Raw genomic sequence first — 125904 nt, 5'->3', positions numbered from 1 at the left:
ATCAAACGCCTTCTTAAAGTCCACGAAGCAGGCGAATATCTTGCCTCTTCTGGTGTTGTGGACGTGCGTCTTGATGAGGCTGTGCAGGGTGTAGATATGGTCTGTGGTGCGGTGGTTTGGCATGAACCCTGCTTGGCTCTTGCTGAGGACCCCGTGTTGTGTGAGGATTCTGTTATTGATGATGCTGTTGAACAGTTTCCCCAGCTATGTGCTGCTGACGCAGATCCCTCTGTAGTTGTTGGGGTCATATTGGTCCCCATTCTTGTAGATGGGGGTTATGAGCCCTTTGTTCCAGTCTTCGGGGAAGTGTCCAGCATTGAGCACGAGGGTGAATAGCTTTGCCAGTGCCGCGTGTATTGCTGGAGGGCTGTATTTGATCATCTCTGGTAGGATGCCGTCAGGGCCACTGGCCTTTTTGCCTTTCAGCAGGGCAATTCTTTCCTGTATATCTTTTATGGTGATTGGTGAGTCCAGAGGGTTCTGGAAGTCTTTGATGGCTTTCTCCATGTCCCTCAGTTTGGTGATTATCTGTTGCTGTTCTGGAGTTAGTTCTTCTTCTGGGATGTTTTTGTAGAGACCTCTGAAGTAGTTGAGCCAGATATTGCCATTTTGGATGTGGAGAGAGTTTTTCTTGGGCTTTGTGCCCATGTGGTGCCAGGTCTCCCAGAATGAGCTGTCCTGGAGGGAGTCCTCTAGTTGCTGTATTTTGTGGGAGAGGTATCTCTGTTTCTTCTCTCTGAGGGTGCCCTTGTATTGCTTGCATAGATTGCTGTAGGCTTCCCTCACCTCCTTGTTGTTGGGGTCCCTGTGTTTTTGGTTGGAGGCTGTTCTTAGGGTATGGCGTAGTGCTTTGCAGTCGCTGTCGAACCATTTGTGGGACTGTTTGTTGGTTTGTCTTATGGGTTTGGTTGGTTTCAGGCCTGCTAGTTCTGCTGTGGTCTGTAGGATGTACTTGAGATCCTTCACAGCTCTGGTGACTCCCTGTTGGTCTGGCTGATAGTTGTTTGTATGGAAGTTTGTGAGCAGTGTCTTGATTTCGGGTCGGTTGGTTGCGTTGCTATATTCTATGGCCTGGTGGTTGGCCCATGTGAAATGTCTTGGTAGGTTGTAGAGGCCGGACTGTTGGGGCTCATGTGCGGGTGTTTTGTTCCTGGTTCTCATGTATAGTAGGATCTGGTTGTGGTCTGATAGATGGGAGTCAGGTGCGATTGTGAAGTCTTCAATGTCTGACAGGTCTGCGTCTGTAATGGCATAGTCCACCACGCTGTTGCCCACTTGAGAGTTTAGTGTGAAGCGTCCTCTGGGATCGCCTGTGGTACGTCCGTTTATTATGTACAGTCCTAGGCTTCGGCACATGTTCAGCAGTTGTCTCCCACTCTTGTTGACAATTCTGTCTTGGCTGTTTCTTCTTGTCTGTGTGGGTTCTGGGTGGTGGATCTCACTACCGTGCGTATGTGGGTTGTCGTCAGGAGGCAGGTAGTCTAACTCTGTGCCTGTCCTTGCATTCAGGTCTCCGCATATTAGTACTCTGCCTTTGGGTTGGAAGTGGACGGCTTCCCTTTGTAGGACCTCGTAAATGTCGGGGTGGTGGTAGGGGGACCCTGGTGGGGGCATATATACTGCACAGAGATAGATGTCCTGCTGGCCGCTGAGGATGGAGCTGCTTATTTTTATCCATATGTGATTAGTTCCACGTTTGGTAGCTTTTACGTGTTCTTTGAGCTCCTCCTTGTACCATATTAGTATGCCTCCTGAGTGGCGGCCATGTTTGGTGGTCTTATTTTTCTGGGTGGGCACTGAGAATTCCTTGTAGCCCATGGGTGTTAGGGACTCGTCATCTGCCCGGGTCCATGTCTCTAGGAGGATTTGGATGTCTATGTTTTTTAGTCTGTCTATGAAGTCTGGATCTTTTGATTTAGATCCAAAGGCTGAGGCGTTCAGCCCTTGTATGTTCCAACTACTGATAGTTAGTGATTTCATCTTCAGTGTGTAAACCTTGTAATGAGCTGTCCTGCAGAGGACGGGCTGGGTTCTTGGTTGGTTGCAGTGTGGCCAGGTATTGGTTTATGTGCATTGCTGTTGTGGCCATTGTAGTGACCGCATGCTCTATTCTCTTTATTGTCTCTATGTTGGTGCTCTGGGTTGCTCTGGTTGGCTTTTTCTTGATAGGTGGCATCTTTGGGGGGTTCTGTCTTGGATATTGGCGGTTGTCGGGTATTATTTCCATGGTTCTTTGTCTTGTTTGGAGTCTAGGCCCGGGGGCTCTGTTGAGCACTAAGTCTTTGAATTCCTTCGCTAGGAGGCTGACGCCATGTTTATTGAGGTGTTTGTCATCATATAGGTGACGCTTATCTATGGAGGGGTGTTGTGCCAGGGTGATGCCTGATGTTTGTCTGATTCTGGTCGCCAGCTCTTTGTTGATCCCCATGATGGTAGCTTCAGAGATGTCTTCTGGTGGGAGCAGAGATGACAGGATGATACTACTGTCTGGGAACTGTTGCTTTGCTTTCTCTGCTAGTTGGACCAGTTGGCCCGCTGTCTGTTGGGGCTGGTCAGAGAGATCTTCTGTGCCTGTGTGTATGACAATGTGTTTCGGGGTAGTGAAGAAAGGCTTGCAAATGACGGTATTGGCTTTTTCAATGGTTGGGCTGTGGATTTTCTTGACTCTTTGCCGTGGGAAGAGCTTTCTTGTATTAATGTACTTGCCATTGGAGTCTATGATCAGGACTATATCTGGGTTTGAGGTTCTCGTTGTTTGGGTTCTCTCTGGCTCTATGTCTGGGGTGATGGGCAGTTCTGGACTTTCTTGTAATGTTTGAGGCATTTCTGGCTTATTGATACCTTGATCAGAGACTGTTGTGTTTTCCTCCCCCTCTTCCTTAGATCTTATCTCTTGTGCCTGTAGTTTCAGGCCTGATAACTCTTCCTTTAGATCTGTGATTTCCTGTAGGCACTGCGTCATTTTATCCCACAGCTTGACATTCTCTTGCTGGCAGGCTGCTATCTCTTTTCTCAGATTTGTGTTTTCCTGGATAAGTTTGTGGATGGCTTTTGTGTCGCCATTTGTGCTGGACAGTTCGTTGACATTACAGTTTCTGTTATAATTGTGTTTATAGATAGTAGAATCTCTCTCCAGCCAGGATACAATCTCTGTGAGGGACTCTACTGAGAGGTGTGAGGAGTCGGGGGAGGGCTTGCTGGCTTGTGTCTGTGTACTGGCAGTGTTGGGGGATGTCACGGGTAATTCACCTGAGTCAGTGGGTGATCCTGTGTCTGTGCCCCTTTTTAGTTGTGCCTGATTCTTGATCTCTGGGAATTTTTCTATATATTGGTGAAGCCTATCTTCTCTTCCTTGAATCATTAAAGTCCCATTATTAAAAATGGTTGTTGTGAGAATCACTTCGCCGGCCCCTTGTGGGTTTTTTATTCTGATTGTTATTTTGCCTGTATCCGCCTCTTCTGTTGTTGTACTCTTGTAGCAGTCACATATTGCATGCTGCCAGGCTCTTATATAATCGGTGTGCATAATGAGGTTAGTCATTCTTTGGTTTGATGTGTAGTCAGCAAACAGGGTCTCAGCATGGGCTTTGAGGAGATCTTTCTTTGCATTTTTCTTTTCATTGGCACTCATGTTATCAGGGTATGTAATCTGTAGAGTGGCCTGCCCCCCGCTGTGTACAGAGACAGTGCTCTTAGCATAACAGTCAATGTCCTCATTCTCTGTGGCCATTTTCACACCTTCTGGGATGCCTGACCCCCTGCTGTGCTGGGACCTTGTCCTAGGTTCTATGGAGCTCATACTAGGTTCATCTAAGAATTCCATATTATAATCTCCCAGGTTCCCAATATCTGAGGGTGTCCCCGATTTCCTTATTTCTGAGGGATAATCTACTTGCTTATGGGATTAGCCAAGTGATGGCCCTACCTTCCGTGATGTGGGATCCTGGGGTCAGATGTGATGTTCCTGTTGCATTCAGCCAGTCTGAGGTCTGTAGGAATCTTCTCTTGTATTTTAAAATCCTTTTTCTGTTCTTATTTCATTTTTCTCTTGGGATGTTTTTAGTCTCGCTTAGTTATGTCTTCCATGGAGCCGATATTTCCTGGTTTTCGTCTTGCAGGTAGCTCAATTACAAGGTTTTACTTTGATGAAAGTCAGCAGCTCATGGTGGGAGATGCTTACAGTTCAGTAACTGCATCTATCTATCTATCTATCTATCTATCTATCTATCTATCTCCTATCTATCTATCTATCTATCTATCTATCTATCTATCTCCTATCTATCTATCTATCTATCTATCTATCTATCTCCTATCTATCTATCTATCTATCTATCTATCTCCTATCTATCTATCTATCTATCTATCTATCTATCTATCTATCTATCTATCTCCTATCTATCTATCTATCTCCTATCTATCTATCTATCTATCTATCTATCTATCTCCTATCTATCTATCTATCTATCTATCTCCTATCTATCTATCTTCTATCTATCTATCTATCTCCTATCTATCTATCTATCTATCTATCTATCTATCTATCTATCTAATATCTATCTCATGCAGTTAACGGACAAAACAAAGTGCAGATAAGTTGTGCCGTGTTCACACCATAGTCATTCCACACGTGATATAAGTAATTGTGCCCAATATTAACGTCTTACACATGGGGGGCCAGGGTACCCACTTACATCCACATCCTCGGTGACCTCTGCCCCTCCGTCGGGCCTTACAAGAGTCTCTGCAAAAACCTGACATTGGAAAATAAAGCTGAGGCTGGAGGAAGAGCAGACATGGGGGTGGGGAAGTGTATGATGGGGGGAGGGTGTATGATGGAGATGGGGTATGATTGGGGAGAGTGTATGATTGGGGACTGACATATGCTGCACAATACACATCTGTAGGGGGGAACGGACATGAAAACCAAAATACACAGTACAAGGACCAGATCACACATTGTATATGGATGTCAGGACGCTGCGCTCACACAGGATTATCTAAGCACCCCCAGTCATATAATATAACATAACATACAGTATAACATATAACATACAGTATAACATATAACAACATAACATATAACATACAGTATAACATATAACAACATAACATACAGTATGACATATAACATACAGTATAACATATAACATACAGTATAACATACAGTACAACATATAACATACAGTATAACATATACCATAACATATAACATACAGTATAACATATAACAACATAACATACAGTATAACATATAACATACAGTATAACATATAACATACAGTATAACATATACCATAACATATAACATACAGTATAACATAACATATACATACAGTATAACATATAACAACATAACATAACATACAACATACAGTATAACATACAGTATAACATATAACATACAGTATAACATACAGTATAACATATAACATACAGTATAACATACAGTATAACACAGTATAACATATAACATAACATACAGTATAACATAACAAGATATAACATACAGTATAACATATAACATTACATATAACATACATTATAACATAACACATTATAACATATAACATACAGTATAACATATAACATACAGTATAACATATAACATATAACATACAGTATAACATATAACATACAGTATAACATACAGTATAACATATAACATACAGTATAACATACAGTATAACACAGTATAACATATAACATAACATACAGTATAACATAACAAGATATAACATACAGTATAACATATAACATTACATATAACATACATTATAACATAACACATTATAACATATAACATACAGTATAACACACAGTATAGTATATAACATACATTATAATATACAGTATAACATATAACTTAACATATAACATGCAGTATAACATAACATATCACATACAGTATAACATATAACATATATCACATAAAGTATAACATATAACATACATTATAACATACAACATACAGTATAACATACAGTACAACATATAACATACAACATACAGTATAACATAAGATAACATATAACATACAGTATAACACACAGTATAGTATATAACATACATTATAATATACAGTATAACATATAACTTAACATATAACATGCAGTATAACATAACATATCACATACAGTATAACATATAACATATATCACATAAAGTATAACATATAACATACATTATAACATACAACATACAGTATAACATACAGTACAACATATAACATACAACATACAGTATAACATAAGATAACATATAACATACAGTATAACATAACATACAGTATAGCATATAACATACATTATAACATATAACATACAGTATAACATATAGCATTACATATCACATACAGTATAACATATAACATACAGTATAACATATAACATAGTATACAGTATAACATAACATTCAGTATAACATACAGTATAACATATAACATAACATATAACATACAGTATAACATAACATATAACATACAGTACAACATATAACATAAAGTATAACATACAGTACAACATATAACATACAGTATAACATACAGTACAACATATAACAACATACAGTATAACATATCACATACAGTATAAAATAACATACAACATACAGAATTACATACAGTATAACATATAACATACAGTATAACATATAACATTACATATAACATACAGTATAACATATAACATACAACATACAGTATACAGTATAACATATAACATTCAGTATAACATATAGTACAACATATAACATACAGTATAACATAACATATAACATAACATATAACATACAGTACAACATATAACATACAGTATAACATAACATATAACATACAGTACAACATATAACATAACATATAACATACAGTATAACGTATAACATATCACATACAGTATAAAATAACATACAACATACAGAATTACATACAGTATAACATTACATATAACATACAGTATAACATATAACATACAGTATTACATACAGTATAACATATAACATACAGTATAACATATAACATTACATATAACATACAGTATAACATATAACATACAGTATGGACCCTTACATGGTGACCACTGACGGGGGCTCAGACTCTCCTTATGGGGCTATAGGGGGAGGGTCCTGAGTATGTTGCCCCCCTCCCCCTTCAGATGATATAGAGGGGACCTGAACCCGTGGACAGGAGGTGGAGGCTGCGTATACTTGACCTATTGGCCGCTGTTCTCACCTTGTCTCCTCTGCTCCACACCACAGAGGGCGCCGGATCTCCAGAGATGGGAACGTCAAGACGCAGCTTATTCCCGGCCACGACTATAATGGTGTCGGCGTTACCAGAGAGCGTGTCCAGCTTGATCTTCGGAGGTTCTGATGATGTGGAATAGTCCGTGTGAGGAGTATACAGATACATGCAGGTATATACAGGACTATACAGATGCATGCAGGTATATACAGGAGTATACAGATACATGCAGGTATATACAGGAGTATACAGATACATGCAGGTGTATACAGAAGTACACAGATGCATGCAGGTATTTACAGGAGTATACAGAAACATGCATGCAGGTATATACAGGAGTATACAGATACATGCAGGTATATACAGGAGTACACAGATACATGCAGGTATATACAGGAGTACACAGATACATGCAGGTATATACAGGAGTATACAGATACATGCAGGTATATACAGGAGTATACAGATACATGCAGGTATATACAGGAGTACACAGATACATGCAGGTATATACAGAAGTACACAGATGCATGCAGGTATATACAGGAGTATACAGATACATGCAGGTATATACAGGAGTATACAGATACATGCAGGTGTATACAGAAGTACACAGATGCATGCAGGTATTTACAGGAGTATACAGAAACATGCATGCAGGTATATACAGGAGTATACAGATACATGCAGGTATATACAGGAGTACACAGATACATGCAGGTATATACAGGAGTACACAGATACATGCAGGTATATACAGGAGTATACAGATACATGCAGGTATATACAGGAGTATACAGATACATGCAGGTATATACAGGAGTACACAGATACATGCAGGTATATACAGAAGTACACAGATGCATGCAGGTATTTACAGGAGTATACAGAAACATGCAGGTATATACAGGAGTATACAGATACATGCAGGTATATACAGGACTATACAGATACATGCAGGTATATACAGGAGTATACAGATACATGCAGGTATATACAGGAGTACACAGATACATGCAGGTATATACAGGAGTATACAGATACATGCAGGTATATACAGGAGTATACAGAAACATGCAGGTATATACAGGAGTACACAGATACATGCAGGTATATACAGGAGTATACAGAAACATGCAGGTATATACAGGAGTATACAGAAACATGCAGGTATATACAGGAGTATACAGATACATGCAGGTATATACAGGAGTATACAGATACATGCAGGTATATACAGGAGTACACAGATACATGCAGGTATATACAGGAGTACACAGATACATGCAGGTATATACAGGAGTATACAGATACATGCAGGTATATACAGGAGTATACAGATACATGCAGGTATATACAGGAGTACACAGATACATGCAGGTATATACAGGAGTATACAGATACATGCAGGTATATACAGGAGTATACAGATACATGCAGGTATATACAGGAGTATACAGATACATGCAGGTATATACAGGACTACACAGATACATGCAGGTATATACAGGAGTACACAGATGCATGCAGGTATATACAGGAGTATACAGATACATGCAGGTATATATAGGAGTACACAGATACATGCAGGTATATACAGGAGTATACAGATACATGCAGGTATATACAGGAGTATACAGATACATGCAGGTATATACAGGAGTATACAGATACATGCAGGTATATACAGGACTACACAGATACATGCAGGTATATACAGGAGTACACAGATGCATGCAGGTATTTACAGGAGTTCACAGATACATGCAGGTATATACAGGAGTATACAGATACATGCAGGTGTATACAGATACATGCAGGTATATACAGGAGTATACAGATACATGCAGGTGTATACAGATACATGCAGGTATATACAGGAGTATACAGATACATGCAGGTGTATACAGATACATGCAGGTATATACAGGAGTATACAGATACATGCAGGTGTATACAGATACATGCAGGTATATACAGGAGTATACAGATACAGTGTTGGCCAAAAGTCTTGTTCTCCCTGCATTATTATCATTAATTAATGATTACACAGCACAGACTCTTCTATAGTATATAAGTGACACAGGGTATATACAGTATAAGTATCGCCCCCTGCAGTCCTGTCAGATAATCCTCGCTGTCCCCCAGATAATGATTACACAGCACAGACTCTTCTATAGTATATAAGTGACACAGGGTATATACAGTATAAGTATCGCCCCCTGCAGTCCTGTCAGATAATCCTCGCTGTCCCCCAGATAATGATTACACAGCACAGACTCTTATATAGTATATAAGTGACACAGGGTATATACAGTATAAGTATCGCCCCCTGCAGTCCTGTCAGATAATCCTCGCTGTCCCCCAGATAATGATTACACAGCACAGACTCTTATATAGTATATAAGTGACAGGGTATATACAGTATAAGTATCGCTCCCTGCAGTCCTGTCAGATAATCTCCGGTGTCCCCCAGATAATGATTACACAGCACAAACTCTTATATAGTATATAAGTGACACAGGGTATATACAGTATAAGTATCGCCCCCTGCAGTCCTGTCAGATAATCCTCGGTGTCCCCACATAATGATTACACAGCACAGACTCTTATATAGTATATAAGTGACACAGGGTATATACAGTATAAGTATCGCCCCCTGCAGTCCTGTCAGATAATCCTCGCTGTCCCCCAGATAATGATTACACAGCACAGACTCTTATATAGTATATAAGTGACACAGGGTATATACAGTATAAGTATCGCCCCCTGCAGTCCTGTCAGATAATCCTCGCTGTCCCCCAGATAATGATTACACAGCACAGACTCTTCTATAGTATATAAGTGACACAGGGTATATACAGTATAAGTATCGCCCCCTGCAGTCCTGTCAGATAATCCTCGCTGTCCCCCAGATAATGATTACACAGCACAGACTCTTATATAGTATATAAGTGACACAGGGTATATACAGTATAAGTATCGCCCCCTGCAGTCCTGTCAGATAATCCTCGGTGTCCCCACATAATGATTACACAGCACAGACTCTTATATAGTATATAAGTGACACAGGGTATATACAGTATAAGTATCGCCCCCTGCAGTCCTGTCAGATAATCCTCGCTGTCCCCAGATAATGATTACAAGCACAAACTCTTTGGTAATAGCTTCAGTTATTTCGCTTGCAATGAAAAAACACAAAAGAGAATGAAAATAAAGTCACATCATTGATCATTTTACACAAAACTCCAGAACTGGTGCGGACAGAAGTATTGGCGCCCTCAGCCTAATACTTGGTAGCACAACCTTTAGACACAATAACTGCGCACAACCGCTTCCGCTAACCAGCAATGAGTTTCTTACAAGGCTCTGCTGGAATCTTAGACCCTTCTTCTTTGGCAAACTGCTCGCGGTCCCCCCTGAGATGTGAAGGGGGCCTTCTCCAAACTGCCACCAAGAGATCTCTCCTCCCCCTCCCCCACAGGTGTTCTATGGGATTCAGGGCTGGACTCATTGCTGCCACTTTACAAGTCTCCAGGGCTTTCTCTCACCACCATTGTCTAGTGCTGACCTGAAGTGTGTTTTGGGTCCTTGTCCTGCTGGAAGAGCCCTGACCTCTGAGGGGGGAGACCCGGCTTTCTCACACTGGGCCCTACATGATGCTGCACAATGTGTTGGTCATCTTCAGACTTCATAATGCCAAGCACACGGTCAAGCAGTCCAGTGCCAGAGGCAGCAAAGCAACCCCAAACCATCAGGGACCTCCGCCATGTCTGACTGTAGGGGGCGTCTTCTTCTCTTTTTCCCTGTAATCTCTATGTTGAGGCCTTTTCCTACTTTTGTCTCCTCTGACCAGAGAACATTCTTCCAGAACGGTTTTGGCTTTCTCAGGTAAGTTTTGGCAAACTCCAGCCTGGCTTCTGTCTGTGGGTAAGAAGTGGGGTCTTCCTGGGTCTCCTACCATACAGTCCCTTCTCATTCAGACGCTGACGCTGGATAGTACGGGGTGACACTGTTGTACCCTCGGACTGCAGGGCAGCTTGGACTTGTTTGGATGTTAGTCGCGGTTCTTTATCCGCCATCCGCACAATCTTGCGGTGAAATCTCTGGTCAATGTTTCTTTTGCGTCCACATCTAGGGAGGTTAGCCACAGGGCCATGGGCTTTACACTTCTTACTGACACTGCGCACGGTAGACACAGGAACATTCAGGGCTTTGGAGATGGACTTGTAGCCTTGAGATTGCTCAGGCTTCCTCACAATTTTGCTTCTCAAGTCCTCAGACAGTTCTTTGGTCTTCTTTCTTTTCTCCATGCTCAATGTGGTCACACAAGGACACAGGACAGAGGTGGAGTCAACTTTAATCCATTTCAACTGGCTGCAAGTGTGATTTAGTTATTGCCACCACCTGTTAGGTGCCTCAGGTAAGTAACAGGTGCTGTTAATTACACAAATTACAGAAGTATCACATGATTTCTCAAACAGTGCCAATACTTTTGTCCACCCCCTTTCTATGTTTGGTGTGGAATTATATCCAGTTTGGCTTTTTGACAATTCTTTTTGTGGTTTTCCATTGAAGACAAATTAAGTGAAGAAAATACCAAAGAATTTGTGATTGCAATCATTATCTGGAGGAACACGAGGATTATCTGACAGAATTGCAGGGGGGCCAATACTTTTGGCCAACACTGTATATTCAGGTATATATAGGAGTATACAGATACATGCAGGTATATACAGGAGTATACAGATATACAATACACATATATACAGGTAAAAGGCACTGACACCCCATAGAAATAGAGAGGCCCCAACAACTTCTCTGCTTTACAAATCAGAGGCTTTCTCTTGGATTTCTGATGCAGCAGAGCTGAGTTTGTCATATCACAACAGGCGCCCCCTGCAGGACCCCTCAGACATGACACACACAGGGGCCGCCATGCTGGTCAATGATGAGGACATGAGCCGGACACACAAGGTACAGACAAATAACTTACCTTGGCGGGGAACAAAGTCAATCTTCACCTCTGAGGAAAGACAAAGAAAGATCATTAGACGCCGGCAGAGAAGGTTCCAGACTAATCCCGCCATATCTGCGCTATTCAAGATTCATATCCTGAGCCCCAACTAGAATGGAACGTCTGTAGCACTGGACTCTTCACGTTGGCCCCTGAAAGTTCTGGGGCTGGGTGTGACGGCCTCTCCTGCTCCCCTCCAGTTACCCCCCTGCTCAGACTCAGGGGTATATTATGGCTGAGATACCTCTGGATGTCCCCCATTTATACCCCTAGATGGCAGAATCTCCCGCACCATATGGCGGCACACAGACTAAGGATACGGAGCCGCCAGGACTCGCACATTATATACGGTATATTTAAGATGGCGGCACACATTAGAGGTATCCTGCCGATGTGTATGGGGCCCCCTAACTCCCCCCCACAGGAAGACCCTTGTGAAGGATTTCTTCAGTCTTCTTGCCAGGTCTTGAGACTTCTTGGTCGCCCCGGAATAAATGATTTTTAAGAAATCTGATCGAATGCTGCACTCTAGTTCTCACAAATCTCCTCAATTTGTAGTCCCTGTTACCCCTTCCCTGTTATCCCCTGTGTTACCCCCACATTACCCCGTTACCCCTTCCCTGTTATCCCCATATTACCCTGTTTACCTCCTGTGTTACTCCCCCATTACCCCATTACCCCTCCTCTGTTACCCCCACATTACCGTGTTACCCCCACATTACCTCCTGTGTTACCCCACATTACCCCGTGTTATCCCTCTCCTGTTACCCCCACATTACCGTGTTACCCCCCATTACCCCCTGTGTTGCCCGCCATTACCCCCTCTGTTACCCCACATTACCCCTCCCCTGTTACCCTGTGTTACCCCCACATTACCGTGTTACCCCCACATTACCTCCTGTGTTACCCCACATTACCCCTCCCCTGTTACCCCCTGTGTTACCCCCACATTACCGTGTTACCCCCCATTACCCCCTGTGTTGCCCGCATTACCCCCTCTGTTACCCCACATTACCCCTCCCATTACCCTGTGTTACCCCCATATTACCGTGTTACCCCCACATTACCTCCTGTGTTACCCCACATTACCCCTCCCCTGTTACCCCCTGTGTTACCCCCACATTACCGTGTTACCCCCCATTACCCCGTGTTACCCCACATTCTTCCCTGTTACCCCCCATTACCCCCTGTGTTATCCCTCTCCTGTTACCCCCACATTACCGTGTTACCCCCATTACCCCCTGTGTTACCCCACATTCCCCCCTGTTACCCCCTGGGTTATCCCTCTCCTGTTAGCCCCTCCCATTGTTACTTTTTAGCTGCTTTCTCCATGTCTTGGTCCTCGGACTCACCCATGAAGTGTAGTTTTGCAGAGAGGTTGAAGGCGAATCCGTTGGGGATGAAGGAGTAGTCGCCCTCGTCGGTCGGTTTGACGTCATCAATGGTCAGCTCGTGAACTCTGCAGAAAGAAAAGCCTATGAAATCTCAGGTCGTATCAGTGGTCAGGGCTGCAGTTTGTCCTCCAGAGCTGCAGGTAATAGCATAGACTGTAGGTTTTAGCCCACGTGCACTTCTGTGGTCCCACATGTGGCCTGGGCGGGGGCCACGACACTGGCCATGTTCTACTACGATTGGCTGTTCTTTTTTTACAGCTCTGTACACACACGTGGCCATTGCAGGGGCATCTTAGAGGGGTTTCCATCTGATCTTCTATCCTGAGTGCTGAGGGCCCCCAGTGCTCCTGAGGGCCCCAGAGGCCTCTATGTGGATGGGACGGTCACCAGCACAAATGGCCTCTCATTGTCCCATTGCGGGGATCTGCAGTCTTAATGGCCCCCCATTGCACATGAGTTTTATGGGTGACACCGACCTTCCAATGTGGGTGATCTTGATCCTGTCGTTGGGGACAACCTCTTTTCCGTTCTTCACCCATATTCCGGTGACGGTCTCATCCGACACTTCGCACTTGAAGACCGCCTGCTCCTTGGCCTTCACAGTCAGATCAGCGACGCCCTGAAGAACTTCCAACTTCTTTTCTGGAGAGACAAAGTCACAGGTTGTGAAAGTAATGGAGAAGGGGTTAGAGGGTGCCCCACAAATATCCGTATGGCCTCAGCTGTGCCCTCTAGTGGTGGGGTGTGATGGTGGGTGTCTGAATGGTGGGAGTCTGATGGGAGGGGGTCTGGTCCGATGGTGGAGGTCTGATGGGGGGGGGGGGATCTGATCGGTTGTGGTCTGATTGGTGGGGGTCGGATCGGTTGGGGTCTGATTGGTGGGGGGTCTGATGGGGGTTCTGATCAGTGGAGTCTTCCCGCTACCACCTGCACTGATCACAGTAATGGGTTCCCCCTCCCCAGGACAGGTCAGTCTTATGATGTGACTTGCATTCTATTCGTGGACGCCCTCGCTAGGTCTCCCTACAGAGGTGGCCTCACCTTGCACCATGAGCTCAGCCACGGACTCCCCCCCATTGGTCTTCACAGTGTAATGGCCACTGTCTTCCAGGGTCGTCTCATTGATAATAAGGAAATGCTTCTTCCCATCTTTCTTGAAGCGATACTTAAAGGTTTCCTCTCGGGTCAGTTCTGCTCCATCCTTCTCCCTGGAGGAAATACGAGGCCGCCATAAAACACGAAGAACAAGAGACGCAAAACATGAAGCTGCGGGGCCCTAAAGAAAAGCCTGTGCCGGGGCCCCCCTATATATAGTATGTGGCGGGGGGCCTGCAGGACCTCATTGGACACATTGTCCTGGGTGTAACCTCTGACCCTGCACCCCATAGCTATAGAAGCGCAGAAATGTAGGGAAAGACATATAGAGATAGAGAAGGACATATAGAGAAGGACCTATAGAGATAGAGAAGGACATACAGGGATATATTAGGATATATAGAGATAGAGAAGGACATATAGAGATAGAGAAGGACATATAGAGATAGAGAAGGACATATAGAGATAGAGAAGGACATATAGAGATAGAGAAGGACATATAGAGATAGAGAAGGACATATAGAGATAGAGGACATATAGAGATAGAGAAGGACATATAGAGATAGAGGACATATAGAGATAGAGAAGGACATATAGAGATAGAGAAGGACATATAGAGATATAGAAGGACATATAGAGATATAAAAGGACATATAGAGAAGGACCTATAGAGATAGAGAAGGACCTATAGAGATAGAGGACATATAGAGATAGAGAAGGACATACAGGGATATATTAGGATATATAGAGATAGAGAAGGACATATAGAGATAGAGAAGGACATATAGAGATAGAGAAGGACATATAGGGATATATTAGGACATATAGAGATAGAGAAGGACCTATAGAGATAGAGGACATATAGAGATAGAGAAGGACATACAGGGATATATTAGGATATATAGAGATAGAGAAGGACATATAGAGATATGGAAGGACATAAAGAGATATAGAAGGACATAAAGAGATAGAGAAGGATATATAGAGATAGAGAAGGACATATAGAGATAGAGAAGGACATATAGAGATAGAGAAGGACATATAGAGATAGAGAAGGACATATAGAGATAGAGAAGGACATATAGAGAAGGACCTATAGAGATAGAGAAGGATCTATAGAGATAGAGGACATATAGAGATAGAGAAGGACATACAGGGATATATTAGGATATATAGAGATAGAGAAGGACATATAGAGATAGAGAAGGACATATAGAGATAGAGAAGGACATATAGAGATAGAGAAGGACATATAGGGATATATTAGGACATATAGAGATAGAGAAGGACATATAGAGATAGAGAAGGACCTATAGAGATAGAGGACATATAGAGATAGAGAAGGACATATAGAGATAGAGAAGGACATACAGGGATATATTAGGATATATAGAGATAGAGAAGGACATATAGAGATAGAGAAGGACATATAGAGATAGAGAAGGACATATAAAGATAGAGAAGGACATACAGGGATATATTAGGATAGAGATAGAGAAGGACATATAGAGATAGAGAAGGACATATAAAGATAGAGAAGGACATACAGGGATATATTAGGATAGAGATAGAGAAGGACATATAGAGATAGAGAAGGACATATAGGGATAGGGAAGGACATATAGAGATAGAGAAGGACATATAGAGATAGAGAAGGACATATAGGGATAGAGAAGGACATATAGAGATATAGAAGGACATATAGAGATAGAGAAGGACATATAGGGATATATTAGGATATATAGAGATAGAGAAGGACATATAGAGATAGAGAAGGACATATAGAGATAGAGAAGGACATATAGAGATAGAGAAGGACATATAGGGATAGAGAAGGACATATAGAGATATAGAAGGACATATAGAGATAGAGAAGGACATATAGGGATAGGGAAGGACATATAGAGATAGAGAAGGACATATAGAGATAGAGAAGGACATATAGGGATATATTAGGATATATAGAGATAGAGAAGGACATATAGAGATAGAGAAGGACATATAGAGATAGAGAAGGACATATAGAGATAGAGAAGGACATATAGAGATAGAGAAGGACATATAGAGATAGAGAAGGACATATAGAGATAGAGAAGGACATATAGAGATAGAGAAGGACATATAGAGATAGAGAAGGACATATAGAGATAGGAAATATATAAATATTCCTAAAAAGTCTAAAGACATGAAAAAAATCTAAAAATCTAGATAGATATAGATCTGTGCATTACATTGATATTAATGGGCACCATGTAATACCTTGGTTCCCCTGCGGAGGCGCCTTATAACTAAAAGTGATTTTTCCAAGCAGAAGACCCCCTTAAAGGCATCACTTTGTCACTTTAAGGGTGCATTCACACTGAGTAAACGCTAGCTTATTTTGTAAAGTAAAATTACACTTGTAAATTTTGCTATCCCATTGACTTCAATGACATTTTACAGGCGTATTTTTACAGGCGTATTTTTACAGGCGTATTTTTACACTTGTAAAAAAATATCATTGAAGTCAATGGGATAGCAAAATTTACAAGTGTAATTTTACTCTACAAAATAAGCTAGCGTTTACTCAGTGTGAATGCACCCTAAATGTAGAATTCACTTCCCCTATTGTGCGAGTTTTATTATTTTGGATCGCTGACACAGAAAAGGTCCTGAGCTAGTTGTCTGGGGAGGTGGATGCGACGTCGTGGTCAGTGACAGTGACCAGCGGCAGCTGCAGCTCACACAGGGCTCACAAGGTGCCTTTCACATGTCCTGCTCCATGTTGGCAGCTGTGAGTAGATGTAGCAGAGCTGACCTAGAAGAGCTGACCTAGCAGGACTGGCCTGACATAGCAGAGCTCACATAGCAGGACTGGGCTCACATAGCAGGGCTCACATAGCAGGACTGGGCTCACATAGCAGGGCTCACATAGCAGGGCTGACATAGCAGAGCTGTATGTGTCCCCTGCATTAGCGGCCAGATGCTATTTCACAGGCTGTTATAATTATAAGGCTGCAAGAAGGTTTGTTAAAGTGCCAACACTTGCTGAGAGACTCAGTCCTGGAACGTGAGTAAAAGCCAACAAGCCAAGTCCTCCGAGCTCATAAATAAAAGACAGCGTGTAAACACGTACCAAGGCCAGGCTCCGATTGCAAAGTGGCAGCGGCTCAAGGGGATTGGATTAAAGGGAGTCACATAGGTCCTAAAATACAGAAGCCATACTACACCAGTATATACGGCCATTCAGTGCTGAGAGGTCATAGATAGGGGTCAGAAGAGGTCTCCTTAGGGACAACCTTACAGGCCCTACGCACTCAACGATGGAAACTATACAAATAAGTTCTCCCTGATGGAAAATGGAAAACTTGCTCTAGCGCCCCCTGCCTACAGGAGAAGGAATAACTGCTGAAAGCTGCTCGTTCCTAGTCATGTCAATGGAGCTGCAATACCAGGCACCGCCACTATGAGAGGAGGGAGCAGCGCATGGGAGACTAGAAAGAATCATCTGACTGGTGGAGGTGGCAATGTAGGACGTCAGCCTTGTGATAATGGGGCTGGAGCTAGGAATGGGGGATGGACTTTATAGGACCGGAGTAACCCTGTAACAATGACTTTCTGCTGCAGGATCAGCGCACTCCTCGGCGGCTGTGGCCATTATCTCAGCTCTGGCTCCTCTTTTGATGGAGACGTAATTACTCAGTTCTATTTCCCTTTTTACAGATATAACCTTCAGGGGCCTGGGAAAGCTGAGTGACCGTCCCCTTCAGAATACGTGAGCTAATATATCCGGTGTACTCGGTGGTCTCTTACCATTTCACCTGCGCACCTTCCTCTGACACTTCACACTCAAACTCCACCCGTTCTCCCACCATCACCATTTGGTCTTCCAGGGCTCGGAGAATCTGCACCGGGGGCTCTGTAAGAGAAATCCATGGAGGTGAGTAGTGGGCCGAGTGTGTGGGGGGCGCTGACCTGTGCACTCATGTCATGACCCTACAGATTGCACCACTGAGGATAGTGCGAAGGGGCGAGAACCTGAAGGGGAAAAGGATGTGCGAACCGAAACATGATGAAGAATCTGTGTCAGTGGCTCCGGCCATACATGAGGCGCCAATGTCATGGAGGTCCTGCGGGTCTAATCCTGGACTTACATGTGGAAAATATAATACTAAAGGGGAGGGGATGCAAGTACCCCGGGCAGTCACATGACAAGCAGGGAACCCAAAAATAAATGAACAACCTCCCCTTAAATATAACCGGACAATTTGTGGGGTAAATCTATGTGATATAAGGGATCTGGGGGCACGTTATAGGTTAATACCAAAAACTAATAAGTGGCAATATGAGAAGTCACCAACAGGATTGGGAGACGTCTGACAAATGGGGGGAATATTAACCTATAGCCAAGAAGATGTATTTCCAGCTCACCCTTACATCCATAGAGATAGAGAAGGACATATAGAGATATAGAAGGACATATAGAGATAGAGAAGGACATATAGAGATAGAGAAGGACATATAGAGAAGATCTGGGGGCACTTTATAGGTTAATAAATACCAAAAACTAATAAGTGGCAATATGAGAAGTCACCAACAAGATTGGGAGACGTCTGACAAATGGGGGGAATATTAACCTATAGCCAAGAAGATGTATTTCCAGCTCACCCTTACATCCAGCCACATGCACGGAAACGCAGGGGGACTTCGACCAGTAGAAACACAATGTTCCAAGGAGATGAATCAGCATCAAATAGGTTGGATGGATACAATGTAACTTCTATTTAGTCTTCATAAGAAACAGCAATAAGCTTTCCAAGAGATCTAGATTGCATGGCTACGCGTTTCCGAGCTCCATTTTTTGCTTCTTCTTCAAGGCCAACACTTTGCACATCACTTTTAACCCCTGATTAATTACTTCATCCATAAGATTAATGAACACAAATCACTTGGTTAAAAACAAAACACGCTGCTCCAAATCTGACCAAATGCAAACCATCTACAATACAGATCACATGATCACAAGGAACTACACGTAAGATTCGCAACCCTATACATCTGATATATTACATAACGAAAATATAAATACAAACTATAAACTACTAACACCACAACAATTCCGTACTGACGGCGCCGCCTTATCTTTATCTAAACGAGTGCGTCCGTATTCACAGAAAATAATTGACTCCTATAACTAAGAGGGGGCTCTAGCTGATTATAGATGTTATAGGAGGATTATATAAGACTCACCTTGTGTGACCTCAGTAGAACGCTATAACCGTCCAGTCATTCAATCGAAATACTCGTGAGGAATACATCCGGAATATCACGTGACAGTCACGTGACCAATCCCGCTATCACGTGATCATGTGATCTGTATTGTAGATGGTTTGCATTTGGTCAGATTTGGAGCAGCGTGTTTTGTTTTTAACCAAGTGATTTGTGTTCATTAATCTTATGGGTGGAGTAATTAATCAGGGGTTAAAAGTGATGTGCAAAGTGTTGGCCTTGAAGAAGAAGCAAAAAATGGAGCTCGGAAACGCGTAGCCATGCAATCTAGATCTCTTGGAAAGCTTATTGCTGTTTCTTATGAAGACTAAATAAAAGTTACATTGTATCCATCCAACCTATTTTGATGCTGCTACATCGCCTCTCGTGACACCTCAGTGCTGGAAAAAGGCCACAACCAGTAATATCGTGCCGCAATAACATGTCCGAATAGTAATAGCCCCAATAACATGTCACAGTGCAAAAGTACTGGAACTGCTGACTGGGAAAAAGCAGATATCAATAGACCCCCATTTGTCTTATACTCCCCTCTGTATACTCCTCTCTATATACTCCCCTCTGTATACTCCTCTCTATATACTCCCCTCTATATACTCCCCTCTGTATACTCCTCTCTATATACTCCCCTCTATATACTCCTCTCTATATACTCCCCTCTGTATACTCCTCTCTATATACTCCCCTCTGTATACTCCTCTCTATATACTCCCCTCTATATACTCCCCTCTATATACTCCCCTCTATATACTCCCCTCTATATACTCCCCTCTATATACTCCCCTCTATATACTCCCCTCTTATACTCCCCTCTATACACTCCTCTCTTATACTCCCCTCTGTATACTCCTCTCTATATACTCCTCTCTATATACTCCCCTCTGTATACTCCCCTCTGTATACTCCTCTCTATATACTCCCCTCTATATACTCCCCTCTGTATACTCCTCTCTATATACTCCCCTCTATATACTCCTCTCTATATACTCCCCTCTGTATACTCCTCTCTATATACTCCCCTCTGTATACTCCTCTCTATATACTCCCCTCTATATACTCCTCTCTATATACTCCCCTCTATATACTCCCCTCTATATACTCCCCTCTATATACTCCCCTCTATATACTCCCCTCTATATACTCCCCTCTTATACTCCCCTCTATACACTCACCTCTATATACTCCTCTCTTATACTCCCCTCTGTATACTCCTCTCTATATACTCCCCTCTATATACTCCTCTCTATATACTCCCCTCTGTATACTCCTCTCTATATACTCCCCTCTATATACTCACCTCTATATACTCACCTCTATATACTCCTCTCTATATACTCCCCTCTATATACTCCCCTCTTATACTCCCCTCTATACACTCACCTCTATATACTCCTCTCTTATACTCCCCTCTATATACTCCCCTCTATATACTCCCCTCTGTATACTCCTCTCTATATACTCCCCTCTATATACTCCCCTCTATATACTCCCCTCTATATACTCCTCTCTATATACTCCCCTCTGTATACTCCTCTCTGTATACTCCCCTCTATATACTCACCTCTATATACTCCCCTCTATATACTCCCCTCTGTATACTCCTCTCTGTATACTCCCCTCTATAAACTCCCCTCTATATACTCCCCTCTATATACTCCTCTCTATATACTCCCCTCTATATACTCCCCTCTATATACTCCCCTCTGTATACTCCCCTCTGTATACTCCTCTCTATATACTCCCCTCTATATACTCCCCTCTATACACTCCCCTCTATATACTCACCTCTATATACTCCCCTCTATATACTCCCCTCTGTATACTCCTCTCTGTATACTCCCCTCTATAAACTCCCCTCTATATACTCCCCTCTATATACTCCTCTCTATATACTCCCCTCTATATACTCCCCTCTATATACTCCCCTCTGTATACTCCTCTCTGTATACTCCCCTCTATATACTCCCCTCTATATACTCCCCTCTTATACTCCCCTCTATACACTCCCCTCTATATACTCACCTCTATATACTCCTCTCTTATACTCCCCTCTATATACTCCCCTCTATATACTCCCCTCTATATACTCCCCTCTATATACTCCCCTCTATATACTCCCCTCTATATACTCCCCTCTATAAACTCCCCTCTATATACTCCCCTCTTATACTCCCCTCTATACACTCCCCTCTATATACTCACCTCTATATACTCCTCTCTTATACTCCCCTCTATATACTCCCCTCTATATACTCCCCTCTATATACTCCCCTCTATACACTCCCCTCTATATACTCCCCTCTATATACTCCCCTCTATATACTCCCCTCTATATACTCCTCTCTTATACTCCCCTCTATATACTCCCCTCTATATACTCCCCTCTATATACTCCCCTCTATACACTCCCCTCTATACACTCCCCTCTATATACTCCCCTCTATATACTCCTCTCTTATACTCCCCTCTATATACTCCCCTCTATATACTCCCCTCTATACACTCCCCTCTATATACTCCCCCTTATATACTCCCCTCTATATACTCCCCTCTATATACTCCTCTCTTATACTCCCCTCTATATACTCCCCTCTATATACTCCTCTCTATATACTCCTCTCTATATACTCCCCTCTATATACTCCTCTCTTATACTCCTCTCTATATACTCCTCTCTTATACTCCCCTCTATATACTCCCCTCTATACACTCCCCTCTATACACTCCCCTCTATATACTCCCCTCTATATACTCCCTTCTATACACTCCCCTCTATATACTCCCTTCTATATACTCCCCTCTATATACTCCTCTCTTATACTCCCCTCTATATACTCCCCTCTGTATACTCCTCTCTATATACTCCCCTCTATATACTCCCCTCTTATACTCCCCTCTATACACTCCCCTCTATACACTCCCCTCTATACACTCACCTCTTATACTCCCCTCTATATACTCCCCTCTATATACTCCCCTCTGTATACTCCTCTCTATATACTCCCCTCTGTATACTCCTCTCTATATACTCCCCTCTATATACTCCCCTCTATATACTCCCCTCTATATACTCCCCTCTATATACTCACCTCTATATACTCCCCTCTATATACTCCCCTCTGTATACTCCTCTCTATATACTCCCCTCTTATACCCCCCCTTATACTCCCCTCTATATACTCCCCTCTATATACTCCCCTCTATATACTCCTCTCTATATACTCCTCTCTATATACTCCCCTCTGTATACTCCCCTCTGTATACTCCTCTCTTATACTCCCCTCTATATACTCCCCTCTGTATACTCCTCTCTATATACTCCTCTCTATATACTCCTCTCTATATACTCCTCTCTATATACTCCCCTCTGTATACTCCTCTCTATATACTCCCCTCTATATACTCCCCTCTGTATACTCCTCTCTATATACTCCCCTCTATATACTCCCCTCTATATACTCCCCTCTATATACTCCCCTCTTATACTCCCCTCTATACACTCCCCTCTATATACTCCTCTCTTATACTCCCCTCTGTATACTCCCCTCTATATACTCCCCTCTGTATACTCCCCTCTGTATACTCCTCTCTATATACTCCCCTCTATATACTCCCCTCTATATACTCCCCTCTATATACTCCTCTCTTATACTCCCCTCTATATACTCCCCTCTATATACTCCCCTCTATATACTCCCCTCTATATACTCCCCTCTATACACTCCCCTCTATATACTCCCTTCTATATACTCCCCTCTATATACTCCCTTCTATATACTCCCCTCTATATACTCCCCTCTATATACTCCCTTCTATATACTCCCCTCTATATACTCCCCTCTATATACTCCCCTCTATATACTCCCCTCTATATACTCCCCTCTATATACTCCCTTCTATATACTCCCCTCTATATACTCCCCTCTATATACTCCCTTCTATATACTCCCCTCTATATACTCCCCTCTATATACTCCTCTCTATATACTCCCCTCTATATACTCCCCTCTGTATACTCCCCTCTATATACTCCCCTCTATATACTCCCCTCTATATACTCCCCTCTATATACTCCCCTCTATATACTCCCCTCTATATACTCCTCTCTATATACTCCCCTCTGTATACTCCCCTCTGTATACTCCCCTCTATATACTCCCCTCTATATACTCCCCTCTATATACTCCCCTCTATAAACTCCCCTCTATATACTCCCCTCTTATACTCCCCTCTATACACTCCCCTCTATACACTCACCTCTATATACTCCTCTCTTATACTCCCCTCTATATACTCCCCTCTATATACTCCCCTCTATATACTCCCCTCTATACACTCCCCTCTATACACTCCCCTCTATATACTCCCCTCTATATACTCCTCTCTTATACTCCCCTCTATATACTCCCCTCTATATACTCCCCTCTATACACTCCCCTCTATATACTCCCCCTTATATACTCCCCTCTATATACTCCCCTCTATATACTCCTCTCTTATACTCCCCTCTATATACTCCCCTCTATATACTCCTCTCTATATACTCCTCTCTATATACTCCCCTCTATATACTCCTCTCTTATACTCCTCTCTATATACTCCTCTCTTATACTCCCCTCTATATACTCCCCTCTATATACTCCCCTCTATACACTCCCCTCTATACACTCCCCTCTATATACTCCCTTCTATACACTCCCCTCTATATACTCCCTTCTATATACTCCCCTCTATATACTCCTCTCTTATACTCCCCTCTATATACTCCCCTCTGTATACTCCTCTCTATATACTCCCCTCTATATACTCCCCTCTTATACTCCCCTCTATACACTCCCCTCTATACACTCACCTCTATATACTCCTCTCTTATACTCCCCTCTATATACTCCCCTCTGTATACTCCTCTCTATATACTCCCCTCTGTATACTCCTCTCTATATACTCCCCTCTATATACTCCCCTCTATATACTCCCCTCTATATACTCCCCTCTATATACTCCCCTCTATATACTCCTCTCTATATACTCCCCTCTTATACCCCCCCTTATACTCCCCTCTATATACTCCCCTCTATATACTCCTCTCTATATACTCCTCTCTATATACTCCCCTCTGTATACTCCCCTCTGTATACTCCTCTCTTATACTCCCCTCTATATATTCCCCTCTGTATACTCCTCTCTATATACTCCTCTCTATATACTCCTCTCTATATACTCCTCTCTATATACTCCCTTCTGTATACTCCTCTCTATATACTCCCCTCTATATACTCCCCTCTATATACTCCCCTCTATACACTCCCCTCTATATACTCCCCTCTATGCACTCCCCTCTATATACTCCCTTCTATACACTCCCCTCTATATACTCCCTTCTATACACTCCCCTCTATATACTCCCTTCTATATACTCCCCTCTATATACTCCCCTCTATATACTCCCCTCTATATACTCCCCTCTATATACTCCCCTCTGTGTGAGTAACAGCTGACTATATTGCATAGGATTAGATAGACTCGGCCGCTCTCTTACAATCACAGTGCCCCCCTTACCCTCAGGCTGTTCCTGGTATTGCGGCTCACCTTTATACTCTGTACAACCTATGGACGGATGTGATGATAATTTTGGGGTATTTTCTAATCCTTTCCTGATAACAGTTACATAGAAATATACGGGAGACGTTTCTGCAGATACAAACCTTTTACGAAGAGTTCTGTGAAGCTTTTCTCCTCGCCGATCAGGCAGGTGTAGGCGGCGTCATCTGCCAGCGAGCAGTTATTAATCGTCAGAATCCGCTTATTCCCAATACTCTCAAAGATGTACCTGAGAAGCGTCAGGCAGAAGGTCGTCAGAAGGTCGTCAGGAGGTCGTCAGGAGGTCGTCAGGAGGTCGTCAGAAGGTCGTCAGGAGGTTGTCAGAAGGTCGTCAGAAGGTCGTCAGGAGGTCGTCAGAAGGTCGTCAGAAGGTCGTCAGGAGGTCGTCAGGAGGTCGTCAGGAGGTCGTCAGAAGGTCGTCAGGAGGTTGTCAGAAGGTCGTCAGAAGGTCGTCAGGAGGTCGTCAGAAGGTCGTCAGGAGGTCGTCAGCAGGTTGTCAGCCATTGTCCGCGCCCGGCCACCATTATGACCTCCTTGTGGGGAGGCCGAGCGCCATCCAGCAGACTCATTGTGTCCTGCATTACAGATACCGGGGGCCAATCTGATCTATACCAGGGCCCCCCCCCCACCTCCAGGTCTCTGGGGCTTCCTCAGGCTTCGGGGGAGGGGCATGGCCGCGGCTACACCCCCCAGGGCCTCTCCAGACCGCCAAGTCTGTCTCACTCATTATTATTATTATTTTATGATGTATTTTGTAACTCTAGTGAAAGGAAAGATGGAGGAGTTGCCAATAGCAACCAGTCAGCGGTTGGATGGCAGCCTGTGGTGGGCGGGGCCTTATAGAGGACGGCGAGTGCCCCCCTGTACCCCTTCATCTGGCGCATGTGATGGAACAGAACCCGGGGCAAAATCATCTATAGACATGCCCATAGCAACCAGCCACAGCCCATAGCAACCAGCCACAGCCCATAGCAACCAGCCACAGCCCATAGCAACCAGCCACAGCCCATAGCAACCAGCCACAGCCCATAGCAACCAGCCACAGCCCATAGCAACCAGCCACAGCCCATAGCAACCAGCCACAGCCCATAGCAACCAGCCACAGCCCATAGCAACCAGCCACAGCCCATAGCAACCAGCCACAGCCCATAGCAACCAGCCACAGCCCACAGCAACCAGCCACAGCCCATAGCAACCAGCCACAGTGCATAGCAACCAGCCACAGCCCATAGCAACCAGCCACAGCCCATAGCAACCAATCACAGTGCATAGCAACCAGCCACAGCCCATAGCAACCAGCCACAGCCCATAGCAACCAGCCACAGCCCATAGCAACCAGCCACAGCCCATAGCAACCAGCCACAGTGCATAGCAACCAGCCACAGCCCATAGCAACCAGCCACAGCCCATAGCAACCAATCACAGTGCATAGCAACCAGCCACAGCCCATAGCAACCAGCCACAGCCCATAGCAACCAATCACAGTGCATAGCAACCAGCCACAGCCCATAGCAACCAGCCACAGCCCATAGCAACCAATCACAGTGCATAGCAACCAGTCACAGCCCATAGCAACCAGCCACAGCCCATAGCAACCAGTCACAGTGCATAGCAACCAGCCACAGCCCATAGCAACCAGCCACAGTGCATAGCAACCAGCCACAGCCCATAGCAACCAGCCACAGCCCATAGCAACCAATCACAGTGCATAGCAACCAGTCACAGCCCATAGCAACCAGCCACAGCCCATAGCAACCAATCACAGTGCATAGCAACCAGCCACAGCCCATAGCAACCAGCCACAGCCCATAGCAACCAATCACAGTGCATAGCAACCAGCCACAGCCCATAGCAACCAGCCACAGCCCATAGCAACCAATCACAGTGCATAGCAACCAGCCACAGCCCATAGCAACCAGCCACAGCCCATAGCAACCAATCACAGTGCATAGCAACCAGTCACAGCCCATAGCAACCAGCCACAGCCCATAGCAACCAGTCACAGTGCATAGCAACCAGCCACAGCCCATAGCAACCAGCCACAGCCCATAGCAACCAGTCACAGCGCATAGCAACCAGCCACAGCCCATAGCAACCAGTCACACAGCATAGCAACCAGTCACAGCGCATAGCAACCAGCCACAGCCCATAGCAACCAATCACAGCCCATAGCAACCAGCCACTGCCCATAGCAACCAGTCACAGCCCATAGCAACCAGTCACAGCCCATAGCAACCAGTCACAGCCCATAGCAACCAGCCACTGCCCATAGCAACCAGTCACAGCCCATAGCAACCAGTCACAGCCCATAGCAACCAATCACAGCCCATAGCAACCAGCCACAGCGCATAGCAACCAGCCACAGCCCGTAGCAACCAGCCACAGCCCATAGCAACCAGTCACAGCCCATAGCAACCAGCCACAGCCCATAGCAACCAGTCACAGCGCATAGCAACCAGCCACAGCCCATAGCAACCAGTCACAGCCCATAGCAACCAGCCACAGTGCATAGCAACCAATCACAGTGCATAGCAACCAGTCACAGCCCATAGCAACCAGTCACAGCCCATAGCAACCAGTCACAGCCCATAGCAACCAATCACAGAGCATAGCAACCAATCACAGCCCATAGCAACCAGTCACAGCCCATAGCAACCAATCACAGCCCATAGCAACCAGCCACAGCGCATAGCAACCAGCCACAGTGCATAGCAACCAGTCACAGCCCATAGCAACCAGTCACAGCCCATAGCAACCAGTCACAGCCCATAGCAACCAGTCACAGCCCATGAGATAGCTTGTTTCATTTACAAAAGACCTCTGGAATATAAGCTGGAATCTGATTGGTTGCTATGCGCTGTTATTGGTTGCTATGCACTGTGATTGGTTGCTATGCGCTGCGATTGGTCGCTATGGGCTGTGATTTGTTGCTATGGGCTGTGACTGGTTGCTATGGGCTGTGATTAGTTGCTATGCGCTGTGATTGGTTGCTATGGGCTGTGATTGGTTGCTATGCGCTGCGATTGGTCGCTATGGGCTGTGGCTGGTTGCTATGCGCTGTGATTGGTTGCTATGGGCTGTGACTGGTTGCTATGGGCTGTGAGTGGTTGCTATGCGCTGTGATTGGTTGCTATGGGCTGTGACTGGTTGCTATGGGCTGTGACTGGTTGCTATGGGCTGTGATTGGTTGCTATGCTCTGTGATTGGTTGCTATGCGCTGTGATTGGTTGCTATGGGCTGTGATTGGTTGCTATGGGCTGTGATTGGTTGCTATGCTCTGTGACTGGTTGCTATGCTCTGTGACTGGTTGCTATGCTCTGTGATTGGTTGCTATGCTCTGTGACTGGTTGCTATGCTCTGTGATTGGTTGCTATGCTCTGTGATTGGTTGCTATGCTCTGTGACTGGTTGCTATGCTCTGTGATTGGTTGCTATGCTCTGTGATTGGTTGCTATGGGCTGTGATTGGTTGCTATGGGCTGTGATTGGTTGCTATGGGCTGTGACTGGTTGCTATGGGCTGTGACTGGTTGCTATGCTCTGTGATTGGTTGCTATGCTCTGTGACTGGTTGCTATGCTCTGTGACTGGTTGCTATGCTCTGTGATTGGTTGCTATGCTCTGTGATTGGTTGCTATGGGCTGTGATTGGTTGCTATGGGCTGTGATTGGTTGCTATGGGCTGTGATTGGTTGCTATGCTCTGTGACTGGTTGCTATGCTCTGTGATTGGTTGCTATGCTCTGTGACTGGTTGCTATGCTCTGTGACTGGTTGCTATGCTCTGTGATTGGTTGCTATGCACTGTGATTGGTTGCTATGCTCTGTGACTGGTTGCTATGCTCTGTGACTGGTTGCTATGCTCTGTGATTGGTTGCTATGCTCTGTGACTGGTTGCTATGCTCTGTGACTGGTTGCTATGCTCTGTGATTGGTTGCTATGCTCTGTGACTGGTTGCTATGCTCTGTGATTGGTTGCTATGGGCTGTGATTGGTTGCTATGGGTTACACGGTGATTTTGGTGGCGACTCCTGTTGTACAGTCACAGATCGCCCTCAGGTCGCCGCGGCCGCGCCTTCTAGTCATGGATACCCCGGACATTAGGGTGACGTTATATTACAGATGTGTGACACTGCCATGGCGGCCCCTCCTCCTCTAGTCGCTGACTGATCGCTGACTGATTCAGGACAAGGGGGTGACAGGTAGGGGGCGGATCCTCCAGACGCCGCCTCGGATCCCCAGAACATTCTATGAGGAAAAAAACTGGAAAAACGCTGCAGAAAAAACGCCCTGAACCCAAATGTTTTATTCCGCAGCAAATTCTCCGCTTTTTTCTTTTTCCTATTAAATCTATAAGAAAATCCTGCTGAGAACAAGACGTCTTGTGGAGGAGCCGAGTCTCTGATCATCGGGGTTATTCTTAAAAGCAAAACCTTCTAGAAGATATCGGAGAACTTACTTGCTGAAGGATCAGTCACCGGAAGACGCCAGCCCATAATAAGGGGAGAAGAAGAGAAAGAAACGTCATCTGATGCAAGAAACTCTGGAGAACGTATATAAGGATCTATCTATCTATCTATCTATCTATCTATCTATCTATCTATCTCCTATCTATCTATCTATCTATCTATCTATCTATCTATCTATCTATCTCCTATCTATCTATCTATCTATCTATCTATCTATCTATCTCCTATCTATCTATCTATCTATCTATCTATCTATCTCCTATCTATCTCCTATCTATCTATCTATCTATCTATCTATCTATCTATCTATCTCCTATCTATCTCCTATCTATCTATCTATCTATCTATCTCCTATCTATCTATCTATCTATCTATCTATCTATCTCCTATCTATCTATCTATCTATCTATCTCCTATCTATCTATCTATCTATCTATCTATCTATCTATCTATCTCCTATCTATCTCCTATCTATCTATCTATCTATCTATCTATCTATCTATCTATCTCCTATCTATCTCCTATCTATCTATCTATCTATCTATCTCCTATCTATCTATCTATCTATCTATCTATCTCCTATCTATCTATCTATCTATCTATCTATCTATCTATCTATCTATCTCCTATCTATCTATCTATCTATCTATCTCCTATCTATCTCCTATCTATCTATCTATCTATCTATCTATCTATCTATCTATCTCCTATCTATCTATCTATCTATCTATCTATCTCCTATCTATCTATCTATCTATCTATCTATCTATCTATCTATCTATCTATCTCCTATCTATCTATCTATCTATCTATCTCCTATCTATCTCCTATCTATCTATCTATCTATCTATCTATCTATCTATCTATCTCCTATCTATCTCCTATCTATCTATCTATCTATCTATCTATCTATCTATCTATCTCCTATCTATCTATCTATCTCCTATCTATCTATCTATCTATCTATCTATCTATCTATCTATCTATCTATCTATCTCCTATCTATCTATCTATCTATCTATCTCCTATCTATCTATCTATCTCCTATCTATCTATCTATCTATCTATCTATCTATCTCCTATCTATCTATCTATCTATCTATCTCCTATCTATCTATCTATCTCCTATCTATCTATCTATCTATCTATCTATCTATCTCCTATCTATCTATCTATCTCCTATCTATCTATCTATCTATCTATCTATCTATCTATCTATCTATCTCCTATCTATCTATCTATCTATCTCCTATCTATCTATCTATCTATCTATCTATCTCCTATCTATCTATCTATCTATCTATCTCCTATCTATCTATCTATCTATCTATCTATCTATCTATCTATCTATCTCCTATCTATCTATCTATCTATCTATCTATCTCCTATCTATCTATCTATCTATCTATCTATCTATCTATCTATCTATCTATCTATCTATCTCCTATCTATCTATCTATCTATCTATCTATCTATCTCCTATCTATCTATCTATCTATCTATCTATCTATCTATCTATCTCCTATCTATCTATCTATCTATCTATCTATCTATCTATCTATCTCCTATCTATCTATCTATCTATCTATCTATCTCCTATCTATCTATCTATCTATCTATCTCCTATCTATCTATCTCTTATCTATCTATCTATCTATCTCTTATCTATCTATCTATCTATCTCCTATCTATCTATCTATCTATCTATCTATCTATCTCCTATCTATCTATCTATCTATCTATCTATCTATCTATCTATCTCCTATCTATCTATCTATCTATCTATCTATCTATCTCCTATCTATCTATCTATCTATCTCCTATCTATCTATCTATCTATCTATCTATCTCCTATCTATCTATCTATCTATCTATCTATCTATCTATCTATCTATCTATCTCCTATCTATCTATCTATCTATCTCCTATCTATCTATCTATCTATCTCCTATCTATCTATCTATCTATCTATCTATCTATCTATCTATCTATCTCCTATCTATCTATCTATCTATCTATCTATCTATCTCCTATCTATCTATCTATCTATCTATCTATCTATCTATCTCCTATCTATCTATCTATCTATCTCCTATCTATCTATCTATCTATCTATCTATCTATCTATCTCCTATCTATCTATCTATCTATCTATCTATCTATCTATCTATCTCCTATCTATCTATCTATCTATCTCCTATCTATCTATCTATCTATCTCCTATCTATCTATCTATCTATCTATCTCCTATCTATCTATCTATCTATCTATCTATCTCCTATCTATCTATCTATCTATCTATCTATCTATCTATCTATCTCCTATCTATCTATCTATCTATCTATCTCCTATCTATCTATCTATCTATCTATCTATCTATCTCCTATCTATCTATCTATCTATCTATCTCCTATCTATCTATCTCTTATCTATCTATCTATCTATCTCTTATCTATCTATCTATCTATCTCCTATCTATCTATCTATCTATCTATCTATCTATCTATCTCCTATCTATCTATCTATCTATCTATCTATCTATCTATCTCCTATCTATCTATCTATCTATCTATCTATCTATCTCCTATCTATCTATCTATCTATCTATCTATCTATCTATCTCCTATCTATCTATCTATCTATCTATCTATCTATCTATCTATCTCCTATCTATCTATCTATCTATCTATCTATCTCCTATCTATCTATCTATCTATCTATCTCCTATCTATCTATCTCTTATCTATCTATCTATCTATCTATCTCTTATCTATCTATCTATCTATCTCCTATCTATCTATCTATCTATCTATCTATCTATCTATCTATCTCCTATCTATCTATCTATCTATCTATCTATCTATCTCCTATCTATCTATCTATCTATCTATCTATCTATCTATCTATCTCCTATCTATCTATCTATCTATCTCCTATCTATCTATCTATCTATCTATCTATCTATCTCCTATCTATCTATCTATCTATCTATCTATCTATCTATCTATCTCCTATCTATCTATCTATCTATCTATCTCCTATCTATCTATCTATCTATCTATCTATCTATCTCCTATCTATCTATCTATCTATCTATCTATCTATCTATCTCCTATCTATCTATCTATCTATCTATCTCCTATCTATCTATCTATCTATCTATCTATCTATCTATCTATCTATCTATCTATCTATCTCCTATCTATCTATCTATCTATCTCCTATCTATCTATCTCTTATCTATCTATCTATCTATCTCTTATCTATCTATCTATCTATCTCCTATCTATCTATCTATCTATCTATCTATCTATCTCCTATCTATCTATCTATCTATCTATCTATCTATCTCCTATCTATCTATCTATCTATCTATCTATCTATCTATCTATCTATCTCCTATCTATCTATCTATCTCCTATCTATCTATCTCCTATCTATCTATCTATCTATCTATCTATCTATCTATCTATCTATCTATCTATCTATCTCCTATCTATCTATCTATCTCCTATCTATCTATCTCCTATCTATCTATCTATCTATCTATCTATCTATCTATCTATCTAGGTGATTAGAGATGAGCGAATTTTTCAAATTTTCGGATACAATTTGATCGGAATGAATATGTGTAGTACTCTGTGCCTGGTAGTGCTGTATAATAATGTCCCACTAGAGGACGCTGTAACCGCACTGAGATACAAATGTCATTGATTCTATGGCACATTTTTCCTATTGCTCATGAATTGCTGTGCAGCCTCTCGGGGTGTGCTGTAGATGGTCCTGTGTGTCCCCTGTGTCCCGTGTCCCCCGTGTGTCCCCCGTGTGTCCTGGACTATTATCACTTCTCTTACCACCACTGTCTCCCCGCGCCGGTTTTTCGCCTCCTCTCACCTGCCGCTCACACGGAGCTCTTGGCCATTCTTCAGCCATTTCACCTCTGCATCCGGGTTTGCGACTTCCACAACCAGCTTCATCTTCTGACCCTTCTCCACCTGGTATGCAGGATCCAACTTCTTCAGGAAAGCTGAGTGACAACGTGTGATAGATAAAGAAATATATCAGGGGAGAGAATAAGAAAGTCACAACGTAATGAAGTAACTAAGCAACAGTGTAACGTAGTAACTAAGCAACATAGCAACGTAGTAACTAAGCAACATAGCAACGTAGTAACGTAGTAACTAAGCAACAGAGTAACATAGTAATGCAGTAACTAAGCAACAGAGTAACGTAGTAACTAAGCAACATAGCAACGTAGTAATGTAGTAACTAAGCAACAGAGTAACATAGTAATGTAGTAACTAAGCAACATAGTAACATAGTAATGTAGTAACTAAGCAACAGAGTAACATAGTAATGTAGAAACTAAGCAACATAGTAACATAGTAATGTAGTAACTAAGCAACATAGTAATGTAGTAATGTAGTAACTAAGCAACATAGTAATGTAGTAATGTAGTAACTAAGCAACAGAGTAACATAGTAATGTAGTAACTAAGCAACATAGCAACGTAGTAATGTAGTAACTAAGCAACATAGTAACATAGTAATGTAGTAACTAAGCAACATAGTAACATAGTAATGTAGTAACTAAGCAACATAGTAACATAGTAATGTAGTAACTAAGCAACATAGTAACGTAGTAATGTAGTAACTAAGCAACAGAGTAACGTAGTAATGTAGTAACTAAGCAACATAGTAATGTAGTAATGTAGTAACTAAGCAACAGAGTAACGTAGTAATGTAGTAACTAAGCAACATAGTAACATAGTAATGTAGTAACTAAGCAACATAATAACATAGTAATGTAGTAACTAAGCAACATAGTAACATAGTAATGTAGTAACTAAGCAACAGAGAAACGTAATACTGTAGTAACTAAGCAACATAGTAACGTAGTAATGTAGTAACTAAGCAACAGAGTAACATAGTAACTAAGCAACATAGCAACGTAGTAACTAAGCAACAGAGTAACATAGTAACTAAGCAACATAGCAACGTAGTAACTAAGCAACAGAGTAACATAGTAACTAAGCAACATAGCAACGTAGTAACTAAGCAACAGAGTAACATAGTAACTAAGCAACATAGCAACGTAGTAACGTAGTAACTAAGCAACAGAGTAACATAGTAATGCAGTAACTAAGCAACAGAGTAACGTAGTAACTAAGCAACATAGCAACGTAGTAATGTAGTAACTAAGCAACAGAGTAACATAGTAATGTAGTAACTAAGCAACATAGTAACATAGTAATGTAGTAACTAAGCAACATAGTAACATAGTAATGTAGTAACTAAGCAACAGAGTAACATAGTAATGTAGTAACTAAGCAACAGAGTAATGTAGTAATGTAGTAACTAAGCAACATAGTAATGTAGTAATGTAGTAACTAAGCAACAGAGTAACATAGTAATGTAGTAACTAAGCAACATAGCAACGTAGTAATGTAGTAACTAAGCAACATAGTAATGTAGTAATGTAGTAACTAAGCAACATAGTAATGTAGTAACTAAGCAACAGAGTAACGTAGTAATGTAGTAACTAAGCAACATAGTAACATAGTAATGTAGTAACTAAGCAACATAGTAACATAGTAATGTAGTAACTAAGCAACATAGTAACATAGTAATGTAGTAACTAAGCAACATAGCAACGTAGTAATGTAGTAACTAAGCAACAGGGTAACGTAGTAATGTAGTAACTAAGCAACATAGTAACATAGTAACTAAGCAACTTAGTAACATAGTAATGTAGTAACTAAGCAACATAGTAACATAGTAACGTAGTAATGTAGTAACTAAGCAACATAGTAACATAGTAATGTAGTAACTAAGCAACATAGTAACATAGTAACGTAGTAATGTAGTAACTAAGCAACATAGTAATGTAGTAATGTAGTAACTAAGCAACAGAGTAACGTAGTAATGTAGTAACTAAGCAACATAGTAACATAGTAATGTAGTAACTAAGCAACATAGTAACGTAGTAATGTAGTAACTAAGCAACAGAGTAACATAGTAACTAAGCAACATAGCAACGTAGTAACTAAGCAACAGAGTAACATAGTAATGTAGTAACTAAGCAACATAGTAACATAGTAATGTAGTAACTAAGCAACAGGGTAACGTAGTAATGTAGTAACTAAGCAACATAGCAACGTAGTAATGTAGTAACTAAGCAACATAGTAATGTAGTAATGTAGTAACTAAGCAACAGAGTAACATAGTAATGTAGTAACTAAGCAACATAGCAACGTAGTAATGTAGTAACTAAGCAACAGGGTAACGTAGTAATGTAGTAACTAAGCAACATAGTAACATAGTAATGTAGTAACTAAGCAACATAGTAACATAGTAATGTAGTAACTAAGCAACATAGTAACATAGTAATGTAGTAACTAAGCAACATAGCAACGTAGTAATGTAGTAACTAAGCAACAGGGTAACGTAGTAATGTAGTAACTAAGCAACATAGCAACATAGTAATGTAGTAACTAAGCAACATAGCAACATAGTAATGTAGTAACTAAGCAACAGAGTAACATAGTAATGTAGTAACTAAGCAACATAGTAACATAGTAATGTAGTAACTAAGCAACAGGGTAACGTAGTAATGTAGTAACTAAGCAACATAGCAACGTAGTAATGTAGTAACTAAGCAACATAGTAATGTAGTAATGTAGTAACTAAGCAACAGAGTAACGTAGTAATGTAGTAACTAAGCAACAGAGTAACGTAGTAATGTAGTAACTAAGCAACAGAGTAATGTAGTAATGTAGTAACTAAGCAACATAGTAACATAGTAATGTAGTAACTAAGCAACATAGCAACATAGCAATGTAGTAACTAAGCAACATAGTAATGTAGTAACTAAGCAACATAATAACATAGTAATGTAGTAACTAAGCAACATAGCAACATAGTAATGTAGTAATGTAGTAACTAAGCAACATAGTAATGTAGTAACTAAGCAACATAGTAACATAGTAATGTAGTAACTAAGCAACATAGCAACATAGTAATGTAGTAACTAAGCAACATAGCAACATAGTAATGTAGTAACTAAGCAACATAGCAACATAGTAATGTAGTAACTAAGCAACAGAGTAACATAGTAATGTAGTAACTAAGCAACATAGTAACATAGTAATGTAGTAACTAAGCAACAGGGTAACGTAGTAATGTAGTAACTAAGCAACATAGTAATGTAGTAATGTAGTAACTAAGCAACAGAGTAACGTAGTAATGTAGTAACTAAGCAACAGAGTAACATAGTAATGTAGTAACTAAGCAACAGAGTAATGTAGTAATGTAGTAACTAAGCAACATAGTAATGTAGTAATGTAGTAACTAAGCAACATAGCAACGTAGTAATGTAGTAACTAAGCAACATAGTAATGTAGTAATGTAGTAACTAAGCAACATAGTAATGTAGTAATGTAGTAACTAAGCAACAGAGTAACGTAGTAATGTAGTAACTAAGCAACATAGTAACATAGTAATGTAGTAACTAAGCAACATAGTAACATAGTAATGTAGTAACTAAGCAACATAGTAACATAGTAATGTAGTAACTAAGCAACATAGCAACGTAGTAATGTAGTAACTAAGCAACAGGGTAACGTAGTAATGTAGTAACTAAGCAACATAGTAACATAGTAACTAAGCAACTTAGTAACATAGTAATGTAGTAACTAAGCAACATAGTAACATAGTAACGTAGTAATGTAGTAACTAAGCAACATAGTAAAATAGTAATGTAGTAACTAAGCAACATAGTAACGTAGTAATGTAGTAACTAAGCAACATAGTAATGTAGTAATGTAGTAACTAAGCAACAGAGTAACGTAGTAATGTAGTAACTAAGCAACATAATAACATAGTAATGTAGTAACTAAGCAACATAGCAACGTAGTAATGTAGTAACTAAGCAACATAGTAATGTAGTAACTAAGCAACATAGTAACGTAGTAATGTAGTAACTAAGCAACATAGTAACGTAGTAATGTAGTAACTAAGCAACAGAGTAACGTAGTAATGTAGTAACTAAGCAACATAATAACATAGTAATGTAGTAACTAAGCAACATAGTAACGTAGTAATGTAGTAACTAAGCAACATAGCAACATAGTAATGTAGTAACTAAGCAACAGAGTAACATAGTAATGTAGTAACTAAGCAACATAGTAACATAGTAATGTAGTAACTAAGCAACATAGCAACATAGTAATGTAGTAATGTAGTAACTAAGCAACATAGTAATGTAGTAATGTAGTAACTAAGCAACATAGTAACATAGTAATGTAGTAACTAAGCAACATAGTAATGTAGTAATGTAGTAACTAAGCAACATAGTAATGTAGTAATGTAGTAACTAAGCAACATAGCAACATAGTAATGTAGTAACTAAGCAACATAGCAACATAGTAATGTAGTAACTAAGCAACATAGCAACATAGTAATGTAGTAACTAAGCAACAGAGTAACATAGTAATGTAGTAACTAAGCAACATAGTAACATAGTAATGTAGTAACTAAGCAACAGGGTAACGTAGTAATGTAGTAACTAAGCAACATAGCAACGTAGTAATGTAGTAACTAAGCAACATAGTAATGTAGTAATGTAGTAACTAAGCAACAGAGTAATGTAGTAACTAAGCAACATAGTAATGTAGTAATGTAGTAACTAAGCAACAGAGTAACATAGTAATGTAGTAACTAAGCAACATAGTAACATAGTAATGTAGTAACTAAGCAACAGAGTAACGTAGTAATGTAGTAACTAAGCAACAGAGTAACGTAGTAATGTAGTAACTAAGCAACATAGTAATGTAGTAATGTAGTAACTAAGCAACATAGTAACGTAGTAATGTAGTAACTAAGCAACAGAGTAATGTAGTAATGTAGTAACTAAGCAACATAGTAACATAGTAATGTAGTAACTAAGCAACATAGCAACATAGCAATGTAGTAACTAAGCAACATAGTAATGTAGTAACTAAGCAACATAGTAATGTAGTAATGTAGTAACTAAGCAACAGAGTAACATAGTAATGTAGTAACTAAGCAACATAGTAATGTAGTAATGTAGTAACTAAGCAACAGAGTAACATAGTAATGTAGTAACTAAGCAACATAGCAACATAGCAATGTAGTAACTAAGCAACATAGCAACATAGTAATGTAGTAACTAAGCAACATAGTAATGTAGTAACTAAGCAACATAGTAATGTAGTAATGTAGTAACTAAGCAACAGAGTAACATAGTAATGTAGTAACTAAGCAACATAGTAACATAGTAATGTAGTAACTAAGCAACAGAGTAACGTAGTAATGTAGTAACTAAGCAACATAGTAACATAGTAATGTAGTAATGTAGTAACTAAGCAACAGAGTAACATAGTAATGTAGTAACTAAGCAACATAGCAACGTAGTAATGTAGTAACTAAGCAACATAGCAACGTAGTAATGTAGTAACTAAGCAACATAGTAATGTAGTAATGTAGTAACTAAGCAACATAGCAACATAGTAATGTAGTAACTAAGCAACAGAGTAACATAGTAATGTAGTAACTAAGCAACATAGTAATGTAGTAACTAAGCAACATAATAACATAGTAATGTAGTAACTAAGCAACATAGCAACATAGTAATGTAGTAACTAAGCAACAGAGTAACATAGTAATGTAGTAACTAAGCAACATAGCAACATAGTAATGTAGTAACTAAGCAACATAGCAACATAGTAATGTAGTAACTAAGCAACATAGCAACATAGTAATGTAGTAACTAAGCAACAGAGTAACATAGTAATGTAGTAACTAAGCAACATAGTAACATAGTAATGTAGTAACTAAGCAACATAGCAACATAGTAATGTAGTAACTAAGCAACATAGCAACATAGTAATGTAGTAACTAAGCAACAGAGTAACATAGTAATGTAGTAACTAAGCAACATAGTAACATAGTAATGTAGTAACTAAGCAACAGGGTAACGTAGTAATGTAGTAACTAAGCAACATAGTAATGTAGTAATGTAGTAACTAAGCAACAGAGTAACGTAGTAATGTAGTAACTAAGCAACAAAGTAACATAGTAATGTAGTAACTAAGCAACATAGCAACGTAGTAATGTAGTAACTAAGCAACAGAGTAATGTAGTAATGTAGTAACTAAGCAACATAGTAATGAAGTAATGTAGTAACTAAGCAACATAGTAATGTAGTAATGTAGTAACTAAGCAACATAGTAATGTAGTAATGTAGTAACTAAGCAACATAGCAACATAGTAATGTAGTAACTAAGCAACATAGTAATGTAGTAATGTAGTAACTAAGCAACAGGGTAACGTAGTAATGTAGTAACTAAGCAACAGAGTGACATAGTAATGTAGTAACTAAGCAACATAGCAACGTAGTAATGTAGTAACTAAGCAACATAGCAACGTAGTAATGTAGTAACTAAGCAACATAGTAATGTAGTAATGTAGTAACTAAGCAACATAGCAACGTAGTAATGTAGTAACTAAGCAACATAATAACATAGTAATGTAGTAACTAAGCAACATAGCAACATAGTAATGTAGTAACTAAGCAACATAATAACATAGTAATGTAGTAACTAAGCAACATAGCAACATAGTAATGTAGTAATGTAGTAACTAAGCAACATAGTAATGTAGTAACTAAGCAACATAGTAACATAGTAATGTAGTAACTAAGCAACATAGCAACATAGTAATGTAGTAACTAAGCAACATAGCAACATAGTAATGTAGTAACTAAGCAACATAGTAAAATAGTAATGTAGTAACTAAGCAACATAGTAACGTAGTAATGTAGTAACTAAGCAACATAGTAATGTAGTAATGTAGTAACTAAGCAACAGAGTAACGTAGTAATGTAGTAACTAAGCAACATAATAACATAGTAATGTAGTAACTAAGCAACATAGTAATGTAGTAATGTAGTAACTAAGCAACAGAGTAACATAGTAATGTAGTAACTAAGCAACATAGTAACATAGTAATGTAGTAACTAAGCAACAGAGTAACGTAGTAATGTAGTAACTAAGCAACAGAGTAACGTAGTAATGTAGTAACTAAGCAACATAGCAACGTAGTAATGTAGTAACTAAGCAACATAGTAATGTAGTAACTAAGCAACATAGTAACGTAGTAATGTAGTAACTAAGCAACATAGTAACGTAGTAATGTAGTAACTAAGCAACAGAGTAACGTAGTAATGTAGTAACTAAGCAACATAATAACATAGTAATGTAGTAACTAAGCAACATAGTAACGTAGTAATGTAGTAACTAAGCAACATAGCAACATAGTAATGTAGTAACTAAGCAACAGAGTAACATAGTAATGTAGTAACTAAGCAACATAGTAACATAGTAATGTAGTAACTAAGCAACATAGCAACATAGTAATGTAGTAATGTAGTAACTAAGCAACATAGTAATGTAGTAATGTAGTAACTAAGCAACATAGTAACATAGTAATGTAGTAACTAAGCAACATAGTAATGTAGTAATGTAGTAACTAAGCAACATAGTAACGTAGTAATGTAGTAACTAAGCAACATAGTAATGTAGTAATGTAGTAACTAAGCAACAGAGTAACGTAGTAACGTAGTAATGTAGTAACTAAGCAACATAGTAATGTAGTAATGTAGTAACTAAGCAACAGAGTAACGTAGTAATGTAGTAACTAAGCAACATAGTAACATAGTAATGTAGTAACTAAGCAACATAGTAACGTAGTAATGTAGTAACTAAGCAACAGAGTAACATAGTAACTAAGCAACATAGCAACGTAGTAACTAAGCAACAGAGTAACATAGTAATGTAGTAACTAAGCAACATAGTAACATAGTAATGTAGTAACTAAGCAACAGGGTAACGTAGTAATGTAGTAACTAAGCAACATAGCAACGTAGTAATGTAGTAACTAAGCAACAGAGTAATGTAGTAACTAAGCAACATAGTAACATAGTAATGTAGTAACTAAGCAACATAGCAACATAGTAATGTAGTAACTAAGCAACATAGCAACGTAGTAATGTAGTAACTAAGCAACAGGGTAACGTAGTAATGTAGTAACTAAGCAACATAGTAACATAGTAATGTAGTAACTAAGCAACATAGTAACATAGTAATGTAGTAACTAAGCAACATAGTAACATAGTAATGTAGTAACTAAGCAACATAGCAACGTAGTAATGTAGTAACTAAGCAACAGGGTAACGTAGTAATGTAGTAACTAAGCAACATAGCAACATAGTAATGTAGTAACTAAGCAACATAGCAACATAGTAATGTAGTAACTAAGCAACAGAGTAACATAGTAATGTAGTAACTAAGCAACATAGTAACATAGTAATGTAGTAACTAAGCAACAGGGTAACGTAGTAATGTAGTAACTAAGCAACATAGCAACGTAGTAATGTAGTAACTAAGCAACATAGTAATGTAGTAATGTAGTAACTAAGCAACAGAGTAACGTAGTAATGTAGTAACTAAGCAACAGAGTAACGTAGTAATGTAGTAACTAAGCAACAGAGTAATGTAGTAATGTAGTAACTAAGCAACATAGTAACATAGCAATGTAGTAACTAAGCAACATAGTAATGTAGTAACTAAGCAACATAATAACATAGTAATGTAGTAACTAAGCAACATAGCAACATAGTAATGTAGTAATGTAGTAACTAAGCAACATAGTAATGTAGTAACTAAGCAACATAGTAACATAGTAATGTAGTAACTAAGCAACATAGCAACATAGTAATGTAGTAACTAAGCAACATAGCAACATAGTAATGTAGTAACTAAGCAACATAGCAACATAGTAATGTAGTAACTAAGCAACAGAGTAACATAGTAATGTAGTAACTAAGCAACATAGTAACATAGTAATGTAGTAACTAAGCAACAGGGTAACGTAGTAATGTAGTAACTAAGCTACATAGTAATGTAGTAATGTAGTAACTAAGCAACAGAGTAACGTAGTAATGTAGTAACTAAGCAACAGAGTAACATAGTAATGTAGTAACTAAGCAACAGAGTAATGTAGTAATGTAGTAACTAAGCAACATAGTAATGTAGTAATGTAGTAACTAAGCAACATAGCAACGTAGTAATGTAGTAACTAAGCAACATAGTAATGTAGTAATGTAGTAACTAAGCAACATAGTAATGTAGTAATGTAGTAACTAAGCAACAGAGTAACGTAGTAATGTAGTAACTAAGCAACATAGTAACATAGTAATGTAGTAACTAAGCAACATAGTAACATAGTAATGTAGTAACTAAGCAACATAGTAACATAGTAATGTAGTAACTAAGCAACATAGCAACGTAGTAATGTAGTAACTAAGCAACAGGGTAACGTAGTAATGTAGTAACTAAGCAACATAGTAACATAGTAACTAAGCAACTTAGTAACATAGTAATGTAGTAACTAAGCAACATAGTAACATAGTAACGTAGTAATGTAGTAACTAAGCAACATAGTAAAATAGTAATGTAGTAACTAAGCAACATAGTAACGTAGTAATGTAGTAACTAAGCAACATAGTAATGTAGTAATGTAGTAACTAAGCAACAGAGTAACGTAGTAATGTAGTAACTAAGCAACATAATAACAGTAATGTAGTAACTAAGCAACATAGCAACGTAGTAATGTAGTAACTAAGCAACATAGTAATGTAGTAACTAAGCAACATAGTAACGTAGTAATGTAGTAACTAAGCAACATAGTAACGTAGTAATGTAGTAACTAAGCAACAGAGTAACGTAGTAATGTAGTAACTAAGCAACATAATAACATAGTAATGTAGTAACTAAGCAACATAGTAACGTAGTAATGTAGTAACTAAGCAACATAGCAACATAGTAATGTAGTAACTAAGCAACAGAGTAACATAGTAATGTAGTAACTAAGCAACATAGTAACATAGTAATGTAGTAACTAAGCAACATAGCAACATAGTAATGTAGTAATGTAGTAACTAAGCAACATAGTAATGTAGTAATGTAGTAACTAAGCAACATAGTAACATAGTAATGTAGTAACTAAGCAACATAGTAATGTAGTAATGTAGTAACTAAGCAACATAGTAATGTAGTAATGTAGTAACTAAGCAACATAGCAACATAGTAATGTAGTAACTAAGCAACATAGCAACATAGTAATGTAGTAACTAAGCAACATAGCAACATAGTAATGTAGTAACTAAGCAACAGAGTAACATAGTAATGTAGTAACTAAGCAACATAGTAACATAGTAATGTAGTAACTAAGCAACAGGGTAACGTAGTAATGTAGTAACTAAGCAACATAGCAACGTAGTAATGTAGTAACTAAGCAACATAGTAATGTAGTAATGTAGTAACTAAGCAACAGAGTAATGTAGTAACTAAGCAACATAGTAATGTAGTAATGTAGTAACTAAGCAACAGAGTAACATAGTAATGTAGTAACTAAGCAACATAGTAACATAGTAATGTAGTAACTAAGCAACAGAGTAACGTAGTAATGTAGTAACTAAGCAACAGAGTAACGTAGTAATGTAGTAACTAAGCAACATAGTAATGTAGTAATGTAGTAACTAAGCAACATAGTAACGTAGTAATGTAGTAACTAAGCAACAGAGTAATGTAGTAATGTAGTAACTAAGCAACATAGTAACATAGTAATGTAGTAACTAAGCAACATAGCAACATAGCAATGTAGTAACTAAGCAACATAGTAATGTAGTAATGTAGTAACTAAGCAACAGAGTAACATAGTAATGTAGTAACTAAGCAACATAGTAATGTAGTAATGTAGTAACTAAGCAACAGAGTAACATAGTAATGTAGTAACTAAGCAACATAGCAACGTAGTAATGTAGTAACTAAGCAACATAGTAATGTAGTAATGTAGTAACTAAGCAACATAGCAACATAGTAATGTAGTAACTAAGCAACAGAGTAACATAGTAATGTAGTAACTAAGCAACATAGTAATGTAGTAACTAAGCAACATAATAACATAGTAATGTAGTAACTAAGCAACATAGCAACATAGTAATGTAGTAACTAAGCAACAGAGTAACATAGTAATGTAGTAACTAAGCAACATAGCAACATAGTAATGTAGTAACTAAGCAACATAGCAACATAGTAATGTAGTAACTAAGCAACATAGCAACATAGTAATGTAGTAACTAAGCAACAGAGTAACATAGTAATGTAGTAACTAAGCAACATAGTAACATAGTAATGTAGTAACTAAGCAACATAGCAACATAGTAATGTAGTAACTAAGCAACATAGCAACATAGTAATGTAGTAACTAAGCAACATAGCAACATAGTAATGTAGTAACTAAGCAACATAGTAACATAGTAATGTAGTAACTAAGCAACAGAGTAACATAGTAATGTAGTAACTAAGCAACATAGCAACATAGTAATGTAGTAACTAAGCAACATAGCAACATAGTAATGTAGTAACTAAGCAACATAGCAACATAGTAATGTAGTAACTAAGCAACATAGCAACATAGTAATGTAGTAACTAAGCAACATAGCAACATAGTAATGTAGTAACTAAGCAACAGAGTAACATAGTAATGTAGTAACTAAGCAACATAGTAACATAGTAATGTAGTAACTAAGCAACATAGCAACATAGTAATGTAGTAACTAAGCAACATAGCAACATAGTAATGTAGTAACTAAGCAACATAGCAACATAGTAATGTAGTAACTAAGCAACAGAGTAACATAGTAATGTAGTAACTAAGCAACATAGTAACATAGTAATGTAGTAACTAAGCAACAGGGTAACGTAGTAATGTAGTAACTAAGCAACATAGTAATGTAGTAATGTAGTAACTAAGCAACAGAGTAACGTAGTAATGTAGTAACTAAGCAACAGAGTAACATAGTAATGTAGTAACTAAGCAACATAGCAACGTAGTAATGTAGTAACTAAGCAACAGAGTAATGTAGTAATGTAGTAACTAAGCAACATAGTAATGAAGTAATGTAGTAACTAAGCAACATAGTAATGTAGTAATGTAGTAACTAAGCAACATAGTAATGTAGTAATGTAGTAACTAAGCAACATAGCAACATAGTAATGTAGTAACTAAGCAACATAGTAATGTAGTAATGTAGTAACTAAGCAACAGGGTAACGTAGTAATGTAGTAACTAAGCAACAGAGTGACATAGTAATGTAGTAACTAAGCAACATAGCAACGTAGTAATGTAGTAACTAAGCAACATAGTAATGTAGTAATGTAGTAACTAAGCAACATAGCAACGTAGTAATGTAGTAACTAAGCAACATAATAACATAGTAATGTAGTAACTAAGCAACATAGCAACATAGTAATGTAGTAACTAAGCAACATAATAACATAGTAATGTAGTAACTAAGCAACATAGCAACATAGTAATGTAGTAATGTAGTAACTAAGCAACATAGTAATGTAGTAACTAAGCAACATAGTAACATAGTAATGTAGTAACTAAGCAACATAGCAACATAGTAATGTAGTAACTAAGCAACATAGCAACATAGTAATGTAGTAACTAAGCAACATAGTAAAATAGTAATGTAGTAACTAAGCAACATAGTAACGTAGTAATGTAGTAACTAAGCAACATAGTAATGTAGTAATGTAGTAACTAAGCAACAGAGTAACGTAGTAATGTAGTAACTAAGCAACATAATAACATAGTAATGTAGTAACTAAGCAACATAGTAATGTAGTAATGTAGTAACTAAGCAACAGAGTAACATAGTAATGTAGTAACTAAGCAACATAGTAACATAGTAATGTAGTAACTAAGCAACAGAGTAACGTAGTAATGTAGTAACTAAGCAACAGAGTAACGTAGTAATGTAGTAACTAAGCAACATAGCAACGTAGTAATGTAGTAACTAAGCAACATAGTAATGTAGTAACTAAGCAACATAGTAACGTAGTAATGTAGTAACTAAGCAACATAGTAACGTAGTAATGTAGTAACTAAGCAACAGAGTAACGTAGTAATGTAGTAACTAAGCAACATAATAACATAGTAATGTAGTAACTAAGCAACATAGTAACGTAGTAATGTAGTAACTAAGCAACATAGCAACATAGTAATGTAGTAACTAAGCAACAGAGTAACATAGTAATGTAGTAACTAAGCAACATAGTAACATAGTAATGTAGTAACTAAGCAACATAGCAACATAGTAATGTAGTAATGTAGTAACTAAGCAACATAGTAATGTAGTAATGTAGTAACTAAGCAACATAATAACATAGTAATGTAGTAACTAAGCAACATAGTAATGTAGTAATGTAGTAACTAAGCAACATAGTAATGTAGTAATGTAGTAACTAAGCAACATAGCAACATAGTAATGTAGTAACTAAGCAACATAGCAACATAGTAATGTAGTAACTAAGCAACATAGCAACATAGTAATGTAGTAACTAAGCAACAGAGTAACATAGTAATGTAGTAACTAAGCAACATAGTAACATAGTAATGTAGTAACTAAGCAACAGGGTAACGTAGTAATGTAGTAACTAAGCAACATAGCAACGTAGTAATGTAGTAACTAAGCAACATAGTAATGTAGTAATGTAGTAACTAAGCAACAGAGTAATGTAGTAACTAAGCAACATAGTAATGTAGTAATGTAGTAACTAAGCAACAGAGTAACATAGTAATGTAGTAACTAAGCAACAGAGTAACGTAGTAATGTAGTAACTAAGCAACAGAGTAACGTAGTAATGTAGTAACTAAGCAACATAGTAATGTAGTAATGTAGTAACTAAGCAACAGAGTAATGTAGTAACTAAGCAACATAGTAATGTAGTAATGTAGTAACTAAGCAACATAGTAACATAGTAATGTAGTAACTAAGCAACAGAGTAACGTAGTAATGTAGTAACTAAGCAACAGAGTAACGTAGTAATGTAGTAACTAAGCAACATAGTAATGTAGTAATGTAGTAACTAAGCAACATAGTAACGTAGTAATGTAGTAACTAAGCAACAGAGTAATGTAGTAATGTAGTAACTAAGCAACATAGTAACATAGTAATGTAGTAACTAAGCAACATAGCAACATAGCAATGTAGTAACTAAGCAACATAGTAATGTAGTAACTAAGCAACATAGTAATGTAGTAACTAAGCAACATAGTAATGTAGTAATGTAGTAACTAAGCAACAGAGTAACATAGTAATGTAGTAACTAAGCAACATAGTAACATAGTAATGTAGTAACTAAGCAACAGAGTAACGTAGTAATGTAGTAACTAAGCAACAGAGTAACGTAGTAATGTAGTAACTAAGCAACATAGTAATGTAGTAATGTAGTAACTAAGCAACAGAGTAACATAGTAATGTAGTAACTAAGCAACATAGCAACGTAGTAATGTAGTAACTAAGCAACATAGCAACGTAGTAATGTAGTAACTAAGCAACATAGTAATGTAGTAATGTAGTAACTAAGCAACATAGCAACATAGTAATGTAGTAACTAAGCAACAGAGTAACATAGTAATGTAGTAACTAAGCAACATAGTAATGTAGTAACTAAGCAACATAATAACATAGTAATGTAGTAACTAAGCAACATAGCAACATAGTAATGTAGTAATGTAGTAACTAAGCAACATAGTAATGTAGTAACTAAGCAACATAGTAACATAGTAATGTAGTAACTAAGCAACATAGCAACATAGTAATGTAGTAACTAAGCAACATAGCAACATAGTAATGTAGTAACTAAGCAACATAGCAACATAGTAATGTAGTAACTAAGCAACAGAGTAACATAGTAATGTAGTAACTAAGCAACATAGTAACATAGTAATGTAGTAACTAAGCAACAGGGTAACGTAGTAATGTAGTAACTAAGCAACATAGTAATGTAGTAATGTAGTAACTAAGCAACAGAGTAACGTAGTAATGTAGTAACTAAGCAACAGAGTAACATAGTAATGTAGTAACTAAGCAACATAGCAACGTAGTAATGTAGTAACTAAGCAACAGAGTAATGTAGTAATGTAGTAACTAAGCAACATAGTAATGAAGTAATGTAGTAACTAAGCAACATAGTAATGTAGTAATGTAGTAACTAAGCAACATAGTAATGTAGTAATGTAGTAACTAAGCAACATAGCAACATAGTAATGTAGTAACTAAGCAACATAGTAATGTAGTAATGTAGTAACTAAGCAACAGGGTAACGTAGTAATGTAGTAACTAAGCAACAGAGTGACATAGTAATGTAGTAACTAAGCAACATAGCAACGTAGTAATGTAGTAACTAAGCAACATAGTAATGTAGTAATGTAGTAACTAAGCAACATAGCAACGTAGTAATGTAGTAACTAAGCAACATAGTAATGTAGTAATGTAGTAACTAAGCAACATAGCAACGTAGTAATGTAGTAACTAAGCAACATAATAACATAGTAATGTAGTAACTAAGCAACATAGCAACATAGTAATGTAGTAACTAAGCAACATAATAACATAGTAATGTAGTAACTAAGCAACATAGCAACATAGTAATGTAGTAATGTAGTAACTAAGCAACATAGTAATGTAGTAACTAAGCAACATAGTAACATAGTAATGTAGTAACTAAGCAACATAGCAACATAGTAATGTAGTAACTAAGCAACATAGCAACATAGTAATGTAGTAACTAAGCAACAGAGTAACATAGTAATGTAGTAACTAAGCAACATAGTAACATAGTAATGTAGTAACTAAGCAACAGAGTAACATAGTAATGTAGTAACTAAGCAACAGAGTAACATAGTAATGTAGTAACTAAGCAACATAGCAACATAGTAATGTAGTAACTAAGCAACATAGTAACATAGTAATGTAGTAACTAAGCAACAGAGTAACATAGTAACTAAGCAACATAGTAATGTAGTAATGTAGTAACTAAGCAACATAGTAACATAGTAATGTAGTAACTAAGCAACAGAGTAACATAGTAATGTAGTAACTAAGCAACAGAGTAACATAGTAATGTAGTAACTAAGCAACATAGTAATGTAGTAATGTAGTAACTAAGCAACAGAGTAACATAGTAATGTAGTAACTAAGCAACATAGTAACGTAGTAACTAAGCAACATAGCAACGTAGTAATGTAGTAACTAAGCAACATAGTAACATAGTAATGTAGTAACTAAGCAACAGAGTAACATAGTAATGTAGTAACTAAGCAACATAGTAACATAGTAATGTAGTAACTAAGCAACATAGTAATGTAGTAATGTAGTAACTAAGCAACATAGTAATGTAGTAATGTAGTAACTAAGCAACATAGTAATGTAGTAACATAGCAATATAGTAACATAGTAATGTAGTAACTAAGCAACATAGTAACGTAGTAACTAAGCAACATAGTAATGTAGTAACTAAGCAACATAGTAACATAGTAACGTAGTAACTAAGCAACATAGTAACCTGACTATTATAAGGGAGGTGACCTGCACTACTGGAGCCGTGTCCTGACTATTATAAGGGAGGTGACCTGCAATATTGGAGCCGTGTCCTGACTATAATAAGGGAGGTGACCTGCACTACAGGAGCCGTGTCCTGACTATTATAGGAGAGGTGACCTGCACTACTGGACCAGTGGCATGACTATAATAAGGGAGGTGACCTGCACTACTGGAGCTGTGGCCTGACTATTATAAGGGAGGTGACCTGCACTACTGGAGCCGTGTCCTGACTATTATAAGGGAGGTGACCTGCACTACTGGAGCCGTGTCCTGACTATTATAAGGGAGGTGACCTGCACTACTGGAGCCGTGTCCTGACTATAATAAGGGAGGTGACCTGCACTACAGGAGCCGTGTCCTGACTATTATAAGGGAGGTGACCTGCAATATTGGAGCCGTGTCCTGGCCATTTTAGTTGAGGTGACCTGCACTACTGGAGTCGTGGCCTGACTATTATAGGGCAGGTGACCTGCACTACTGGAGCCGTGGCCTGACTATTATAAGGGAGGTGACCTGCACTACTGGAGCCGTGTCCTGATTATTATAGGAGAAGTGACCTGCACTACTGTAGCCGTGGCCTGACTATTATAGGGGAGGTGACCTGCACTACTGTAGCCGTGGCCTGACTATTATAGGGGAGGTGACCTGCACTACTGGACCAGTGGCATGACTATAATAAGGGAGGTGACCTGCACTACTGGAGCTGTGGCCTGACAATTATAGGGGAGGTGACCTGCACTACTGGAGCCATGGCCTGACTATTATAATAGAGGTGACCTGCACTACTGGAGCCGTGGCCTGACAATTATAAGGGAGGTGACCTGCACTACTGGAGCCGTGGCCTGACAATTATAAGGGAGGTGACCTGCACTACAGGAGCCGTGGCCTGACTATTATAAGGGAGGTGACCTGCACTACTGGAGCCGTGTCCTGACTATTATAAGGGAGGTGACTTGCAATATTGGAGCCGTGTCCTGGCCATTTTAGGTGAGGTGACCTGCAGTACTGGAGCCGTGGCCTGACTATTATAGGGCAGGTGACCTGCACTACTGGAGCCGTGGCCTGACTATTATAAGGGAGGTGACCTGCACTACTGGAGCCGTGTCCTGACTATAATAAGGGAAGTGACCTGCACTACTGGAGCCATGTCCTGACTATTATAAGGGAGGTGACCTGCACTACTGGAGCCGTGTCCTGATTATTATAGGAGAAGTGACCTGCACTACTGTAGCCGTGGCCTGACTATTATAGGGGAGGTGACCTGCACTACTGGACCAGTGGCATGACTATAATAAGGGAGGTGACCTGCACTACTGGAGCTGTGGCCTGACAATTATAGGGGAGGTGACCTGCACTACTGGAGCCGTGGCCTGACTATTATAATAGAGGTGACCTGCACTACTGGAGCCGTGGCCTGACAATTATAAGGGAGGTGACCTGCACTACTGGAGCCGTGGCCTGACAATTATAAGGAAGGTGACCTGCACTACAGGAGCCGTGGCCTGACTATTATAAGGGAGGTGACCTGCACTACTGGAGCCGTGTCCTGACTATTATAAGGGAGGTGACTTGCAATATTGGAGCCGTGTCCTGGCCATTTTAGGTGAGGTGACCTGCAGTACTGGAGCCGTGGCCTGACTATTATAGGGCAGGTGACCTGCACTACTGGAGCCGTGGCCTGACTATTATAAGGGAGGTGACCTGCACTACTGGAGCCGTGTCCTGACTATTATAAGGGAGGTGACCTGCACTACTGGAGCCGTGTCCTGACTATAATAAGGGAGGTGACCTGCACTACAGGAGCCGTGTCCTGACTATTATAAGGGAGGTGACCTGCAATATTGGAGCCGTGTCCTGGCCATTTTAGGTGAGTTGACCTGCACTACTGGAGTCGTGGCCTGACTATTATAGGGCAGGTGACCTGCACTACTGGAGCCGTGGCCTGACTATAATAAGGGAGGTGACCTGCACTACAGGAGCCGTGTCCTGACTATTATAGGAGAGGTGACCTGCACTACTGGACCAGTGGCATGACTATAATAAGGGAGGTGACCTGCACTACTGGAGCTGTGGCCTGACTATTATAAGGGAGGTGACCTGCAATATTGGAGCCGTGTCCTAGCCATTTTAGGTGAGGTGACCTGCACTACTGGAGCCGTGGCCTGACTATTATAGGGCAGGTGACCTGCACTACAGGAGCCGTGGCCTGACGATTATAGGGGAGGTGACCTGCACTACTGGAGCCGGGGCCTGACTATTATAGGAGAGGTGACCTGCACTACTGGAGCCGTGGCCCGACTATTATAAGGGAGGTGACCTGCACTACTGGAGCCGTGGCCCGACTATTATATGGGAGGTGACCTGCACTACTGGAGCCGGGGCCTGACTATTATAGGGCAGGTGACCTGCACTACTGAAGCCGTGGCCTGACTATTATAGGAGAGGTGACCTGCACTACTGGAGCCGTGGCCCGACTATTATAGGGGAGGTGACCTGCACTACTGGAGCCGTGGCCTGACTATTATAGGAGAGGTGACCTGCACTACTGGAGCCGTGGCCCGACTATTATAGGGGAGGTGACCTGCACTACTGAAGCCGTGGCCTGACTATTATAGGAGAGGTGACCTGCACTACTGGAGCCGTGGCCCGACTATTATAGGGGAGGTGACCTGCACTACTGGAGCCGTGGCATGAGTATTATAAAGGAGGTGACCTGCACTACTAGAGCCGTGGCCTGACTATTATAAGGGAGGTGACCTGCACTACTGGAGCCGTGTCCTGACTATTATAAGGGAGGTGACCTGCACTACTGGAGCCGTGTCCTGACTATTATAATGGAGGTGACCTGCACTACTGGAGCCATGGCCTGACTATTATAGGAGAGGTGACCTGCACTACCGGAGCCGTGGCATGAGTATTATAAAGGAAGTGACCTGCACTACTGTAGCCGTGGCCTGACTATTATAAGGGAGGTGACCTGCACTACTGGAGCCGTGGCCCGACTATTATAAGGGAGGTGACCTGCACTACTGGAGCCGTGGCCTGACTATTATAAGGGAGGTGACCTGCACTACTGGAGCCGTGGCCCGATTATTATAAGGGAGGTGACCTGCACTACTGAAGCCGTGGCCTGACTATTATAGGAGAGGTGACCTGCACTACTGGAGCCGTGGCCCGACTATTATAGGGCAGGTGACCTGCACTACTGGAGCCGTGTCCTGACTATTATAATGGAGGTGACCTGCACTACTGGAGCCGGGGCCTGACTATTATAGGAGAGGTGACCTGCACTACTGGAGCCGTGTCCTGACTATTATAGGAGAGGTGACCTGCACTACTGGAGCCGTGGCCTGACGATTATAGTGGCGGTGTCCTGCACTACTGGAGCCGTGGCCCGACTATTATAAGGGAGGTGACCTGTACTACTGGAGCCGTGGCCTGACTATTATAATGGAGGTGACCTGCACTACTGGAGCCGGGGCCTGACTATTATAGGAGAGGTGACCTGCACTACTGGAGCCGTGGCCTGACTATTATAATGGAGGTGACCTGCACTACTGGAGCCGTGGCCTGACTATTATAGCGGAGGTGACCTGCACTACTGGAGCCCTGTCCTGACTATTATAAGGGAGGTGACCTGCACTACTGGAACCGTGTCCTGATTATTATAGGAGAGGTGACCTGCACTACTGGAGCCGTGGCCTGACGATTATAGGGGAGGTGACCTTCACTACTGGAGCCGTGGTCTGACGATTATAGGGGAGGTGACCTGCACTACTGGAGCCGTGGCCTGACTATTATAAAGGAGGTGACCTGCACTACTGGAGCCGTGTCCTGACTATTATAGGAGAGATGACCTGCACTACTGGAGCCCTGGCCTGACGATTATAGGTGAGGTGACCTGCACTACTGGAGCCGTGGCCTGACTATTATAGCGGAGGTGACCTGCACTACTGGAGCCGTGTCCTGACTATTATAAGGGAGGTGACCTGCACTACTGGAGCCGTGTCCTGATTATTATAGGAGAGGTGACCTGCACTACTCGAGCCGTGTCCTGACGATTATAGGGGATGTAACCTGCACTACTGGAGCCGTGTCCTGACTATTATAGGGGAGGTGACCTGCACTACTGGAGCCGTGGCCTGACTATTATAGGAGAGGTGACCTGTACTACTGGAGCCGTGGCCTGACTATTATAAGAGAGGTGACCTGCACTACTGGAGCCGTGGTCTGACTATTATAGGAGAGGTGACCTGCACTACTGGAGCTGTGGCCTGACGATTATAGGGGAGGTGACCTGCACTACTGGAGCCGTGGCCTGACGATTATAGGGGCGGTGACCTGCACTACCTGTGAATTCATCCAAACCCAGTGGATTTAGCTAGGAATGTGGTCTATGGGATTGTCTGGACTGTCATTGTCTCTGAAAATGGATACTGTAATGAAAGATCTGATGAGTGATGTCACAATGACAGCGTTATCTTGAAAGAAGAGTGATGTCATGGTAGACAAACACTTATAGATGATGAGGACATCAGGAGCCAGAGAAGTGACCGGTATAAAGGTCAAGGGCCAATTTCAATATCTACAAGGATGTGGAGAACTAAGAGAGGTCGGAGGCCTCATCCTAGAGATGGGTGAAGTTATGGGGCTGAGTGTTCCCCATCATAGTCAGAGTTAGGATCGGGCTCGTGGGCCCCGGGTATCCAGTGTGGGGCCAGTTATTTGGTCAACAATGAGAGTGTCAATAAATTGGTGAAAGGCGAAGACAACAGAACACAACAGAACACACATTGTTCAATAAAAAACAAAAAGTTGTGAAATATTGGCTGATGTGTGATGAGAATGAAAACTGTCTACATGATGGGAACTGTTAGGGTCACATCCTCCATCTTGTATTCTGTCAGCCATCTTGTAACCTTTTTCTTATATAAACTTTATAAGAATGTCTGTGTAGAGTCTAAGAGACCCCTTTAGGGGAGAAGGCGTGTGGAATGTTGATGGTTGGGTTATAACTCCTTATTTGTTTGTGGTAAGGGTCTCATCTTTGAAGGTGTGTGTAGAAACAGGTTCTATAACCTGTTGATCGTCAGCTCAAGGCTGGAGTGGACCAGCATGTGATCATTAGGTCTCTTGCTGTGGTATATACATCTAGAATTAGTGTAAGATGTTGGTTTACACATAAATATGTTAGATTCTTCTTTATTTCATGAGAAAGGTCATCCCAGTTTGGAAAGTAATAATGAGATGCAGATTACATTAGGTCTTATCCAATAGTCATGTGCCACAGCTTACGTTATAACCAATCATGTCATTGGAATAGTCCAACCTGCTTTTGTCTGTATAAATACTACCTCTCTGTAACAATAAATCAGAATCCATTTTGATACACCACCATCTGTGTGTTTGTGATTCTCCAGGCCAAAGGATGGCTGTAGCCTATCCAGGCCTGTTATTTAATTTGAAACTACAACAACATAAGCTCTGGGGGTCTTGTGCCCCTAACAAAACTCTGTACACTAAACTCTACACAAACTCTGTACACTAAACTCTACACAAACTCTGTATACTAAACTACACATTCTTTGTACACTAAACCCTACACAAACTCTACACAAACCCTGTACACTAAACTGTACACAATCTCTATACACTAAACCCTACACAAACTCTACATACTAAACTCTATACGCTAAACCCTACACAAACCCTATACACTAAACCCTACGCAAACGCTACACAAACTCTGTACACTAAATCCTATACAAACTCTACAAAAATCCTACATGAACTCTACACAAACCCTACACAAAGTCTGTGCAATAAACCCTACACAAACTCTCCACAAACTCTGTACACTAAACCCTACACAAACTCTACACAAACCCTGTACACTAAACTGTACACAAACTCTGTACACTAAACCCTTCACAAACTCTATACAAACTCTGTATACTAAACTCTACACAAACTCTGTACACTAAACTGCACACAAACTCCACATACTAAACCCTATACACTAAACCCTACACAACCTCTATATACCTTGGTCAGCACACCATGTGACTGCGGAGGCCGCTCATTGGCTGCAGGACCTCCATTGCGGCCGCTTGTATCCATAGACTTGGCGGACCATCAGGTGAGTAGTTTCTTGTTCCCCTATTAATCCTTACAGCAGTTTTTAGATTTTTTGGTGGGGATACCTTTGGAGCTGACACATTTGTAGTTGTCAGGGCGTCCTTGCAGCAGGTTTTCAGTACTTTGAGTTGTGGGAGGCGCCCGTCCCATATCCCAGGGCATCAGAGAGACGTAGGCTCCATGTCCTGCCACTTCCCAATGAGAAGGCTGAGGGCCTGTGGCCTACAAGATGCCTCGAGGATCGGTTCATTACTCGCTGCTCCAGGTGCACATGACACGTCTCGGCACCCGGAATGTGTTACACTGATACATATCACACCTCACTTATATATGTTACTTGTGTAGTCTTATGTAAATGAGATAGTTGGTGCACTGGGGGCGGGCCTTCAGTTTCTGGAGTACTGGTGTTGCCACTCGGAACCCACATTGGTTTGCCAATGTCACCCTGTGCCGAGTTATTAATCCTACACAATCAGCCAGTGCAGTGCACCCAGGCTCAATGGTCCGCCCCCAGTGCACCAGCTGCCTCATTTGCATAAGTCTTCAAAGTAGTTACCTCCAAGCTCCTCCTCCTTACCTTCGCTTTTCTTCTCCTCTTTCTTCATCTTCTTCAGACGTTTTAGAAGTCCACGGAGATCGGTGATGCCATACTGGAAAGCGATCTTCTCGTACTCGGAGGGGGGCGCCTTACGAAGGATCTCCCAAACATCGACGTCCGGTCCGGTGTCCTGCTTGGCCTCATTACTGTCAGAAGAGATTTAGTCAGTGCACAGCCATGGACGCCCCCGCCAACATCTCAGCATGGAGGACGAGAGGAGCAAACTATGAAGCTTTACTTATTACAAGACATGACGTGATCGGCCGGAGCGGCCACAAGAGACAAAGAGGACAAACAAGGAGACGACAAGTCTCTGTCAGGCTTTGTGTCAGCCATGTTTGTTACCGGAACGTTCTCTGACTCCAGTCCCTCCATTTTATATAGCCGGCAATGAATTCCCACTACGTGCCCCGGTGGTGGAAACATCAGTGCAATAGTCTCATCACCGACATCTCTCCACAGACACAAGGGCGTTGCAATAGCTCAACATCATCGCCCCCGACTGTAGTCTGACAATCAGATGGAATTCAGTGCACGGTCAGCTATATAGCAGTATATAAAACCGTATATACATGAGCACACGGAAGCCATCATATTGTCTGACCTGCAGGCTGCATGTTATAGAGCAAGAGGGGCAGATTGTATATAGTGTCCTATCTACAGGTTATAGAGGAGCAGATTGTATATAGTGTCCTATCTACAGGTTATAGAGCAGATTGTATATAGTGTCCTATCTACAGGTTATAGAGCAGCAGATTGTATATAGTGTCCTATCTACAGGTTATAGAGCAGATTGTATATAGTGTCCTATCTACAGGTTATAGAGGAGCAGATTGTATATAGTGTCCCATCTACAGGTTATAGAGGAGCAGATTGTATATAGTGTCCTATCTACAGGTTATAGAGCAGATTGTATATAGTGTCCTATCTACAGGATATAGAGCAGATTGTATATAGTGTCCTATCTACAGGTTATAGAGGAGCAGATTGTATATAGTGTCCTATCTACAGGTTATAGAGGAGCAGATTGTATATAGTGTCCTATCTACAGGTTATAGAGGAGCAGATTGTATATAGTGTCCTATCTACAGGTTATAGAGGAGCAGATTGTATATAGTGTCCTATCTACAGGTTATAGAGGAGCATATTGTATATAGTGTCCTATCTACAGGTTATAGAGGAGCAGATTGTATATAGTGTCCTATCTACAGGTTATAGAGGAGCAGATTGTATATAGTGTCCTATCTACAGGTTATAGAGGAGCAGATTGTATATAGTGTCCTATCTACAGGTTATAGAGGAGCAGATTGTATATAGTGTCCTATCTACAGGTTATAGAGGAGCAGATTGTATATAGTGTCCTATCTACAGGTTATAGAGGAGCAGATTGTATATAGTGTCCTATCTACAGGTTATAGAGGAGCAGATTGTATATAGTGTCCTATCTATAGGTTATAGAGGAGCAGATTGTATATAGTGTCCTATCTACAGGTTATAGAGCAGATTGTATATAGTGTCCTATCTACAGGTTATAGAGCAGATTGTATATAGTGTCCTATCTACAGGTTATAGAGGAGCAGATTGTATATAGTGTCCTATCTACAGGTTATAGAGGAGCAGATTGTATATAGTGTCCTATCTACAGGTTATAGAGCAGATTGTATATAGTGTCCTATCTACAGGTTATAGAGGAGCAGATTGTATATAGTGTCCTATCTACAGGTTATAGAGGAGCAGATTGTATATAGTGTCCTATCTACAGGTTATAGAGGGGCAGATTGTATATAGTGTCCTATCTACAGGTTATAGAGGAGCAGATTGTATATAGTGTCCTATCTACAGGTTATAGAGGAGCAGATTGTATATAGTGTCCTATCTACAGGTTATATAGAGCAGATTGTATATAGTGTCCTATCTACAGGTTATATAGAGCAGATTGTATATAGTGTCCCATCTACAGGTTATATAGAGCAGATTGTATATAGTGTCCCATCTACAGGTTATAGAGGAGCAGATTGTATATAGTGTCCCATCTACAGGTTATATAGAGCAGATTGTATATAGTGTCCCATCTACAGGTTATAGAGGAGCAGATTGTATATAGTGTCCCATCTACAGGTTATAGAGGAGCAGATTGTATATAGTGTCCCATCTACAGGTTATAGAGGAGCAGATTGTATATAGTGTCCCATCTACAGGTTATAGAGGAGCAGATTGTATATAGTGTCCCATCTACAGGTTATAGAGCAGATTGTATATAGTGTCCTATCTACAGGTTATAGAGCAGATTGTATATAGTGTCCTATCTACAGGTTATAGAGCAGATTGTATATAGTGTCCTATCTACAGGTTATAGAGCAGATTGTATATAGTGTCCTATCTACAGGTTATAGGAGGAGCAGATTGTATATAGTGTCCTATCTACAGGTTATAGAGGAGCAGATTGTATATAGTGTCCTATCTACAGGTTATAGAGGAGCAGATTGTATATAGTGTCCTATCTACAGGTTATAGAGGAGCAGATTGTATATAGTGTCCTATCTACAGGTTATAGAGCAGATTGTATATAGTGTCCTATCTACAGGTTATAGAGCAGATTGTATATAGTGTCCTATCTACAGGTTATAGAGGAGCAGATTGTATATAGTGTCCTATCTACAGGTTATAGAGGAGCAGATTGTATATAATGTCCTATCTACAGGTTATAGAGGAGCAGATTGTATATAGTGTCCTATCTACAGGTTATAGAGGAGCAGATTGTATATAGTGTCCTATCTACAGGTTATAGAGGGGCAGATTGTATATAGTGTCCTATCTACAGGTTATAGAGGAGCAGATTGTATATAGTGTCCTATCTACAGGTTATAGAGCAGATTGTATATAGTGTCCTATCTATAGGTTATAGAGGAGCAGATTGTATATAGTGTCCTATCTATAGGTTATAGAGGAGCAGATTGTATATAGTGTCCTATCTACAGGTTATAGAGGAGCAGATTGTATATAGTGTCCTATCTACAGGTTATAGAGGGGCAGATTGTATATAGTGTCCTATCTACAGGTTATAGAGGGGCAGATTGTATATAGTGTCCTATCTACAGGTTATAGAGGAGCAGATTGTATATAGTGTCCTATCTACAGGTTATAGAGGAGCAGATTGTATATAGTGTCCTATCTACAGGTTATAGAGCAGATTGTATATAGTGTCCTATCTATAGGTTATAGAGGAGCAGATTGTATATAGTGTCCTATCTATAGGTTATAGAGGAGCAGATTGTATATAGTGTCCTATCTACAGGTTATAGAGGAGCAGATTGTATATAGTGTCCTATCTACAGGTTATAGAGCAGATTGTATATAGTGTCCTATCTACAGGTTATAGAGGAGCAGATTGTATATAGTGTCCTATCTATAGGTTATAGAGGAGCAGATTGTATATAGTGTCCTATCTACAGGTTATATAGAGCAGATTGTATATAGTGTCCTATCTACAGGTTATAGAGGAGCAGATTGTATATAGTGTCCTATCTACAGGTTATAGAGGAGCAGATTGTATATAGTGTCCTATCTACAGGTTATATAGAGCAGATTGTATATAGTGTCCTATCTACAGGTTATATAGAGCAGATTGTATATAGTGTCCTATCTACAGGTTATAGAGGGGCAGATTGTATATAGTGTCCTATCTACAGGTTATAGAGGAGCAGATTGTATATAGTGTCCTATCTACAGGTTATAGAGGGGCAGATTGTATATAGTGTCCTATCTACAGGTTATAGAGGGGCAGATTGTATATAGTGTCCTATCTACAGGTTATAGAGGAGCAGATTGTATATAGTGTCCTATCTACAGGTTATAGAGGAGCAGATTGTATATAGTGTCCTATCTACAGGTTATAGAGCAGATTGTATATAGTGTCCTATCTATAGGTTATAGAGGAGCAGATTGTATATAGTGTCCTATCTAAAGGTTATAGAGGAGCAGATTGTATATAGTGTCCTATCTACAGGTTATAGAGGAGCAGATTGTATATAGTGTCCCATCTACAGGTTATAGAGCAGATTGTATATAGTGTCCTATCTACAGGTTATAGAGGAGCAGATTGTATATAGTGTCCTATCTACAGGTTATAGAGGAGCAGATTGTATATAGTGTCCTATCTACAGGTTATAGAGCAGATTGTATATAGTGTCCTATCTACAGGTTATAGAGGAGCAGATTGTATATAGTGTCCTATCTACAGGTTATAGAGCAGATTGTATATAGTGTCCTATCTACAGGTTATAGAGGAGCAGATTGTATATAGTGTCCTATCTACAGGTTATAGAGGAGCAGATTGTATATAGTGTCCTATCTACAGGTTATAGAGGAGCAGATTGTATATAGTGTCCTATCTACAGGTTGTAGAGCAGATTGTATATAGTGTCCTATCTACAGGTTATAGAGGAGCAGATTGTATATAGTGTCCCATCTACAGGTTATAGAGCAAATTGTATATAGTGTCCTATCTACAGGTTATAGAGGAGGAGATTGTATATAGTGTCCTATCTACAGGTTATAGAGGGGCAGATTGTATATAGTGTCCCATCTACAGGTTATAGAGGGGCAGATTGTATATAGTGTCCCATCTACAGGTTATAGAGCAGATTGTATATAGTGTCCTATCTACAGGTTATAGAGGGGCAGATTGTATATAGTGTCCCATCTACAGGTTATAGAGCAGATTGTATATAGTGTCCCATCTACAGGTTATAGAGGGGCAGATTGTATATAGTGTCCTATCTACAGGTTATAGAGCAGATTGTATATAGTGTCCTATCTACAGGTTATAGAGGAGCAGATTGTATATAGTGTCCTATCTACAGGTTATAGAGGAGCAGATTGTATATAGTGTCCTATCTACAGGTTATAGAGGAGCAGATTGTATATAGTGTCCTATCTACAGGTTATAGAGGAGCAGATTGTATATAGTGTCCTATCTACAGGTTATAGAGGAGCAGATTGTATATAGTGTCCTATCTACAGGTTATAGAGGAGCAGATTGTATATAGTGTCCTATCTACAGGTTATAGAGGGGCAGATTGTATATAGTGTCCTATCTACAGGTTATAGAGGAGCAGATTGTATATAGTGTCCTATCTACAGGTTATAGAGGAGCAGATTGTATATAGTGTCCTATCTACAGGTTATAGAGGAGCAGATTGTATATAGTGTCCTATCTACAGGTTATAGAGGGGCAGATTGTATATAGTGTCCTATCTACAGGTTATAGAGGAGCAGATTGTATATAGTGTCCTATCTACAGGTTATAGAGGAGCAGATTGTATATAGTGTCCTATCTACAGGTTATGGGCAGATTGTATATAGTGTCCTATCTACAGGTTATAGAGGAGCAGATTGTATATAGTGTCCTATCTATAGGTTATAGAGGAGCAGATGGTATATAGTGTCCTATCTACAGGTTATAGAGCAGATTGTATATAGTGTCCTATCTACAGGTTATAGAGGAGCAGATTGTATATAGTGTCCTATCTACAGGTTATAGAGCAGATTGTATATAGTGTCCCATCTACAGGTTATAGAGCAGATTGTATATAGTGTCCTATCTACAGGTTATAGAGGAGCAGATTGTATATAGTGTCCTATCTACAGGTTATAGAGGAGCAGATTGTATATAGTGTCCTATCTACAGGTTATAGAGGAGCAGATTGTATATAGTGTCCTATCCATAGGTTATATAGAGCAGATTGTATATAGTGTCCTATCTACAGGTTATAGAGGAGCAGATGGTATATAGTGTCCTATCTACAGGTTATAGAGCAGATTGTATATAGTGTCCTATCTACAGGTTATAGAGGAGCAGATGGTATATAGTGTCCTATCTACAGGTTATAGAGCAGATTGTATATAGTGTCCTATCTACAGGTTATAGAGGAGCAGATTGTATATAGTGTCCTATCTACAGGTTATAGAGCAGATTGTATATAGTGTCCTATCTACAGGTTATAGAGGAGCAGATTGTATATAGTGTCCTATCTACAGGTTATAGAGCAGATTGTATATAGTGTCCTATCTACAGGTTATAGAGGAGCAGATTGTATATAGTGTCCTATCTATAGGTTATAGAGGAGCAGATTGTATATAGTGTCCTATCTACAGGTTATAGAGCAGATTGTATATAGTGTCCTATCTACAGGTTATAGAGGAGCAGATTGTATATAGTGTCCTATCTATAGGTTATAGAGGAGCAGATTGTATATAGTGTCCTATCTACAGGTTATAGAGGAGCAGATTGTATATAGTGTCCTATCTACAGGTTATAGAGCAGATTGTATATAGTGTCCTATCTACAGGTTATAGAGGAGCAGATTGTATATAGTGTCCTATCTATAGGTTATAGAGGAGCAGATGGTATATAGTGTCCTATCTACAGGTTATAGAGCAGATTGTATATAGTGTCCTATCTACAGGTTATAGAGGAGCAGATTGTATATAGTGTCCTATCTACAGGTTATAGAGGAGCAGATGGTATATAGTGTCCTATCTACAGGTTATAGAGCAGATTGTATATAGTGTCCTATCTACAGGTTATAGAGCAGCAGATTGTATATAGTGTCCTATCTACAGGTTATATAGAGCAGATTGTATATAGTGTCCTATCTATAGGTTATAGAGGAGCAGATTGTATATAGTGTCCCATCTACAGGTTATAGAGGAGCAGATTGTATATAGTGTCCTATCTACAGGTTATAGAGGAGCAGATTGTATATAGTGTCCTATCTATAGGTTATAGAGGAGCAGATGGTATATAGTGTCCTATCTACAGGTTATAGAGCAGATTGTATATAGTGTCCTATCTACAGGTTATAGAGGAGCAGATTGTATATAGTGTCCTATCTATAGGTTATAGAGGAGCAGATTGTATATAGTGTCCTATCTACAGGTTATAGAGGAGCAGATTGTATATAGTGTCCTATCTATAGGTTATAGAGGAGCAGATGGTATATAGTGTCCTATCTACAGGTTATAGAGCAGATTGTATATAGTGTCCTATCTACAGGTTATAGAGGAGCAGATTGTATATAGTGTCCTATCTACAGGTTATAGAGGAGCAGATTGTATATAGTGTCCCATCTACAGGTTATAGAGCAGATTGTATATAGTGTCCCATCTACAGGTTATAGAGCAGATTGTATATAGTGTCCTATCTACAGGTTATAGAGCAGATTGTATATAGTGTCCTATCTACAGGTTATAGAGGAGCAGATTGTATATAGTGTCCTATCTACAGGTTATAGAGCAGATTGTATATAGTGTCCTATCTATAGGTTATAGAGGAGCAGATTGTAATAATCTGGAAATTACAGATGGTTGCAAAAGTTTTAGGCAGGTGTGGAAAAATGTGGCACAGTAAGAATACTTTCAGACCTTGAAGGGTTAATATGTTAATATTCGGTGTGATCTTTGGCCTTCGCCTCGGTACTGATAGGTTTGTCAGGGCAGGGAGGTTTTTCTCACCGCCATCTTGGTGCACTAAGCAGAGTATCTTCTGTGGATGTTCCTTGCTCCAATCCGTCTCTTCATGTCATCCCAGACAGACTGGGCTGTATCTGTGGGGGCTGGGTCATCACTTCCAGGACTCCACAAGGCAAAGGTCACAGCAAATACTGAGGACATTTACCTTTCACCTTTCTTCACTCACTCCATATAATAATAAACTATTAACCCTTCTATTGCTGGAAGCAGTCTAACTGCGCAGCATTTTTTAAGCCTGCCTAAAACTTTTACACATTACTGTAGATACAGGGCTAGTGCAGAAAACTGAGCGTTTGTCTCTGGTGAAGGAAAATCTTTCTACAACCCTCCGGATCCCACCTAGAGACATCTAGAGTTAGCCATAAAGAGGCCACAAATAGAAGGAGAAGGTGTGATCCATTGTGGCCAGGTGTGACCCATTGTGGCAGAGTGATCCATTGTGGCCGGGTGTGACCCATCATGGCTGGGTGTGACCCATCGTGGCCGGGTGTGACTCATCGTGGCCGGGTGTGACTCATCGTGGCCGGGTGTGACTCATCGTGGCAGAGTGATCCATCGTGGCTGGGTGTGACCCATTGTGGCAGAGTGATCCATCGTGGCCGGGTGTGACCCATTGTGGCAGAGTGATCCATTGTGCTGTGTGTGACCCATTGTGGCAGAGTGATCCATTGTGCTGGGTGTGACCCATTGTGGCAGAGTGATCCATCGTGGCTGAGTGTGATCCATCGTGGCAGAGTGATCCATCGTGGCTGGGTGTGACCCATCGTGGCCGGGTGTGACCCATCGTGGCCGGGTGATCCATCGTGGCCGGGTGTGACCTATCATGGCAGAGTGATCCATCATGGCCATATGTGACCCATTGTGGCAGAGCGATCCATCGTGGCCAGGTGTGACCTATCATGGCAGAGTGATCCATCATGGCCATATGTGACCCATTGTGGCAGAGCGATCCATCGTGGCTGGGTGTGACCCATCGTGGCCGGGTGTGACCCATCGTGGCCGGGTGATCCATCGTGGCCGGGTGTGACCTATCATGGCAGAGTGATCCATCATGGCCATATGTGACCCATTGTGGCAGAGCGATCCATCGTGGCCAGGTGTGACCTATCATGGCAGAGTGATCCATCATGGCCATATGTGACCCATTGTGGCAGAGCGATCCATCGTGGCCAGGTGTGACCTATCATGGCAGAGTGATCCATCATGGCCATATGTGACCCATTGTGGCAGAGCGATCCATCGTGGCTGGGTGTGACCCATCGTGGCCGGGTGTGACCCATCGTGGCCGGGTGATCCATCGTGGCCGGGTGTGACCTATCATGGCAGAGTGATCCATCATGGCCATATGTGACCCATTGTGGCAGAGCGATCCATCGTGGCCAGGTGTGACCTATCATGGCAGAGTGATCCATCATGGCCATATGTGACCCATTGTGGCAGAGCGATCCATCGTGGCCAGGTGTGACCTATCATGGCAGAGTGATCCATCATGGCCATATGTGACCCATTGTGGCAGAGCGATCCATCGTGGCTGGGTGTGACCCATCGTGGCCGGGTGTGACCCATCGTGGCCGGGTGATCCATCGTGGCCGGGTGTGACCTATCATGGCAGAGTGATCCATCATGGCCATATGTGACCCATTGTGGCAGAGCGATCCATCGTGGCCAGGTGTGACCTATCATGGCAGAGTGATCCATCATGGCCATATGTGACCCATTGTGGCAGAGCGATCCATCGTGGCCAGGTGTGACCTATCATGGCAGAGTGATCCATCATGGCCATATGTGACCCATTGTGGCAGAGCGATCCATCGTGGCTGGGTGTGACCCATCGTGGCCGGGTGTGACCCATCGTGGCCGGGTGATCCATCGTGGCCGGGTGTGACCTATCATGGCAGAGTGATCCATCATGGCCATATGTGACCCATTGTGGCAGAGCGATCCATCGTGGCCAGGTGTGACCTATCATGGCAGAGTGATCCATCATGGCCATATGTGACCCATTGTGGCAGAGCGATCCATCGTGGCCAGGTGTGACCTATCATGGCAGAGTGATCCATCATGGCCATATGTGACCCATTGTGGCAGAGCGATCCATCGTGGCTGGGTGTGACCCATCGTGGCCGGGTGTGACCCATCGTGGCCGGGTGATCCATCGTGGCCGGGTGTGACCTATCATGGCAGAGTGATCCATCATGGCCATATGTGACCCATTGTGGCAGAGCGATCCATCGTGGCCAGGTGTGACCTATCATGGCAGAGTGATCCATCATGGCCATATGTGACCCATTGTGGCAGAGCGATCCATCGTGGCTGGGTGTGACCTATCATGGCAGAGTGATCCATCATGGCCATATGTGACCCATTGTGGCAGAGCGATCCATCGTGGCCAGGTGTGACCCATCATGGCAGAGTGATCCATCGTGGCCGGGTGTGACCCATTGTGGCAGAGCGATCCATCGTGGCCGGGTGTGACCCATTGTGGCAGAGTGATCCATCGTGGCTGGGGCAATCACTCATGGCCGGGACGATCCTGTCCTCTGGGGTGATCACTGATGGTCGGGGTGATCCTTCATGTCGGGGGCGATCCTGTTCTCTGGGGTGATCCCATCCTCTGGGATATGTTACCCGGCAGAGTTTTTGGGGGATATTAATCTTTTGGCACATCCACTGGTTAAGAAAAGTAAATCCTTGTGTATAGAGAAGACTGAACGGTCGGGAGACTCCCGGGAGGAGAATCGGCGCTGCCTATAGTTCTGCTGCTTCTATATGTACATATAGCGGTGTACATAGAAACAGGAATGGGGGGGGGGGGTAAATATTCTTACCATCATACCCCATTACCTTGGACGAGGAGGGTACAGTTTTATCATGCCCTTGTGTATGTAACAGATAAACTTTATTTAAGGGGTCCTCTCATCACAGACATGGACGTCACATGGGGTCCGCAGATATCTCTACGGGCATTCAGCTGTCCTCAGAACTGTATGGAGAGGGACGCACATGCATGGCTATTGGAATGAGGGGTTGGGGTTCCTCCATTTTGGAGATTGGAAACGCCTTTAGTATCTGTGATGAGAATAGCCCTTTAACGGGAGCTCTTAAAGTCAAGGTGGTGTCACAAACCTCCTGTGGACCTTATGGGAAGACCTTCGTATACTTTGGGTCTTACCGATTTACGGAACGCAGGAAACTGCTGGACTTGCAAAGAGGCATTCAGAAAAGCATGCATCGAAACCGCGGCCGCACCGCCGGGGCAAGAGAGAGCAAGACATGTCAGTGCAAGTCAATCATCACCATCACAGAGACAACTTCATGGACATGCAGAGTGACAACCAACATGGAGGCCGAATAGCAGGCAAGGCAAGCGCATGGGGGCTGTGACAGCAATGGGGTCCAATCTGGTCTACACGCCTGTGCAGCACACGCATAGCATGTTATTAGCAAGCATAAGATGGCGGCAGGAAGGAAGGCTCGAGGATTATGGGAACATCTCAAGGATGGCGGACGAGTCATTTATGTGTAATGACCAGAAGTGGGTTGCGGAGCTGAAGACACGGGGTGACATATTACAAGACTGGCCTGTCCTACGGGGCGTCTGACACGGTGTGTCACATGTCCTGTTCATAGCTCAGTCCCATTCAAGCTGTGACGGCCGCCATATAAATGTACAGTGCGGTGCTAGGTCCTCTATGAGGAGGCCACAACATTCACGTGAACATGGTGGTCTCTTCAAACAGCTGATCAGCAGGGGTCTGTGTGTCAGACTCCCACCCGTCTGACCCGTCCTATTCCTCAGCTTATTTCTGGCCTTATAGCAGTGACCCTGCCAGGCCTCCATATAATCTCTACCCCAATGGGGGCCTAAACAGACTAAAAGTCACAATTTTGTGAGAAAAATTACGCAGCAAAAATTGTGACTTTTCCATCCTTTAACTGCCCCCCCCCCCCCAATCCTCTGATTCCGTCACAATCTGTCCTGTGAGTTTCAGCACCCAATATGCTAATCGGACTCTCTATTGTCAGGTGGGCGGTCTCAGACATATGATTCCCTCCAGGACCGCCCACATGACACTACATAGCCCAATCAGGATACTGGATGCTGCCCCCAATTCAGTGGAGAAAGAGTTGGAGTTGGTAGAGGTGCTCCTAAAGTGCAGGGACGGTCCCGTCTCCTCTGTCCTGGTCTCGCTTGTCTTGGTGATTTCTTTCCACAGTGGACTCTTCATGGTTGGCGCCATTTTACTCCATTGTGCAGATTGTGCCCTGTGAATTGCTGTTGCAGCGTTGTGGGTGTCAAAAATGGCGACATCTGCAGAAACGTGGCAGGTTAAAGGTCAAGAGTTACCAACGAGCAGTCGAGGCAGCCATTGTGTAAGCGCTGAATACTCCCGGCTGTATATCTCAACGCCAACGAGATGTCAAAACTGAACTAGTGGGCAGAGAAGACCCCTCGCAAGTGACCCCTCCAGACGCTGCCCCAGGCTCTAATAGCAGGGGTGTCCTAAAATGTGTCATCGGCACCACAAAATGTCTACAAAGAGCGGAGACGCCTCATGAGATACGGGTCAAGGGATTATCCATTAACAGGACACAATGAGGTGCTGGATAGGACAAATGATGGATCCCAGATGGCACCAAAGACTCCGCGGCCAATCACTGGACCCGCTGGGCATGGGGTGCCCATAATAATGTGGCCCTGGCACTACGGGGTGCTGGATAGGACAAATGATGGATCCCAGATGGCACCAAAGACTCCGCGGCAGATCACCGGGCCCACTGGGCATGGGGTGCCCATAGTAATGTAGCCCTGGCACTATGAGGCGCTGGATAGGACAAATCATGGATCCCAGATGGCACTAGACCCTCCTCGGCAGATCACTGGACCCACTGGGTATGGGGTGCCCATAGTAATGTGGCCCTGGCACTATGTGGTGCTGGATAGGACAAATCATGGATCCCAGATGGCACCAAAGACTCCGCGGCCAATCACTGGACCCGCTGGGCATGGGGTGCCCATAGTAATGTGGCCCTGGCACTATGGGGCGCTGGATAGGACAAATCATGGATCCCAGATGGCACTAGACCCTCCTCGGCAGATCACTGGACCCACTGGGCATGGGGTGCCCATAGTAATGTGGCCCTGGCACTATGTGGGTGCTGGATAGGACAAATGATGGATCCCAGATGGCACCAAAGACTCTGACGCTCAGGTCCTCCACTGATCAGCTGTGATTTCTACGGCCTCTCCACCTCACACCAAACACATTGCTGTACATCGCCTAGAGATTGTGCTTGGTATGGCAGCTCAGGCCCATTGTCTAGAACGAGACTGAACTGCACACAAATCATCTATATATTAGTGAGTGGGCAGCGTGGCCCCCACCATCTATATATTAGTGAGTGGGCAGCGTGGCCCCCCACCATCTATATATTAGTGAGTGGGCAGCGTGGCCCCCCACCATCTATATATTAGTGAGTGGGCAGCGTGGCCCCCCACCATCTATATATTAGTGAGTGGGCAGCGTGGCCCCCACCATCTATATATTAGTGAGTGGGCAGCGTGGCCCCCCACCATCTATATATTAGTGAGTGGGCAGCGTGGCCCCCACCATCTATATATTAGTGAGTGGGCAGCGTGGCCCCCCACCATCTATATATTAGTGAGTGGGCAGCGTGGCCCCCCACCATCTATATATTAGTGAGTGGGCAGTGTGGCCCCCCACCATCTATATATTAGTGAGTGGGCAGTGTGGCCCCCCACCATCTATATATTAGTGAGTGGGCAGCGTGGCCCCCCCATCTATATATTAGTGAGTGGGCAGCATGGCCCCCATCTATATATTAGTGAGTGGGCAGTGTGGCCCCCCCATCTATATATTAGTGAGTGGGCAGTGTGGCCCCCCCATCTATATATTAGTGAGTGGGCAGTGTGGCCCCCCCATCTATATATTAGTGAGTGGGCAGCGTGGCCCCCATCTATATATTAGTGAGTGGGCAGTGTGGCCCCCCCATCTATATATTAGTGAGTGGGCAGTGTGGCCCCCCCATCTATATATTAGTGAGTGGGCAGTGTGGCCCCCCCATCTATATAATAGTGAGTGGGCAGTGTGGCCCCACCATCTATATATTAGTGAGTGGGCAGCGTGGCCCCCATCTATATATTAGTGAGTGGGCAGCGTGGCCCCCCATCTATATATTAGTGAGTGGGCAGCGTGGCCCCCATCTATATATTAGTGAGTGGGCAGTGTGGCCCCCCCATCTATATATTAGTGAGTGGGCAGCGTGGCCCCCATCTATATATTAGTGAGTGGGCAGTGTGGCCCCCCCATCTATATAATAGTGAGTGGGCAGTGTGGCCCCCCATCTATATAGCAATGACTACTTAGATAGCAGCGTCAGGGGCCACATTCGCTAAGCGTTACTGCCTATTGCTGATCCATGGACGTCGGGCCAATGACATACTAGGCCAGAAGCGTCAGTAAAGCGACTCACTCATGCACATGGCAGGCAAACCAAAGAACTTACTCTCTGCGCGCAGGAACAACGACAGAGGAAATAAGAAGAAAGATCTTATATTAGGCAAGAAAGATGCAAATGGTAGATTAAGTGTCATCGAGGCAGAGAAAAGACGCACATAGAAGGAAAGCGAGGAAGAACTAAGCAAGCAACGTAAGAGAGCTCCGGACAAGGCAAGCGACGCAAGAGAGCTCCGGACAAGGCAAGCAACGCAAGAGAGCACCGGACAAGGCAAGCGACGCAAGAGAGCTCCGGACAAGGCAAGCGACGCAAGAGAGCTCCGGACAAGGCAAGCGACGCAAGAGAGCACCGGACAAGGCAAGCGACGCAAGAGAGCTCCGGACAAGGCAAGCAACGCAAGAAAGCACCGGACAAGGCAAGCAACGCAAGAGAGCAACGGACAAGGCAAGCAATGCAAGAAAGCACCGGACAAGGCAAGCAATGCAAGAAAGCACCGGACAAGGCAAGCAACGCAAGAGAGCACCGGACAAGGCAAGCGACCCAAGAGAGCACTGGATAACGCAAGCAATGCAAGAGAGCACTGGATAAGGCAAGCAACGCAAGAGAGCAACGGACAAGGCAAGCAATGCAAGAAAGCACCGGACAAGGCAAGCAATGCAAGAAAGCACCGGACAAGGCAAGCAATGCAAGAGAGCAACGGACAAGGCAAGCGACCCAAGAGAGCACTGGATAACGCAAGCAATGCAAGAGAGCACTGGATAAGGCAAGCAACGCAAGAAAGCACCGGACAAGGCAAGCAACGCAAGAGAGCAACGGACAAGGCAAGCAATGCAAGAAAGCACCGGACAAGGCAAGCAACGCAAGAGAGCAACGGACAAGGCAAGCAACGCAAGAGAGCATGATAATATACAGTATCAAGAACTAGAACAGCACTTGATAGATGGAATACAATAAGCATCGTAAGAGACTAGCAAGCAATGCAACAGCAAATGATGGGTAACTGCACCGGCCTGAGGTCCTTGCCATATATCTCGGTGTAAGGGCCCGGGGCCCTCGCACCTTCCTGACGGTTCTTACGCCCTGCAGACATTAACCCCTGATAGTAAAATGGGGATGCAAAGAAGCAAAGTAGCCACAGACATTGCAAATAGCATAACATGGAGATATAGCATCAGCAAGCAACACGGGAGAGCTGTACAAGGGTATATATAGAGCATATATATATATATATATATATATATATATATATATATATATATATATATATATATAAGCAACACGGGAGAGCTGTAAAGGGTATATATAGAGCATATATATATATATATATATATATATATATATATATATAAGCAACACGGGAGAGCTGTAAAGGGTATATATAGAATAGATACAGTATATAAGCAACACGGGAGAGCTGTACAAGGGTATATATAGAGCATATATATATATATATATATATATATATAAGCAACACGGGAGAGCTGTAAAGGGTATATATAGAATAGATACAGTATATAAGCAACACGGGAGAGCTGTACAAGGGTATATATAGAATAGATACAGTATATAAGCAACACGGGAGAGCTGTACAAGGGTATATATAGAGCATATATATATAAGCAACACGAGAGAGCTGTACAAGGGTATATATAGAGCATATATATATATAAGCAACACGAGAGAGCTGTACAAGGGTATATATAGAATATATATATATATATATATATATATATATATATATATATGTATAGCCAGAGAAACATATCAAGCTACTGAGGTATACAGGATGCAGAAAGCAAGAGCCAGATAATACAACAGTGATAATAACGGTATATACTGACCATAATAATATACATCAGTGATATACACTATATACAAGACGTATGGTATATACTATATACATAGGGACAACCTGCCATTGTAGCATGGGACGTGAGAGATGATATCCTCAGCACCTCTCACAGGGCCGTGTTTCAGACAGACTCTATTGATGGACTGAAGTGTTAATAAAGTCTAAGATCCCCCTGTCAGTATATATATATATATGAGTGTATATACTGTATATGTGTGTGTGAGTGTATATACTGTATATGTATATATAATGTATATATATTCTTGTGTATACATTTCTCCGATGTCTATGTCTCTAGCAGCAGGTGGGTTTCAGGCCCCTCGCACAGCCGGCAGCCACGTCCCATCTGTACATTATAGCAGCCTTCCCTTCTCTTCTCCATACGGCCCTGACCACCATGATGACTTCTCCACACCAGGTCGGTGCACACAAGCCTCCCATCATTCTGCTGTGCTCCCCAATACGGGTGGAATCTGCCCCACATTACACAGCTACATGGTAACTCCCCCCAATATCTCGGGTCTATAAGAGGAAGACACTTCACTATCAGAATAACCAGCTCAGTGACCTGTAACCTTCAGTCCATCAGGGAATCCTATATCAGGCCTTGTGAGAGAGGATATGACATATATAAGACATATATGGGCCCCGCAGATGGCCGGGCACAGGATACACCCAGACTGTGGCCATCGCCCGCCCATTACCCCGGGTCTTCCTCTACACTCACCTTTTCTTGAGAAGAGCGCTAAAGTCCAGTTCTCCGGCTTCTTCAGCTCCATCTCCACTGGAATAAAACACAAGAGGTGTCCAGTAAGAGAATACACTATATATATATGTATATAGACGCTATAACGGCATTATAGGCCTCAACGGTCCCGGCCAACCTGATGGGGGTAGTAGCACTATAGTGGCATTACAAGGCTCCCCAGTCAGGGGCCAATCTGATGGGGGTAGTAGCACTATAGTGGCATTACAAGGCTCTCTGGTTGGGGCCAATCTGATGGGGGTAGTAGCACTATAGTGGCATTACAAGGCTCTATGGTCCCGGCCAACCTGATGGGGGTAGTAGCACTATAGTGGCATTACAAGGCTCTCTGGTCCCGGCCAACCTGATGGGGGTAGTAGCACTATAGTGGCATTACAAGGCTCTCTGGTCAGGGGCCAACCTGATGGGGGTAGTAGCACTATAGTGGCATTACAAGGCTCTCCGGTTGGGGCCAACCTGATGGGGGTAGTAGCACTACAGTGGCATTACAAGGCTCTCTGGTTGGGGCCAATCTGATGGGGGTAGTAGCACTATAGTGGCATTACAAGGCTCTCTGGTTGGGGCCAATCTGATGGGGGTAGTAGCACTATAGTGGCATTACAAGGCTCTCTGGTTGGGGCCAACCTGATGGGGGTAGTAGCACTATAGTGGCATTACAAGGCTCTCTGGTTGGGGCCAACCTGATGGGGGTAGTAGCACTATAGTGGCATTACAAGGCTCTCTGGTTGGGGCCAATCTGATGGGGGTAGTAGCACTATAGTGGCATTACAAGGCTCTCTGGTCAGGGGCCAACCTGATGGGGGTAGTAGCACTATAGTGGCATTACAAGGCTCTCTGGTCAGGGGCCAACCTGATGGGGGTAGTAGCACTATAGTGGCATTACAAGGCTCTCTGGTTGGGGCCAATCTGATGGGGGTAGTAGCACTATAGTGGCATTACAAGGCTCTCTGGTCAGGGGCCAACCTGATGGGGGTAGTAGCACTATAGTGGCATTACAAGGCTCTCTGGTCAGGGGCCAATCTGATGGGGGTAGTAGCACTATAGTGGCATTACAAGGCTCTCTGGTTGGGGCCAACCTGATGGGGGTAGTAGCACTATAGTGGCATTACAAGGCTCTCTGGTTGGGGCCAACCTGATGGGGGTAGTAGCACTACAGTGGCATTACAAGGCTCTCTGGTTGGGGCCAATCTGATGGGGGTAGTAGCACTATAGTGGCATTACAAGGCTCTCTGGTTGGGGCCAATCTGATGGGGGTAGTAGCACTATAGTGGCATTACAAGGCTCTCTGGTCAGGGGCCAATCTGATGGGGGTAGTAGCACTACAGTGGCATTACAAGGCTCTCTGGTTGGGGCCAATCTGATGGGAGTAGTAGCACTATAGTGGCATTACAAGGCTCTCTGGTTGGGGCCAATCTGATGGGGGTAGTAGCACTATAGTGGCATTACAAGGCTCCCCAGTCAGGGGCCAATCTGATGGGGGTAGTAGCACTATAGTGGCATTACAAGGCTCTCTGGTCAGGGGCCAATCTGATGGGGGTAGTAGCACTATAGTGGCATTACAAGGCTCTCTGGTCCCGGCCAACCTGATGGGGGTAGTAGCACTATAGTGGCATTACAAGGCTCTCTGGTCAGGGGCCAACCTGATGGGGGTAGTAGCACTATAGTGGCATTACAAGGCTCTCTGGTTGGGGCCAACCTGATGGGGGTAGTAGCACTATAGTGGCATTACAAGGCTCTCTGGTCAGGGGCCAATCTGATGGGGGTAGTAGCACTATAGTGGCATTACAAGGCTCTCTGGTCCCGGCCAACCTGATGGGGGTAGTAGCACTATAGTGGCATTACAAGGCTCTCTGGTTGGGGCCAACCTGATGGGGGTAGTAGCACTATAGTGGCATTACAAGGCTCTCTGGTCAGGGGCCAACCTGATGGGGGTAGTAGCACTATAGTGGCATTACAAGGCTCTCTGGTTGGGGCCAACCTGATGGGGGTAGTAGCACTATAGTGGCATTACAAGGCTCTCTGGTTGGGGCCAACCTGATGGGGGTAGTAGCACTATAGTGGCATTACAAGGCTCTCTGGTCAGGGGCCAACCTGATGGGGGTAGTAGCACTATAGTGGCATTACAAGGCTCTCTGGTCAGGGGCCAACCTGATGGGGGTAGTAGCACTATAGTGGCATTACAAGGCTCTCTGGTCAGGGGCCAACCTGATGGGGGTAGTAGCACTATAGTGGCATTACAAGGCTCTCTGGTCAGGGGCCAACCTGATGGGGGTAGTAGCACTATAGTGGTATTACAAGGCTCTCTGGTCGGGGCCAACCTGATGGGGGTAGTAGCACTACAGTGGCATTACAAGGCTCTCTGGTTGGGGCCAATCTGATAGGGGTAGTAGCACTATAGTGGCATTACAAGGCTCTCTGGTGGGGCCAATCTGATGGGGGTAGTAGCACTATAGTGGCATTACAAGGCTCCCTGGTCGGGGCCACCCTACGGGTCCAGTCGTCCTTATATCATCATTTACGGTCTCTATTGTCATAAATAGTTGGTTACAGGAATTGCCCGAGGCTCCGTATTCACAGGACAGGCCATCAGTATGTGATAAAAAAAAAAGAGTCCCAAACCTGGTACTGGAGAGCAGCGGGACTGAGGCGCCCCCCATCCCGAAATACCCAGACACTGACCTGTAGCGGGAAACCTTAATGGGCGAAGGATCCGCCAAACGCTAGATCTACGACAGCTTCATGGAAAAGCTTACATGACAATGGGGCTACAGACAATGGGGCTACTGACAATGGGGCTACAGACAATGGGGCTACAGACAATGGGGCTACAGACAATAGGGCTACAGACAACGGGGCTACAGACAACGGGGCTACTGACAACGGGGCTACTGACAACGGGGCTACTGACAACGGGGCTACTGACAACGGGGCTACTGACAACGGGGCTACTGACAACGGGGGTAACGATCAGGACCCTAAATAGCCATCCCTGCCCAGAAAGCCTGGACCTGCTGTAATAGCGGACACCGCCCATGGAGGAGAGGGGCGCTGCACCCCACTATCATAGTTTATACTCTGCGATGTCCCAGTGGGGATCAGAAGCCATAAGCCAATGGCCGCACTATACACCACAGCCGTAGGGATCACTTATACAAGCCGCATACGGGGAACACCAGTGATACAGGGAGGCCGGAGCAGCGAGATCTGCAAGAGACAGAGATAGCCTGCGCCACCATATAGCTCCTGGGGGTGACAGGTGTAACACAAGCGCTGTATATTCCATACATTGAGCTGTGCGCAGCATGCGGGTAGTGGTGAGGATGATGGGTGCCGGGGGTGCAGGGAGGAAGGACACAACACACTCAGCTCTGCTCAGTCACCTGCTCAGCAATTATCCCAATGATAAAATGACAAAAATATTCTTAAAGGGTAAAAAAATCTGATCTTATGCTGAATCCATCTTTGCTTCAAGCTCCGTATCCCAAATTTTTCGCATCATGACCAAATTCCAGGGCGCTGAGCCGGGGTCTGAAGATCGGGATAAACATGATCCAGGGTTGTCAGAGTAGTCGGAGGTTCATTGGGCGCCTCAGGTTAAAGGATTCTGGCAGTCCGACAACCCTTGGGACTGACTGGGCCGGGACTGTCCCCCAAGAACCAACACACATCTAAGGCCACTCCAATGGGCGACCCTACACTGGAAGCCATAGGGTGGGCGGTGCCGCGGGCTTTGCTCAGTTTAGGCAATGGCTAACGAGGCTTCCCCAAGATACGGGGTGAAAAATCAGCGCTCTCTGCAATGGTGGGCCTATAATGGGACGCGGCCATCGGCCAGGTATGACTGGAGACTGGCCATACGGCTCAGACACACTGACACTGCGCTCCATGCACCCATATGTGTGATGTGGCCAGGTGTGCATGTCCCCTGCCTGGGGATGACGTTACTGTCAGACTCTTCTACCCTGAGAAGGAAAAGGATTGGCCAATCTGAAATCCAACAGGCCGACCCTTGGCCGCTCCTTGACTTCCCCATCAGCAGAGACTTGGAGGCAGCAGAGGGTCGCAGCGGGCGGGGTAGGAGGGTTGGGCTGGATAAGGTGCAGGATAGATAAGTGACCGTGAGATCGGGGTCTATGAGCAGTAAGAGGAGACAGAAGTGACTCTCTGTCACAGATCACATTCATGGTGTCTGTAGAGGATTCGCAGGGCACGGCCTTCCCTTGTCGTACAATCGGCTGCGGCCATCACTGCGATCCAGAGCAGACGTCACTTCTATAAGATCAGATTTTCCACAATCCATTAGGAAGACGCTCATTGGGATGTGAGAATTGCTGCAGCTTGGCGTAGCTACCTGACAATGGAGATCCTCCTCCGCGCCGCTCCTACTACGCTCCTGGGTGTGTTACACAAGGATTAGGCACCTGGTCACTAATCCGACATTACAAGCAGCCCCCACTTACACCAGGTCACAATCACAAACCTACAACCGTGCACTATAGAATCCATAGGGAAAGACTAAGAGGGGATGTCACCAAACCCCTCGTCCCCTAAGCCATGGAGAGCAGAGAACTAATAGACTGGGCAGAGACGTTCCCCAATAAGAAGAGGGACCCACGAAACTAAGGGAAGCCATGAGCAAGAATACACAACACCCCGACATTACTACAAGATGGGGCACAAAGAAAGCACTTAGAGGTCTCTCATACCCCCATTATACTCCACCTACACTATATATAGACACATAATGTACTGTATATAGATACTCACTAGACTGTATACAGATACTCACTAGACTGTATACAGATACTCACTAGACTGTATAGACACTGTATATAGATACTCACTAGACTGTATATAGATACCTACTATACTGTATAGACACTGTATATAGATACATACCTCCCAACCGTCCCGATTCCCGCGGGACATTCACGATTTGGGTGACATGTCCTGCGGTCCCGGTTGCAGGGAGGTATGTCCCGATTTCAACTCAGATCTGCGTCCAGAGGTCAGCTAACACAGCTTCTCCTCCACTCCCTCGCCACTCTCTGCGCGCCTCTTGCTGACACATATGCGGCTGAAGCGAGGAGCTGACCCGTGTCAGCTCCTTGCTTCAGCCGCATATGTGTCAGCGAGAGGCGCGCAGAGAGCGGCGAGGGAGCGGAGGAGAAGGTAAGTGTAATGTGGAGGTGGAACGTGAAACTGGGGGCTGATGAAGGAGAGGACGGCATGACACTGGGGGCAGAGATGGAGAGGACGGCATGACACTGGGGGCAGAGATGGAGGGGACATGAATCTGGGGGCAGAGATGGGGAGACATGAATCTGGGGGCAGAAATGGAGGGGACATGAATCTGGGGCAGAGATGGAGGGAACATGAATCTGGGGGCAGAGATGGAGGGACATGAATCTGGGGGACAGAGATGGGGGGACATGAATCTGGGGGCAGAGATGGAGGGGACATGAATCTGGGGGCAGAGATGGAGGGGACATGAATCTGGGGGCAGAGATGGAGGGGACATGACTCTGGGGGCAGAGATGGGGGACATGAATCTGGGGGGACATGAATCTGGGGGGACATGAATCTGGGGGGCAGAGATGGGGGGACATGAATCTGGGGGGCAGAGATGGGGGGACATGAATCTGGGGGCAGAGATGGAGGGGACATGAATCTGGGTACAGAGATGGAGGGGACAGGAATCTGGGGGCAGAGATGTGGAGACATGAATCTGGGGGCAGAGATGGGGGGGACATGAATCTGGGGGCAGAGATGTGGAGACATGAATCTGGGGGAAGAGATGGGGGGACATGAATCTGGGGGAAGAGATGGGGGGGGGACATGAATCTGGGGGCAGAGATGGAGGGGGGACATGAATCTGGGGGCAGAGATGGAGGGACGTGAATCTGGGGGCAGAGATGTGGAGACATGAAACTGGGGGCAGAGATGGAGGGGACATGAATCTGGGGGCAGAGATGGGGAGACATGAATCTGGGGGGCAGAGATGGGGGACATGACTCTGGGGGCAGAGATGGGGGACATGAATCTGGGGGGACATGAATCTGGGGGGACATGAATCTGGGGGGACATGAATCTGGGGGCAGAGATGTGGAGACATGAATCTGGGGGCAGAGATGGGGGGACATGAATCTGGGGGAAGAGATGGGGGGGCATGAATCTGGGGGCAGAGATGTGGAGACATGAATCTGGGGGCAGAGATGTGGAGACATGAATCTGGGGGCAGAGATGGAGGGGACATGAATCTGGGGGCAGAGATGGAGGGGACATGAATCTGGGGGCAGAGATGGAGGGGACATGAATCTGGGGGCAGAGATGGAGGGGACATGAATCTGGGGGCAGAGATGGGGGACATGAATCTGGGGGCAGAGATGGAGGGGACATGAATCTGGGGGCAGAGATGGAGGGGACATGAATCTGGGGGAAGAGATGGAGGGGACATGAATCTGGGGACAGAGATGGGGGGACATGAATCTGGGGGCAGAGATGGAGGGGACAGGAATCTGGGGGCAGAGATGGAGGGGACAGGAATCTGGGGGCAGAGATGGAGGGGACATGAATCTGGGGGCAGAGATGGGGGGGACATGAATCTGGGGGCAGAGATGGGGGGGACATGAATCTGGGGGCAGAGATGTGGGGACATGAATCTGGGGGCAGAGATGGAGGGGACATGAATCTGGGGGCAGAGATGGAGGGGACATGAATCTGGGGGCAGAGATGGGGGACATGAATCTGGGGGCAGAGATGGAGGGGACATGAATCTGGGGGCAGAGATGGAGGGGACATGAATCTAGGGGCAGAGATGGAGGGACAGGAATCTGGGGGCAGAGATGGAGGGGACATGAATCTGGGGGCAGAGATGGAGGGGACATGAATCTGGGGGCAGAGATGGAGGGACGTGAATCGGGGGCAGAGATGGAGGGACGTGAATCTGGGGGCAGAGATGGAGAGGACATGAATCTGGGGGCAGAGATGTGGGGACGTGAATCTGGGGGCAGAGATGGAGGGACGTGAATCTGGGGGCAGAGATGGAGGGACATGAATCTGGGGGCAGAGATGGAGAGGACATGAATCTGGGGGCAGAGATGGAGGGACGTGAATCTGGGGGCAGAGATGGAGGGATGTGAATCTGGGGGCGGAGATGGAGAGGACATGAATCTGGGGGCAGAGATGTGGGGACATGAATCTGGGGGCAGAGATGGAGGGACGTGAATCTGGGGGCGGAGATGGAGGGACATGACTCTGGGGGCAGAGATGGAGGGGACATGAAACTGGGGGCAGATGAAGGGTGTATATGAACCTGGGGGAGAGATAGTGGGGGGACATATAATTTACAGGTGACTGTAGGAGGATTATACTGTGTGTGGGCACATGAAAAATTAACGAGTGGGCGGAGTCAACACAAAAGTGGGCAGGGCTAAATTTGCCACGGCGCGCTACGCGCACCGCACATTTTGTCCCTCTTTCAGTTCTTCAAAAGTTGGGAGGTATGTATAGACACTGTATATAGATACTCACTAGACTGTATAGACACTGTATATAGATACTCACTAGACTGTATAGACACTGTATATAGATACTCACTATATGTATAGACACTGTATATAGATACTCACTAGACTGTATAGACACTGTATATAGATACTCACTAGACTGTATAGACACTGTATATAGATACTCACTATATGTATAGACACTGTATATAGATACTCACTAGACTGTATAGACACTGTATATAGATACTCACTAGACTGTATAGACACTGTATATAGATACTCACTAGACTGTATAGACACTGTATATAGATACTCACTAGACTGTATAGACACTGTATATAGATACTCACTAGACTGTATAGACACTGTATATAGATACTCACTAGACTGTATAGACACTGTATATAGATACTCACTAGACTGTATAGACACTGTATATAGATACTCACTATATGTATAGACACTGTATACAGATACTCACGTGCGTCTGAATGCAGAGCGAATATCTATGTCCGATGCGTTGCTGACCTCTGAATGAAAAAGCAGAACATTAGATCTCTGTAATACATTTGCATCCAATATAGAGGTATATATACAACTGAGCCGAGAGAGAGAGACAGAATGAGCTGTGTATATAGTGCTGGATATTGCTGTGAGACCCCAGGACATAATCTATAGGCAGAACGTTCTGGAGGGGCACGTGGCCCTAATGTGGGAGGAGCTTAGCCCGCACACTAGAACATGACAGGTCACTGAAATCATTTACCATTCACATTTAAGTTGAAGTTGCAGCTGTCAAACTTGTCTTTACTGGAGACCTCACATCTGTATCCTCCGGCGTACGTGGTCTTGGCCTTGATAATGTGGATCTCAAAAGTGTAAACCTGAAAGCAAGAGGTGTGTAAGTGCACATGAGCGTAATACACAGTAACACACAGTAATACACAGTAACAAACAATAATACACAATAGTGCACATTAATACACAATAATACACAATAGTGCACAGTAACACACAATAATACACAATAGTGCATAGTAATACACAGTAATACACAATACACAGTAACACACAGTAATGCACAGTAATACACAATAGTGCACAGTAACACACAGCAATACACAATAGTGCACAGTAATACACAATAATACACAGTAACACAATAATACACAGTAACACAATAATACACAGTAACACACAGTAATACACAATAGTGCACAGTAACACACAGTAACACACAATAATACACAATAGTGCACAATAACACACAATAATGCACAGTAACACACAGTAACAGTAATACACAGTAACACACAGTAACACACAATAATACACAGTAACACAATAATACACAGTAATACACAGTAATACACAATAGTGCACAGTAATACACAATACTACACAATAATACACAGTAATACAGTAACAATACACAGTAATACACAATAGTGCACAGTAATACACAATAATACACAGTAACACACAGTAATACACATACACAATAGTGCACAGTAATACACATACACAATAGTGCACAGTAACACACAGTAATACAGAATAGTGCACAGTAATACACAGTAATACACAGTAACACACAATAATACACAATAGTGCACAGTAATACACAATAGTGCACAGTAATACACAATAGTGCACAGTAATACCCATGTCTAGCACCTGCACCCAGCACTAGTATTGAATAATACTAGTTATTATCTATGTCTAATACCTGCCTCTAGTGCCAGTCCCCTTATGTAGTATCAGTTTCCATGTCTAGTATCTGCATTCAGCTTTAGTACTAGTACTCATGTCTAGAACCTGCACCCATGTCTAGTACCTGTGCCATTATCTAGTACCTGTATCCGGCTCTAGTACCCATGTCTAGTACCTGTGCCATTATCTAGTACGTGTATCCGGCTCTAGTGCCCATGTCTAGTACCTGTGCCATTATCTAGTACCCGTATCCGGCTCTAGTACCCATGTCTAGTACCTGTGCCATTATCTAGTATCTGTATCCGGCTCTAGTACCATGTCTAGTACCTGTGCCATTATCTAGTACCTGTATCCGGCTCTAGTGCCATATCTAGTACCTGTGCCATTATCTAGTACGTGTATCCGGCTCTAGTACCATGTCTAGTACCTGTGCCATTATCTAGTACCTGTATCCGGCTCTAGTGCCATGTCTAGTACCTGTGCCATTATCTAGTACATGTATCCGGCTCTAGTGCCATATCTAGTACCTGTGCCATTATCTAGTACCTGTATTCGGCTCTAGTACCATGTCTAGTACCTGTGCCATTATCTAGTACCTGTATCCGGCTCTAGTGCCATGTCTAGTACCAGTGCCATTATCTAGTACCTGTATTCGGCTCTAGTGCCATGTCTAGTACCTGTGCCATTATCTAGTACCTGTATTCGGCTCTAGTGCCATGTCTAGTACCTGTGCCATTATCTAGTACCTGTATTCGGCTCTAGTGCCATGTCTAGTACCTGTGCCATTATCTAGTACCTGTATCCGGCTCTAGTGCCCATGTCTAGTACCTGTGCCATTATCTAGTACCTGTATCCGGCTCTAGTACCATGTCTAGTACCTGTGCCATTATCTAGTACCTGTATTCGGCTCTAGTACCATGTCTAGTACCTGTGCCATTATCTAGTACCTGTATCCGGCTCTAGTGCCATGTCTAGTACCAGTGCCATTATCTAGTACCTGTATTCGGCTCTAGTACCATGTCTAGTACCTGTGCCATTATCTAGTACCTGTATTCGGCTCTAGTACCATGTCTAGTACCTGTGCCATTATCTAGTACCTGTATCCGGCTCTAGTGCCATGTCTAGTACCTGTGCCATTATCTAGTACCTGTATCCGGCTCTAGTGCCATTTCTAGTACCGGTGCCATTATCTAGTACCTGTATCCGGCTCTAGTGACCATGTCTAGTACCTGTGCCATTATCTAGTACCTGTATCCGGCTCTAGTGCCATGTCTAGTACCTGTGCCATTATCTAGTACCTGTATACGGCTCTAGTGCCCATGTCTAGTACCTGTGCCATTATCTAGTACATGTATCCGGCTCTAGTGCCATATCTAGTACCTGTGCCATTATCTAGTACCTGTATCCGGCTCTAGTGCCATGTCTAGTACCTGTGCCATTATCTAGTACCTGTATCCGGCTCTAGTGCCCATGTCTAGTACCTGTGCCATTATCTAGTACCTGTATCCGGCTCTAGTGCCATATCTAGTACCTGTGCCATTATCTAGTACCTGTATCTGGCTCTAGTGCCATGTCTAGTACCGGTGCCATTATCTAGTACCTGTATTCGGCTCTAGTACCATGTCTAGTACCTGTGCCATTATCTAGTACCTGTATACGGCTCTAGTGCCATGTCTAGTACCTGTGCCATTATCTAGTACCTGTATCCGGCTCTAGTGCCCATGTCTAGTACCTGTGCCATTATCTAGTACCTGTATCCGGCTCTAGTGCCATATCTAGTACCTGTGCCATTATCTAGTACCTGTATCCGGCTCTAGTGCCATATCTAGTACCTGTGCCATTATCTAGTACATGTATCCGGCTCTAGTACCATGTCTAGTACCTGTGCCATTATCTAGTACCTGTATCCGGCTCTAGTGCCATATCTAGTACCTGTGCCATTATCTAGTACCTGTATCCGGCTCTAGTGCCATATCTAGTACCTGTGCCATTATCTAGTACCTGTATCCGGCTCTAGTGCCATGTCTAGTACCTGTGCAATTATCTAGTACATGTATCCGGCTCTAGTGCCATGTCTAGTACCTGTGCCATTATCTAGTATCTGTATCTGGCTCTAGTGCCATATCTAGTACCTGTATCCGGCTCTAGTACCCATGTCTAGTACCTGTGCCATTATCTAGTACATGTATCCGGCTCTAGTACCCATGTCTAGTACCTGTGCCATTATCTAGTACCTGTATTCGGCTCTAGTACCATGTCTAGTACCTGTGCCATTATCTAGTACCTGTATTCGGCTCTAGTACCATGTCTAGTACCTGTGCCATTATCTAGTACCTGTATCCGGCTCTAGTGCCATGTCTAGTACCTGTGCCATTATCTAGTACCTGTATCCGGCTCTAGTGCCATTTCTAGTACCGGTGCCATTATCTAGTACCTGTATCCGGCTCTAGTGACCATGTCTAGTACCTGTGCCATTATCTAGTACCTGTATCCGGCTCTAGTGCCATGTCTAGTACCTGTGCCATTATCTAGTACCTGTATACGGCTCTAGTGCCCATGTCTAGTACCTGTGCCATTATCTAGTACATGTATCCGGCTCTAGTGCCATATCTAGTACCTGTGCCATTATCTAGTACCTGTATCCGGCTCTAGTGCCATGTCTAGTACCTGTGCCATTATCTAGTACCTGTATCCGGCTCTAGTGCCATATCTAGTACCTGTGCCATTATCTAGTACCTGTATCTGGCTCTAGTGCCATGTCTAGTACCGGTGCCATTATCTAGTACCTGTATTCGGCTCTAGTACCATGTCTAGTACCTGTGCCATTATCTAGTACCTGTATACGGCTCTAGTGCCATGTCTAGTACCTGTGCCATTATCTAGTACCTGTATCCGGCTCTAGTGCCCATGTCTAGTACCTGTGCCATTATCTAGTACATGTATCCGGCTCTAGTACCATGTCTAGTACCTGTGCCATTATCTAGTACCTGTATCCGGCTCTAGTGCCATATCTAGTACCTGTGCCATTATCTAGTACCTGTATCCGGCTCTAGTGCCATATCTAGTACCTGTGCCATTATCTAGTACCTGTATCCGGCTCTAGTGCCATGTCTAGTACCTGTGCCATTATCTAGTATCTGTATCTGGCTCTAGTGCCATATCTAGTACCTGTATCCGGCTCTAGTGCCATATCTAGTACCTGTGCCATTATCTAGTACCTGTATCCGGCTCTAGTGCCATATCTAGTACCTGTGCCATTATCTAGTACCTGTATCCGGCTCTAGTGCCATATCTAGTACCTGTGCCATTATCTAGTACATGTATCCGGCTCTAGTGCCATGTCTAGTACCTGTGCCATTATCTAGTATCTGTATCTGGCTCTAGTGCCATATCTAGTACCTGTATCCGGCTCTAGTACCCATGTCTAGTACCTGTGCCATTATCTAGTACATGTATCCGGCTCTAGTACCATGTCTAGTACCTGTGCCATTATCTAGTACCTGTATCCGGCTCTAGTGCCATGTCTAGTACCTGTGCCATTATCTAGTACCTGTATCCGGCTCTAGTGCCCATGTCTAGTACCTGTGCCATTATCTAGTACCTGTATCCGGCTCTAGTACCCATGTCTAGTACCTGTGCCATTATCTAGTATCTGTATCCGGCTCTAGTACCATGTCTAGTACCTGTGCCATTATCTAGTACCTGTATCCGGCTCTAGTGCCATATCTAGTACCTGTGCCATTATCTAGTACGTGTATCCGGCTCTAGTACCATGTCTAGTACCTGTGCCATTATCTAGTACCTGTATCCGGCTCTAGTGCCATGTCTAGTACCTGTGCCATTATCTAGTACATGTATCCGGCTCTAGTGCCATATCTAGTACCTGTGCCATTATCTAGTACGTGTATCCGGCTCTAGTACCCATGTCTAGTACCTGTGCCATTATCTAGTACCTGTATCCGGCTCTAGTGCCATGTCTAGTACCTGTGCCATTATCTAGTACCTGTATCCGGCTCTAGTGCCATATCTAGTACCTGTGCCATTATCTAGTACGTGTATCCGGCTCTAGTACCATGTCTAGTACCTGTGCCATTATCTAGTACCTGTATCCGGCTCTAGTGCCATGTCTAGTACCTGTGCCATTATCTAGTACATGTATCCGGCTCTAGTGCCATATCTAGTACCTGTGCCATTATCTAGTACCTGTATTCGGCTCTAGTACCATGTCTAGTACCTGTGCCATTATCTAGTACCTGTATCCGGCTCTAGTGCCATGTCTAGTACCAGTGCCATTATCTAGTACCTGTATTCGGCTCTAGTGCCATGTCTAGTACCTGTGCCATTATCTAGTACCTGTATACGGCTCTAGTACCATGTCTAGTACCTGTGCCATTATCTAGTACATGTATCCGGCTCTAGTGCCATGTCTAGTACCGGTGCCATTATCTAGTACCTGTATCCGGCTCTAGTGCCCATGTCTAGTACCTGTGCCATTATCTAGTACCTGTATCCGGCTCTAGTGCCCATGTCTAGTACCTGTGCCATTATCTAGTACCTGTATCCGGCTCTAGTGCCATGTCTAGTACCAGTGCCATTATCTAGTACCTGTATTCGGCTCTAGTGCCATGTCTAGTACCTGTGCCATTATCTAGTACCTGTATTCGGCTCTAGTACCATGTCTAGTACCTGTATACGGCTCTAGTACCATGTCTAGTACCTGTGCCATTATCTAGTACCTGTATTCGGCTCTAGTACCATGTCTAGTACCTGTGCCATTATCTAGTACCTGTATCCGGCTCTAGTGCCATGTCTAGTACCTGTGCCATTATCTAGTACCTGTATTCGGCTCTAGTGCCCATGTCTAGTACCTGTGCCATTATCTAGTACCTGTATCCGGCTCTAGTGACCATGTCTAGTACCTGTGCCATTATCTAGTACCTGTATTCGGCTCTAGTGCCCATGTCTAGTACCTGTGCCATTATCTAGTACCTGTATCCGGCTCTAGTGCCATGTCTAGTACCTGTATCCGGCTCTAGTACCCATGTCTAGTACCTGTGCCATTATCTAGTACCTGTATCCGGCTCTAGTGCCATGTCTAGTACCTGTGCCATTATCTAGTACGTGTATCCAGCTCTAGTGCCCATGTCTAGTACCTGTGCCATTATCTAGTACGTGTATCCGGCTCTAGTGCCATATCTAGTACCTGTGCCATTATCTAGTACGTGTATCCGGCTCTAATGCCATATCTAGTACCTGTGCCATTATCTAGTACCTGTATCCGGCTCTAGTGCCATGTCTAGTACCTGTGCCATTATCTAGTATCTGTATCTGGCTCTAGTGCCATATCTAGTACCTGTGCCATTATCTAGTACCTGTATCCGGCTCTAGTACCCATGTCTAGTACCTGTGCCATTATCTAGTACATGTATCCGGCTCTAGTGCCATGTCTAGTACCTGTGCCATTATCTAGTACCTGTATCCGGCTCTAGTGCCATGTCTAGTACCTGTGCCATTATCTAGTACCTGTATCCGGCTCTAGTGCCCATGTCTAGTACCTGTGCCATTATCTAGTACGTGTATCCGGCTCTAGTGCCATATCTAGTACCTGTGCCATTATCTAGTACGTGTATCCGGCTCTAGTGCCATATCTAGTACCTGTGCCATTATCTAGTACCTGTATCCGGCTCTAGTGCCATATCTAGTACCTGTGCCATTATCTAGTATCTGTATCTGGCTCTAGTACCATGTCTAGTACCTGTATCCGGCTCTAGTACCCATGTCTAGTACCTGTGCCATTATCTAGTACGTGTATCCGGCTCTAGTGCCATGTTTAGTACCTGTGTGTATTATCTGTGAACCTGTATGTGAGAGTGGGGCGGTATGGGACAGAGGGGCGGTATGTGACAGAGGGGCGGTATGAGACAGAGGGGCGGTATGGGACAGAGGGGCGGTATGGGACAGAGGGGCGGTATGGGACAGAGGGGCAAGTATGTGACAGAGGGGCAAGTATGTGACAGAGGGGCAAGTATGTGACAGAGGGGCAAGTATGTGACAGAGGGGCGGTATGGGACAGAGGGGCGGTATGGGACAGAGGGGCGGTATGGGACAGAGGGGCGGTATGAGACAGAGGGGCGGTATGGGACAGAGGGGCGGTATGGGACAGAGGGGCGGTTTGGGACAGAGGGGCGGTATGGGACAGAGGGGCGGTATGGGACAGAGGGGCGGTTTGGGACAGAGGGGCGGTATGTGACAGAGGGGCGGTATGAGACAGAGGGGTAGATTATGGGAGAGGTAGAGGAGGCATTTTGATAGCCTGGAGTGTGGGGTCGGAGGATATTCCTTTCTGCCAGAGATATAAGGTCACCCAGAGATCATGCGATAAGGAGAGACCCCGAGTATTCGTATGGAGGGTCGGGGTCTCTCACACACTATAATGAGGGATAAGTCTGGAGTCTCCCTTTAATGTAAGGACATATCTCCCCCTTTACCTTCGTGTTGCGGTCGTAGGTTTCGGAGATCTGGAGGTGTTTGCCCACTTTGCTGGACAGGTCCATCCATTTACCCTTGAACCATTTGGCCACCGGTTTCTTCAGCAGATTTGCCCCATTAACCCTCGCGGTGAACTTTATATTTGCCCCTAAAGAAGAAAATAAAAAGGTAAAAATGATAAAACTAATGTGACGTCTAATAATTCGTAATGATAACTGTACGGCTATATACAGGGCCTTGTAAAAGTCCTCACCCCCCCCCCCCCCCCCCCCGTATACTCCTGATACTGTATTATACATACCCTTCATGTATGTATCATATACAGGGCCTTGTAAAAGTCCTCACCACCCCATACTCCTCATACTGTATTATACAGAGTTGGCCAAAAGTATTGCCCCCCCCCCCCCCTGCAATTCTGTCAGATAATCCTCGGTGTCTTCCAGATAATGATTACAGTCACAAATTCTTTGGTATTTTCTTCATTTAATTTGTCTTCAATGGAAAACCACAAAAAGAATTGTCAAAAATCCAAATTGGATATAATTCCACAGCAAACATAAAAAAAGGGGGTGGACAAAAGTATTGGCACTGTTTGAAAAATCATGTGATGCTTCTGTAATTTGTGTAATTAGCAGCACCTGTTACTTACCTGAGGCACCTAACAGGTGGTGGCAATAACTAAATCACACTTGCAGCCAGTTGAAATGGATTAAAGTTGACTCCACCTCTGTCCTGTGTCCTTGTGTGACCACATTGAGCATGGAGAAAAGAAAGAAGACCAAAGAACTGTCTGAGGACTTGAGAAGCAAAATTGTGAGGAAGCCTGAGCAATCTCAAGGCTACAAGTCCATCTCCAAGGACCTGAATGTTCCTGTGTCTACCGTGCGCAGTGTCAGTAAGAAGTGTAAAGCCCATGGCCCTGTGGCTAACCTCCCTAGATGTGGACGCAAAAGAAACATTGACCAGAGATTTCACCGCAAGATTGTGCGGATGGCGGATAAAGAACCTCGACTAACATCCAAACAAGTCCAAGCTGCCCTGCAGTGCGAGGGTACAACAGTGTCACCCCGTACTATCCAGCGTCAGCGTCTGAATGAGAAGGGACTGTATGGTAGGAGACCCAGGAAGACCCCACTTCTTACCCACAGACAGAAGCCAGGCTGGAGTTTGCCAAAACTTACCTGAGAAAGCCAAAACCGTTCTGGAAGAATGTTCTCTGGTCAGAGGAGACAAAAGTAGGAAAAGGCCTCAACATAGAGATTACAGGGAAAAAGAGAAGAAGACGCCCCCTACAGTCAGACATGGCGGAGGTCCCTGATGGTTTGGGGTTGCTTTGCTGCCTCTGGCACTGGACTGCTTGACCGTGTGCATGGCATTATGAAGTCTGAAGACGACCAACACATTGTGCAGCATCATGTAGGGCCCAGTGTGAGAAAGCGGGGTCTCCCTCAGAGGTCAGGGCTCTTCCAGCAGGACAAGGACCCAAAACACACTTCAGGTCAGCACTAGACAATGGTGGTGAGAGAAAGCCCTGGAGACTTGTAAAGTGGCAGCAATGAGTCCAGCCCTGAATCCCATAGAACACCTGTGGGGGAGGGGGAGGAGAGATCTCTTGGTGGCAGTTTGGAGAAGGCCCCCTTCACATCTCAGGGGGGACCGCGAGCAGTTTGCCAAAGAAGAAGGGTCTAAGATTCCAGCAGAGCCTTGTAAGAAACTCATTGCTGGTTAGCGGAAGCGGTTGTGCGCAGTTATTGTGTCTAAAGGTCGTGCGACCAAGTATTAGGCTGAGGGCGCCAATACTTCTGTCCGCACCAGTTCTGGAGTTTTGTGTAAAATGATCAATGATGTGACTTTATTTTCATTCTCTTTTGTGTTTTTTCATTGCAAGCGAAATAACTGAAGAAATTACCAAAGAGTTTGTGCTTGTAATCATTATCTGGGGACAGCGAGGATTATCTGACAGGACTGCAGGGGGCGATACTTATACTGTATATACCCTGTGTCACTTATATACTATATAAGAGTCTGTGCTGTGTAATCATTATCTGGGAGACAGCGAGGATTATCTGACAGGACTGCAGGGGGCGATACTTATACTGTATATACCCTGTGTCACATATACTATATAAGAGTCTGTGCTGTGTAATCATTATCTGGGGGACAGCGAGGATTATCTGACAGGACTGCAGGGGGCGATACTTATACTGTATATACCCTGTGTCACTTATATACTATATAAGAGTCTGTGCTGTGTAATCATTATCTGGGGGACAGCGAGGATTATCTGACAGGACTGCAGGGGGCGATACTTATACTGTATATACCCTGTGTCACTTATATACTATATAAGAGTCTGTGCTGTGTAATCATTATGTGGGGACAGCGAGGATTATCTGACAGGACTGCAGGGGGCGATACTTATACTGTATATTACCCTGTGTCACTTATATACCATATAAGAGTCTGTGCTGTGTAATCATTATCTGGGGACAGCGAGGATTATCTGACAGGACTGCAGGGGGCGATACTTATACTGTATATACCCTGTGTCACTTATATACTATATAAGAGTCTGTGCTGTGTAATCATTATCTGAGGACAGCGAGGATTATCTGACAGGACTGCAGGGGGCGATACTTTTGGACAAAACTGTATATACCCCTCATGTAGGTATCATATAAAGCTCCTTGCAGAAGTCCTCATCCCCCCCCCTATACTCCTTATACTGTATTATATACTCCCCTTATTCATGGTACCTGCTCCTGCCCCTCTTGCCTCAGGGGTTGGCTCCGCCCTCCTTGGTATCTTACCCCGCCCTCTATGAAGGATCTGCGCTCAGTAGCCGGTCATGTGACAGAAGACTGTGAGGAGCTGCTACAGGATATAACATGGTGCACAGTGTATATATATGTGGAAGTAGACGGCCCTCACAGCTGAGTATTTGGTGCAGTGTAGCAGAAAGTGGATCTGGTCTTCTAGGGCCCCCTGGTCACAGTGCTGGCACAGTCTGCTCTCCCGTGGCTTGTACGTCTGCCTGTATCGCTCAGTCTGTACAGACCCTGAGCCGGTACAGACTGAGCGCCCACAACCTAGAGATAGAGACGGGGCGATACAGACAGACGTACAAGCCACGGGAGAAGAGACTGTGCCAGCACTGTGACCAGGGGGCCCTAGAAGACCAGACCCACTTCCTGCTACACTGCACCAAATACTCAGCTGTGAGGGCCGTCTACTACCAAAGACTCTCTGCCCACATCCCAGACTTCATATCTGCAGACGAGAAGAGGAAACTCTACATCCTACTGGGAGAAGAAGAGGCCACTGTGGAGATCGCTGCCCAATACGTGTCCAGCTGTCACCAAACCAGAGGAAGATGAGACTCCATGGACTGTTATATTTATCCCAATACACCCGCCCCACCCCCACCTCCCCATATAGCGGTCACCAACGAAGAGGAAGATGAGACTCCATGGACTGTTATACCCCAAACCACCCCCAAGCTATAACATGGTGCACAGTGTGTATATATATATATATATATATATATATATATATATATATATACAGAGGTCCTGCAGGATATAACATGGTGCACAAAGGCCCTGAGATCTGACTGAGTATATAGGGCCCCGGGGTGAGGATCAGAGCTGCCCAGTGAGGTGAGGAGAAGCCCTGAGCAGCTGCATCATCATCACCATCATCCCCCTCCCCCACCTCAGGTAGGTGCTGAGTAGCTTCTTATTAAAGGGATCCTATCTTTCAAACCCTTTTTTTTTTTTTTAATTAACACATTGGAATAGCCTTAAGAACGCCGCCGCTTCTCCTACCTTTCGTTGTCTTCTCCGAGCCGCCATTCGCCTAAAATCCCATTTTTTGTCGGTATGTAAATGAGTTCTTTCACAGCACTGGGGGCGTTCCCAATGCTGGCAGAGAACTCTCCAGCGCCGCCTCCATCTTCATCTGGAACGAGGTCTTCACCGCGTCTTCTTCCGGCGGTGGCTTGTAACTTCTAGGCCTCAGACCTAGAGCTAGCCGACTGCACATGCCTGCGGCCACATAGGACATAGTATTGTAAGTGAGCATCTTACTTGTGGCCGCAGGCATGTGCAGTCAGCTTTGCCCTAGGCCCGAGGGCTGCCATTTATATAAAGGAGGGGGCATTATGCATATAAGGGGGTCACTGATATGAGGGAGGGGGCATTATGAACATAGGGGGGTCATTGTTATAAGGGGTCATTGTTGAATCGGGGGCTTACTATGAGGGGTCATTTAATGAAGGTGGTCCTTGGGCGTTAGTAAGACTAAGGCCCCACGTAGCGGCTGCAGATAGAAGCGCGGCAATAACGCATTGAGGGTTTTCCTGCCGCGCTGTTCATGGAGGGTTCGCAGGGGTTTCCTCTACAGACTTTCTGCTTCCATTATACCTATAGGAATCCCACCGCTGTTTCTGTAGGTATAATTAATATGCTGCAATTTCCAAAACCGCAACGGCTACTCCAAAAGGGGCCCACTGAGCCTTTGTCGCTGAGGGGCCAAGAACCTGGAGCCGACCCTGAATATAATACATAGCAGTAAGATAAGATAAGATACTGACCAACAGCAACTTCTCCGTCTACTGGTCTCTCCAGGAACAGCCCAATGTCGTCCTTGGGGGCCTCCACTGGAGCTGCAGGAACTGAGAGGGGGAAGATAAGACATCAGAAGAAATCTACAGACATTTATGGGGTGACAATGCAAAGATATGGGGTATCTGGTCAACCTGGCATCAATGGGAGCGGGAGCGGGGTGTAGGCATTACTGGCAGAGCTGGTGTAAATGCCACTGATGGGGATCGAGGAGCCCATGTCGTATACATAGCAATCGGAGGGTGGAGTAGACATGGGGCCTACTGTGACTAGAAGACCTGAAGAATTACTGTGAATATAAGACGCGAGGACCGACCGGTGACCGACTATCCTCCATGACTACTAGGACCAGTGACTGACTATCCTCCATGACTGCTAGGACCAGTGACTGACTATCCTCCATGACTGCTAGGACCAGTGACTGACTACCCTCCATGACTACTAGGACCGGTGACCGACTACCCTCCATGACTGCTAGGACCAGTGACTGACTATCCTCCATGACTGCTAGGACCAGTGACTGACTATCCTCCATGACTGCTAGGACCAGTGACCGACTACTCTCCATGACTGCTAGGACCAGTGACTGACTATCCTCCATGACTGCTAGGACCAGTGACTGACTATCCTCCATGACTGCTAGGACCAGTGACCGACTATCCTCCATGACTGCTAGGACCAGTGACTGACTACCCTCCATGACTGCTAGGACCAGTGACCGACTACCCTCCATGACTGCTAGGACCAGTGACCGACTATCCTCCATGACTGCTAGGACCAGTGACTGACTATCCTCCATGACTGCTAGGACCAGTGACTGACTACCCTCCATGACTACTAGGACCGGTGACCGACTACCCTCCATGACTACTAGGACTAGTGACCGACTATCCTCCATGACTGCTATGACCAGTGACTGACTATCCTCCATGACTGCTAGGACCGGTGACTGACTACCCTCCATGACTACTAGGACCGGTGACCGACTACCCTCCATGACTGCTAGGACCAGTGACTGACTATCCTCCATGACTGCTAGGACCAGTGACTGACTACCCTCCATAACTGCTAGGACCAGTGTCCGACTATCCTCCATGACTACTAGGACCAGTGTCCGACTATCCTCCATGACTGCTAGGACCAGTGACCGACTACCCTCCATAACTGCTAGGACCAGTGTCCGACTATCCTCCATGACTACTAGGACTAGTGACCGACTATCCTCCATGACTGCTATGACCAGTGACTGACTACTCTCCATGACTGCTATGACCAGTGACCGACTACCCTCCATAACTGCTAGGACCAGTGTCTGACTATCCTCCATGACTACTAGGACCAGTGTCCGACTATCCTCCATGACTACTAGGACCAGTGACTGACTACTCTCCATGACTGCTAGGACCAGTGACTGACTATCCTCCATGACTGCTAGGACCAGTGACTGACTATCCTCCATGACTGCTAGGACCGGTGACTGACTACTCTCCATGACTACTAGGACCAGTGACCGACTACCCTCCATGACTGCTAGGACCAGTGACTGACTACTCTCCATGACTACTAGGACCAGTGACTGACTACTCTCCATGACTACTAGGACCAGTGACTGACTACTCTCCATGACTACTAGGACCAGTGACTGACTATCCTCCATGACTACTAGGACCAGTGACCGACTATCCTCCATGACTGCTATGACCAGTGACTGACTACTCTCCATGACTGCTATGACCAGTGACCGACTATCCTCCATAACTGCTAGGACCAGTGACTGACTACTCTCCATGACTACTAGGACCAGTGACTGACTACTCTCCATGACTGCTAGGACCAGTGACTGACTACTCTCCATGACTGCTAGGACCAGTGACTGACTACTCTCCATGACTACTAGGACCAGTGACTGACTACTCTCCATGACTACTAGGACCAGTGACTGACTATCCTCCATGACTACTAGGACCAGTGACTGACTACTCTCCATGACTACTAGGACCAGTGACTGACTACTCTCCATGACTGCTAGGACCAGTGACTGACTACTCTCCATGACTGCTAGGACCAGTGACTGACTACCCTCCATGACTGCTAGGACCAGTGACCAACTACCCTCCATAACTGCTAGGACCAGTGTCCGACTATCCTCCATGACTACTAGGACCAGTGACCGACTACCCTCCATGACTGCTAGGACCAGTGACTGACTACTCTCCATGACTACTAGGACCAGTGACTGACTACTCTCCATGACTACTAGGACCAGTGACTGACTACTCTCCATGACTACTAGGACCAGTGACTGACTACTCTCCATGACTACTAGGACCAGTGACTGACTACTCTCCATGACTGCTAGGACCAGTGACTGACTACTCTCCATGACTGCTAGGACCAGTGACTGACTACTCTCCATGACTGCTAGGACCAGTGACTGACTACTCTCCATGACTGCTAGGACCCGTCACTCCTGGCACACGACTACCTTCACCAGCTGACTAGACTATCCATGGAGCACACATGACCATGGCTCCACTCCACCTTGGACTCTTCTCTTCTGTTCTAGGAATGGTCCTGACTGCCGGACGACTCCTTTAGGCAGATTGTTTTCTCCCACCTGGATGGGTTTGGTTCTACCTTCCCATCCCCCTCTGAGGTGTATATATTACAGTATATCGTTACCTTCTGCAGGTGGGGCCTCCTTCTTCTCTTCCTCTGCAGCAGGTGCTGGGGCTTCTGGGGCAGGAGCAGGGGCAGGAGCAGGGGCAGGATCCGCAGCAGCTTTGCCTTTAGCTAGTTTGTGGATTATAAATGGGGGTTAATTTGCTGCAGCAGAAATGTCTGAGTGGCGATATAATCTGAAGTTCTTACACTGAGAGCTGAGCGACCCCACAGAAGCTCAGACACAAACCATGCAAGACAAGTCAGTGAGCAGAGACTCCTCCAGGGTTGTCAGATGTGGTCATGCTGTTAGGTATGGCCGAGCATGCACACAACAGGTTATGTGACCGTAGAGATGTTTGAGCGACACCTAAGAATGGGCTCCATTATAAGAAGGAGCCGAAGCCTTCAGTTACCTGATTATTGCCGAGTCCAGACGGTCCAGGACTGGACATCATGTTTAACTCCAGAAGGATTTCTAGAGGCTTCTGAGCTCCAGTGCAAAATGGCGAATAGGATCCCCAAAGCCATGTGTAAGACTGGGGGCTCCTCGCCGAGACGTCTTACAGGGAAGAAGACAGATGATGGCAAAGACTCAACAGCCCCACCTTATGTAACAGACTTGAATGTTATGGAGTCTTCGAGGACTACGCACACGGCCTGAGACCGCAGGACAGAGGAACATCTCAAGGTGTCATGAACCCCCAAAGATCAGCCAAGTGATGGATGGAATGACAAATGTTATATTGGGAAACCAGCGATAGAAGATTCCTTCTAGTGAGTAAGAACCAAGGAAATAGCGGGGGCTTCCGACACCTTAAAATGGTGTCCAACCCCCAGAGAAGCTGGAGGAAGTCAGCATGGATAACTCTGCCAGCCCCACTGACTGTTCTAGTCGTACTCACTGCCATAGAGGTGACTCCAGATTCCAGGAGATAAGGAAGCCTACCCTGCCCCGGGGGTTAAGGATGGCCGAGGCGCCCCATCAACCCTCCATCTGATCAGCTACTTTTATGTCCCAGGACAGAATTGGAAAACCCCGACCGTAACCCTTTAATCATTAACAACATGTTTACAGGTCCAAGAGGATGGAGCTAAAAATGGCCAAATGTATCTGCAGGTTATACCAGACATGAGAGGCGTGCGGACTACAGCTAATGGGGACGGAAGAGGAAGTTGGAATAGAGCAATGCTCTGCAGATTTCTAGAAGACTTTCAAAGCGATGACAAGTATATATAGCACAGAAAGTAAAAGGAAGACTGAGCAAAAGGGGAAGCTCAAGATTCTGATGGTTCAAGCAACTTTTGGGTTCATGTGTCGGTTCACCTTAGGAAAAATAAGTTGCCCCCCACGTGTTGGCCACTGTCATCATCCAAGTGCCCAGAACTCCTTTAGGGTAAGCTTTATTGAGACGTCTTCTCCAGTACATATGAAGAGACTAGAGACAACTGCTGGAGTCTGGGGACACTGGAGATGCCTGCAGGAGACTGGAGACACTGAAGATACTGGAGACGCCTGGAGGACACTGAGGACACTGGAGATGCCTGCAGGAGACTGGAGACACTGAGGATACTGGAGACACCAGAGACACCTGCAGGAGACTGGAGACACTGAGGACACTGGAGACGCCTGGAGGACACTGAGGACACTGGAGATGCCTGCAGGAGACTGGAGACACTGAGGATACTGGAGACACCAGAGACACCTGCAGGAGACTGGAGACACCAGAGACACCTGCAGGAGACTGGAGACACTGAGGACACTGGAGACGCCTGGAGGACACTGAGGACACTGGAGATGCCTGCAGGAGACTGGAGACACTGAAGATACTGGAGACGCCTGGAGGACACTGGAGACACCTGCAGGACACTGAGGACACTGGAGACACCAGCAGGAGACTGGAGACACTGAGGATACTGGAGACACCTGCAGAACACTGAGGACACTGGAGACGCCTGGAGGACACTGGAGATGCCTGCAGGACACTGGAGACACTGGAGACACCAGCAGGAGACTGGAGACACTGGAGACATCTGCTGTAGTCTGGGGACACTGGAGACTGGAGACACTGAGGGTGCGGGACACTGGAGACACCTGCAGTAGCTATTTGCAGCAACCATACATGTTATGCTCAGCCAAGTGTGCATGTGTTCTCAATAGAGAGAGGAGAGGGGACAGCAGGAGCTTTTCTTCACAGAATACATGGGCATGAGGAAATACGACTTGCCAGGGCCAGATAGGAGAGGCTCCCGTACACATAGAACAGCCCGCAGGTCCTTTGCTTTGGCCGCCTTTTCTTCTGTATAGGGGGGTATTTAGCTGCTATAATTACCCCCCAGATGTCAGACCTTTATCCAGTGACATCATCAGGTTTGTGTAGACTTAGTGGTGTCTCCATAACCAGGGCACATGGGGATAAAGGAGGGCACAGCGTTCCTTGTCATGTAGTCAACCCAACACTGATACCAGAGTGCCAGCCTCATACTGCCAACCATCCACTGGCGCCCCTAGTGCTAGTCTCATACTGCCAACCATCCACTGGTGCCACCCTGATACAGCCAACCATCCACTGGTGCCCCTAGTGACACCCTGACACTGCCAACCATCCACTGGTGCCCCTAGTGTCAAATGAATACTGCCAACCATCCACTGGTGCCCCTAGTGTCAAATGAATACTGCCAACCATCCACTGGTGCCCCTAGTGTCAAATGAATACTGCCAACCATACACCGGTGCCCTTGGTACCACCCTGATACTGCCAACCATCCACTGGCGCCCCTAGTGCTAGTCTCATACTGCCAACCATCCACTGGTGCCACCCTGATACTGCCAACCATCCACTGCTGCCCCTAGTGCCACCCTGATACTGCCAACCATCCACTGCTGCCCCTAGTGCCACCCAAATACTGCCAATCATCCACTGGTGCCCACAGTGCCACCCAAATACTGCCAACCATCCACTGGTGCCCCTAGTACCACCCTAATACTGCCAACCATCCACTGCTGCCCCTAGTACCACCCTAATACTGCTAACCATCTACTGCTGCCCCTAGTGCCACCCTGATACTGCTAACCATCCACTGCTGCCCCTAGTACCACCCTAATACTGCCAACCATCCACTGGTGCCCCTAGTGCCACCCTGATACTGCTAACCATCCACTGCTGCCCCTAGTGCCACCCTGATACTGCCAACCATCCACTGGTGCCCCTAGTGCCACCCTAATACTGCCAACCATCCACTGGTGCCCCTAGTGCCACCCTGATACTGCCAACCATCCACTGGTGCCCCTAGTGCCACCCTAATACTGCCAACCATCCACTGGTGCCCCTAGTGCCACCCTGATACTGCCAACCATCCACTGGTGCCCCTAGTACCACCCTAATACTGCCAACCATCCACTGGTGCCCCTAGTGCCACCCTAATACTGCCAACCATCCACTGGTGCCCCTAGTGCCACCCTGATACTGCTAACCATCCACTGCTGCCCCTAGTGCCACCCTGATACTGCTAACCATCCACTGCTGCCCCTAGTGCCACCCTGATACTGCCAACCATCCACTGGTGCCCCTAGTGCCACCCTAATACTGCCAACCATCCACTGCTGCCCCTAGTGCCACCCTAATACTGCCAACCATCCACTGGTGCCCCTAGTGCCACCCTGATACTGCCAACCATCCACTGGTGCCCCTAGTGCCACCCTAATACTGCCAACCATCCACTGGTGCCCCTAGTGCCACCCTGATACTGCCAACCATCCACTGGTGCCCCTAGTACCACCCTAATACTGCCAACCATCCACTGGTGCCCCTAGTGCCACCCTAATACTGCCAACCATCCACTGGTGCCCCTAGTGCCACCCTGATACTGCTAACCATCCACTGGTGCCCCTAGTGCCACCCTAATACTGCCAACCATCCACTGCTGCCCCTAGTGCCACCCTAATACTGCCAACCATCCACTGGTGCCCCTAGTGCCACCCTAATACTGCCAACCATCCACTGCTGCCCCTAGTGCCACCCTAATACTGCCAACCATCCACTGGTGCCCCTAGTGCCACCCTAATACTGCCAACCATCCACTGCTGCCCCTAGTGCCACCCTGATACTGCCAACCATCCACTGCTGCCCCTAGTGCCACCCTGATACTGCCAACACCATACACCGATGCCCCATGCTCCCACATTGAGTCAGTAGCTCGGGTGTCACACGTGTGTAGCATGTCAGTCCGTGGCGGTGGATGTATTAACCCCTTTGTTTATTAGAGACAATAGAAGCGCCATGACAGTAAGGTGCCCGGCTCTGTGTGTGAATACAGTTGTGCTATAAAGTGACCCTGGTGCAAAATCAGGTGAATAGAAAGGAAAACCAGCAAATATCAGACCTAAGAACAGAGGGTGGAATGAAACGAATCGGAATATTCCATAGGATAGGCCATCAGTATTAGATGGGGGTCTGACTCCTGGCACGTCGCTGATCAGCCATTTGTGGGGCATGTGGTAGTCGTGCAGGTGCTGCAGCCTGGTGAGTGTTCCTTCTATCTACTCGCCATCGTAGGAGCGGTGGTGCGGGGGATAGAAGGGGCTGAAGCTGTACAATCCTGCTCACCAGTCCTATAGACGGACAGAATAAAAGGTCGCAGCACTCACATGAACATGGCGGCTCCTACAAACAGCTGGTGAGCAGGGGTGCTGAGATTTGGAGTCCTATTGGTCTGATATTGATAACTGATCTTATAGATAAGCCACCAATGGCCGGATCCCACCACGGCCCATTATCACCCCCATATATATATATATATATTGTAGATATGAGGGGCAGTCATACATTCTTGACTTCCTACCTGGTTCCTTTACTTTGAGCTCGAATTTCACCTTGGAGGTTCCGGCAATGACGGCATAGACGACTTCATCCTCAGCGCCAGCATTGGTGATGGTCAAGGAGTGGATGTGGCCGTCAGCTCGGATGATGTATTTGTCACTAGCCGCAACGTCCACATTATTCCTCTGCCACCTGACCTTAAGGCCAACTCTCTCTATCTCAGCCTCAAAGGTCACAGAATCGCCCACAAGAACCTCAGAAGATTTAGGTCTCCTGACAAACGCTGTGAGCAAAAAGGAGGGGGGTAATATAGGTGTATATAGGTGTATATATATGTACCGCCAGGAACATATATATACACCTATATCATCCTGTCACATTATATACGAGCAGCAGATTGTACACAGTGTCCTATCTATAGGTTATAGAGGAGCAGATTGTATATAGTGTCCTATCTACAGGTTATAGAGGAGCAGATTGTATATAGTGTCCTATCTACAGGTTATAGAGCAGCAGATTGTATATAGTGTCCTATCTACAGGTTATAGAGGAGCAGATTGTATATAGTGTCCTATCTACAGGATATAGAGGGGCAGATTGTATATAGTGTCCTATCTACAGGTTATAGAGGGGCAGATTGTATATAGTGTCCTATCTACAGGTTATAGAGCAGATTGTATATAGTGTCCTATCTACAGGTTATAGAGGAGCAGATTGTATATAGTGTCCTATCTACAGGTTATAGAGGAGCAGATTGTATATAGTGTCCTATCTACAGGTTATAGAGGGGCAGATTGTATATAGTGTCCTATCTACAGGTTATAGAGGGGCAGATTGTATATAGTGTCCTATCTACAGGTTATAGAGCAGATTGTATATAGTGTCCTATCTACAGGTTATAGAGGAGCAGATTGTATATAGTGTCCTATCTACAGGTTATAGAGGAGCAGATTGTATATAGTGTCCTATCTACAGGTTATAGAGGAGCAGATTGTATATAGTGTCCTATCTACAGGATATAGAGGAGCCGATTGTATATAGTGTCCTATCTACAGGTTATAGAGGAGATTGTATATAGTGTCCTATCTACAGGTTATAGAGGAGCAGATTGTATATAGTGTCCTATCTTCAGGTTATAGAGGAGCAGATGGTATATAGTGTCCTATCTACAGGTTATAGAGGAGCAGATTGTATATAGTGTCCTATCTACAGGTTATAGAGCAGATTGTATATAGTGTCCTATCTATAGGTTATAGAGGAGCAGATTGTATATAGTGTCCTATCTATAGGTTATAGAGGAGCAGATTGTATATAGTGTCCTATCTACAGGTTATAGAGCAGATTGTATATAGTGTCCTATCTACAGGTTATAGAGGAGCAGATTGTATATAGTGTCCTATCTATAGGTTATAGAGGAGCAGATTGTATATAGTGTCCTATCTACAGGTTATAGAGGAGCAGATGGTATATAGTGTCCTATCCACAGGTTATAGAGCAGATTGTATATAGTGTCCTATCTACAGGTTATAGAGGAGCAGATTGTATATAGTGTCCTATCTACAGGTTATAGAGGAGCAGATTGTATATAGTGTCCTATCTATAGGTTATAGAGGAGCAGATTGTATATAGTGTCCTATCTACAGGTTATAGAGGAGCAGATTGTATATAGTGTCCCATCTACAGGTTATAGAGCAGATTGTATATAGTGTCCTATCTACAGGTTATAGAGGGGCAGATTGTATATAGTGTCCTATCTACAGGTTATAGAGGAGCAGATTGTATATAGTGTCCTATCTACAGGTTATAGAGGAGCAGATTGTATATAGTGTCCTATCTATAGGTTATAGAGGAGCAGATTGTATATAGTGTCCTATCTATAGGTTATAGAGGAGCAGATTGTATATAGTGTCCTATCTACAGGTTATAGAGGAGCAGATTGTATATAGTGTCCTATCTACAGGTTATAGAGGAGCAGATTGTATATAGTGTCCTATCTATAGGTTATAGAGGAGCAGATTGTATATAGTGTCCCATCTACAGGTTATAGAGGGGCAGATTGTATATAGTGTCCTATCTACAGGTTATAGAGGAGCAGATTGTATATAGTGTCCTATCTACAGGCTATAGAGGAGCAGATTGTATATAGTGTCCTATCTACAGGCTATAGAGGAGCAGATTGTATATAGTGTCCTATCTATAGGTTATAGAGGAGCAGATTGTATATAGTGTCCTATCTACAGGTTATAGAGGAGCAGATTGTATATAGTGTCCTATCTACAGGTTATAGAGGAGCAGATTGTATATAGTGTCCTATCTACAGGTTATAGAGGGGCAGATTGTATATAGTGTCCTATCTACAGGTAATAGAGCAGATTGTATATAGTGTCCTATCTATAGGTTATAGAGGAGCAGATTGTATATAGTGTCCTATCTACAGGTTATAGAGGAGCAGATTGTATATAGTGTCCTATCTACAGGTTATAGAGCAGATTGTATATAGTGTCCTATCTATAGGTTTTATATGGATATACATCACCTAGCGTGTATACAACACAGAGTCCATATACATCACCGAGCCCGTATACAAGCTGGACCAGGTACCAGGAGATACAATACTCTGCTGACACTAACAACTGCCCAGAGAATTGTGAGCAGATACAGTCCTATGAAAAAGTTTGGGCACCCCCTATTAATCTTAATCATTTTTAGTTCTAAATATTTTGGTGTTTGCAGCAGCCATTTCAGTTTGATATATCTAATAACTGATGGACACAGTAATATTTCAGGCTTGAAATGAGGTTTATTGTACTAACAGAAAATGTGCAATATGCATCAAACCAAAATTTGACCGGTGCAAAAGTATGGGCACCTCAACAGAAAAGTGACATTAATATTTAGTAGATCCTCCTTTTGCAAAGATAACAGCCTCTAGTCGCTTCCTGTAGCTTTTAATCAGTTCCTGGATCCTGGATGAAGGGATTTTGGACCATTCCTCTTTACAAAACAATTCGCGTTCAGTTCAGTTTGATGGTCGCCGAGCATGAACAGCCCGCTTCAAATCATCCCACAGATGTTCAATGATATTCAGGTCTGGGGACTGGGATGGCCATTCCAGAACATTGTAATTGTTCCTCTGCATGAATGCCTGAGGATTTGGAGCTTTGGTGTTTTGGATCATTGTCTTGCTGAAATATCCATCCCCGGCGTAACTTCAACTTTGTCACTGATTCTTGAACATTATTCTCAAGAATCTGCTGATACTGAGTGGAATCCATGTGACCCTCAACTTTAACAAGATTCCCGATGCCGGCATTGGCCACACAGCCCCAAAGCATGATGGAACCTCCACCAAATTTTACAGTGGGTAGCAAGTGTTTTTCTTGTAATGCTGTTTTTTTTGGACGCCATGCATAACGCCTTTTTGTATGACCAAACAACTCAATCTTTGTTTCATCAGTCCACAGGACCTTCTTCCAAAATGAAGCTGCCTTGTCCAAATGTGCTTTTGCATACCTCAGGCAACTCTATTTGTGGCGTACGTGCAGAAACGGCTTCTTTCTCATCACTCTCCCATACAGCTTCTATTTGTGCAAAGTGCGCTGTATTGCTGACCGATGCACAGTGACACCATCTGCAGCAAGATGATGCTGCAGCTCTTTGGAAGTGGTCTGTGGATTGTCCTTGACTGTTCTCACCATTCTTCTTCTCTGCCTTTCTGATATTTTTCTTGGCCTGCCACTTCTGGGCTTAACAAGAACTGTCCCTGTGGTCTTCCATTTCCTTACTATGTTCCTCACAGTGGAAACTGACAGGTTAAATCTCTGAGACAACGTTTTGTATCCTTCCCCTGAACAACTATGTGGAACAATCTTTGTTTTCAGATCATTTGAGAGTTGTTTTGAGTAGCCCATGATGCCACTCTTCAGAGGAGATTCAAATAGGAGATCAACTTGCAATTGGCCACCTTAAATACCTTTTCTTATGATTGGATACACCTGGTTATGAAGTTCAAAGCTCACTGAGGTTACAAAACCAATTTTGTGCTTCAGTAAGTCAGTAAAAAGTAGTTAGGAGTATTCAAATCAATAAAATGATAAGGGTGCCCATACTTTTGCACCAGTCAAATTTTGGTTTAATGCATATTGCACATTTTCTGTTAGTACAATAAACCTCATTTCAATCCTGAAATATTACTGTGTCCATCAGTTATTAGATATATCAAACTGAAATGGCTGCTGCAAACACCAAAATATTTAGAACTAAAAATGATTAAGATTAATAGGGGTGCCCAAACTTTTTCATAGGACTGTAAAATTACGCCCAATCCGTGTGAGGAGAGATCTGTCCCCCAAACCAGCAGAAGTAGTGAGAGGTGCGCGGTCTCCAGGCCTCGGCCTCCTGACAACACTGAGACATGAAGAGCGGAGACCTCACATTACAATCTCTTCTTCTGCATTGGCCTGTTCATGGTCGGCTTCAGTCCATACTTAGGACATATTTGTAGGATATTTGTCTGTCTTCTCCGAGTCTATAATGGCGACAGACGCAGAACGGATTCCAGAAGTTTCCAATTCCACGGCTGCTCTGCGTTATAGTCGCCTGAATAAAGTCTAATGTGAACAGAACTGAAGTCATCGACATAATAAATGACTGACAGTTACCAATAAGGACAAATATGGCAGAGCAAGAAGCAGAACGTCACCCCCAGGACCGAGGCTCTCTCTGCGCCCCTTCTCTCAACCCCGAAACCCTTTGCCTGAGGCCCCACATTGTGGAATAGAAAGGCGACACGAGGAGCCGGAAATGTCTCAGAAGCTTCTCAGATAGATATGGAGTATATAGCTATGTATATGGAGTATATAGCTATGTATATGGAGTATATAGCTATGTATATGGAGTATATAGCTATGTATATGGAGTATATAGCTATGTATATAGAGTATATAGCTATGTATATGGAGTATATAGCTATGTATATGGAGTATATAGCTATGTATATGGAGTATATAGATATGTATATGGAGTATATAGCTATGTATATGGAGTATATAGCTATGTATATGGAGTATATAGCTATGTATATGGAGTATATAGCTATGTATATGGAGTATATAGCTATGTATATAGAGTATATAGCTATGTATATGGAGTATATAGCTATGTATATGGAGTATATAGATATGTATATGGGGTATATAGATATGCATATGGAGTATATAGATATGCATATGGAGTATATGGATATGTATATGGAGTATATAGATATGTATATGGAGTATATGGATATGTATATGGAGTATATGGATATGTATATGGAGTATATAGATATGTATATGGAGTATATAGATATGTATATGGAGTATATAGATATGTATATGGAGTATATGGATATGTATATGGATATGTCTATGGAGTATATAGATATGTCTATGGAGTATATGGATATGTATATGGAGTATATAGAGTATATAGATATGTATATGGAGTATATAGCTATGTATATGGAGTATATAGCTATGTATATGGAGTATATAGCTATGTATATGGAGTATATAGCTATGTATATAGAGTATATAGCTATGTATATGGAGTATATAGCTATGTATATGGAGTATATAGCTATGTATATGGAGTATATAGATATGTATATGGAGTATATAGCTATGTATATGGAGTATATAGCTATGTATATGGAGTATATAGCTATGTATATGGAGTATATAGCTATGTATATGGAGTATATAGCTATGTATATGGAGTATATAGATATGCATATGGAGTATATAGATATGTATATGGAGTATATGGATATGTATATGGAGTATATAGATATGTATATGGAGTATATGGATATGTATATGGAGTATATGGATATGTATATGGAGTATATAGATATGTATATGGAGTATATAGATATGTATATGGAGTATATAGATATGTATATGGAGTATATGGATATGTATATGGATATGTCTATGGAGTATATAGATATGTCTATGGAGTATATAGATATGTCTATGGAGTATATAGATATGTCTATGGAGTATATAGATATGTCTATGGAGTATATAGATATGTCTATGGAGTATATAGATATGTATATGGAGTGTATAGATATGTATATGGAGTATATAGATATGTATATGGAGTATATAGATATGTATATGGAGTATATAGATATGTATATGGAGTATATGGAGTATATAGATATGTATATGGAGTGTATAGATATGTATATGGAGTATATAGATATGTATATGGAGTATATAGATATGTATATGGAGTATATAGATATGTATATGGAGTATATAGAGTATATAGATATGTATATGGAGTATCAAATCAAATCAAATCAAAAAATGCTTTATTGGCACGTCCGAATAGGTATTTGGCATTGCCAAAGCTAGTAAAGTGTGTGTGGGGGGGGGGGGGGGGGAGTTGGGTTGGGTGGGTGGTGGGTATGGGGGGGGGGGGTTTGGGTTATAACAGTCCATGGAGTCTCATCTTCCTCTTCGTTGGTGACTGCTATATGGGGGGGGTTGGAGGTGGGGTGGGGCAGGGCGGTTTGTTTGGGGTATAACAGTCCGTGGAGTCTCGTCTTCCTCTTCGTTGGTGGCTGCTATATGGGGAGGTGGGGGGTGGGTGGGGCGGGTGTTTTGGGATAAATATAACAGTCCATGGAGTCTCATCTTCCTCTGGTTTGGTGACAGCTGGACACGTATTGGGCAGCGATCTCCACAGTGGCCTCTTCTTCTCCCAGTAGGATGTAGAGTTTCCTCTTCTCGTCTGCAGATATGAAGTCTGGGATGTGGGCAGAGAGTCTTTGGTAGTAGACGGCCCTCACAGCTGAGTATTTGGTGCAGTGTAGCAGGAAGTGGGTCTCGTCTTCTAGGACCCCCTGGTCACAGTGCTGGCACAGTCTCTTCTCCCGTGGCTTGTACGTCTGCCTGTATCGCCCCGTCTCTATCTCTAGGTTGTGGGCGCTCAGTCTGTACCGACTCAGGGTCTGTCTGTGCTTGGGGTGGCGTATTCTCTCCAGGTAGGTGGCCATGGTGTAGTCCCTTTGTAGGGATTGGTACACGGTGAGTTTCTTGGAGTTATTTATTTCATTTCTCCATTCTTCAATGTACCGCTCTCTGTTTGCCTCTGTGGTCGCCTTTATTTCGGCCTTGGTTATCATCTGTTGGTGTTTTTGGTTTGGTGGTTGGCTGCTGTTTGGTTGGTGAATGTCTGGTTTGCTCAGGTGGCTTAGCCATGCTTGGTGGTGGTAGGAGTCGCTCACCTGGATGTGTGCCTGGAAAGCTAGCGCCCTCTTCTGTATGGTGAGCCATAGGGGGAGTCTGCCTAGCTCTGCCCTGCAGGCTATGTTGGTGGTGTTGCGATGGACATGGAGCAGGTATTTGCAGAACTCCAGGTGGAAGTTCTCTGTTGGGCTGGAATCCCACCTTGACTGGTCTGGGTAGGTGGCTGGGCCCCAAACTTCACTGCCATAGAGAAGGATCGGGGTGATGACTGCGTCAAATATCTTCAGCCAGACCCTCACCGGTGGTTTGAGGTGGTACAGTTGTCTTCTGGTGGCGTAGAAGGTTCTGCAGGCTTTTGCTTTCAGGGTTTCTATTGCTGCTTTGAAGCTTCCTGATTGGCTGAGCTCCAGCCCCAGGTAGGTGTAGCTGTTGGTTTTCTCCAGTGTGGAGCCGTTCAGTGTGAATTGTGGGGTGGTGGAGGCTTTATTGTGGCCCTTCTTCTGAAATACCATGATTTTGGTCTTCTTCTGGTTGATGTGTAGGGCCCATGTGGTGCTGAATTTTTCCAGCACTGACAGGCTTTCTTGGAGGTCTTTCTCGGTGGGGGCCAGGAGTAGGAGGTTATCGGCGTATAGCAGGAACTTCACCTCTCGATTGTTCAGGGTGAGGCCTGGGGTTGGTGAGGCCTCCAGGGCTGTAGCCAGTTCATTGATATAGATGTTGAAGAGCGTTGGGCTCAGGCTACAGCCTTGTCTGACCCCTCGGGCCTGTTGGAAGTATGCGGTCCTTTTCCCATTCACCTTCACACTGCACTGGTTTCCGGTGTAGGAGCTCTTGATGACGTCGTACGTTCTTCCTCCTATTCCACTCTCTAGGAGTTTTAGAAGTAGGCCTGGGTGCCATACTGAGTCGAACGCCTTCTTAAAGTCCACGAAGCAGGCGAATATCTTGCCTCTTCTGGTGTTGTGGACGTGCGTCTTGATGAGGCTGTGCAGGGTGTAGATATGGTCTGTGGTGCGGTGGTTTGGCATGAACCCTGCTTGGCTCTTGCTGAGGACCCCGTGTTGTGTGAGGAAGGTGAGGATTCTGTTATTGATGATGCTGTTGAACAGTTTCCCCAGCGTGCTGCTGACGCAGATCCCTCTGTAGTTGTTGGGGTCATATTGGTCCCCATTCTTGTAGATGGGGGTTATGAGCCCTTTGTTCCAGTCTTCGGGGAAGTGTCCAGCATTGAGCACGAGGGTGAATAGCTTTGCCAGTGCCGCGTGTATTGCTGGAGGGCTGTATTTGATCATCTCTGGTAGGATGCCGTCAGGGCCACTGGCCTTTTTGCCTTTCAGCAGGACAATTCTTTCCTGTATATCTTTTATGGTGATTGGTGAGTCCAGAGGGTTCTGGAAGTCTTTGATGACTTTCTCCATGTCCCTCAGTTTGGTGATTATCTGTTGCTGTTCTGGAGTTAGTTCTTCTTCTGGGATGTTTTTGTAGAGACCTCTGAAGTAGTTGAGCCAGATATTGCCATTTTGGATGTGGAGAGAGTTTTTCTTGGGCTTTGTGCCCATGTGGTGCCAGGTCTCCCAGAATGAGCTGTCCTGGAGGGAGTCCTCTAGTTGCTGTATTTTGTGGGAGAGGTATCTCTGTTTCTTCTCTCTGAGGGTGCCCTTGTATTGCTTGCATAGATTGTTGTAGGCTTCCCTCACCTCCTTGTTGTTGGGGTCCCTATGTTTTTGGTTGGAGGCTGTTCTTAGGGTATGGCGTAGTGCTTTGCAGTCGCTGTGGAACCATTTGTGGGACTGTTTGTTGGTTTGTCTTATGGGTTTGGTTGGTTTCAGGCCTGCTAGTTCTGCTGTGGTCTGTAGGATGTACTTGAGATCCTTCACAGCTCTGGTGACTCCCTGTTGGTCTGGCTGATAGGTGTTTGTATGGAAGTTTGTGAGCAGTGTCTTGATTTCGGGTCGGTTGGTTGCGTTGGTATATTCTATGGCCTGGTGGTTGGCCCATGTGAAATGTCTTGGTAAGTTGTAGAGGCCGGACTGTTGGGGCTCATGTGTGGGTGTTTTGTTCCTGGTTCTCATGTATAGTAGGATCTGGTTGTGGTCTGATAGATGGGAGTCAGGTGCGATTGTGAAGTCTTCAATGTCTGACAGGTCTGCGTCTGTAATGGCATAGTCCACCACACTGTTGCCCACTTGAGAGTTTAGTGTGAAGCGTCCTCTGGGATCGCCTGTGGTACGTCCGTTTATTATGTACAGTCCTAGGCTTCGGCACATGTTCAGCAGTTGTCTCCCACTCTTGTTGACAATTCTGTCTTGGCTGTTTCTTCTTGTCTGTGTGGGTTCTGGGTGGTGGATCTCACTACCGTGCGTATGTGGGTTGTCGTCCGGGGGCAGGTAGTCTAACTCTGTGCCTGTCCTTGCATTCAGGTCTCCGCATATTAGTACTCTGCCTTTGGGTTGGAAGTGGACGGCTTCCCTTTGTAGGACCTCGTAAGTGTCGGGGTGGTGGTAGGGGGACCCTGGTGGGGGCATATATACTGCACAGAGATGGATGTCCTGCTGGCCGCTGAGGATGGAGCTGCTTATTTTTATCCATATGTGATTAGTTCCACGTTTGGTAGCTTTTACGTGTTCTTTGAGCTCCTCCTTGTACCATATTAGTATGCCTCCTGAGTGGCGGCCATGTTTGGTGGTCTTATTTTTCTGGGCGGGCACTGAGAGTTCCTTGTAGCCCATGGGTGTTAGGGACTCGTCATCTGCCCGGGTCCATGTCTCTAGGAGGATTTGAATGTCTATGTTTTTTAGTCTGTCTATGAAGTCTGGATCTTTTGATTTAGATCCAAAGGCTGAGGCGTTCAGCCCTTGTATGTTCCAACTACTGATAGTTAGTGATTTCATCTTCAGTGTGTAAACCTTGTAATGAGCTGTCCTGCAGAGGACGGGCTGGGTTCTTGGTTGGTTGCAGTGTGGCCAGGTATTGGTTTATGTGCATTGCTGTTGTGGCCATTGTAGTGACCGCATGCTCTATTCTCTTTATTGTCTCTATGCCGGTGCTCTGGGTTGCTCTGGTTGGCTTTTTCTTGATAGGTGGCATCTTTGGGGGGTTCTGTCTTGGATATTGGCGGTTGTCGGGTATTATTTCCATGACTCTTTGTCTTGTTTGTAGTCTAGGCCCGGGGTCTCTGTTGAGCACTAAGTCTTTGAATTCCTTCGCTAGGAGGCTGACGCCATGTTTATTGAGGTGTTTGTCATCATATAGGTGACGCTTATCTATGGAGGGGTGTTGTGCCAGGGTGATGCCTGATGTTTGTCTGATTCTGGTCGCCAGCTCTTTGTTGATCCCCATGATGGTAGCTTCAGAGATGTCTTCTGGTGGGAGCAGAGATGACAGGATGATACTACTGTCTGGGAACTGTTGCTTTGCTTTCTCTGCTAGTTGGACCAGTTGGCCCGCTGTCTGTTGGGGCTGGTCAGAGAGATCTTCTGTGCCTGTGTGTATGACAATGTGTTTCGGGGTAGTGAAGAAAGGCTTGCAAATGACAGTATTGGCTTTTTCAATGGTTGGGCTGTGGATTTTCTTGACTCTTTGCCGTGGGAAGAGCTTTCTTGTATTAATGTACTTGCCATTGGAGTCTATGATCAGGACTATATCTGGGTTTGAGGTTCTCGTTGTTTGGGTTCTCTCTGGCTCTATGTCTGGGGTGATGGGCAGTTCTGGGCTTTCTTGTGATGTGTGAGGCATTTCTGGCTTATTGATACCTTGATCAGAGACTGTTGTGTTTTCCTCCCCCTCTTCCTTAGATCTTATCTCTTGTGTCTGTAGTTTCAGGCCTGATAACTCTTCCTTTAGATCTGTGATTTCTTGTAGGCATTGCGTCATTTTATCCCACAGCTTGACATTCTCTTGCTGGCAGGCTGCTATCTCTTTTCTCAGATTTGTGCTTTCCTGGATAAGTTTGTGGATGGCTTTTGTGTCACCATTTGTGCTGGACAGTTCGTTGACATTACAGTTTCTATTATAATTGTGTTTATAGATAGTAAAATCTCTCTCCAGCCGGGATACAGTCTCTGTGAGGGACTCTACTGAGAGGTGTGAGGAGTCGGGGGAGGGCTTGCTGGCTTGTGTACTGGCAGTGTTGGGGGATGTCACGGGTAATTCACCTGAGTCAGTGGGTGATCCTGTGTCTGTGCCCCTTTTTAGTTGTGCCTGATTCTTGATTTCTGGGAATTTTTCTATATATTGGTGAAGCCTATCTTCTCTTCCTTGAATCATTAAAGTCCCATTAGAAAAAATCGATGTTGTGAGAATCACTTCGCCGGCCCCTTGTGGGTTTTTTATTCTGATTGTTATTTTTCCTGTATCTGCCTCTTCTGTTGTTGTACTCTTGTAGCAGTCACATATTGCATGCTGCCAGGCTCTTATATAATCGGTGTGCATAATGAGGTTAGTCATTCTTTGGTTTGATGTGTAATCGGCAAACAGGGTCTCAGCATGGGCTTTGAGGAGATCTTTCTTTGCATTTTTCTTTTCATTGGCACTCATGTTATCAGGGTATGTAATCTGTAGAGTGGCCTGCCCCCCGCTGTGTACAGAGACAGTGCTCTTAGCATAACAGTCAATGTCCTCATTCTCTGTGGCCAATTTCACACCTTCTGGGATGCCTGACCCCCTGCTGTGCTGGGACCTTGTCCTAGGTTCTGTTTTATCCATGGCTATGGAGCTCATACTAGGTTCATCTAAGAATTCCATATTATAATCTCCCAGGTTCCCAATATCTGAGGGTGTCCCCGATTTCCTTATTTCTGAGGGATAATCTACTTGCTTATGGGATTAGCCAAGTGATGGCCCTACCTTCTGTGATGTGGGATCCCGGGGTCAGATGTGATGTTCCTGTTGCATTCAGCCAGTCTGAGGTCTGTAGGAATCTTCTCTTGTATTTTAAAATCCTTTTTCTGTTCTTATTTCATTTTTCTCTTGGGATGTTTTTAGTCTCGCTTAGTTATGTCTTCCATGGAGCCGATATTTCCTGGTTTTCGTCTTGCAGGTAGCTCAATTACAAGGTTTTACATAGATATGTATATGGAGTATATGGATATGTATATGGGGTATATAGATATGTATATGGGGTATATAGATATGTATAGGGAGTATATAGATATGTATATGGAGTATATAGATATGTATATGGAGTATATAGATATGTATATGGAGTGTATAGATATGTATATGGAGTGTATAGATATGTATATGGAGTGTATAGATATGTATATGGAGTATATAGATATGTATATGGGGTATATAGATATGTATATGGAGTATATGGATATGTATATGGAGTATATAGATATGTATATGGGGTATATAGATATGTATAGGGAGTATATAGATATGTATATGGAGTATATAGATATGTATATGGAGTATATAGATATGTATATGGAGTGTATAGATATGTATATGGAGTATATAGATATGTATATGGAGTATATAGATATGTATATGGAGTATATAGATATGTATATGGAGTGTATAGATATGTATATGGAGTGTATAGATATGTATATGGAGTATATAGATATGTATATGGAGTATATAGATATGTATATGGAGTATATAGATATGTATATGGAGTATATGGATATGTATATGGGGTATATAGATATGTATATGGAGTATATGGATATGTATATGGAGTATATAGATATGTATATGGGGTATATAGATATGTATAGGGAGTATATAGATATGTATATGGAGTATATGGATATGTATATGGAGTATATAGAGTATATAGATATGTATATGGAGTATATAGATATGTATATGGAGTATATAGATATGTATATGGAGTATATAGATATGTATATGGAGTATATAGAGTATATAGATATGTATATGGAGTGTATAGATATGTATATGGAGTATATAGATATGTATATGGAGTATATAGATATGTATATAGAGTATATAGATATGTATATGGAGTATATAGATATGTATATGGAGTATATAGATATGTATATGGAGTGTATAGATATGTATATGGAGTGTATAGATATGTATATGGAGTATATAGATATGTATATGGAGTGTATAGATATGTATATGGAGTATATAGATATGTATATGGGGTATATAGATATGTATATGGAGTATATGGATATGTATATGGAGTATATAGATATGTATATGGGGTATATAGATATGTATAGGGAGTATATAGATATGTATATGGAGTATATAGATATGTATATGGAGTATATAGATATGTATATGGAGTGTATAGATATGTATATGGAGTATATAGATATGTATATGGAGTATATAGATATGTATATGGAGTATATAGATATGTATATGGAGTGTATAGATATGTATATGGAGTGTATAGATATGTATATGGAGTATATAGATATGTATATGGAGTATATAGATATGTATATGGAGTATATAGATATGTATATGGAGTATATGGATATGTATATGGGGTATATAGATATGTATATGGAGTATATGGATATGTATATGGAGTATATAGATATGTATATGGGGTATATAGATATGTATAGGGAGTATATAGATATGTATATGGAGTATATGGATATGTATATGGAGTATATAGAGTATATAGATATGTATATGGAGTATATAGATATGTATATGGAGTATATAGATATGTATATGGAGTATATAGATATGTATATGGAGTATATAGAGTATATAGATATGTATATGGAGTGTATAGATATGTATATGGAGTATATAGATATGTATATGGAGTATATAGATATGTATATAGAGTATATAGATATGTATATGGAGTATATAGATATGTATATGGAGTATATAGATATGTATATGGAGTATATAGATATGTATATGGTGTATATAGATATGTATATGGAGTATATAGATATGTATATGGAGTATATAGATATGTATATGGAGTATATAGAGTATATAGATATGTATATGGAGTATATGGATATGTATATAGAGTATATAGATATGTATATGGAGTATATAGATATGTATATGGAGTATATAGATATGTATATGGAGTATATAGATATGTATATGGAGTATATAGATATGTATATGGAGTATATAGAGTATATAGATATGTATATGGAGTATATGGATATGTATATAGAGTATATAGATATGTATATGGAGTATATAGATATGTATATGGAGTATATAGATATGTATATGGAGTATATAGATATGTATATGGAGTATATAGATATGTATATGGAGTATATAGATATGTATATGGAGTATATAGATATGTATATTGAGTATATGGATATGTATATGGAGTATATAGATATGTATATTGAGTATATGGATATGTATATGGAGTATATAGAGTATATAGATATGTATATGGAGTATATAGAGTATATAGATATGTATATGGAGTATATAGCTATGTATATGGAGTATATAGATATGTATATGGAGTATATAGATATGTATATGGAGTATATAGAGTATATAGATATGTATATGGAGTGTATAGATATGTATATGGAGTATATAGATATGTATATGGAGTATATAGATATGTATATGGAGTATATAGATATGTATATGGAGTATATAGATATGTATATGGAGTATATAGATATGTATATGGAGTATATAGATATGTATATGGAGTATATAGATATGTATATGGAGTATATAGATATGTATATTGAGTATATGGATATGTATATGGAGTATATAGATATGTATATTGAGTATATGGATATGTATATGGAGTATATAGAGTATATAGATATGTATATGGAGTATATAGAGTATATAGATATGTATATGGAGTATATAGAGTATATAGATATGTATATGGAGTATATAGAGTATATAGATATGTATATGGAGTATATAGAGTATATAGATATGTATATGGAGTATATAGATAGAACATGTGGGGTAGATGAGTCCAAGCCCGGGCATTGCATTGAAAGTCACAGCAAGGTCACTCATCCTGCCACCGCCCAGACTTACTCTCCATCTCCAAGATGCTCTCACCGTTCCTCATGCAGAATTTGCCATGCGTTGCCCCCTTGCCCGCCGCCCCCTCCCCATATGCCCCATGTACCCCCCCCCCCATATGCCCCATGTACCTGTCTTCTTAACAGGCTCAGGCATCTTGGAATAATCGGGTCCTACAGGCGGTTTGTAAAGCTGCGGCAGAAGTCGCCCAGTCTGTGGCTGAGACCGGACTGAGCTGCTGGAATCTACAGACCCCCTTAATAACCGTAAGATAAGGAGACCCCCGAGCGCTCCACCCCCGCACTCTCTCCTGTTGTCACACAGTCCTGTCACCTTCTCGGCAGCAGGACATATCAGCTGGGATATATATAGCAGAGCCGCACCGCCTTGTTCTCTGCCCCATCAGGATCCTGGTGGGTTTCTGCAGGTTTGAAGTCTTTGCCAGACGTTGCTGGAGCCCGGCCCGCGTTCCCTTGCCCAATGGCACGTGTCTGGCCTCTACCACCATCAGCTCGGCCACTGCCGGCTCACTCCAATCTTCTCTGGACTTGTGGATTGATATGGCCTTGCTGAAAGCTGCCGTCATGTCCTGACCTTGTATACATCTACATGGGGTATATAGAGCTTTCAAGAGCGGCCAGAGCACAGACACAAATAGCTGAAGTCCCGGGCGCCGCCGCCGCCGCCGCTCTCCTCTACTGATGTAGATCCCAAATGACGGGGGAAAGTAGAAGAATAGTCAGTGTAAGGCTGGTCACACGGCGCACGGACAGAGAAGAAGGGAACAAACAGGGGACAAATAGTCCCGAAAATGCAGCAAGTCCCCCATAGACAGAAGATCTCCGCAGATGGCGGCTTCATCCAATATGGCTGCAACGTTTCATAACTATTGGTTACAAGGCCATTGTTCTTACGTCATAGGAGCCCCCTACCATTCATTCTACATAGAGGGGGGCGCAGGGGGTCCCATACAGTAGAGGAATGATATACAAGCCTGTATGACTGTAACCAGTGGCCTAAATAGGACTGGCGGGGCCCCGTGGCCAACCTGACATGGGGCTCCCCCCGACCAACACCGAAGACCCCGACCAAACCCCACCCCACCCCATATTCCTGCACGCATTATTATGCCCTATAGTTACCCCTGCACACAGCATTATCTCCCATAGTGGCCCCTGCACACAGTATTATCCCCCATAGTGGCCCCTGCACACAGTATTATGTCCCATAGTGGCCCCTGCACACAGTATTATGTCCCATAGTGGCCCCTGCACACAGTATTATGTCCCATAGTGGCCCCTGCACACAGTATTATGCCCCATAGTGGACCCTGCACACAGTATTATGTCCCATAGTGGCCCCTGCACACAGTATTATCCCCCATAGTGGCCCCTGCACACAGTATTATGTCCCATAGTGGCCCCTGCACACAGTATTATCCCCCATAGTGGCCCCTGCACACAGTATTATGTCCCATAGTGGCCCCTGCACACAGTATTATGTCCCATAGTGGCCCCTGCACACAGTATTATGTCCCATAGTGGCCCCTGCACACAGTATTATGTCCCATAGTGGCCCCTGCACACAGCATTATCCCCCATAGTGGCCCCTGCACACAGTATTATCCCCCATAGTGGCCCCTGCACACAGTATTATCCCCCATAGTGGCCCCTGCACACAGCATTATGTCCCATAGTGGCCCCTGCACACAGCATTATGTCCCATAGTGGCCCCTGCACACAGCATTATCCCCCATAGTGGCCCCTGCACACAGCATTATCCCCCATAGTGGCCCCTGCACACAGTATTATCTCCCATAGTGGCCCCTGCACACAGTATTATGTCCCATAGTGGCCCCTGCACACAGTATTATGTCCCATAGTGGCCCCTGCACACAGTATTATGTCCCATAGTGGCCCCTGCACACAGTATTATGTCCCATAGTGGCCCCTGCACACAGCATTATGTCCCATAGTGGCCCCTGCACACAGCATTATGTCCCATAGTGGCCCCTGCACACAGTATTATGTCCCATAGTGACCCCTGCACACAGTATTATGTCCCATAGTGGCCCCTGCACACAGTATTATCCCCCATAGTGGCCCCTGCACACAGTATTATCCCCCATAGTGGCCCCTGCACACAGTATTATGTCCCATAGTGGCCCCTGTACACAGTATTATACCCAATAGTGTCCACTGCACACAGTATTATCCCCCATAGTGGCCCCTGCACACAGTATTATGTCCCATAGTGGCCCCTGCACATAGTATTATACCCAATAGTGTCCACTGCACACAGTATTATGTCCCATAGTGGCCCCTGCACACAGTATTATCCCCCATAGTGGCCCCTGCACACAGTATTATGTCCCATAGTGACCCCTGCACACAGTATTATCCCCCCATAGTGGCCCCTGCACACAGTATTATGTCCCATAGTGGCCCCTGCACACAGTATTATGTCCCATAGTGGCCCCTGCACACAGTATTATGTCCCATAGTGGCCCCTGCACACAGTATTATACCCCATAGTGGCCCCTGCACACAGTATTATGCCCCATAGTGGCCCCTGCACACAGTATTATCCCCCATAGTGGCCCCTGCACACAGTATTATCCCCCATAGTGGCCCCTGCACACAGTATTATGTCCCATAGTGACCCCTGCACACAGTATTATGTCCCATAGTGGCCCCTGCACACAGTATTATGTCCCATAGTAACCCCTGCACACAGTATTATACCCAATAGTGGCCCCTGCACACAGTATTATGTCCCATAGTGGCCCCTGCACACAGTATTATGTCCCATAGTGGCCCCTGCACACAGTATTATGTCCCATAGTGGCCCCTGCACACAGTATTATGTCCCATAGTGGCCCCTGCACACAGTATTATCTCCCATAGTGGCCCCTGCACACAGTATTATGTCCCCATAGTGGCCCCTGCACACAGTATTATGCCCCATAGTGGCCCCTGCACACAGTATTATGCCCCATAGTGGCCCCTGCACACAGTATTATGCCCCATAGTGGCCCCCGCACACAGTATTATACCCCATAGTGGCCCCCGCACACAGTATTATGTCCCATAGTGACCCCCGCACACAGTATTATGTCCCATAGTGGCCCCCGCACACAGTATTATGTCCCATAGTGGCCCCTGCACACAGTATTATGTCCCATAGTGGCCCCTGCACACAGTATTATGTCCCATAGTGGCCCCTGCACACAGTATTATGTCCCATAGTGGCCCCTGCACACAGTATTATGTCCCATAGTGGCCCCTGCACACAGTATTATGTCCCATAGTGGCCCCCGCACACAGTATTATGCCCCATAGTGGCCCCCGCACACAGTATTATACCCCATAGTGGCCCCTGCACACAGTATTATCCCCCATAGTGGCCCCTGCACACAGTATTATGTCCCATAGTGGCCCCTGCACACAGTATTATGTCCCATAGTGGCCCCTGCACACAGTATTATGTCCCATAGTGGCCCCTGCACACAGTATTATCCCCCATAGTGGCCCCTGCACACAGTATTATGTCCCATAGTGGCCCCTGCACACAGTATTATGTCCCATAGTGGCCCCCGCACACAGTATTATGTCCCATAGTGGCCCCCGCACACAGTATTATGTCCCATAGTGACCCCCGCACACAGTATTATGTCCCATAGTGGCCCCTGCACACAGTATTATGTCCCATAGTGGCCCCTGCACACAGTATTATACCCCATAGTGGCCCCTGCACACAGTATTATACCCCATAGTGGCCCCTGCACACAGTATTATACCCCATAGTGGCCCCTGCACACAGTATTATACCCCATAGTGGCCCCTGCACACAGTATTATACCCCATAGTGGCCCCTGCACACAGTATTATACCCCATAGTGGCCCCTGCACACAGTATTATACCCCATAGTGGCCCCTGCACACAGTATTATACCCCATAGTCATACCTCCCAACTTTTGAAGAACCGAAAGAGGGACAAAATGTGCGGTGCGCGCAGCAACAACTTTACCCCCGTCCACTTTTGTGTTGACTCCGCCCACTCGGTAATTTTTCATGTGCCCGCACACAGTATAATCCTCCTACAGTCACCCGTAAATTATATGTCCCCCCTCTATCTCTCCCCCAGTTTCATAGACACCTTTCATCTGCCCCAGTTTCATGTCCCCCCATCTCTGCCCCCAGTGTCACGAACTGAACTCACTGGGTCTTGAACCCATGACTTCCTGGCTATGTTCTGCAACCTTACCCACTGTAGTATTCGGAGTCCTGGTTTGTTCTGTGCTTTACCTTGTCTGGTCTCTTCTGTTGGAGTAATTGGTTTATTCCGATCACCTGTTCTGTGGCCAATCACAGTATAGCCCGTCCTATATAAACTCACAGCTTACTCCATCCAGTGCCTGATTATTCTGGCTGTCTGCTCCCTGTTGCCCTGAACCTCACCACTACCTTGCTGCTCCTGTGTACCGAACCTTGCTAACGTCTGACTACGGTTGATCTGCTCCTCCTGTGCACCGATCCCGGCAAACATCTGACCACAGTTTCTTCTACCTCTGAGGTACCTTTCCTCCATTTATTATTATTTAAGTACTGTATCATTGCCCCACCATTTGGACTCCAAATCTGATAACTAGCATCGTTACACCCAGTGTCATGCCGTCCTCTCCATTTCGCGCCTCTCTCGCTGACACATTTGCGTCTGAAGCAAGGAGCTGACCTGTGTCAGCTCCTTGCTTCAGCCGCATATGTGTTCAACTCAGATCTGCGTCCTCTGGATGCAGATCTGAGTTGAAATCGGGACATACCTCCCTCCAACCGGGACCGCGGGACATGTCACCCAAATCATGAATGTCCCGTGGAAATCGGGACGGTTGGGAGGTATGCCCATAGTGACCCCTGCACACAGTATTATGCTCCATTGTGGACACCCATTAACAATTATTGTTTTACACAAAACTTCAAAAATGGTCCGGACAGAAGTATCGCCCCCTGCAGTCCTGTCAGATAATCCTCGCTGTCCCCAGATAATGATTACACAGCACAGACTCTTATATAGTATATAAGTGACACAGGGTATATACAGTATAAGTATCGCCCCCTGCAGTCCTGTCAGATAATCCTCGCTGTCCCCAGATAATGATTACAGGCACAGACTCTTATATAGTATATAAGTGACACAGGGTATATACAGTATAAGTATCGCCCCCTGCAGTCCTGTCAGATAATCCTCGCTGTCCCCAGATAATGATTACAGGCACAGACTCTTATATAGTATATAAGTGACACAGGGTATATATGAAATCTGAAATCTCTGGTCAATGTTTCTTTTGCGTCCACATCTAGGGAGGTTAGCCACAGGGCCATGGGCTTTACACTTCTTGATGACACTGCGCACGGTAGACACAGGAACATTCAGGGCTTTGGAGATGGACTTGTAGCCTTGAGATTGCTCAGGCTTCCTCACAATTTTGCTTCTCAAGTCCTCAGACAGTTCTTTGGTCTTCTTTCTTTTCTCCATGCTCAATGTCGTCACACAAGGACACAGGACAGAGGTGGAGTCAACTTTAATCCATTTCACCTGGCTGCAAGTGTGATTTAGTTATTGCCACCACCTGTTAGGTGCCTCAGGTAAGTAACAGGTGCTGGTAATTACACAAATTACAGAAGCATCACATGATTTTTCAGACAGTGCCAATACTTTTGTCCACCCCCTCTTTTATGTTTGCTGTGGAATTAGATCCAATTTGCTTTGTGACAATTCTTTTTGTTGTTTTCCATTTAATTTGTCTTCAATGAAGAAAATACCAAAGAATTTGTGACTGTAATCATTATCTGGAAGAATCGGAGTATTATCTGACAGCATTGCAGGGGGGCCAATACTTTTGGCCATCTATATATATATATATATATATATATATATATATATATATATATATATAAATATATATATGTGTGTGTTATATACTGTATGTATCCATATGGTACCTATAGCCATGTATGCTGCAGGTCTCTGGACACAAGTGCTATAGGAGAAGGGGAAGCAGCGATAGCCTTTCCCCAGGTTGGCCCTTAGGTTGGTCTTACACGACCGTAATGTAAGTCCACAAATGGTCTGTGATTGAGGGTTTTCAATTGCGGACCATTTGCGGACACATTATATTCGATGCGGCCTCTTATTACACTGGATATTTTATCCGTGGTGTGGCCAGGCTGCAACCATGGTCCACAATTTATAGGACATGTCCGTAATGGCGGTGAATTGTGGCACTGCACGGACTTGCCCATAGAACTCTATGGCGAGTGCGGCAGGACACGGACATCTGCGGAGCCCATGTTGCTGATCAGAAACTTGCAGACGGTACATCCAATACGGTTGTGTAAGACCAGCCTTAGTCCTGCCACAGCCCACCCCACATATTACATGCCCACGTGCACCCCCTGTGTAGTGGCGCAGGCCCGGGCGCCGCAGGCTCCTATCACTGACATTACCCAGAACTCTTCAGCTTATCTCTCTTCACATTCCCTCGCTGTCCTCTGTGACCTTCATCACTCTGAGGTCTGAGCCTGAGCCCAGTGCAGCGGAGGGACTGTCACTACCGATTAGTCCTCCAAGCACCTGACATTTTTGGCTTTGTTTTTGGATTTCCCTTCCAGACACTTGAAGCCGTTGCGATCCCAGGACATGACAGCTGACAGTGGCCATTAGGCGGGTTTGTCACAGTCTGACTCCCTCTAATTATTCTTCAGGCCGCAGAGATTTCCGGATTTTCTGACACTTAGGCGGATTACGCGCTTTACGTTACTCTGACCTGCCAGGCACATTGCACGTTGCGTTGCTCAGAATCTCTGCAAGCTCAGGAGATTAGAGAATTTGCAATTGATCCTTTGCTTTGATCTCAGAATTAAAACTGGATTTGCAAAGTGTTTTCTGGGAAAGAATGGGATTGAGCAGAGCTGTGGGGGGCGGGCGCTGAGCCTGCCAGGAGTGACATCACAGGACGGGATAGAAGATCCCGCAGCAGATTCCGGAGGAGCGGACGCTTGTTACTTCTGTAACTGGAGAAGGAGCTATCCCTGACATGTAGTCATCCAAATCTGTCACATCCCTAGTATGCCGCTCAATTATAGACCACTCTCATGGCACGCCTCATTTCCCTTCAGTTTTACATGGTAGAGCAGCAGTTTGTGCTGCAGAGCTGTCACTCTCTAAGACTGGGACACAGCAACCCTTTACCACTGACAGGTTGAGTGCACCGATTCATTCATAGTTTTCCCGGAGGAATAACAGAACAGAAATGATTATTTCACACCAAATGTATCTGGATTGTGGTAACGGTGCAGTGTATACGGTATAATGGTGCAGTGTATACGGTATAATGGTGCACTGTATATGGTTTAATGGTGCACTGTATAATGGAGCAGTGTATACGGTATAATGGTGCAGTGTATACGGTATAATGGTGCAGTGTATACGGTATAATGGTGCACTGTATATGGTTTAATGGTGCACTGTATAATGGAGCAGTGTATACGGTATAATGGAGCAGTGTATACGGTATAATGGAGCAGTGTATACGGTATAATGGAGCAGTGTATACGGTATAATGGTGCAGTGTATACGGTATAATGGTGCACTGCATTTTGTATAATGGTGCAGTGTATACGGTATAATGGAGCAGTGTATACGGTATAATGGTGCAGTGTATACGGTATAATGGTGCAGTGTATACGGTATAATGGTGCAGTGTATACGGTATAATGGTGCACTGCATTTTGTATAATGGTGCAGTGTATACGGTATAATGGTGCAGTGTATACGGTATAATGGTGCAGTGTATATGGTTTAATGGTGCACTGTATAATGGAGCAGTGTATACGGTGTAATGGAGCAGTGTATACGGTATAATGGTGCACTGCATTTTGTATAATGGTGCAGTGTATACGGTATAATGGTGCAGTGTATACGGTATAATGGTGCACTGCATTTTGTATAATGGTGCAGTGTATACGGTATAATGGTGCAGTGTATACGGTATAATGGTGCACTGTATATTGTATAACGGTGCAGTGTATACGGTATAATGGTGCACTGTATATTGTATAACGGTGCACTGTATACGGTATAATGGTGCAGTGTATATGGTATAATGGTGCAGTGTATATGGTATAATGGTGCAGTGTATATTGTATAATGGTGCACTGCATTTTGTATAATGGTGCACTGCATTTTGTATAATGGTGCACTGCATTTTGTATAATGGTGCAGTGTATACGGTATAATGGTGCAGTGTATACGGTATAATGGTGCAGTGTATATGGTTTAATGGTGCACTGTATAATGGAGCAGTGTATACGGTATAATGGAGCAGTGTATATGGTATAATGGTGCAGTGTATACGGTATAATGGTGCACTGCATTTTGTATAATGGTGCAGTGTATACGGTATAATGGTGCAGTGTATACGGTATAATGGTGCACTGTATATTGTATAACGGTGCAGTGTATATTGTATAATGGTGCAGTGTATACGGTATAATGGTGCACTGTATATTGTATAACGGTGCAGTGTATACGGTATAATGGTGCAGTGTATATGGTATAATGGTGCAGTGTATATGGTATAATGGTGCACTGTATATTGTATAATGGTGCACTGTATACGGTATAATGGTGCACTGCATTTTGTATAATGGTGCACTGCATTTTGTATAATGGTGCAGTGTATATGGTATAATGGTGCAGTGTATACGGTATAATGGTGCAGTGTATACGGTATAATGGTGCAGTGTATATGGTTTAATGGTGCACTGTATAATGGAGCAGTGTATATGGTATAATGGAGCAGT

At 43.5% G+C, this 125904-nt stretch overlaps 1 protein-coding gene across 1 annotated transcript; it reads right to left on the bottom strand.

Moving 5' to 3' along the window:
- Positions 1-4652: 4652 nt before the first annotated feature.
- On the bottom strand, positions 4653-117363 carry MYBPC3 (myosin binding protein C3). Its single transcript, XM_075281833.1, has 17 exons — positions 117171-117363; positions 96996-97106; positions 94283-94363; positions 89688-89836; positions 82253-82370; positions 81968-82016; positions 73937-73993; positions 57324-57490; positions 33965-34097; positions 25714-25838; positions 18536-18641; positions 14690-14856; positions 14125-14290; positions 13607-13713; positions 12234-12263; positions 7226-7362; positions 4653-4751 (listed from the first exon to the last, which is right to left on the bottom strand). Exons 1-17 carry the CDS (start codon positions 117193-117195, stop codon positions 4653-4655), a joined length of 1827 nt encoding a protein of 608 aa, XP_075137934.1. The 5' UTR covers positions 117196-117363.
- Positions 117364-125904: the final 8541 nt, after the last annotated feature.

The sequence above is a fragment of the Leptodactylus fuscus genome, chromosome 7 (assembly GCF_031893055.1).
Source record: "Leptodactylus fuscus isolate aLepFus1 chromosome 7, aLepFus1.hap2, whole genome shotgun sequence".
In the NCBI taxonomy this organism is placed as follows: Eukaryota; Metazoa; Chordata; class Amphibia; order Anura; family Leptodactylidae; genus Leptodactylus; species Leptodactylus fuscus.
Note: the sequence above shows the minus strand (reverse complement) of the source record. Positions and strands in the feature narration are given on the sequence as shown.

Excerpts from the sequence above, each read along its gene's own strand:
- MYBPC3 (XM_075281833.1), bottom strand. The coding sequence starts at position 117,195 with ATGCCTGAGCCTGTTAAGAAGACAG. Across the intron at positions 73,994-81,967 it reads CGCTCTGCATTCAGACGCAC|TGGAGATGGAGCTGAAGAAG; the intron begins GTGAGTATCTGT and ends GTTTTATTCCAG. Across the intron at positions 14,857-18,535 it reads GAAGGTGCGCAGGTGAAATG|GGAGAAGGATGGAGCAGAAC; the intron begins GTAAGAGACCAC and ends TATTTCCTCCAG.